The sequence below is a fragment of the Notechis scutatus genome, chromosome 1 (genome assembly GCF_049901735.1).
Source record: "Notechis scutatus isolate UNSWTSFEM ecotype Mainland chromosome 1, rNotScu1.2, whole genome shotgun sequence".
In the NCBI taxonomy this organism is placed as follows: Eukaryota; Metazoa; Chordata; class Lepidosauria; order Squamata; family Elapidae; genus Notechis; species Notechis scutatus.
This window is the reverse complement of record NC_142009.1, coordinates 278,303,460-278,447,638: the sequence shown is the minus strand read 5'-3', so window position 1 is coordinate 278,447,638 and position 144,179 is coordinate 278,303,460. Positions and strand designations below refer to the sequence as shown.

Below are 144,179 nucleotides of genomic sequence, written 5' to 3'. Positions count from 1 at the left end.
GCGATTCACTTAAAAACAGTGTGCAAGGAAGGTCGTAAAACTTAACAATTTTTTTTTGCTTAGCAACAGAAATTTTGGATTACATTGTAGTTCATAAGTCGAGGACTACCTGTGGGACAATAATAAAATAAATCAAAATTGCTGAAAATGATTGACAATAAATCAACTCTAATGAATCAGTTCTGCCAGATTTCACACTATATGCCAGACAGAAGACATAGCCATATTGTCAGGCTTTTGAGATTCTATTATTATATCCTGCAATAGAGCTCCAGTAGTCCTTGTGGAGTCTCATTTCTGGACTGGCCTATCCAATGGTGGGATTCAAATATTTTTACCACCACTTCGGTGGGAGTGCACGTGCACACACTTTGTGTGCGCATGTGTGTCAAATGCACACTTTGCGCAGGGGCAAAGGCATTTGTGCAGGCACAGAGGCATTCTAACTCACCTCCTGCAAGCCTGCATGATCCTGGTCGCTTCAGCACTGCTGCGCAGCACTCTGCTGTGCCACGCAAAGCAGCTGCGCTTCTAATTCAGAGGATAAAGGTGAGTATGGTAGCCTGGGCAGGTGGGTGGACCCAACAGCAGAGTGGCAGAACCAGTTCAGTCTTCACTGCTCATCGCTGCTACCAGCTCAGCAGAACCGGGCTGAACCGGTAGAACACCAGCATTGGGCCTATCACAAAAGGCTGACTTTTGCGGCTTCCGGTTTGAGCTTCTTCAGCAACAGACCGAAACCTCATCTCTGCAAGGCTTCGATCCGTGCTTGCTGCTGGAGCGCCCCGAGCCGGCTGGTTTTGGGGCTAAGCCACCCCATAGAGGTGGTGAAGAGGGGGGAGACTGCCTGCAGGGTTGAGGAGAGCCACATCTCTCCTCCCCAGCTGGCCATTACACCCTTTCCCGAAGGCGGTTGCAGCGGTGGCCAGAAATGGCCACCACAAAGAAGAACTCGGCCGGAAAAAAATGTGAAGGAGGAAGGTAAGAAGAGAAAGTTTTGGTTGACCGGGTCAAACAGCAAAAGCAACAAATAAGGTACCCTGGAATTGAAACTATTAAAAAACAATAACATTGTTCCCTAAGAAGATTTTTAAGCTGCAAAGGAGAGGGAAAAGGGAAAAGATTTGGTTTTCTCCTTTTCCTATACTGACAGCTAAGAGACTTAAGCAAGAAATTGGAAAAAAATCCACTTTGACATCAATAGGCATTTAATGCTGAAAATAAAAAGTCAAAGGGATAATAAAAATTTCTGGATAATTAAAAGCTTTTGAAAACAGGAAAGGAGAGAAAAAGAATAAAAGGGCAGGATCTGGAAGGGACGAGACTGCCTGGAATTAAAAAAGAACTTACAGCAAAATCTCAACAAGACTTCCAAAAGATACATTCTAACTGAAATATTGCAACAAAAACCCCAGGAAGAGAAAGTCGAAAAATAAATAAGAAGATATAACTCGGGACTATCTGGATTACTTGATGATTTCTGGATTCTTGGTTATTGTTTTGAATGACTAAAATCAATTGGGTGGTTGTTTAAAATTGTTTAAAATGGCTCCACTTTTAGAAGAACTGAAAATGGAACTTAAAAAGTACAAAGAAGATGCACAAGAAGGGAGAGGTTCTTTTGGCTTCGTATTTCAGTTTTTAGAAATGGAGATTTGGAATTATGAGAAACAACAAGAAATGCCTGCAGAACAAGAAGATTGCGACAAAGAAGAAGCCACCTTTAATGAACAAGTAATCTTAGATGGGGGGAAAAAAGGAAAGGGGGGAAAGACAATGGAAAGTTTAAGATTGGGAAAAACAACTCCCCCCCAAAAAATAGAGTGAAAAATAAGTATAAAATCAGAAAGCAACAGAAGAGGGAAATGCAGAAGAGAGAATTAGAAGTAGAGAGACAAGGGGTAAAAAGGGGAGGGAGAAGATGAGAGGGAAGAAAGAAAGGAAAAGAAGTTATAAAGGACAGAAGCAAAATATAGAGAAAGAGGGCCTATTTAGAGATAATGGGTGAAAACTTAATGGAAAAAGGGATTCTGCAAAGGTACATAAGATAGTATTGTTATATTAGAAACAGAAATAATTTTAGAAAATATGAAACAATGTATGATTAAAATGTCTGATAAAATAGCTATCGTAATTCAGTGGAATGCTTGTCAATAAATAAATGTAACAAAAGGTATATTTAATGATTTATAAAACATATGTGAAGAGAAATAAGGGAAAAATTAATTATGGAGATTATATGTGTTTTTAAGGAAGTATGATATTTAATTGAAAAGAAGTGTTAAAGATGTTAAGATTTTAATGATTATTAATGATACAACTGAACTGGGATGGGATGAGGGTTTATAATTACATATATTTACAATCTTTTTTTAAAAAAGAATATAGTGTGTATTATAAGAATGTACCAAGCAGAATTTGATTGGAAGTTATGTATTATGTATTATATTGAAGGACATAACCTTAAGGTATATATTGAAATTTAAATAAGAGTTGAATGGATATAATTAAAAGATATAAAGGTGTCATACTCCAATTAGTAACTACAGGAGAAAATTAGTTTAATGAGAAAATATAATATGAAATTGAAACAGAACAGACAAAAATATAAATATAATGACTTGAATTGAGATGAGATAATCAAAATAAAATTGAGAAAATTAAAAGAGGGGAAAAACTATATAGAAAATGTAAAATAGTATAAGATATGGAATAGAATACAAAAAGGAGCATGAAATTGAGTTTTGTGTCTCTATAAAGAAGTTCAACCCGGGACCATGTTATTTTCAAAAAAAGATGTTTTATTTGTATTTTGTATGTGTGAAAACCCAAATAAAACTTTATTAAAAAAAAAGGCTGAGTTTTGCAAAGACTCTTGCTTGAGTATACTGCTCATTGCACAATTTGCACTTTCTAACTATTGAAATTTGGCTCATCCCTCCCCACCTTCTCTCTGAACCAAAGTAAACATTGCTGTTCTGTGGTTATTGCTGAGCAACAGCAAGGATAATGGCAGCTCTGATACAATCACTGATCTTCGTTCATGCAATTTTTAAAAACGTACGAGTCTCATTTTATTATTTTGGTTTCTTGAAGTTTTGCAGCAGCCAGAGGAAAGAAGCTTAAATCTGCCTTAGGATTTTTGTTTCAAAGGGTTCATATTATATATCTAACAGTGTTATCACAATTCTTCAGCTTGCTGAAGTTAGCTATTTCAGGGGACAAATTAAATATTATTTGCAAAGAAATATTAACACTTCTCAATTCTGTGTGGTTTTAAAAACAAAGACAAATGTATACATTCCTTTCATGTGAAAGTAAATAAGCTGTTGACTACCGGCAATCTTCCTTTCAAGATAGTTTGTTTTGTGTATAAACTAGGATCTAGAAGCCAGTGAGATGGGGAAAATAAGGAAGTATTGGACCCTTGTGGTTCTAATAGAAGAGAATTTCTATAAAATTGTTGGTACTCTCTAAGCTTGGCTGGTTGCTTGTGAACATTTCATTACGAACTGGCTAGCACCCACAGAGTACCAAGAACTCCACAAAGCAAAGAAAATGTGCTATTTAAATTTGAAAAGAGAAAATGACTGGGAGACAATGGGTTGTTATATCTCCTGACACTTCTCTTCTCAAAAAAAAAAAAATCCTCTTCAACAGCTGGTTTCAATATAAAAAAACAGTTCAGTGGGGTAACTGGGACATAGTGGGTTTTCACAGAATGCACTTGAAAGAGATCATGCAAAACCTAGATGAATATGTCGAAATAATAGATAATCATTCTGGCAAGAATTCCGTGAAAAGAATAAAGCTAAGAAGACAAATCTATAAATTTCCTTCATCTGAGAGCAGATAAGCTGCTGACTAATCTTCCTTTGCAGGTGGTTTACTTTGTGTATAAACAAGGATCTAGATAGAAGCTACTAAGATGGGGAAAACAAAAAAGCTTTGGCCACTTGTGGTTCCAATGGAAGAGAGTTTTATTTTATTTTTAGAGTTGTAGTTGTGAGTTCAAAATCCAAAACTGCATGTCTTTGAATTATTTATTTATTTAAAAAAAAAACCCCAGAACACTGGCAAACATTTTTATATGTCTGAAGAGTTTGGAGAGGCAGCTGGAGGCAGCTACGTCATAGAGGCATCTGTAAAACAGGGACGTGTTGCAAAAAGCAGCAAACAAAACAAAACAAAACAAGATTCATGACCATCTGAAAAGACAAGATAATGTAACTATGCCTGGGACCTAAAATTATCTAGGTGTCCAGGGTTTGGTAAGCAAAATATTAAAGTGAGATGAACATTCAGGTGGATCCATTCCAGAATTTTGTTTTGTTATTCTAAGATTTAACACTTTCCCAGTTCCCACTATACGCACAACAAATAATACATACTTCATATGTGGGCTAATTCTCAAGCATTAGTTACTGCAGAGAAGGAAGTCACTGCAAACCACAGTCTCTGACTTTCTGCTAGAAAGCAGTAGTAAGCAAGCAAAATAGTGTGCAAACTTGACAGCACTGGTTTTCTGCAGTTTTTCTTTGTACTGAGAAATAATTGAATCCCTTTCCTATGCATTATTACTGGTCAAGCACAGTATTATCTAATCACCACATCTCAAACACATATCTGTTTGTTGTTGTTATATCTGTGGCTTTGATTCACATATTCAAACCATGTCTTCGTTTTGCTTATATTAAAATATTTTTAAAATATGGAATACAAACAAATGCAACAAGAACAAAAAATAGTGAAAATATAGTGCAAAGAAAAATACATTACAGTAATGAAAATAAACTAAATGTGATCAGAAAATTTCCTTATTAACAGAAAAAAATCCACATAACTACTTAAGCCTAGTGTTAAATCCAGACCACAGAGAAACATATTGTATCAACTTCTTATATTTAATACATGCAGATTAAAATCAATAAATAAACAATAAACTCATACCCAGGATCCATTCCTTAAAATCAGAATGGTAAGTTTCTTTCAAGTTATATAAAATTATCTTCTTTGCTGGCCCCTAGATCTGATACAGCAAAGCTCTTCATGAGATAAAAAAAATTCCATGTTTTAAGAGTATAGTTTAAGATCCTAAATGGCAATATTTATTCCCAAAATTGAATTGATGTATGTAGTGATATGAAACAAAAATAAGGCTATAGCTAGAGAAGAAAAGATCACAAAAGTTGATGCTTTCCAATTAAGTGCTACAACTCTCAGGGATCCTAAAATTGCAGGCACCTCAGTGGGCGCTGGAACATTAGGACCATGCTGTTTAATGCATATTTCAATTGCTAAGCAAATAATACAGGTAAATCATATTTAATATGCAATCTCTCAACTTCCTTAAAACAGACATCAGTAATCAACTGATTTAAAGTGTTGGTGGCTTGTTTAGCCCAAGAATCCTAGTAAAACATCTTCCTTGCTATTTTCACATGTGGGTTAATTCCACCATGTCAAAGCCTCATACAGTTTTTGGATCGTATCATAACCTTTTATGCATTAATTTTAAAAAAAAAGAACATGCCTGGCATATGTCAAGGCTGAAAGTCAAAATCCTTAAGTATACCAGGCCCCTGCCAAGAAATCGTATATACTTGCTATCCAAATAGGCCCAGAGAGAAAAATAATCATAAAAACTTTCTTCCAACACATGCAGAAATTAAAATAAAACCCCAGTGATGGAGTTGAAAATCTGGTATGTTAAAAGCTGCTATCTTCATAAAGTAACTTCTGTTTGGTCAAGGTTATTCAAGGGGCTTTAGATTCCCATAAATATTTTCTCATCAACTTATTTATCTGTGTAAAATATCTTAAGTGAATTAATATTGGAATCCCCCTAGAATATACATTAATCTCTATGTAATATCCATTTTTATAAGATTAATCTTGCCCCAAAGGCTTAAAGGGAATTTTAACCATTAACTTATCTATTAAAATTGTATCTATACATTTGGATATATTTGAGGCGATGGCAAACCACTTCTGCAAAACCTTATCAAGAACACTGCAGGGATTTGTCTAGAGAGAATCTCCAAGAATTGGATATGATTCAATGGAAGAAAAAAAAACATATTTGATATACTTTGAGAACAATATATAGGTAGCCATCAGTTTATGAGAATTTGTTTAATGACTGTCAATGATATGATGGTCTCTGGAAAAATGATATATGACCTGTTTTTGAAGTTATGACCATTACAAATTCCAATTCCAATTGTGTTATATGTTGAGGGCTAAGTGTAAACCTACTGTAAGTATTCTATAGTCAGTGGATATTATATATAAATCTTATGATAAATTCCAAAAGTAACAAATTAAATGTGTTCCAGTCATTAGTGTAACCAGAATATAAACCAAAATGCTATAAACTTTGTTGACAATATTGCATGATTATCAAGAACAACTATAAGATAATCAGTATATTTATATTCAGTATCAAGTGCCGCTACACTTTTATTTTCTGGAGACAAATAGGAAGAACTAATGGTTCAAAAACCAGATTAAAGATTAAGAAATATCCTTGCTGGGTGTCACATTGTAACTTCATAGGTTGAAAGATAAATGCATTTGTAAAACTCTTGCCACTGAGTGCAAATGCGAGATTATTATCCAATACACAAAAGATGGTGGAAGTCCATATCTTCCTAGAAAACATGTGATAAATTCAGCCTGAACCATGTCAAAGGCCCTTCTAACACCCAATGAAATTAGAACAGCTTATTTCAATGTATCTTCATGACATATATAATATCAATCATCAAGCAGATGCTTATCTATTTTTTATAAATCCAGAATAAGATGGCTAAATTACAAATGGTACTATCTTAAGCCTGTCTAGTGTTTAATGTCCACATTAAGCAAAGATATGAGTCCATTACTTGTAATCTTGTTGGGTCTTTCTCAGGCTGATAGTCAACTGTTTACAGTAATTTACAAGGATTAAATGACTTTAGGCGTTCACCAATATCGGTTCCAATAAGCCTGTCAGAGTTCTGGACCAAGTAACCTTAACCTTAGACTGTCTACTATTGACCTCACCCCTTTCCTAAGAGGTCTGTAGGGGGCGTGCATAAGCGCACTAACGTGCCTAACGTCCCTGTCCTATTGTTTCTTTTATTTTTCTTATATGTACCCATTTCATGTATTCATAACTATGTATATACTTATACCTATTATCTTGTATGTGATTGACAAATCAAAATAAATAAATAAATAAAATAAATGTAACCTGAACCACCATCTGTTTCAGAGCTCTCAGTTTCATTGATTACAACATCTCTGAGATTTTTTGTTTTATGTCAAGAAATATTTTTTTTTCCTATCTAAAAAAAGTTTTCCATTTCAATATTTCCCACAAAATTGTTACTTCCTTGCTTTTCAGTTAAGAGTTGCTTATTTCATGTATCTGAATATAAATATAATATAACAAAAAATATAATAAAACTGATAATTGACAGATCCTGGCTCACAAAATAACTGTTCATCATTGGTCTGAATTCCAGATATAAAATTTCATTATTTTTGTTGTATCAAATGATAACACCAAAAATTTACAGCTTCTCCAGATTACCAATACCGTATTTGCCAGCGTATAAGATGACTTTTTGCCCGAAAAACATGCCTCCAAGTGGGGGGTCGCCTTATACGCCGGTATATCCACTGCCGGCTTTCGGATGCTTGTTGGACGCAGCGAAGCGCTCTGGCTTCCTGGATCCCCTGCGCCGCTTCCGCTTCATCCCGCCGCCTCGCTCCGCCCGAGGCTGCAGCCTTCCTGCTCTTCCCACGGCCCCTGGCACTCTGCCCTGCCGCTGCAGCCCCGGGATTTCTGGAGGGCGTTTTCCGGTGGTGATGGGAGGTCGTCTTATACGCCGGGTCGTCTTATACGCCGGCAAACGGTACTTCTGCACGAAACATTTCAGGGTATTCAACCTGTTGTGAGCATAGAATCTCCCCACTTTAAATTTTGTTGTTTTAAATGTTTGATGTGAGTTGTCTGTCTTGTTTCTAGCATATAACAAAAATGAATTTTTAATCTTATTTTCTAATTGTTCAAAATTAGAGTCTCTAAATCTCCTTTTTGCTAAAATGAAAGCAATAATGAGTGTCCTGATAGATGTCTTTTGCTTACCGCAGTGACTTAACATCTTGGTAGAACTCCAATTTATTTTTTTAATTTCAATTATTCTGTAAAACATTAATCTCTTAAGAGACAAATGTTAAAATGCCATCTAAAATTAGCTGAACTGTAATTGCTAAAATTCACAGTCAGAGTCCCTAGAGTATGGTCTGCGATTGTAACAAGGTCTACTGCTCCACCAAAACAGAAGAACTAAAAATAATCTAATCCGAAGCAATTTTAATGAGTTTATTAAAAAAAGATTTTCTACATTTTGGATTCTAACAATGCCAAATATTTCTAATATATATGCTTTACAATGCCTTCCAATTTTAAGATTTTTTTTTCTATCTGAGAATCTTAAATTAGAATCTCCAGCACAGATTATGCAGTATACTGATCATAGTTTAGAGAACAGCTACGATATATGTTAGGAGCTTGATTTGTTTCTGAAAGCATTTACTGTATACTGTGGCTTTTGGCGGTCAGGACATACCTTACTTTGAAAAGTCCAATACAGATAAAATCCCTTTGGGTCCACCCGTAGAATGACAGGGTGTGCATTTGCAGATTCCTGGGAGGAAAAAGATGCATAGTTCAAAAATCTTAATTTATTCATTTTTTAAATTTAGATAAGAAACAACGAAAATGAATACAGATAGTCCTCAACTGACAACTATTCATTTAGTGACCATTCAAAGTTACAATGGCACTGAAAAAGTGACTTATGACCATTTTTCACACTTACCACTGTTGCAGCATCCGCATAGTCATGTGATCAAAATTCAGAGAACTCAAAATATGATCATGGGGTTCCCCCAACTGTCAAAATTTTGAATTCAGGTCATGTGTAGCCCTCAGGTGGGTCCAATGTAACTTCAAACGGGTGCTAAGCAACCAGTTATAAGTTGAGGATTTCCAATACCTCTGAGGTCAGTTCCTGACATGCTTCATGTTAACAACTTTATTGAGCATTATCTCAAACTCTGAAATTGTCTTGATTCAGAATATACCTTTCATCTTCTAACATACTTATTGCCACTGTACGATATAGTACAAATGCCATGAGGAGATTTGCACTGATCTGCTTCAATATGAAAGGCTGAGATCAGTGGTGGGATTCAATCTGTGGGCATGGCTTGGTGGGTGTGGCAGGGGAAGGATACTGTAAAATCTCCAGTCAGAGGTGGTATTTGCCGGTTCTCTGAACTACTCAAAATTTCCGCTACCGGTTCTCCAGAACTGGTCAGAACCTGATGAATACCACCTCTGGCTGAGATGGTATTTTGTCCACACAAAAGTTCAGAGGGGACATTTGCAAAAGATAGGATTGTTACAACAGTTTATGTCCAAATGACAGCTTGTTCCAACTCGAACCTCAGCAATAAAAGCCAAACTGGTGGTTGGTGGATTAACAGGGACAATGCTACCACCATATCCATCTTGCTTTTGCTTGCTGTCTGCTTATTTAATGTTTTATATTAATATAAATAATATTATATTTGGATTATATTTATGTGTTTAATTGTAGGCTGCCCAGAATCACTTTGCAGAGTGAGGTGAGTGACATATACATTTAATTAATTAAATCAATAAAATGTTTGCAAAGCTAGTCCATGAAGGGGTAACAAATAACCTAGTTAAGTTTGATGCACATGTTCCCAATCTGGATACTGTTACTGGTAGCAATTTTAATACATATCTGAAACAGATATAAATAGATAGAGATAGAGAGATTAAATATACTGATTCAGCTTCCTCATTATTGAGCAATGATAATTCTCAAGAAGCTTGAAGAAAAAAAAGGGAGATGCTATATTTAGTTGCATTCTTGTATACTGCATGCATCTTCTTGATTATCAAGTGTCTCCATTTACTCATTTTAGGATAGAGCATTTCTTTTTTTTAAAAAAAAGGCAGCCCTCTGCTTTTAAGAATGTATTCTTGATTTCAAGGGCTGTTCAGTCTGAGTCAAGTTTATTGATAGGAAAGCATTAAGACAGAAGAGCAAACATTGAGAAGTTGTCATCCACAGTCATAACACATTGGAACATCTAGCACTTGAACACACTCGTTTTCCACGATGATAAGATGTGCTGTATTTCTGTACAAATTATAATCATCATTTCTAAAACTGAATCTTTACACTCCATCAGCAGATGTAGCCTTTATGCAAGGCTGCCCTCTCCTGCCCTCTTTCGTAAGAATTCTCTCTTTAGTGGAAAGTACGCTAAGGACAACCATGCCAGAATTTAGCAATCTTATGCAAAGCACAGGGGGCAAAGCACATTAAGCAGTAAGTAAAGGAAATAAAAGGCAGGAGATAAGAGAAAAGGAAACATAGCTAAATCTAGTTTACACAAAAACATTCATTATAGCTTCCCAAAGTTTTCTATCCTTGTAGGCTAGCCTTTAGCATTTTATCACACCTAAACATCAATTCATACATTTGTGTGTGTGTGTGTGTGTGTGATTTACATTTCTCATCTCTCTTTTTGGACTCCATCCAATCATAACATTCTTGGTCCTCTCCTTCCTACCAGTTCGCTCTTCTTTCTTGTATTTCTTTTACATTCAGTCCTAATCCATGCTATCAATATTATCAAACATTTATTATTTGCCACAGACCATATACCGCTCACGATCATTGTACAAATATTGCATGTCTTAAAACTTCTTCAGCCATATTTTCCATCTTTAGACAACAGTCTACCAATGTATACAGATTCATCAACTAGCTAATTCTTCATTACAGGTGTATAACTTTAAAACATCACCATCACATGGCTATTCCTCATCCAAGCCATCCTTTCCATGGCATTATGCAATCTCGTAGATAATATACTAAACATTGCAAAGCATTTGGATTCTAAGCCAGCAAAATGACATAGTGTTCATAAAAAGGCACACACACATACACATTTGTAACAAGCATATGTCTAATGTCCACACATGAATTCCTTATATATTTATTCATGCATATATTAAACAACTGAGATTCTATCCCCTTTTCTAGTCCCTGTATAATGTTGAACAATTCACTAAGCATTCTATTTATGATCATGTATGCTTGACTTCCATCATATACTGCTTTGTGTTATTCCACAGCTAACCTATCATACTATGGAGATAATGTGACTGGTGGAAAATATTGATAATTTATTAGCCTTTTGGGAATGAGTATTAAAGTACATTGGTAGATTCATGGCAATATGTGTAAATGTTGAAGATGTGAATGTAATATTGACTTATATGCCAAAATACTGGAATTTGATTGTTTATTAAGTTTGGAGAGCGAGGAGGCAAAGAAAACTATATTTAAAAAATTATAAAATGTATTCTATATTATTACAGATGCCAACAAATGATTGTTGGACACATGTGTTTTATTTGTTTTGCAAAGGGTAATGTTTTTTTATTAATCAAAAGATGCGGCAATACACTTTTTACTATTGATATTTTCTGCAAAATGAACATTCTGCAAACTTGGAATCTGCGGAAATACGAGGAGGCCCAACGTTGTCGACAAACAGACTTTACCTATTACCATTTGAACACAGAGCTTTTTCCATTTCACCTAAAACATGATGGATATCAATGCAATGCAATCCTTCTGTGCTTTCTGCCAAATTTTGTGAAGTATTTAAAAATTGCAGTTAATCTTAATTTTACAACTAGTAAATTGGGATGCTGAGTAATACACATGACCACAGATTGGTATGAGCCCACCTCAGTAAGTATTATATATAAAGGCATTTACTTATTAACAGGCCTCTATCAAAAATCTCTTAATCTCTCTGTCAGGGTGATAACAAAAGGAAGCAATTTATCAATCCAGGGATAAATTTGCACTGTACTGTATATCATCTCAGTCCCTTTTCTAAGGGCTATCAAAGGCCCTGCTGCTCCGTCTTCCTGAAACAGGCAGAATTGGAACCAGTGATTGTCCTCAATTTGCTAAGACACAAAGCCACCTTAACCCTCAACCATGAATGTTCATTTCACCATGTATGTGTAATACCATGCATGTGATCCAGAGCCTCCAAATGGTTTTTCTCCCATGTCCATATCAGAGCGAGAATTGTCAATCGTACTTACATCATCCCACTTAATAAAGCGTTCACCTTCAGTCATGTACTTCTTCACCTCAGGAGGTGTCAGGATAGGAGTAAGCACTGACATTTTGGCATTTCACCTCCCCCTCTCTTCTCTTCCTCTGCCTCCTTTCTGCCTTTTGGAGCTTCTCCTCACATGGTGCTCCCTGTTATTTCAGGAACCATCATGCTTTATAGGCAGGGAAAACGCTTCAGTGGCTTCCAGAGACAAATGCTGAGCTCCTGATCTGCATAGGCAAACGATGGGCTTTCTAAAGCAGGTAGGTAAACACTGAAAAATCCAGAAATGGCAGGCTAGGTAGACAGACGGGATCAACAGGAACTATCAACTGCAGAAAAGAAACCAACTAGCGAGTTGGTTTCCTGCTGTCAACTTCCCCATTGAAGCTTCTGCTTCTCTCTTCAGCAATTCAGAAATTATTTCAACATTCCTTTCCTTTCTGAGACTTCTTATTCATTTCTCAACATTAAACATTGTGGCGGGGAATTTGGACAGCTCTCCTCAGTACTCAGGGAATGAGAGGATTTATAGGTCCAATATATCCAGAGAATATGACACTGAGAAAAGCCAAGATACTTGGTTAACTAGCAGCTCTGTTTTTCTTTAGAAACTGAGTCATCCTTGTTCCCTTCCCTTATTAACGGTGGCTACTGCTTGCCTATTCAGTGCTTCTCAAACTTAAAGTTCCCTTGGCAACTTAAAGATGTGTGGACTTCAATTCCCAGAATTCCCCAGCCAGCATTACTTCCTAACTCATCTTAAAGTACCATTTTGGGGGGTTGTTTTAGAAAATGCAGCCTGCATCCATGTTCCCAGAAAAAGTATGGTGGATAAACTTCTAAACGAATGCTTCATTGCTATGAAATGCCTCCAGAAGTTGTGAATGCTCCAACACTGGAAGAGATTGGACAACCATTTGTCTGAAATGGCATAGGGCTTCCTGCCTGAGCAGGGTTTGGACTAGAAGATCTCAGAAGTTCCTTCCAAATCTGTCATTCCATTATCCGGTTATTCTGAAATACAATAAAATAAAACCATAAGCCAGCAAATCCTTTGTTGCAGTTGAAAGGTTGTTGAAGATAGCCAGTCTCCATATCATGCCCAGATCTGGGATTGCTTGCCAATGGGAGAAGTAGGCAGGATTAGTTGGTAAACTGAGTTTATGCTTTAAATACATTATGGATCATATATATATATATATATATATATATATATATATATATATATATATATATATATATATATATATATATATATATCATGTTTATGTAAACAATGATTTAATGTAGTTTACCAGTTATGCTTTGAAGCCTTTAACTCTGCAATCCCCTGGATTATTCTGCAATGGCTGTCTGTCTGAAATCTGCATACAGCTCAAATTAATTCTAGTGAGTTTTTCCTGCAGCAAAAGAAAACAAAATACTTCTACTTTATAAGATGATCGAGCAGTGGGAAATCTCTCTCTCATTTACATTAAATATTTTAAAATAGAAATTGGATAGAAGTGGCATGAAGCAGAGATGATTTGAGTAGTCCTTCAAAATCTATGAAGATAACATTTTTAGCAATGAAAACACAAAAGATAGAGAAATATAATATTCATAAGAAAGTTACAAACTAAACTGGAATGAGCTCATAAAAATGGCAACCACTGAGCCTATTTTGAATACATCAGACAGAAGGCTTGCTCTAAAAGCCAACTTGCTGTCAAAATATTTCCATGTACATAAACTGAGATTTAAGAGTCATTTCCTCCTATGGAAAACAGTTGCTATTTGACTACCTGTGGTTGTGATTTACACACTATGCAAATCCTCAAACATATCAGATGCTTTGAAGGGGAAGGGAGGAAATGGAGGATGCTTACCTTTGAGAGCAAACATTTCACTAACTTCCTCCCATTTTGTGGGATCCTGTCTAGGGTTGCCAGATCTGAATTGCAAAAATTGAGATCTCACAGATGCCAGCAGAGATATATAGTGCCATCCAGATTTTTGCATCCTAATCCTGGCACTGGTAAATCCTTGCCCTTATAGGTTTTGACTTGTGGTTTGTCAGACTTTAATGACAACTTTTTTTAAAAAAAGAAAAGAATGAAAGCTTAGTACATTTGTCTCTGTGTATAAATAGGCTTATTTCTACTTCTCTCTCACACACAGAAATTCCTACATACTGACAAAGTCATACATACAGTATGATGCGTGTATAAATTTAACTGCAGTATGGAAAAAAACACCACTATTTATCATTCAGGTAACAGATAACAGATAATCAGAGTTGGAAGGGACCTTGTAGGTCATCTAGTCCAACCCCCTGCCCAAGCGGGAGACCCTACACCATTTCTGACAGATGGCACTCCAATCTCTTCTTGAAAGTCTCAAGTGATGGCATTCCCACAACTTCTGAGGGCAAGCTGTTCCATTGGTTGATTGTTCTCACTCTCAGAAAGTTTCTCCTTATTTCCAGGTTAAATCTCTCCTTCTTCAGTTTCCATCCATTATTTTCTTGTCTGGCCTAAAGGTGCTTTAGAAAATAGCTTGACCCCTTCCTCTCTGTGGCAGCCCCTCAAATATTGGAAGACTGCTATCATGTCTCCCCTGGTAGACATGAAATGGCATTCTCTCTCTCTCTCTTATATCTATCATCTCTTTCTCTCTCTCTCTTCATCCATCCATCCAATACATACATACATACACATGGAGAGAGAGAGAGACGTGGTCTTTTAATTAGCCTAAATATTATATCTTTGCAAGATATGCAGCAATTACACTGAACAGGGAAGGGATAGCTTCAATTCAAAGGAAAAGGGTCTTTAAAATTTTGATTCAATTTACAGGGGCTGAGAGGACATTATATGTAACCTTCTAATGGTCTTGCACCCATTCATATGTGATTTTCATAATAAAATCTGTGAAGGAGGAAAAGGCCAATTTGAGGACTCCACTAGAGATCTTATAATAATCTTTGTTCCTATTGTTATGCAAATATCCTCATTATTCACAGTTCCATTAGTCATGTTTAGGTGTGTTGTGATGGATAAAACCAACTAAGGCTTTGTTATCAATGGAAAAAGATTAATATACATGCGATTTGGGGTGCACGTTTCTGTCTGGAGTAGATTTTTAGAGGGTGGGCGTGGGGAAGTTATTTTAGTTATTGCAGATAGATTTTTGCACAGGTAAAAAAAGTACTTGTTTTCGAGGTCTAGTTATTCATGCTTTCATTCTCTGAGTTTCTTAGCCCAGAAGAGAATCAACACAAATAAACAAGTGTAAGTTCTGTGAATTGTATTTGCCATCCCCCAAAGCTATATTGTGTCCTTCTATATGCACAGATCATACAAGGAAGTTATACCAGTGGTGGTATTCTACAGGTTCTGCCCGGTTCTGCCGAGTTGGTAGCGCCGATGAGCAGCAGGAACCGAACCGGTTCTCTCCAACCCGCCCAGCCTCCCATACCAACCTTTATGTCCTGCTTTTGAAGCGCAGCTGCTTTCCATGGCACAGCAGATTGCCACGCGTCAGCTGCTGAGGCAACAGGGAGAGTTGAAGGATTGCAGGAGGCGAGTTGGAAAGCCTCTGTGCCTGCGCAAAGTGCACGTTTGGCAGGCGTGCATGCGCAGAGTGCGTGCATGTACGCAGAGCGCACCCACCAAGCCATGCCCACCAAACCGGTGGTAAAAAAAAACTTTTGAAACACACCACTGAGTTATACATACTCAAAGCATGAATGGGACGTCATTTGATATTGCAGTTGTGGCTTATCGCAAAAAGAACAATGCTTGGTTAGCTTGAAGGGCAGCTCATCTAGGAACATCCTGAATTAAATTTATCCCAGAAGATATTATGAAAAAAGTCTGCCTGTATCCTGTTTTCCTCCTATTATCGGAATTATTCCATACAAGAACGGTTCACTACTGATTTCTACAAGTTAACTGGAATAGGAATAGGATGTGATGATATTTTATCACGACCTGTTGCACCTCACTTACAAGGGACTCTTCTTCTTTCGCTGTAACCTCCAGAGCTGTTGCATAGTGGTGAACAACTTGTTAATGGGATTGAAGGATGGCATGGTTAAGTACATTGAGAGTCATTGTGTTAATGTTGATCAATCCGTTACATTTAAATTTTATCAAATTTAGATTGTGCATTGTCCCCATCTACATTTTGGACTGCAAGGCGCAATTTTCCACTTAAAGACAACCTCTGGACTCAATATTGTTGTGTACCCCTGTTTTATCACTAGGCATGATATATTCTAAGCAAGTCCCTAGGCTTTTCTGATATTAATAATTCAGGTTTTTTTTTTCCTCTGTAGCTTTGGCCATTATTAAATGGCATAACGACAAAACATACTCAGTTTTAAGGCAGCTCTGGTGACTTTTTTCTGAATACCTAATAGTTGGGTGGATATATGTGGAAAGAGTCTTGTGATGAAATGAAGTTGCTGATTTCAACACGTACGCACATTGCCCTGAGTTGCACAGTGAGACACAAACGATAAAGTTTAAGAAGAAGAATTGCTGCGTCTTAAGGGTAGAAGAAGGGTAGTTGAGGACAGAGGTTTGTAGCCTTATTATATTTCAAATTGTTAAATATATGTTTAAATATAATTTCATTATATGTAAGGAAATGGGCCAGTCATGTGGCAAGAAGAACTGATGGCAGGTGGACCAAGGCAGCCATAGAATAGATCCCACTTGATAAAAAGTGTCCATGAAAGAGATCTAAAACAAGATGGATTGACAACACCAGCAAGTATTGAGGCCTCAGTTGGCAAAAGAAAGGTCAAGGGTATATTGGTTGGAAACATATGGAAGAGGCCTTCCTCCTGCAGTGGGTAGACAATGACTAAAATGATGATGCATAAGGAAAACATCTCTTTCATTTCTGGATCTGAATTATATTTCTACTGTCATTGGGTGTGGTCATATCTGCATTTACATTTATCCACAGTTCCTTGCCCGCTGCATTCTCTACCTCTGCCTTAATGGCATTGCCCTCATCTCCTCCATAAGCTATGAGTGACACTATGTGGAGTTATCATTAGCTATTCTGTCCTGAAGAACTGTTTCGATCAGAGAGTACATATTGAATAGAATGGGGAAATGTAGCCACCTCTCTTTAATGGTTGTCTGTCTTGGTTCTAATCTAGGGGTGGGCATAATGGCTTATAAAACGTTAGGGAAATTATTTGGTATGGATTGCTGAAAAAAAGACTCTATGGATAAGTTAAAATTAAAACTCAATTTACTTTATCAACCTGGAGAACACATTAGAGTCAGAGCTGCCCTGCATTTTGTAGGTCATAGTTTTCTGCAAGAGTAACAGAATACGACACTTCATTCTTCTCTGGACATGCTTAATATGTGAAATTTCAGGAAAATCCTGTTATGGAAATAACTGACATTGAATCCTGTTTCCAGGAAAGATATATGGATATGTCCCTGTAATCACCAGGATTCAAAGTTGACTCAAAAAAATGTCAACAAAAATTCAGAGCAGAAATCATACATTGCAATGTCCTACCTGCAAATGAATACTTCAGCTTCAATCATAACAATACAAGAGCACACAATAGATGCAAACTCAAGGTTAACTGCAACAAACTTGACTGCAGAAAATACAACTTCAGCAAGAGAGTGGTCAATGTTTGGAATACTCTACCTGACTCTGTGGTTTCTTCCCCAAACCCCAAAAACTTTAACCTTAGACTGTCTACTATTGACCTCACCCCCTTCCTAAGAGGCCTGTAGGGGGCGTGCATAAGCGCACCAACATGCCTACCATCCCTGTCCTATTGTTTCTTTTAATTTTTCTTATAAGTATCTATCTCATGTATTCAAAACTATATTTATTCATATACCTGTATCTTGTAAGCAATTGACAAATCAAATAAATACTAAATACTGATGGTCAGTTGAACTGATTAGGGCAGTAGCTCTATACCACTCCAGGAAATTTATTGGTTTTTCTCAGTTTTATGCAAGATTAAAATCACACCACAGTGAAATATAGGGGGGGGGGGGAATCATGAAATCCTCAATAAAAGTGCTCCTTCTAAAGAACTGCTGTTGGTGACTCAGCTTCCTTCCCCTTTTTTTTTAAACAAGTGCTTGTCAGAATGGGTAGGAGGAAGGGCGGAGAAGCAGGGAAGAGAAACAGATATCTGAAGACAGACCCACCCTATTCCCGCTGGGGCACCATGCCTGCTAAACACTTCCCCCTCCAAATAGCGATGTGCTGAAGAGGGAAAGCAACAGAATCCACAGAAAGCCGATCGTTTGCCTATCTTCCTCATCACATGCAAAAATGAGGACAACCATCATTTGGCAATCGTTCGCCTTGGTTGGAAGTTCCAGATTTCAGGATTTCCAAGCCCTCAATGAAAACTTGAGGAATCTCTGTCAGCCAGAAGAGATGAAATCCGAAAGATCTTGCATGCGTTTGGAATAAAGAGAGTTGAATGAGTCTGTGAAGAAGCCAGGGGGCTCCTTCACAGGAGGGAATGGAAAAAAATACAGGAAGATAGCGGTTGTGACTGCGTGACTGAAGGGAAGCCAGAATGTATCTCCCCCTGCATTTGTTCCCAGATGAACCTGGAGAGAGCTTGAGCAGATAATTTCAGGTCTTTATTTACAAGAGAGGGAACAACATTTCTCATCTCTGCTATAATGAGCTCACATTCTCTGCTTTTACCATTCCCCAATACCTCTGTCATTTACTAGTTCCATCTCATGGGGGAGGGGACTTCACATTGGCCCATTGGACGCCTTCCCCACAGTGCTGCTATTGAGTAGATATAATGCTGTTCTTTATCAAGAGCATTACTCATACTTTGACACTGAGACAGTAGTGCATGTGTTTCTGAAGTCTGGTAGCTACCACTTTTGGGGAAAAGGGGGGGCAGAAGGAATCTTCCCTCTAACTACAGGTAGTCCTTGACTTACAATAATTCATTTAGTGACCGTTGAGTTACAACATCGCTGAAAAAGGGACTTATGACCATTTTTCACGCATACGGCCATTGCAGCTTTCCCATGGTCACATGACTGAATTCCAGACGCTTGGCATCGGACTCATATTTATGACGGTTGCAGTGCCCCAGAGTCATGTGATCATCTTTGGTGACCTTCTGAGAAGCAAAATGAATGGAGAAGCCAGATTCACTTAACAATCATGTTACTTACTTAACAACTGCAGTGATTTACTCAACAACATGCCTTTGTGCTTTGGTGGCAAGAAAGGAAGTAAAATAGGGTAAAATTCACTTAACAAATGTGTCACTTGGCAACAGAAATTTTGGGCTCAATTGTGGTTGTAAGTCACGGACTATCTGTATAAAGTGTTCATACTGCAAACATATAGTAACTGTATACAGGTAACTCTCACTTAGCAACTGTCTTGCACAGCTCCTGTTCACAGTTATGGCGATGATGTAAAAGTATCTGTCAGGACTCCAACAAATTCACCCCCATTCAAATCATAAGTCTCTAGCCGCATCTCTCAGAGAAAATAAAATTGATTTATTAGAAGTGGCCATGTTGGTGTTAACTGCATGCAGCCAATACTAAAATACATCATTCATTTCCTCCTTGACCCTGATCTTCCCCCCACCCCCTGATGGGACACATCCTTCAATGGGACACATCCATAGCCAAGAGTCATCAATCATGCTCTCCAGTAATATTCTTGCACTCTGACAACTTTGGGCTGCCAGGGTGATTATCTAAGCACTGAAGGAATGCACTGTTTTCCTCCACTCCCGTTTTCTGGCAGCTAAAAAGACCAAAGGAGTATCTTCTTAGTTGACAGTATCTCTGTGACCAATCCCGGCATTTATGACTTTCACAGGGCTGTAAAGCAAAGGTAAGCTGAAGTAAAAGCATAAGCACAATTGCAGTCACATTTTCCACTTCGCTAAATGATCAAGTTGCTGGTCCCAGTTATGGTCATTAAATGAGGATTACTGGTACTACCTACCAATCAACCAGGATCAGGAAGTCTCTAGAATTTCTAGCATCATTTATGACAATTAACTTTTTTTTTCAACTTGTTTCCTTTCCATGGTGTGTTTAGTGCAGGCATGAATGGCTTTTATCAAATGCTATGTGATATATAGTACTTTAAATTTCTGTTTGGTTTATGACCATATGTTTTAACAAACAAAATCATGTGATTATAATTCTGCCTGTTTTTATATTTAATGGAGTCCTGGATATCATCTTGAATTTTTGGGAACTCCTCCCAGTGTTTCTCAATCTTAGCAACTTTAAGGTATGTGGACTTCAACTCCCAGAATTCTCTATCCAGCCATGAGGAATTCTGGGAATTGATGTGCACGTATCTTAAAGTTGCCAAAGTTGGAAACTTTATTTATTGACTATAATTTAAAATTAATGATGGGATATTTTTACTCGGTATCTACTAAACTATATGCACTATAAATGAAACATTGTTCTAGACAATTTCCCACTTGTAGGAATAACAGGAATTTATGTCACACGGTGAGACCACAGTTGGAATACCGTGTCCAGTTCTGGTCACAATAAAAAAAAAAAAAAGATGATGTCACCTTAGAAAGTGTGCAGAAAAGAACAACAAAGATGATAAAGGGTTTGGAAGCTAAATTGTATGATGAATGCTTGAGAGGGCTAGGTCTGACTCTAGCACACAGAAGAGAAAGATTAGGGAAGAATATGATAGAAAGAACTGTCTTCTAATATTTGAGGGAGAGAACAGGGAATTGGCTTATTCTCCAAAGAACAAGAAGTGGATAGAAGCCTGTTAAAGAGAGATCCAGTATATTAGTAAGGAGAAATTTTCTGACACTGAGAATAATTCGTGGCATAGCTTGCCTCCCAAGGTTGTGATTCCTCCATGCCAGACGGTTTTCAATAAGAGATTGGATAGCTATTTTACTGGGATGGTATAATCTTTCCTGTTTTGAGCAGGGAATTGAACTAGAAGGGCTATGAAGTCCCTTCCAGCCCTATGATTCTATGTTCTACCAAAAATCCAGTCATTTTTATGAAGCTTGATTTCTAAAGGACAATCCAGAAAAAAGAAATTCAGGAATCATTATCAAAAGTATTTGTTTCAGTTGCAATACACAAATGCTCAATGTACTGGGGAATGTTATTCATCTGCCTGTTGGGCAAACAGTGACCAAATAAACACAATTATGTTGCTGAAAAAGAAAGGACTGAGCCTGCAATTACCGCTCTCAAGCCAATGCTTGTGCTTTGAGCCATATTGGCCAGTCTGTACTTTGCTTAAATTTCCCTGGGCCTGAAGGTGATGGGAACTCAGACACAGTTCCTTCTTACATAAATCAATTTGGTTTTTTGTTCCCTTCCTGTATTTCTACCAAGAAAGAAAGAGAAAGTAGATGGTGTGGATATGTCAAAGCCATTGATGTGTTCCTATTCTGAATAGATCAGAGCAGAGTGAAGCATTGACCACTCGGCACACCCTCCTACCTCCACTCCCCTAAATCAGCCCTAGATATTTGGAAGCCTTTTGATTGTGTGTGGAAGGCTTGTAAGAGTATGGCAAGAGATAAGACAGCCATAGTTACCCTCTCTGTGTGTCTTCGGCTTATTGGGCAGTGCAGCTCATTAGGATCCCTCATGCTCTTGTAAGTCTGGGAGCATGAAACATAGAAGGGCATGGGGGAAGAAAAAGGAAAGGGACCTGTTGCATTCTTACCTCCTGCCTCATTTCATAGCTTTATTCCCTGTCTCCTCTTTCAGCCATATCAGCATCCATTAGCCTTCAGTGAGGGTTGTACAATTGTACAATTTGCTAAACGTAAATAGGATGAATATTATGATGTGTGTATTATAATGAAATTAGAAAGGGACTTTGTTTTAAAAACATAATAGTGGCACAATCAAGAACCAAAAAGGGGATAAAAAATGAAAAATACAAATCAATATGAATTTATGAATGATTATTTGAATTATATAATTTGTTAAACACTGCAAATATGGCTATTAATATAATATTTATCATAAAAGAAGTGATGTTAAGAATATAGAGATTGACATAAAATAGCACACGAAATATTGAATGATTAAGAATGATAATATGCATTAATACCAAATTGGACAAGAAAGTCAACAGTATTAACATGAAACTATTGTCATGTTTGTTTTAAGATGTAAAATACCCTGGAACCACATTGTTCACACAATGATGTGTTTGTAGAAATAAAAAATGTATTACAAAACAAAAAAGCATTCAGTGAGGGTGTAATCAAGGTGCTGAATCGTATCATGTTGCTAAAATTGAACCCTTTTAGGGTTTTTCCCCCTTACAGTTTGAGGGTAGCTGGTGGAATTTAGCCATAAATTCAAGCAAACATTCCCTCTACATTTTGATTTAAGCACTTAAAATTTAAACTTGTATAAAATATTGACCTCTAGTGGCTACCCTGTGAAATTGCACAAACACAAACATCTTAAGTCATTTCTGGACTCTGCCAATACATTAATTTGTTGATTTGGAAAACTTATATCAATCCCACATTAGACTTTCATTTGCCTTTGATAGTTCCAGAAATTCTGTTTGCAGTGTTTTCCTATGCCAAATATCTTTAGGATGAACAAATGTAGACCCCGAACCAAAGTGATTTTTCTCACACCTTTTCCACATAAATACAGTTTCCCCAAACCTAAACATCGCAAGCATTAGATGTCAAGATATGCACAGATATAATAAAAAATGGAACTCTTGCTAGGCTGTGCAGCATTGCTCTAAACTAGTGTTTTTCAAACCTGGTAAGTTTTATTTATTTAACACATAGCGGTAAATTTTAACATTTCAACTCCCAGGATTTTCACAGCTGGGTGTATGTCTCAGTCTGCACATTTTACGGTTGTCAAATTGCTCTAAATTGCACCACCACCATTAGTCTTCTATTACAGAAAAGAAAATATTAAAGTCCTTCCTTCTACTGCATTTAAGATATTGTCCCCTGTTCTTCAGTTGGCAGGAAAAAAAATACCCCTGTATGAAAGCTGCTGCCCCTATTAATCATTTGCCCATCTCCACTGCATCTCTCTCTCTTAACGGTGCAGGATGGATTCATCTGAATAACATGTGGAGAATGCATTGGGCAAGATGGCTTGGCTGAATTATCCAGCTTTGCTTCCCAGCCTCTTCGTCATTTCATTTACCAGTCAGGGAGCTGTAAGGAGGGTCTGACACCAATACTCGTATATTTTTAGGCTGCTGCGTGTGATTCCACTTTCCCTACTGTCATAGCATAAGCTTAATCATGCATTTATAAAGAACAACAACACAAATAGGAATTATAAAGGAAGTTGAGTCACCTGCAGCATTTCCTGAGAGGGTTTGATAATTTCACAGTTACACTATTACAATCTTGCACAAAAGTGGAAAGGGGAATAAATAAAAATACTCACATAAACGATGAAGTAGTCTAGCACTCTTACCCTAAACCAGCCACTGGTCCAACACCTCTGCCAAACATATTTCAAAGGTAACAAGAAGTAACCTACAAGTTGAGCTCAAACACCGGTGACAGCAAACACACCTCTGCAGAATTTTCTTGGCAACAGATCAAAGCGAGACAGTAATTAAAGCAATTTATCCAGCTCTGTAGGGAACAAGAAGAATAGCAAGAGGAGAGGCTTGACTGGGGACAAGAGGGAAGTACTGTAGCTGCGCCCTCAACAGCCTGAAGCACTCAAAAAGACACCTGTTAGATCCTTTGCACTATTTGTCCCCCAACTTTCCTTTCAGGGTCAGGACTGGTGAAATGTGGCACACTTTTAAACATATTGAGACTCCCAATGGATGACACCAGAATAGCTGGGAAAGTGTTGGTAGAGTTAATAATAATTAAATATGGTCTCACTTAAGAATTAAAGAAGAGATGAAGGCAAGATCATGTGCATATAGGGCAATTACTGTTCTCAAGGAATTATTATGCCATAATTAAAAGAAAGTGGGGACCTAATCTTGGAGGATTGATTTTAATTGTCTTCCCCTCTGTCTGTTTTAGTAACTATTATTTCTCATTAATTTCAGACTAGACTCAAGAATACTGCAAGGGAAGAAGAGAAAAGCAAACAGAGGTCCATTTCTGCTATACTGTTGTAGTATCTCTTTTTTTGGTGTATGGCACAGGTTAGCCAGGGATCACTGAGGTAGCTGGCTGCCTCTGTGAAAGGAATTTTTTGGGGCGGTGTTATCTTTACCCACAGGGTGCTGGAATGCCAGTAGGTATTCAGGGGAGGTTCCTATCTTGTCCCTACGCGGTTTACAGGAATCGAGCTGCCGACCTCAGCGGTGTGCAGGCTCAGCGTCTTACCACGTGAGCCACCAGGGCCCCACTTAACAGCTGTCTCAGCAAAATAAAGATATGAGGTGATACCTTCCGAATTGTTTCTTTATTAAGGTTTTAAAAATGGCTGCCATTGTGTGTACCCAGCCATCTTGTGCTGTTGGTGCAGGATGATGAGTCTCCTGATTTGGGATAGCTGAGTTGTTTGTGTCATGGGAAACTGGGCCAGTGAGTGATCGGGGTGGGGGGGAGTTTAGTTTGAAAACAGTTGCTGATGCTTTCAAACAATCAGTTCCCTGAAGAAGGGGGGCAGAAAGATTGATTCTGTTCCTACAACACAGTGTTTTTCAAACTTGGCAACTTTTAAAAGACTGGACTCTTCTGCATGCTGCTCAGAACTATAGCCCTATTCTGTATCCTGTACAGATGCAGATAGATAAACGCCACAAAACATCCATAACAAAGTACTTTTATTGGTTCATCAGGTATCCTTATAACTCACATTTGTGACAAAGTTCTTTTTTAATGACCAATCCTTTGCATATCTGTCTTGTAGGTAAAAAGATGGTTTATCTCCTATCCTTTTTCTCCCATCTTGTAATAATAGAAGTAGAACAGTTACCACAAGTCCATGAGTTCAGCCAAGAGTGAGGAAAACTCCCCCAACCCATTGAGGGTCAACTAGTGACCAATTAGGGTTACAGATGTGCTCACGTGACATGGACTACATTTCCCAGGATACCTTAACTACATTTACCATGATGCATTCCCTTAAGGGAACAGCATACAATTGCTACCTAACTATCCAATTCCCATACACTGGCTGGACAGCACAAGCCCTCTATTTCATTTCTATCTCTAAAGGAACAATAATTGATTGATTGATTGATTGATTGATTGATTGATTAAGTTATTTTCAACTCCTGGAGATTACTCCGCTTCTCCAACAATACGGCCTTTCCCAATAGGAAGTCCCAGCATGTTTTATAGGCATGAAATGAAATTAAGCCCCTCCCCTCAAATTAAGGCCTATATTAAAACATGCAAAATGGGGGGGAATGGTGGGGGGGGCTTGCCGTTAGTAAGTATTTTTGTTGCACACCCGGATATGGTGCTGCCTGCGTTGACCCCGATACGAAGTGCCCCACCAACGCCTAGGTCAACATCCAAGCTGTCGCCGCCCGCCTACCCAAAGATGCAAGGGGGGGGAATTAAGTCACCCCCGAAAAGACGACCTAGCCATTTTTTCAGGGCTCAAAAAAAAAAAAAGACCCGGCCTTATTATATGAGAAACATGGTACATAGATAGATTTTTCTCCAGAACAATTTGATAAATTCTAGGGAATTTGGTATTGTGTGTTCACTATTTCATGGTATAGTAAACATGTGATTAAACCTTTTACAAAGCAGAGTTGCCAGGTGTCAATCTGGAGTAGAAATAGAGGGAAGAAAGCAGGGGTGGGCTTCAAAAATGTTAGCAAAGAGTTATCTGCCCAGCTGCTGGGTGGCCATGGCCTAATCAGCCTCCTGCATCAAGGCGGGGGGCATTTTTGCTCTCCCTGGGCTCTGGAGGCTTTGCCAATCCTCCGGGGGGGGGGGGGTGAAAACAGCCTCCCCGGGCTCTGGAGGGTCTCTGGAAGCCGGAAACGGACCCATTTCTGGTCTTCCTGAACTTTCAGGAGGCCCGTTTTTTACCCTCTCTGAGTCTCCACATGCGCCCTGCACTTACCTGTATCCAAAACGGGCTACTCCTGGGAGGGGAGGGGTGGGAAGGGTCAGCCAGGAGTGGGATTTGGGGGTTCTCTGAACTACACAGAATCTTAGCTAGGGGCTTTCCCGAACCCCTGAGAACCCCCAGCAGCCCACGGCTGGAATGGCCACCATGTCAGGATGAAATGCATTTGGGTGATAATCAGCTTTTACAGCATGTTTCAAATCTGCAGCTGCATAGATTTTAAATATGTTTCCACAGTAAGTGAAATTTTGCATGGTTTTTGTATGACACCTATATAATTACTTACGATTTCTGTAGCATTTGTATGCAAAAATAATTAACATGCATTTTCTATGCAATTTTCTCAAAATATGCTTTATTAAACATCTCTAGATATAATTGTTTTCTTTGTACAAATTGTTCCATATACACATTGATTTGCCTCTGTTTTCTCAAAGTAGACAAAAGTTTTGATTTTCTAGCTGAAAAATGTCAGCACATTTCTTTTGCCATTTCCATTTCTATTTTGGCAGAATTCTTTATGCATATATAAAACAAGCAGAATATTAACAGTTAATAATTAACAGCAGTTAATTATATGGTTTCAACTAAAAATAAACAGTATAAATGTCATATTTAACATTTAAATAACCATTTGAAGAAAAGTCATTATGTCACTTTTATGTTATAGATGAAACAACTCAGGAAAATTTTATCATATTACTAAAAACTATTCCTCTTTTAAATTTCAAAAAAGAACAAACCGCAGTGTTGACAAAAAGCACATAGGATATCAACAAACTTATGCTATAAATAAGGTATACAGTTCTCTTTCTGATATTGTACATTCATTATTTTAGCTACATCCTTAACATTGAAGCTGTGTTTTGTGGATAACTTGGGAGATGAGATAGCCACATCTCTTTATATTCATTTTTCCTATTCATTCCTCAGTTTTTTCACTTCTGTGATATTAAGAAATGATTTATTCATCTAATCCATCCTTTTTGCAATAAAAAAGCAGGTGAGAATAATCTATATACTATAAAAGCTCCCCTGTCTGTCTATTTGTAACTTTCAATTAGCCAAAACAATGCATCACAGAGCAACAATTTTTGAATCAAGGTACCTCAAACGAGCTAACTTAAAAATGCCTACAAAATCTGGGAGCTCTTGTGGAATTAACATTTCAAGGATCTTCAAGCCAATTATATTTACAAACATGTGGCTACTGCAGCACCATGAATTAGATCGGGGGTGTCAAACTTGCGGCCCACGGGCCCGATGCGTCATGCACTGGCCACGCCTGCCCACATTTTACCAAAAGGGAAAAAAGTTGCAGTATATCATGTGATGATGTGTCACCCCTGAATTAGATGATTTCCAATGATTCCTGCTAGCTTCTCACAAGCAAAACCAATGGAGGAGCTAGATCCTGTCATATTAGGTCTTTAAAGGCAGGAGTAACAACCGGTTCTGTGGGCGTGACTTAGTTGGTGGGCATGGCTTGGTGGTCATGTTATTGGCTGGGCGTGGCTAACTCAACATCACTCACATCGAGGCGCGCATCTCCTTGCCTGGCCTCTCATGACTGTGGGGATGCTGCAACAGTCGTAAGTGTAAAAAATGGTCATAAGTCACTTTTTTCAGTGCCATTGTAAGTTTCAATAGTCACTCCACACAAGCAAAGTACCAGCAAAGGAGGGGGGAAAACTCCAGAGAGGTTCCTGAGACAGGAAGTCTAGTCCTGCCAAGAATGTAATAAGGGTTAACAGAGAGGCAGTTTCTGTAAGTAACACCAGAATGTTTCCTTCCTGCCTTCTTTACAGGATTAGGCCAGTAATTTCTTCTAACAACCAGTTCTCCAAACTGCTTAGAATGTTAACAACCAGTTCTACCAAATAGGTGCGAATCGGTAGAATCCCACCCCTCTTTAAAGGTGATAATTGGCATAGAATTGCACCCAGAATTTTATTGGTAGCCAATGCAGCTCACAGAGCAGAGGTGTAACATAGGCATCTCAGGTTTACCCATCATTAATAATGCTACTACATTTTGGATCAGCTTCAGTTTCCATGTGGTCTTCAAGGGCAGCCCCATGTAGAGCACATTGCAATAGTTGCCCTGGCCTGCAAGATGAGCAGGACACGGATGATTGTAAGGAGGTTCTCTTGCAAATGCCTTTCAGGCAATAGCTGCCACTTGCTCCTCAAGCAGAAACTGATATCCATAGATTGTGTACCAGTCTTGAAAGAAGCAGTGCAATCACACTCAGGACCAGAGACAGAGGATGCCTAGAATGGAGTAGTCCCAGGCCCCACAGCTATTTGGTCTTCTTAGAGTTAAGTTTAAGCCTGTTCTCCCCATCCAGGCCTCAGCAGCTCCCAGGCATTGAAGTATTCAGAAGACTGGGGTGCACAGTTTAGGAATTGCCCAGGACTCAAATATAAAAAGATGTTGCATTATATGTTGTGCTTTTACAATATAAGCACTTTGCAAAATGAATGCACTGAGCAACTTGTTATACACTGATGTGTGGAGTACACAGCTGTTAAAAGTATTGAATGCCAAAGGGATCACAAAAAGCTTTTTAACTATCAAACTGAATTGTGACTTTTCTTTTCTCCCCTCTTTTGGCGGCGGCGGCGGGGGGGATTCATGCAACTATTTTTCTGTGTTCCCTCCCTTCCCAGAGCCAGTGGGAATACTGTTCCTCTAAACCTTGCTGCCCCACAGAATGCCTCCCTACACCATATACCTGGAAGAGGATTTTGCAGCACTGCTCTCTAGTTCTGCCACAAACTCAACCACTACATGGAAAGCCTGCTTCAGTTGGCATGCCCTGGTTACCTCATGCACCATAATTTTTCAAAAATTATTCTTTCCTGTGGTGGGATCAACTGCATGAACTTTTAAAACTTTTCTTATTCCTTAGAACTATGGGTTGACCAGTTAGCCTGTCGAACACTAGGGGCAGCAAAGAGTGGGGGTTTTGCATCTTTTGGCTGCTATCTAGTGTTTGTCCAGATAGCAATAGCAGTAGCACTTGGACTTATATACCGCTTCACGGTGCTTTACAGCCCTCTCTAAGTGGTTTGCAGAGTCAGCATATTGCCCCCAACAATCTGGGTCCTCATTTTACCGACCTCGGAAGGATGGGAGGCTGAGTGAACCTTGAGCCTCTCAGAATTGAACTCCCGAAGTGAGCAGTGAGTTAGCTCTGCAGTACTGCATTCTAACCACTGTGCCACCACAGCAGTTGCAGTTGTTGAATAAGCGCTATTGGGATTTTTAAAAGCAGTTGTGAGGATCTGTGAAGGAGCTATAAATTATCCAAATTATCAAAAGACTATTACATGAAAGTGGGCAGAAGCGAGGAGCTGGAACTCTTGGGAGTAGCAGCTATTAGGAAGGGAGGTTCATGCAGGCAAGCTATTGAAATTCAAGAGAGGAGTCCTCCTGATTACGGGTTGCAACCACTTGCCACCACAATGGAGCCCAAAATTTCTAAGCGAGACAGTTGTTAAGTGAGTTTTGCCTCATTTTACAATCTTTCTTGCTAAACTTTTTCAGTGAATCCCTGCAGTTATTAAGTTAGTAACAAAGATATTAAGTGAATCTGGTTTCCCCATTGACTTTGAAGATCACAAATAATCACATGATCCTGGGATACTGCAACCGTTATAAATACATGCCAGTGGCCAAGCATCCTAGTTTTGATCATGTGACCATGGGGATGATGCAACAGTCATAAATTGAAATACCATCATGTCACTTTTTCCAGTGCTGTTATAATTTTGGATGGTCACTAAACAAACTGTTGTAAGCTGAGGACTATCTGTATACTGCTAAGTACTTCCTTAAGTCAGAGATAGGCTAGTCAATTTCAGGACTTCTTAGCTCTTGGTCAATCTTATGGCCAACATAGCTAAAAAGGGGGGGAGAAATCACAAGTGACTATGGAAACTGGTTTCTGGTGTACCTCAGAGCCGAAAGAAAATTGAAAAATGGGGAAACAGGTGGTCCTACAGGAAATGTGCAGAACCAAATTGAAGCCACAAGTTTGCTGGTACAAAGTTGAGCTTTTTCATATGTAATATTTGTTGTTGCAGTTGGTAAAAAAAACAATTTCCTTCAAGAAACAATTCGAAGTGCTTGGAGCACCATAAAAGCATAATGATGGCAAATCAAATAGCACAGGAGACTGGATGTTTTTATTGACCTATAATTCAGTGGCAACAATGGAAACCCCTTGAAATTAGGCATTTATATCTTGCCTCCAGATTGGCAGTTTAGACAAGGGCTGATCTTCAAGGAACATAAAGAACTCAGAATTAGCAGACATGCCGTGTGATTTAAAGAGAGAAGCAATTCTGTAAAACGTAAAGAGAGCACTTTTATATCCTGGGGGAAAAAAGCTGTTCAACACTATAATTATTATTTGGAAGGTACATTGCTACCAGAAGGCAGTACCATGAATTCTGAGTCTCAGCTCCTATAAAGTTGCAAAGGATACGGGTGGGATAAAAATTGTTCAAATTTTTATCCCACCCGTATCCTTTGCAACTTATAAAAATAAGTCAATTTCAACTTTATGAAGATAACTCAATTTTAGCTTTTAAGGTCTCAAGCAAATTGACCAGCTGCTTTGGACCAATGGCTGCCAGTGTTCAGCAATGCATTAATTTGGGATCCATTCTAACAAGAAGATATGTGGGTAACAATTCAGCGTTGGGAGTTGGTTCACTGGTTCAGTGAAATATAATGTGATGATTCAGAGTGTAACACAAACGTAACAGAATCCAAAACATAAATAAATGTCCTTTAATGCTTCCAACTTGGCCCCACTGTTCAATAATACTCAGTTGGAGATCAAACATATTCAAAAGAAAGCAAAACAGTCTGAACTTAATGAGCAGATAGAGGTGAAATAAAAACCCAAACAAACTACAATGATGAAATTTCCACAATGGAACAGGAGAAGTATTTACCAAATTCAAGGATATAATAAGGCACAGTCTGTTGAAAGGACGCCAACCAAGATAACTTTAGACCAAAATAAAAAACGCTTTGTTTCCAACGTTTGCCAGTACACAGGTCCAAATTCTTATGCAGTTGTCACACCTGCATCCCAGGAAGAGGATCAAGGCCCCCTCTTCACAAGGAAACCACGTCTCTCCCTTATCCTCTCCTCCCTGCGTGCCTTAGGATGGATAGGGGATGGGCCTGGGTCCTCCTCTGACAGCTCAGCTGGCCTCTGCCCTTCCCCAGCCTCCTCCACAACCTCTGGAGCCACACTTCCACTCCCTGTCAGCTGTTCCTCCTCTCCCTAAGAGCCAGTCTCCACCAGAGGCATGACATATAATCTTGTATGTGCTCAGATTTTCCCATAAATAACAAAACTGGAGTTCACTCCCAGAGAACTGGCATGGTTTCAAATTCCTAAATGCCACAGGTAGAACTGTACTACCGTGTTTCTCCAACAATACGGCCTCCACCAATAGGAAGGCCCAGCATGTTTTTGGGGCATAAAATCAAATTAAGCCCCTCCCCCCAAATTTAGGCCTATCTTAAAATATGCAAAATAAGGGGGAAGGGCGGGAGCCTTGCCGTTAGGAGGCGCCCGGGGCAGGAATTCCTCGCCACCAGCCGCTCCTAACGGGCGATCATGGCGAAGCGCGGAGAGCTCCCTACTCCCACCTTTGCTGCAGACACCTTTGGCACCCGCCACTGTTCCTTTCCCTTCTGCCCATTCCGCCGCCACGTTTGGAGCTGGCGCTTCCATGTTTGGAGTGCCACCGCCATTTGGAGCTCCAAACGCGGAAGTGGCAGCTCCAAACATGATGGTGGGCGATCTTTTTATTTTGGTCCGCGCGAAGTTCAGAGCGAGCAAGAGAGGGAAACTGCGATGCCTCCATCCAAGATGGCAACCTCACTAGTGGATCACAACGTGGCTGGAAGCCCGAATCGGCGGGATACGATGGCAATCTTTTTGGAGTGAGAGGAAAGGGAGAGAAGAGTTGCGAGGTGTAATTTGCAGGAGGAAGTGGGTGTACCCCACAGCAGGAAGCCCAAGGAAGAAGGGCCGGTAGGCAACGGAGAGCGTCCCGTAGCTCCGGAAGCAGCCTAGAGACGCGCCCGGGAAGAGGCGCAGATGGTGCCTTGTAGTCCCCAAACCAACTGCGTGCGCCGCCTTTAGTTATGTGCGCTCCGCTCTCTGGGCATCTCCGTGTGATCGTGACCCTGTCCTTTCCACCTGCTGCCCTTGCTGCTTTCTGGCTCTTTAGCGACTGGCTTCGCGTTTGGAACACGTTCGCGTTTGGAGTTGGTTTGGGGACTACAAGGCAGCATCTGCGCCTCTTCCCGGGCGCGTCTCTAGGCTGCTTCCAGAGCTACAGGACGCTCTCCGTTGCCTACCGGCCCTTCTTCCTTGGGCTCCCTGCCGTTGGGTACACCCACTTCCTCCTGCAAATTATGCCTCACAACTCTTCTCTCCCTTTCCTCTCGCTCCAAAAAGATTGCCATCGTATCCCGCCGATTCGGGCTTCCAGCCACGTTGTGATCCACTAGTGAGGTTGCCATCTCGGATGGAGGCATCGCAGTCTCCCTCTCTAGCTCACTCTGAACTTCGCGCGGACCAAAATAAAAAGATCGCCCGCCGTCATGTTTGGAGCTGCCACTTCCGCGTTTGGAGCTCCAAATGGCGGCGGCACTCCAAACAGGAAGCGCCAGCTCCAAACGTGGTGGCGGAATGGGCAGAAGGGAAAGCAACAGCGGCGGGTGCCAAAGGTGTCTGCAGCAAAGGTGGGAGTAGGGAGCTCTCTGCGCTTCGCCATGATCACCCGTTAGGAGCGGCTGTTGGCGATGATCCAAGGGGGGGAATTAAGTCACCCCCTGAAAAGACGGCCTAGCCGTTTTTTCGGGGCTCAAAAAAAAATAAGGCCCGGCCTTATTATGTGAGAAACACGGTATATATAATTGAACAGAAACAGAAGAGAAGCAGAAGTATAAAATTAAGCCTACAATCATGTTGATCATAGAAATTGTTCTTTTTGAAAGACAAGCTCAAGGAAGTGTACTTAGTGCCTAATTGTATCCCCACAAAACCCTTATGGAGTAAGTTTGATGGAGAATAATTACCCAAATGTTATATGGGCCATAATCACCACATAATTTGTGTGACGCTGATCAAGTGATTAATAGTCATGTTTATAATCATCCTTGCTGCTGTAATAGAGATTGAGAATCTATTATTTCTCTCAGTTTTCTTCCTGGAGTAAAAGGGAAAAAAAGTATAGAACAACTGAGGTTGGTGCCACCACAGACAAAGTTGAGTGGAAATTACTAATTCCTAACTATTTATGCCTCACTATTATACACATATGTGGCTGCTAATGCAGTGTGGTAAAAACCAAAAAGGGCCACAGAAAACATTTTTGTGAGCCTCTATAATAGTTCTCTGTATCAGGAGAGGAATTGTTACTTAACCATCTATAAGCTTCTTGGATGTCATGAGAGGCTTAGTCTAACATTAGTTGTGTTAAATCTAACTCCCTTAAGGTTAATTGCTGGGTTTAATTGACCAATATTTTCTGACTGCATGGCACAATAAAATATCACCCTTGGCCATCACCTACCCTGTTTCTCCAACAATAGGGCCTCCCCCAATAGGAAGCCCCAGCATGTTTTATAGGCATGAAATGAAATTAAGCCCCTCCCCCCAAATTAAGGCCTATATTAAAACATGCGAAATGGGGGGGGGGAATGGTGGGGGGCTTGCCCTTAGGAAGTGCTTTTGTTGCACACCCGGATATGGTGCTGCCTGCGTTGACCCCGATACGAAGTGCCCCACCAATGCCAAGGTCAACATCCAAGCTGTTGCCGCCCGCCCGCCCGAAGATGCAAGGGGGGGGGAATTAAGTCACCCCCGAAAAGACAACCTAGCCATTTTTTCAGGGCTCAAAAAAAAATAAGACCCGGCCTTATTATATGAGAAACACGGTAGTTAAGTGTATTTTGCCAATAGTTCAATAATGAACACTGAAGTAATCATAGCCTGGAGAGCTATGAAATCCCTAATAGTCATTGTATAAAAAGGTGATCATGCTGGCACTATTTTAGGAGACTGGACGAGTAAGCAAAGACTTTCATATGCACCATTTTTCTTCTTGAAATTACATCTGCACGTGACAATTACAAAGAATGCCCAGGATCGATTTAGGAGCACAAGATAAGTATAGCTGGCAAGTTGCTGCAGTAAAATATTCTTGCTGTATATATTGTATAACTCCAGTCTTCCCTACTGATACATCTGAAGCTGACAATGCTAACTAGATTTTATGGAAATTGTAGGCCCATCATTGTAAACAACACTTATTGGTCATACTTAGATGAAAACAATAAGGTCCAACCGGTCCTGAGGTGGGGTGATGGTGATTGTTATCCATTGGATATCCATATCGATATTCATGTTGAATCTTGGCAATTCTATGGGCCATGTCTCTCCACATCGTCTGATCTTGCACTGCTTGAGTTTTTCTATTGCTCCTTGATGGTATCCAGTCACTGTGTTCTTTGATGGTTTCCTCTTACTGTTAACTCTTCCAAACATAATTGCTTTTTCCAGTGAATTCTCCACATGACATGGCCAAGGAAAGTGAGACACCATTTTGTAATCTTGCCTTCTAGTATACAAAATGACATGGGATACACAAAAACAAACCTTGACAGCCTATGATCTATTGAAATGATGCCTCTTAAAATGGATTATCAAAGCCAAGTAGAGGTTCATTGTGAAGGTCTGATGTCTTTATCTCATCTAAAACTCTGTAATTAGTGTATGGCCGATCAATGCCTTGCTTACCTTGATTAATTATAAGGGGACAAAAACTAAAAATGCCTCAGGTCCCTGAACGCTTCTCCTCTTATTTTCAGCAAAGAGCAGCATAGATATAAACATTTAATAGGATAATTCCTAGAATTCCTTTCTAAAATATTCACTAACTATGTTCTCCAAAGTTCCCCTCCTAATAATCTTTCCCTTATTTTGACATTAGAAAGGACATGAAAATACAACATCTGGCTTCTAGATGGAAACTATATTTTTTAAAAAGTCAACACTACCTGACTCTGTTGTTACATCCTCTAACCTCAAACCACTATTGACCTCACCCCATTCCTAAGAGGTCTGTAAGGGGTGTGCATAAGATGGGAATCCCTGTCCTATTGTCCCCTTTTAATCGTACCAATTTTCTGTATTCTTACTCATGTTTATACTTATACCTATTATTTTGTAAGCAATTGACAAATCAAAATAATAAATAAATAAATAAATAAAATCTCCCATAATAAAACTTTTTGGGGGGCCAGCTATTATTCTATGAAGGAGAAAGAACTAAAGCTTTAGTCCTTTAGACTTTAGAATATGCACATAAGGCAATGTAATATTTTAAGTAAGCTTACATACCATTATAATCTTACAATATTTTACAATCCTACCATATGGTAAAAATTAATCAAACAAAATAGACAAAATAGACAATCATTAAACATTTATTTGGTAAAATAGTCCTAACCCAAACCAGGAGGAATCTCAAATCATCTCCCTCTTAAAGGCTTGCTGATATAACCATGTTTTTATTGCCCTCCTAAATTCCAGTAATGTTAGGCAAATGAAATCTCTGATGGAAACCATGTTCCAGTGAAAGGGGATGAGGATCAAGAAGGCCTGCAACCCAGTTGGCATTCTTAATAATAACAGTAATAATTCAAAAGAAAATGTTAATTCCCTCTGCATATTAAGGAACACAAGAAAGCTCACAAAAATATTGTCAATATTTTTTATTCTTTTTATGGTGCTGTACCATCAATCTCTGATTTAAATGTTTTGACTTTGATTGGATTTGCTAATTTACCATATCTATGCTGTGTGTGCAGAGACAGGAAATTTCTTTCTGGCAGATATGAAATCTTGTTTGACTAGAGACTTGTAAAACCTTATGCCATGGTAACCACTGTGCCTTGGCTAGTAGCACCTGGAATCAAAGCTTCATTGTGAAGCCAAAGTTCAGTTAAATACTGTAGCTTCTGTAATCTTTTAAAAAAGCACTTGATGTTGTTCCTTCATAGTTTTTTTAAATAAGAAACTTCAGGGTGCGGTTTGAAAGGCTTCGGCGGCGGCAGGAATCCGCGATTGTGAGCGGTTCCTGCTGCGCTCGCCGCTGGCGTGCCCCCGATCCAGCTGGATATGGGGGTTAATAGTCACCCCGTAGAGGTGACTGAAGATAGAGGAGGTCCAGCAGGGGTTCGGGGGGATCGCAACCCCCCCTCTTCAGCTGACTGAACTCCTTTTTCCAAAAGCGGTGGAGTGGCGGTCAGCAATGGCCGCCACAAAGAAACTTTCACCCAGACAAGACTGTGCAGGAGGAAGCAAGAGAAAGTGAAAGTTTTTGGCTGAACCGGGATAATAAGTAACACCTAAATACCCTGTAAATTCAACTCTTTTAAGATACATTGTTCCCTAAGAAGATTGCAAAAAAGCGTCGGAAGAAAGTTTAAAGGGAAAGATTTTTTTTCCACTCTCCTTGCCTATGGAAATAGCAGAAGGAAATCGGAAAAACCCGTCTTGGCCACAGAAGGTAATTAAATTTGAAAAATAAAACCAAGGGGGTATTAAAGATTTCTGAACACTGGAATCAAAGATTTTAAAAATTCTTTTTTTGCTATAAGTGGGAAGGGAGAGATAAAGAACTTATTTTAAGACTTTGCTGAAGGAGATTGCTTGGAGCTTATAAGACTAGAGATAAACTGTAATAAGACTTCAAAAAATACATTTTGGAAATTTGCAATTGATTCTACCCCAAGAAGAGAAAGTATAAAAAGAAGAAAGTGTTAAACAAAACAGTTTGTGTTGATTAGGGTTGCTTGGTGACTTTGGGACTTTTGGAATTTATTTTTTGAAAGACTAATAACTTTTGGGTTGTTTAAAAAACTTCACAATGGCATTATCTGTTGAAGAATTGAAAATGGAATCTCCAAATTTAAGAGAAGAGGAACAAGAAGGGAAGGGCTCTTCTGGATCTGTTTTCCACTTTTTGGAAATGGCGATTTCTACTTACCAGGAATTACAACAACAAGAAAGCTGGGATGAAGAAGAAGAAGCCATCTTTAATGAACAAGTAACTTTAGTTGAGGAAGAAAAGGGAAAGAAGGGAAAGAGAATGGAGAATTCAAGACTTAAAAAAACAACCAAAAGAGGGAAAGTAAGGTGAAAAATCGATACAATGTCAGAAAGCAACAGAAAAGAGGAATACAACAGAGAGGGGAGATTAAGAGGGTGGAGACTAAGAGATGGGGGGGTAAAAAGGCTAGATTGGACAAGAAAGGAAAGGAAAAAGGGAAGAGAAGTCACAAAGGCTTGAAACAAGATGTAAAAAAACAGATCTTTTTCAGAGACAAAGGGTAAAATATAAATCAAAAAGAGATTCTGCAAGAGCACATAAGATTGTATTGTAGTATTCCACTTGAAATAGAGTTAGAAAATTGGAACATTATATGATTTAATAAAATATTAAAGGGAATATGTAAAATGCTTAAGATTTAATGATAGAGTTTAATTTGCTTTGGATTATTGTTTCAACTATATTATAAACGTATTGTTTTCTTATTTTAAAATGTATGTAGAATGTACTAAGCAGAATCAGAATGGAAATTATACATTATTTTAAGTGTTAAATCTAGGAGAAAGATAGAATAGTTTGTGTTTATAGAAGAGAGTGGAGACCAAGAGGGTGGAGATTAAGAGATGGAGGGGTAAAAAGACTAGGATCACAAAAGAGATTCTGCAAAAGTACATAAGATTGTACTTTTGTATCTTTAATTGAAATAATGTCAGAAAATTGGATCTTTATATGATTTAACAAAATACTAAAATGCATAAATGATAAAGTTTAATACACTATGGATTATTGTTTTAACTATATTATAAATTTATTAATTTTTTATCTTAAAATGTAGTAGGTAGTTTTAGAATGTGCTAAGCAGAATCAGAATGAGAATTATATATTATTTTAAGTGTTAAATTTAGGGGAAAAATATAAAAGCATCATATTTCAATTAGTGATTACAGGAGAAATATTGTGTTAATAAGAAAAGAAAAATAGATGATTACAGAACGGACAAAAGATATCAGTATAATGATTTAAATTGAGATGAAATAAATAAAATAGAATTAAGAGAGTGAAAAGAGGGGAGAAGCCATACAGAAAATATAGAATGGTAAATAAGATATGAAATGGTATATAAAGTGAGCATGAATTTGATTTATGTCTGTACTAAAAGATGTAACCTGGGACCAGGCCGCTTTCCAAAAAGAAGTTTTATGTTTTTATGTTTTGTGTTTTGTTTGTGTATGTTTGTTTATTGAAAATTAATAAAATTCTTTTTTTTAAAAAAAAGAAACTTCAGGGAAGATCTCAAGGTTACTTCCTAATGAAAGAAGAGAAGGAGGCTCCCAAATACATCAGTTGTCTTTTCATATCCTTAATAAATATACATCACTACCTAAAGGAAAAAGCCCTGAGAAGAAATCCAAAATATATAGGTAATCCTCAACCTACAATCATTTGTTCAGTGATCATTCAAAGTTACAAAGGGACCTACAACTGGTCGTCAAAGTTATGGCCATTGCAGTGCCCACATGGTCTCATGATCAAAATTCAGGTATTTGGAAGCCTGTCCACACTTAGGACTGCAAGAGTGCTTCAACTCCCTATCTCCCATCCAGTGGTGGGATTCAAAATATTTTTACTACCGGTTCTGTGGTCGTGGCTTGATGGGCGTGGCATGGCTTGGTGGGTGTGGCTTGGTGGACATCTCAGGGGAAGGACACTGCAAAATCTCTATTCCCACCCCACTCTGGGGGAAGGTTATTGCAAAATTCCCATTCCTTCCCCATCCCACTAACCTGCTTTCCATCTCCGTTCTCCTGTGTAGGGCAACAAAAGAAGACCCAGCCAATCAGCTGGGACTCAATGGAAGGCAGAGAATAGATGGGGGCGGGGCCAGTCAGAGGTGGTATTTGCCGGATCTCCAAACTACTCAAAATTTCCACTACCGGTTCTCCAGTACTGGTCAGAACCTGTTGAAGACCACTTCTGCTCCCATCCCATCGATGTCCCTTTGGCCCCTTGCTCTCCGCAGTCCCTGCTGACCTGGATAACTTTCGCCATCTTCTTGCTCCCGCTGCTGACTAAGCGTGCCCACCCTGGTTCTTTGTAAGGCAACTTCTGGCCATATGAGGCTTTTCCCCCCAGCAGTTTCCTCATGAGACCTGGGGGAATTGGCCTCACATGACCAGCAGCTGCCTCACAATGGGTCAGGCCGGGCATACCTGATCAGCAGCAGGAGCAAAAAGATGGTAAAAGGTCAGCTTTGCGCTGTATTCCAGTTCAGGGGCTTCTTGTAGCCCTCAGAGATGCAGTGCACCAAAATGGCCCTGAGCCACAGCACTGACAAGCAGCCCTAGAGCCGCATGGTTCAGGGCTGCTTGCCGCTCCAAAAGACAGGGTGCAGGGCAGCCAAAAATGTAGCAGTGGGAGTTGAAAGAATTAGAGGCACCTTTCCAAGGCTTGTGGGTGGAAGGGGTTGGAGTTGATTCTCACTAATGACCGGTGGAATTTGGTTGACAATAATAATGGTGTTGAAAGGTGTCAAAATGCCTTTCTTTCAAGGATTCGATTTTCCCGCTGGGAGAGCTCCGGCGCAAGGATACAGACAACTGCTTGAAAGCTGGATCTTTTTATTTTTCAGGAAGGTGGGGAACAGCGAGAAGTCTGTGTTCCTGGCCTAGCTAGCTTCTTATGGTAAGTCCCTGGTTTTTTATACCCTTTTCTCCCTTTGTAAGTTGATTTTGTGTGAATGTTTGTATTTGTGCTTAATGTTTCAAATCCTGTTTGAGCTTGTCTTTATTCCCACCGGAGGGCAAACTCCGCGGGGTGCGGAAGGCAAAGTCCGCGGGGTGGCCAGATTGTATTATTGGTTTTCTGTAATTTCTTTTAGCTTTAAGATAGTTTTTCATATTTGTTCTGTGGCAATCTCCTGTCTGTCCCTTTTGTAATTTATATTTTGTGTCTTTTGTCTGTTTGTTTTGCTTATTTGGTATGTCCTGTGTTTGTAAGGGTTTTCTGAATTATCTTTTGTTTCCTTTTTTCTATTTGTCTAGTTTTCTTAATTACTTATGCTTTCGTCTATAGGGATTCTTTAATACTTTTTATTTGATTCCTTTTCCTATGTAAGTTTGTTTTCTGGCTGGCCTGATGTTCCCCTTGGGCTTTTCCTGTTTTTTTTTGTAACACTACTGTCTTCGTGAAGTTCCCTTTCCACAATGGGAAGTGCTGGGCTTGCCATCACTAAGTAATGTGATTGTGTACTCAAAAATATTTCTCTGATCTTTTAGAGTCACCAGCAGAAAGGGAGTGGGGGAAGTAGTGCATTCCTTAAATGCTTCACAGATAATTTCTAGAGAGACCGAAGCTTCTGGCAAGCAAGATTATTACTGGAGATCATGATTGATGACTCTTGGCTATAGATGTGTCCCATTGGAGAATATACATCCAGAGGGTGGGGGAAGACCAGTGTCAAGAGTGAAATGAATGATGTGTCTCACAATCGGTTATACCCAGGTAGCACCGGCATGTTCACTCCTAATAAATCTTCTTTAAACTCTGAGAGATGCGGCTAGAGGCTCATGATTTAAATGGGAGTGGATGCTGGAGCCCTGACAGTGGTCACATGAATATGGTTGTAAATTGAAGCTTACCAGTAGGCTTTATAAATTGCATCACTGAATCAACTACAGGAAGTCCCTATTTAGCTACTATAATTGGAACTTGGTTGTTGTGAAATAATTTCTAAGTGAAATCAAGACTGTGCTTATGATTTTATTTCAGCTTTCTTTTGCTTTTTAGATCTGCAAAGGTCATAAATGCAAGGATTGCTCATACAGTTCCTTTTTATCACCATCGTAACTGCAACTGGTCAGTAAAAAAATGCTAAACAAGAATTACTTGTGCCCATATTTTCTCTTGGGATTATATTAACATATCACATCTCTTCTTAAACATTGATGCCAAGGCTGTAGGCTGGACTGGGAAGTTCAAAAAACTGCAATGGCAAATAGTTGAAGTCCATGAAGTGACCAGGTCATTTCAACTTTAAGGAACTGTTACATTATACTTTACAATTAGATCATTTTATAACATTTCATTGGTGGTATTTGATTTTTTTTAAAAAATCTATGAATATAAGCTTATGCCTCCTCCCCTTTATTAAAATATACATGAAATATTCAGGGAATGTTTTGATCACTGAAGAATTCTGATTCCTAAATTCTAATTCTGCCAATTACACAATAACACAAAAATTAAAGAACAATGTTTTCTGCCTACAAATGATTGGAAATACTAGATGCAGCCAAAAAGAATGTGTAACTTGTTCTGCACTAATTTTAAGATTACATCTTTCAAAAGCTCCAGCCACCACAGGCCAAACTCCAGAATTATGGATATTATTATTCAAAACATCTGGAAAGCACAAGGCTACCCAAACCTAATGGACACTTTGTTCAACAACTCTCATCTAATCAAGGAGAGAACCAATCTAGAAATAAGAGAAATTTCCTGACAATTACAACAATTTATCAGTGGAACAGCTTGCCTCCACAAATTGTGGATGCTCCAACACTGGAGGTTTTTAAGAAGCAATTGGACAACCATTTGTCTGAAACGGTATAGGACCGTGATGGCGAACCTATGGCATGCGTGCCACAGGTGGCATGCAGAGCCATTTGTGCCGGCATGAGAACTGCAGGCAAACTTACCTCACTGGGTAAGTGCGTGCCTCACAGCTTGAAGAAGGCTTCTGCAGGCTGAAAACTAGCCTCGTTTTGTCACTTCCTGTTTTTCCGAAAATACCGGAAGTGATGAAACGGGGCTAGTTTTCAGCCTGCAAGCCTTCCTCAAGCTGAAAAAGGCCTCAAAATGGCCGAAAATCAGTTGTGAGGTACAGCGGGGGATGGGTGGGTGGGTGGAGATTACACATGCATGCGTAGGGGGCATGGGGGGGGCACACATTGCCTTCTGGGTGCTGGCACACGAGTGTGAGCGGGCAAGTGCGCATACAATTTTTGGCCCAGGAGCCCAAAAAATTTAGCCACCACTGGTATAGGATCTCCTTCTTTAGCAGGAGGTTGGACTAGAAGACCCTCAAAGACTCTATTCTATCCTACACCATAAGTACAAGTCCATCTCATTTTGTCAGGTTTCCTAGCTGCTGCTTAGCAACAGTGAAGCCTTGTAAGGGTGGCGCTATTTGGAAATAAAATCCTACAGTAAAGCATCTGCCTGGCCCTCTCTTGCTCTTATTTTCAACAACATTGCCCACTTAAGAGAGATTTGATGGTGCTGCTGAGAACCGGAAGACAAATTACAGTTCATTTAAGAGTTTAATTTAATTTAATTTAAGGAAGCATAAGAAGAGGCTTTGTGCTGATTGTGTTTGTTTTCTTAGGCAAATTACAGGAAACAATAAAAATTCCCAACATCCATTCTTTATTATCTACATTGCTTCCCCAACCCCTGTGTCTGTGAGTGCACCTCCACATTTTGCTTACTTTCTTTTCCCAGATATATTTATTTATTTAGATTTTAAAATGAGCAGTGGTACAATGGCATCTGCTTTCATTAGCTAATTTTCTAATTTCTTTGAAGAACTGGTATTTCAAATCAGTTAAGTCACTGCAAAAACTTACATGATCTGGAGATAGATTTTGGTAGACCTTGTGGGACGCTTTACATGTGTAAAATCCATATATAAAAGATAACTTTTTGATAGCAATCAACTGTTCAGAATTCAAAATTAGGTTCAATTCTAATAATTCAATATATGACCAAAAATCTGCTTATGCCATATGCTTATTCATTTAATTTAACTTGTATTTTTCTGCAATAAATTATGCTTGGGGCAACTGTCACCAAGGAAATGTACAGTAAAATATAAAACTAGAATAAACATATTAAAATGCTCTTAGTTATACATATATATATATATATCCAATAAAAGTGCCAATTAAAAGAGATAAATGCCTGTTTGTGAAACTGATAAATAGATTAAAACATTAAAACATGAACAGGCAAAATAGAATAAAATCAAGGAAGACAGCCTACTATTTCTAGAGAATTATATATTTAGAACAGCAGAACTGCATACTGTAGAGTAAAACTGATATTGCCTTAAACATAAACAAATTAATAATCCTAATCCCTTAATTTGGGGTAGAGTCTGGGCAACTGCAACTAAAAAAACAAAAACTGCTGTTATCCTGTTGCCAGATGTTCGTCTAGTAGTGCCAACAGTAAGAAAGCCTGAAATTAACTGGTCAAGTTATTTTCATCCCCATATTATCTGTAGGATAAATTATCATATCAGTGCTTATATGTTAACATTTGCAACAGGGTGTTTATTCTTCTTATTTTTGTACAACTTCTTTTATTAAGGATGAAATCCCAGGTATAATCCAAGTCAAAAACTTTTCACAAATTGGGGAGCATAATTTGGATAGGAACTGGTGAGGTTATTCTAGTATTCTCCACCTGAATCCTTTGCTGTCATGGAGCACAAATATAAAATACAAAATTTTGCATTGTCAACTGCAATCTACTACAAGCTCTAGGCTACAAGCTCTTGAGACAGCCACTTTGGTATAAATCACTCTGGTTTACGGCATCAGGCTAGAAACTGGAAATCCCAGTTTAGGCACTTGGAGATCTTGGGTCAGTCACTGCATCTCAGTCCTAGGAAGCAAGCAGTGACAAGCCATTCCCAAGAAAGATAACCAGGGACTTATCAAAACATCATCAGGAATGAATACTGACTCAAAGGCACTATTCAAGTTCTTACCATTAGCTATGTTAAGGGTCCTATTATAGAGAGATGAGTTGCACACTGAAATAATATAAGAGCACAGGAGATAAATGAGACTAACCAGACTAATAAAGTTTTACTCCTAACTTTCCCATCGTTTATATCCTTACTAGTCAAATGTATTTGCTTTGAGCATCCATGGGAAATGTAGATAAAGGTAAATGAGCTAAATATATGCTGTTCCTCATTCTAACAGCAATCTCATTAATCCTTACCTGGAAGTAATAACCATTATACTGAATAGGGGCTGCTTGTCAGGAAATAGCTGAAGCATTCAGATATATATTTTTTTAAAAAAAGGACAAATGCAATTTATGTCCAGACCCACCAACTCAAAGCTAGTAACCTCAGGAATAAACCCCCGAGAAGATTTAGCTTGTAGAGACCCACCACACTGAAGACAAACACCTCCCAAATCTTTCATCCTTCCCAGAGCTGGATTTATGACAGGAGAACCTGAGAAACGAAGCAATAACTCGCGGCTACCTAGTTTGCACTTCCTGACAGGGATTTGGGGTTTTTGGGGTCAAACCATCCCTCTCTCCCTCCTTTCTCCGGCCGGGCGCTAGCTGTTCAAATGACTAAGGATCTAAACCGGATTGCTCTGACCCCGGATACGGGGGTGCACGGGGGTGGGGTGGGGGGTTTTCTATCTAAGTAGTACCCTGTATTCCAGTACACTCAGCTAAGAGTAACTGGCGGGTAAGTGGATCTGCTCTCCCCACGTCCTCAGACGCTTCCCTTCCCTCCCCATCTTTCGCCGCAGAGCTGCGAGTCCGGCGGCGGGAACTGAAGGCTGCACGTAGCGAGGTTCGGGAGCGAAGGGAAAGAGCGGAGAGGCGGGGGGGGGGGCGTTCCTAAAAGCGCGCCCGTGAAAGCCGGAGAGGAAGCGGCCTCTTGTCCCTCCCACCTACCCCCCCGACTCTGCCGGCTGCCGGTCTGCCACCCCGGGGGGAAGCTCGGCGTCGGGGTTACGTCCGCTCCCGGTTGCCTTTTTAAGGCGCAGGCGGGAGCTCCTATCCCACCCCCTCTCTTCCCCCCCCCCACCCACCCTCCGCGTCCCCCCTCCTTTATCAGCTCCCGCTGCATCGCCCCTTTAATAGCCGCTCGCTCGCTGGTCCCTTCTCTCCTCGCGCCTGGCGCCGCGAGACGGAAAGGCGCGGGCAGAGAGCGACGTCCCCGGGAAAGAACCAGAAGGAGGAAGAGGAGGTTAAGCGAGGGATCCTGCCGGGGCCGGTGGGCGATCACAGCCACAGCGGCTTCCTTCTCTCGGCTTCACGGCTCCGGCCGCCTCTGGGAGCCGCCGCCGCTGCCTCCACCGCGGTCCTCTTCCCCCGAGGCCCACCCGCTGCGCATCTGCTCCGCCGCCGCCGCCGCCTCCTGCAGCCTCTCGGGCAGGTCGTGATGTGATCGGCGGCGCGTCCCTTGGGGGAGTGAGGCATCCCCAGCGGGAGCCTCAGCACGACGGAGAGGGTGGTGGAGCAGCGGGCCAAGGGCCGCGCCCCCATGAAGGAGAAGGAGGCGGGGGCGGGCGGGGAGCGGGGCAAGCCGGCCACTTACACCGGGGACAAGAAGGCGCGCATGGCGGCCAAGACGAACAAGAAGTGGGTGCGCTTGGCCACCGTGCTGGCCTACGTGCTGTCCGTCTCCTTGGCCGCCATCGTGCTGGCCGTCTACTACAGCCTCATCTGGCAGCCGGTGAGAGGCGGCGGTCAGCCGCACCCCCAGCCCCAGCCGCCCGAAGCGCCCCCCAGCCCCGTCGACCCAGGATCCAGCAACGGAGAGCGCCCGGCGGCGCCGATCGAAGGCGGAGGTGGCGACCCTCCCGCTCCAGTAAATCCCGCTGACAGCTCGGATCCGTAAGGACTCGTCCCGGCCCAGGAGGTCGGAGGCACAACTCCACACCTACCCACCCACCCCCGCAACTGATCGGACAGCACCGACGGCGTGGGAGCCCCCGATCACGGAGGGCCGGAGGCCGCCAGTGGGAGAATCGCGCAGCCGCCGCGGGAAACGGGACCCCGGACTCGACTGGACTGGACTCGCTCTCTTGCAACCGCCCGGCCCCGCCACAGGACCCCGCCAATCGCTGCTGTGGACTCCGAGGGCCTGGGGCTCAGAGACGCCTTTGGTTTTACCTCGCCCTCCTGGCAAAGACTCGGGCAGGGAAGACTGTAACGGTGTTAGCTCGCCCCCCCTTTTTTTCCCCAAATATGGTTTATTAATCAATAAATACTGGGGGAGCCACGTGAAACGGAGCTCAGGTATGTCAGCCTCTCTGAAATGTACCCGATGCATTTCCTTTGTATTCTTGTGTATAAATTCTTTGTATACAGATGCACTTAACTAATGCATAGAAAAGAGCTATATAGTCTATATTCTGGACACGCATATATTGGCAAAGGAGATGGAGAATGGTATTCAAAGGGCTATTGGGTGGGGGGGAACGTAACTATGAAATTCACATCCAAACCTGGGCCAGAAGTTGGGGCTGCTTCTCTAAGACCCAGGCCAGTAATTCTGACTTGACCCAAAGTTTTATTCCTGTTCGCTTCATATGTATTTTGTTAGACACGGGTTTCTTGATTTTAAACCAGAATGAACACTGGATGTCATCTGCTGTAAACATGGTCAGAAAAGAATTTATTTCAGAAGTGTTAATGTTCTCACTTACACCCCAATCTTTTGTCTGAAGACAGGGGAGAGTAAATCTGTTCTTGACCGTTCTTAGCAAAGCTACATTGGATTTGATGCTCATTTACTTAGTTCTGTGCTATTTCTGTTATGTGATAGTTGCTCCCTCTGTTCAGTCTTAAACCTCGAGGTTTTCAATGGGGTTAACCCTAAGGTTTTAGACCTTCCTATATCACCCTTCTCTATTTGGATCAACTTCACTCTTTCTTCCAGCAGTGAGTAAAAAAGAGTTAAAAGATATATCTTCTGAGTCCTCACATCTTCCTTTTTCCTTCTCCTTGATGTTTGGGACAACTGCTGGAGCTTGTTAGAACAAGTAAATTGGATATTTAATACTATGCTGGTATATCTGTTGGGGCTGCAGACCAGAAGTGGTGAAAGCCAGCTCTATTAGTAGTTCCAGCATTACATCAGTAGTAAAGCAGCTATGCAACCTCCTTCATAAAGTAGTTCAGCCTTTCTCAACCTGGCGCCTTCAGATGTGTTGGATAAAAATTATTGTCATCCCCAGTCAATTGACTGAGTTGGCTGGAATGATGAGATTTGTAGTCCTGGACAACTAGAGGTAATAGGCTGAATAAGGTTAGCCTACTGCTTTCCTTGGACTAGCTTTAGAAGCCTTGTTTTTTTTTATATTTTTATCTTATGTATTAGAAATTTACAGTATGAGCTGACACCTTTCATGATATAGTTGAAGGATTTAATGATGCTGAAAGGCATGGCTGATATTCAGGCTTATTTATAAATAAATTCTTTTTTTTTCTTACAAAACTCATAGTGCACATTTTGCTAGATTAATTTCTTGTCATGGGAAAGTGGGAAGTCCTTCTAAAGGCTACTTTATGCAATGTTCTATAGGCAGATTAGGCTTAGCATCAAACACACACACACACACACACACACACACACACAAATACACTTGCAGAATGAATCTTGTGACCAATTAAAGGCTGTTTGCTACTTTGAATCAAGCCAACTAATATGGCTGCCCCTCTGGAATGTATACACTTTTAATGTGTCACAGATATGTTTTACTGGTGCAAGTGTTCAAATCAGATAGTAACTCTGAATGTCAGATACTAATCTGTGGAATTCCATCAGAAAAAAAAAATATTCCTAGAAAAATATAATCTATGAACTAGCCCTTAGTTCACTGGGCACCAGTAAATAAGACAGTGAACGCACATTGTGCAATTCTATACATGTTTATTTAGAAGCAAGTCTGGGACTTTACCGGCACAAGCTTATGAGTTTAGTTGGCTGCTTCCATTGCAGTTTGTTGCCCGATTAAACCAGGGATCCTGTCTAGCTCTATATCTGTGTGGTTGGTTTCTTGAATTCAGCATATTATTCCATAGTCAGTAACTGAACTAGGAAATCCCCCAAAGCCAATATTTTGCAATGAAGAATATGCTAGTAGGTGATACAAAGGAAGGCCAGGGGCCTTTAAGGAAAAATAAAAGACCAAAATGCTATCTTTATTCTAGTAAATGAAAATATGTGCCCTTAGAGGAATTTCCACTATATTTTTTATATGTTGTATATTTAAAACTATTAGTCATGTATTTTAAACAAGGAAAGACACTTGATGTGGTTTTGGGAATGATTACGTTCTTGGAAAGAACAAAGCAAAATGTTGAAAAAAATTGCTATAATGTCTAAGACATCCAGCCACTTTACTTTGTATTGTTATCACTGAACATCAGATTTAAGTTTAAGGTTGTAAACATGCTCTAATGTTGTCTATATCTAATTCAGCCATGTAAACTACGTCTGCATTCAGAAGTTCTGTATATTTTTTAAAAAAAGTATTTTTAAGGTTAAAAAATACATTGAGAGATTTCTGCCTAAAAAAACCCAAACCATATGATTTTAGTTTTCTTTTTCTAATCTCGTTCATTCAGAGAATGTTAGCCATGTCGTGTCTGTTCACAGCTACAGTAAATGGGAGCACATTTCTTCACAAGGAGCAAATTGCTCGCTCTTTCAGTTTTTGAATCTGAAAAACACACGCATACCGTACTGTATACACTTTAATATTGTATATGACTCTAAACAAAAGGGTGTTTCTGTTATTGTGGAGAGGACACACATGGCAAGGAGGGAGGTCCTCTTTTGTCCTGAGAGCAAACAATGCCGGAATTAAAAAAAAAAAAAGTTGCGCTTGAAAAGACAAAGTTACATTTTTGTAGCTGGAATAAACCTACACCTGACCTGTAGGTTGTGGCCATAAGGTAGCGTACTTTGCAAGCCATAATCAAAAGAATAATAAAGACATTGCCACTTAAATTCCATTTCCCATCCAAAAAATGCCGGTGTTTTCACACAATACAATAACCTGTAGAATTTATGAAGGAGCACATTGCTGCTTCCCAACACGTGTCTGAGGAGAACACACAAGAAGATTGCTGGGTGATCTTGTTCCGGTTTCTGTCTCTCGGTCCAACTTCCCTCTTAGAATTGTAATGAAGATAAAATGGAAAAAAGGAGGAAAACAGTTTGCTATCCTAGGCACTTTTGAGGAAAGGAGGAGCACAAATTGTAAAAACGACATTATTTCCTCTGCAAAAAAATGGATGTTGTACACAAGCGGGGCCTTATTACGTATACTTATGTTCTAAGAGGGATTAGATCTTTGTACATTTCAAACAAGAATCCGTTCTTGGGAAATCTTGCCTGAATGATCTGGAATTCGTATCCTCTTGCTCTCAAAAGAGATTTGAGTGGGAAAGAAAGGAAATGGGCTCATCAGGAGCCAGAACGGGTCATCCCCATTGGAACATCAGTTTACAGGAAACGTATGTTCCCAAGATCCCGTGGGAGAAGTCAGCCCTCCCAAGTTACAGCTTGCTTTATGCTCTTCCAATATGTTTTAATGAAGAGTCTGCTAAATTCCATTGTGACTGGGAGTCCACAGAGGGAGTAGATATTCTGGCCAGCAGGAGCTGATAAGCATATTTCCTCTTAATAGGTAACAACTTGCTTTCTGAAGAGTTGTCAACAAAGCAGTTAATGACAGAAAAAGAGAATTAAATGCAATCAATGCCATTTGCTACCGGTAGTTCTTGACTTATAGCAGCTCGTTTAGTGGCCGTTCTACAACAGCACTGAAAAACGTGATTTATGACTTGATTGTTTTTCATACAACCATTGTAGCATCCCTATAGGGCCACAGGACTTAGATTTAGATGCTTGGCAACTGACTCATATTTATGATGGTTGCAGCGTCCAGGGGTTACATAATAATCTTTTGTAATCTTCTGACAAGTTCACGAGGAAGCAGGATTTGCTTAACAACCATTTTACTAACTTAACAACTGTGACAGGAAGGGTTGTAAAATGGGGCAAAACTCATTTAACAAATGTCTCCCTTAGCAATGGAAATGTTGGACTCAATTGTGGTCATAACTCGAGGATTACCCATATACACATTCCATTTTCAATTAGAAGCGAATATTTGTAGCTCAGGGTTGGACTTTGGGATCCTTAGTGCTCCCTGAACTTAGCTGTTTTCTTGCAGATGATTTATTACCCAACTAGGTAACATCATGGAATAAGTTCACTCTGAGTAACTTCCAGAAAGGCTGTTTGCTAGAGAAGAGCAATTGGACCCACTATAAACTGATTGTAAACCCATTGACCAACTATAAACAATAATTGCATGTTTTAAAGCAGAAATGAAGAGTGTTCCAGACATTCCTGAGCTCAATACATTCCAAATCTATCTCCAAGCTATTTTCTTAATATAAAAACAAAAGGCTGTGGTCATGATTTTGCATTGCTTTGTGATGGAACTACAATTAATGGTAACACTGATGATGGAAGTGGAGTTATGCAAATTATGTTTAGAATGCAATTTAAATTGGAATGGATTATCATATCATAGCAAAATGGTTAAAATTACATGTTAAGAAGCGGGGAGATATTTACCTTCAGAACTGGAATTCATTGTGATCATCATGTCTTTTTAAAAAGCTTTGCATTTTGCTGAGATGTTCTCCTGGAACATACCAATAGAAGTATGATTCATGTGCCTTTCTTCTCTTCCTCCCTTCATTTTATTCATAGCAGTTGAACAGCCTTTATTTCATCCCATTTAGACTGCTGAACTAATTCAGCAATATTTACTGGTTGTATCTCAAGTACCAAAATCTGATGAAGTATTTTACTCACAACCACAGTAGGATCCATTTTGAAATATCTCTAAGAAATCAGCTGCACACATTTTTTTTTTACCCTGTGAAATGCCATATCTAATATAATAACATGACACCAATCGGGGATGGAATGTCGAAGGTGTCTGAAATGACAAACATCCCACTGAATTGTAGCCATGTAGGTAAGTTTTCCAGATTGTTACTAACTATGCAATTATGTAAATGATATTTTAATGAGCTTGGTTACTTCTATGCTAGACAGGTTAAAGCAGAGGTTGAGGCATGTCGTGTTAGATATCCAAGACTGACACAGTGCATTTCATGACTACTTGAAATTATGAAACCTATTAAACCCTAATGCTAGAACCATCTTTTCTGACCCCCCAGTCCTGCCTCAAACAGTGTTGTTGTGCAAACATCTGGATTATGCCTCATCCTTTTTAGCAAATGGAGTGTTCATTGCTGTGGTCCCAGATGTTTCAAGTAGCCAGGGGCATGTTATAACAATATATGTGACTGAAATAGCCTGTCTGCTTATTAATTCTTTAACACATCCAAATGTTTTTAGTTCATAGGAGATGAACTAACTGTAAATTGCCAAAGATGGATGGAGAATTTTGGTAGCTCATGAACCCGTCAATGGCCTGTTGAGATCAGAGAAAGAATGGGACATGTGCAAATTACTCAGTTGATGCTTATAAGAATATTTTAATGAAAACAACACCTCATTTCTTTCACTTGTAAACAACACAGAATTAGAGATAACCGTGCATTGCAATATCTTATTCTTCCAGCTTGGATTGTTATAATTATAGCCAAAATCCCAAATGAGCAAGGTGTATAGTCTGAGACCCCCAGGCCAAAAAGCCTTAAATATTTCACTGTATTATACCATAACAAGACAACATTTAGATATGTGTGTGAATAATCAAATTACCTACCTTTCATTGGTTTAATGGCATATAAATTAAATGTAATCAAATATAATTTAATCAAATCTGAAGTTATATTTTTCCTTAGCCCCCCACTCTTTTTTTACCTGGACTTGCCTACTTTTTTTTCCTGGCAGATGTAGCCTGTACAGGTAGCCCTTGACTTATGACCATGCTCGGGACTGGAATCTTGGTTGTTGAGCAAAGCAATCAGATGACTGCCTATGTCAAGGGTCTTCAAACTTGGCAAGTTTAAGACTTGTGGACTTCAACTCCCAGAATTCCTGAGCTAACATGACGGAAGGAGGAATGGCCTATGCGATTGCTTTGCTCAATGATCACAATCCCAGCACTCCCAGTTATGGTCATTAAGCGATTATGCTTATGTCATCAACCAGACTGTGATAATAATCAAAAAACAACTGGAAACATGTGAACAAGAGCTTTATTATTAAGCTTTTGCAAAAGGGAATTCTGCTCATGGCAGAAGACATGGTTCTCAGGAATACAGGTTCAAATATACAGTCTCTGCCCCTTTCCTGGGTTCACAATGTAACCAAGCTACATATCTCCCTATGCAACACCTATATTATTGTAGCATAACACCTGTTTCCTTGTCCTTGGAAACTACCCTCATTCTCATGGCTTCTTCTTCCCGTTATGGTCCTGTTATGACCATCTGTAATACAATAGATCATTAACCAGTTCCTTTCGGGTCAGGATAACCTAGTATCTCCTACACATATCCTTATGCTCTACCCCAAAGCCTGACATTTACTTTAGAACATAACAAGTTACAAAAACAGTACATGTTTATTAGATATAGTTATATAACTGTCCCATAATCATTGCATAGTTCAAATGGATAAGTATGGCTTCCCTTCTGTTCTTCATTTTCACAGGTGTAACTCATAATATGTAATTTCTACATATAACACAGACAGAGTGAATGTGGAGTATCTTGAGGGATGGTGGGTGGGGGAGATCTTGGGGGGGCTGTGCTCAGGAGCTGAAAATCCTCTCTGTCGAAATCCAAGCCCCTTGCCCATGAGCAAAGAGATACACAAAGTCTGCACCAAGCTTCCCAGGGCCTCCTTGCTTGAGGCAACCCACCCTCCTTACCTTACCGCACTGCCTGTCTGCTTCGATTTCATCACCCTCTCATATCTATGGGCTGGCTGAAAAAGCTGCCTTCCAAAGGAGCACAGCTCCCATCCGTGCACAGAAAGGAACTTCTTTGGTGGGCTACAGGAACAGAGCCAAAATTTTCAGGATTTCACCTCCATTTCTACAGTCTGCCAAAGGAGTTCAGCTTCTGTCAGGAGGCAGCTCTTTCAGCCAGACCCTCAAAATAAGAGGAAATCCTCATGAAAGGCATCAGCAGCTTGCAACCTTCCCTGCCAGCTTCCTCATTGGCTTTCTGGGGAAGCCAGCAGGAGAAGATTGCAAATGGCAATCACAGAATCATTTGCTAACTGGTCATAAGTGCAAACAGGTTGCCAAATATCCAAATCATGGTGGTGGTGATGCATCATAATTCCAGACTGTCAGTAAACAAATAAGGACTAGCTGTAGTTTGGAAAATGTTGAACTTGTAAGCAAAGCTTTTTTCTTTTTGTAAGCAATGCTTTTTCACCCACCCCTTTTCCTAGCTTCAGATGAGTATGCCACATCAGTGAAACACAACATGGCATTTATTCTGCACTAATGTACCTATACTCTGTTGGATAAACACTGAAATCTATGTCACTAATCAAATTATAATACTGCTTTTTTAAATTTCAAAAAGACAAAGAATTGTGCATAAGTATATTCAAGAGAGTCATGCTGCTTGTTACTAATAATATCAAAAGTAATATCCAGTAAATGCTTGTGTGCCTTATGCGTAGAGAACTTCTACCTGGAAGTTGCAATTGTCCTGTCTACTCTATTCATAAGGCAATTCCAGGAGAAAAAAATATATATTTTCTCAGGTACTCACTGTGAGAAATGGTGAGATTTCCTGCAATAGAAGAGCAGCTTTCAACAAAGATAATTAGATGATGTTGTGCACTAGTGAGGAATAAGATTGTGGGATGCAGAAAATTGTGTGATGCGAGGTTTCCAATTATATAGACTACTATGGGTAATTTTTAGTTACTATTTAGCTTGATTTAGACAGAATGCAAATTTGTGAAAGTATATCCCCAGATCTTCAGGTGCTGGTTGTAGAAACTGAAAATGCGCTTATAATAGGGATGGCCACACTGCCTAGAAGTCTTAGTTTCAGAATCCATCAAGGACCTGCAAGGCTGATGTGAAGTTTCTGTAATACAAAGGCTTATAGGTGATGTATTTCGATACCCCGTGAGACACATGTTCTGGCCCTTGCTCAATCAATCAAGAGAAACAACCAACTAGGGAGAACAAAGAACAAAGAAGACTAGGGTTTTGCTGAAATAACTCAGCTTTGGATCATAGATAAAATTGCTCACAGTACCTTTTCATCTTCAGAGATACATTAATCTCTTTGAATTGTTCAGAACTGATTCACCATGTGGCATAGTGCTTAATGTGCCATTGCGCAGCACTTAGTGCCACACTGCCATAGGCACCAAGGAAAACCAGGGTCTGGTCCATTTTCAACCACAGAAGCTCCGTAGGTGGCTTTCCATTACTCTCAACCCAACCTACTTCACAGGGTTGTGGGGAAAATTAGGGGGGCAGTTGCAGTATGCACACCAAGCTATTGAGTTAATTATGGACTATTGTTGTCTAACCAACAAATAACTGTAAGCGTAACCTATAGCATTTCAGATGTTCCAGACCTACAGGTATAATAACCTGTAGTATTCCAAATGGATCTTCCCAACATCCCTAGGAGGGAAAATCAGAGGTGCAGGCAGGATGCTAGGAATTCTACCATTGGAAACATTCAAGGAGGAGAAATTGTGATGGCGTGAAGAAAAATCAATCGAGCGATTCCTATATGGTGACACTGACATATGAAAGCAGTCTCCAGCTAGAAGCTGCCATTTATAACTTAGCCTATAAACTTATCTAGCCAGTGTCAGTTGCTAAATTGGGAATATAAATCTGACCAAAACTGTTAATTGAAAGCTGATTTTAAAGGGTGGCTTCATTTCGGTTACAAAGACTGGCACCGAAAGGAGTCATCAGCTGTGATTTTAATTTTGCCTGGGAAATTGTGTTATTTTAATTCCAAGCATGTAGATTTTTTTGGGGGGGGGGGACAATATTGTAACCAGGTGACATGTATTAACAATGGTGTAATGGTTGTTGAAAGAAAAAACAAAGGCCATTAAGTGTTAACTACATTGTTAAACGTTTTGTCAGCCCTTTTCATATGTGTGTGTGTGTGTGTGTGTATGTGTGTATGTGTGTGTGTGTGTGTGTGTGTATGTATATGTATATGTATATGTATATGTATATGTATATGTATATGTATATGTATATGTATATGTATATGTATATGTATATGTATATGCACAGGTGGGATTCAAATTTCTTGACAACCGGTTCTATGGGCATGGCCTAATTTGTGGGTGTAGCTTGGTGGTCATGTGACTGGGTAGGTGTGGCTTGCTAACTGGGAGTGACTTGGTGGTCACGTGACTGGCTGGGCGTGGCTTGTATGTAAATATTGTAAAAGAAATTATGTAAATATTGAATTTTTTATTTAAAAAAGAGCAACTTTTACCCAAAATCAGGCAAAGCAGATTCACTCATAGATCTACCTTTCTACAGTCTGCTGCCTGAGTCTGCACTGAAAAATAGAAGCTTCAGTCCTAAGGAAGGTTCAGTTCTACTCTCAAGCCACTTCTCCCCCACCCCCCAACCCCCTGAATACCACCCCTGACTGGGCCTCAGGAAAGCCTCCTGGATGAAGGCAAAGCAGTACAACAATGATTTAGATTAGCTAGAAAGCAAGAAATCCAACAGGAGGGGACAGCCAGTGACGTGATTTGCCAGTTCTCCGTACTGCACAGAATCGTAACAACCGGTTCTATAGAACTGGTCCGAACTGGTAGAATCCCACTCCTGTGTATGTGTGTGTGTGTGTGTGTATGTATATGTATGTTTTCCAAAATGAGTGTTTTTCTTTAGTTTTATCATTTGGCATTTGCTCCTACCCTTAAGAGCCAGGCATTCCTGCAAATATTTGGTTCTGCTTCCAAATGATGTTTTGTCTACAAAAAGATCCCACTTCAAAGGATGACTTCGCTCTTCATACAGTACCAGTAACTGCTGACTTGATTCTCACACGATCCTCTGTCCTATAAGGTGAAAAGGCTAAAGGACTATTTTTTCAAACTGGCTTTTTAAAAGGAATTCTCGGGTATCAAGCTCAGGCATTATCCAATGTTGCAAACATTATTGCTGAATTTAGATGTTCTAAATCAGTCTTTCTCAACCTTGGTGAATTTAAGACGTGTGGATTTCAACTCGGAATTCTCCAGCCAGCATGCAGCCAGCATAATGAATTCTTATTTATGGCAACTGTTAGATCACCATTGCTCCCAATCTTTTCATCCCTCAAAGATTTTAAAAATATTTTTAATTCTTATTTTTCTTCAGATCTAAACATAGGGCTTGGCTTTATGGAGTAATCATAAAGCATCACAAACCTTCCTTTAAGATAATGGTGAAGCGCTGATGTCCTGGGTTTAACTCAGGGCCTCAAATGCAGAATACAGGTGATCTGTCAAGAGTGGTGAAAATTCCAGATTTCATCCTTTCCTGCCTACTGCATCTATTTTTGGACTGGGCGAGGGGAAGAATGCAGAAAGAAATATACAATACCTACTGCATATGTGTATTTTTATATTCTACAGTTTATATTAAATTGCAAAAAAATGGAATCAGCCCTGAGTACTACATGCCTTTTAGATTTGGATAAGACCACTTCCTCTCTGACTTGCTGTCTACTTTCTTAAAGGCCAGCATGGCAAATAGCATAGCTATGCCTTACCCAACCATTGTGCTGCTTTGTCGGCTTTCAATAGCCCTCCCTGCCTTTTGCTTAAGGTTTGCATTTTGGAATTTAAATACCAAAGTGCTCCTTAATTAAAGGCTTTATGGGTTTCTTCAGGCTAGCAAACCAATTAGTGTCAGTTTGTCCAAGAAGGAATTGATGTGGAGAAAAAATGATTTAATATCACAGTTGCAGTGAAACTGATGCAACAAAATTGCGATTTTTTTAACAACATAACTTGACTAAGACGGTATGCTGTAAAAGTGCCCTAAAAGAGCTGTCTTTTCTGATGTGATGAAATATCCCATTCTAGTTCACATTTAAATGATTTGAATGTAAAGCACTGTAGGAAATTATCACCCAACCCCTCCTAGAAAAATGAAATATCCTAGGAAATTTTTAAAAGGCAGAATATTTCCCCTAAAAAGAGTAGAAACTCAGAAGCAGAAACTCACCTCAGAAGCAGAAACTCATCCCCCCCAACCTTTGCTAATGGGCCATTACTCTGACCTAGGCCAGCCTATTTTACATAACAAAGATCTCCAGGTAGCCCAAAGCCCTTTCATCATCCAGCAAGGCTCAACCAAGCCTGGAATTCAGGACTGCCTACAGAGTTGCCCCTGCATGGCCCCATGGGAGTCTGACAACCAATCAGAATGCAAGCTCAAATTCAAATCCCAACAGAGAGTATAAAACCCAGGCACACTCAGTATATTAGCCCTCCCTTCTTTTCTTTTTCTTCATATTGAAGCATGTGACCCTCCCTTCTTTGGAGCTCCAAGCCTCCAATGGTCCTGTCCACCATTAAACCATCTTTCCAAATAGCCTCCATGTTTTCAGTGTCTTTTTCCCCCCTTGGAACTGAACCCAGAAGGATAATTCTTCCAACAGCACAACAACCAAGAGTTTCAAAAACAAGATGTTGCTAATGTGTTCCAACTGTGTAACTATAATTGATACCGTATTGATCTGCTTGCTTTTTGAACTATCTCTTGGTGAAATAATAAACTCAAGCCTAGCATCCTATCTTCTTTTTAGCTGGTGCATCAAAATTGGATTTCCCTCTCATCTGTTAATTTCTGGAGTCACCTTTGTTCTAGAAGAGGCCAACTCAGATATTAGAAACCACAAGGCCTAGTTACAGTTCATGACTAGAGGATGAGAGTCTGCAGGCTGTGGGGAGGTAGTTTTTCCTTTGACCCAAGTTTAAAATGCATTTCTCATGATAGATGTGCAATTGTTTATCACTGGGGATGATACTTCCTTTTGTTACACATGAGATGGAGCACTATTGCTCATGTAAGACGAGAAAACCTCTCTTCCTTTGGAGATTTCATAGCGGGTCACCTGCGCCTTATAACTGCATTCTTTCAGTCTTTGCTCTAACACAAGGTTGTCTTTGGAATTTGGCTCAGGTTTTTGTTCTTGCATTAGATTTTGATCTGCTGGAATGTTTGAAAAAGAAGAGGGAGAAAGACTCTGCTGAATAACTAAAGCATGTGGTAACCATTCATCTCTTAGCAGGACAATTAGCAGATCACCTTATGTAGCTGAATTATAAAGTAAAATCATCATCATCATGCTGCCAAAAGGCAACAAGAAGCCTCTTTCATATTGTCATTAGGAAAACTAAATGAACATGAATCAAGTAGGACTTGTTAACTTGAATCAGAATTAGAATAGAGCTGGAAAGGACCTTGGAGGTCTTCTAGTCCAGCCCGATGCTCAAGGAAGAGATCCTATACCAGTGGTCGCCAACCGGTGGGCCGGGGTCCACTGGTAGTCCGCGAGAAAATTTTGGTGGTCCACAGAAAAATGTCACCCTCAAAGCACCTCCCAAAGCAACTAATCCAGGCTGTGCAGGAACACAAGGCTGCGCCGCCCACATGGCCCGCGGAAACACAAGGCTTGCGTTGCTTGCATTGTGAATAACACAACGTAGTGAGGGGAGGGGGGAAAGGGTGAGGGGGGAAAGGGTGAGGGGGGGAACTTGCCCCATTCACCTCACGTGCCTCGCCTGGCCACCAGGCTGCTTCTTTCCGCTTCTTTCTTCTTCTGCTTTTGGCTGCACGCAAGAAAAGCAGCAAAAGTCTGTCTTTCTCTCCCCAAACTCCACCAGAAATGAGTCTTTGGGACCCCACAAGGCATCCTGCTCCAAGAGGCTATGCTGGCATGACTAGTCTCACAAAGACTCATTTCTGGTGGAGTTTGAGGGAGAGAAAGAAAGACTTTTGCTGCTTCTGCTGCTTTCCTTGCATGAAGCCAAAAGTCTCTCTCTCTCTCTCTCTCTTTCTCTCCCCCTGAATTAGGAGCTGAAAAGCAGATTAGGAATGTGGCTGACTTGGAGGATGTGGGTGTGTGTGAAGGACCTCTGTGTGTGTGAGAGAGAGGGGGGAGGGAGGGAGGGAGAGGGAGAGAGAGAGAGAGAGAAAGAACATCACCGCCAGCTCTCCGAGGTTAGATTGGATCTCTTTCTCTCCCTCTCCCACCAACGTCAGCAAGCCACTGTCAGTCAAAATTCATATTAGTGTTCCACAGGATTTAAAATTATGAATTTGGTGGTCCCTGGGGTCTGAAGGGTTGGCAACCCCCATCCTATACCATTTCAGACAAGTAACTGTCTAGTCTCTTCTTAAAAAACCCTCAGATGATGAAGCACCCAGAAAAGGCAAGCTGTTCTACCAGTTAATATTTTATTAGGGTTCAGGAATGTAGGGGATTAACAGTTATTTTGAAACAAACTGGTCTAGTTTTAACAGTTTCTATCAGGCTTGAAGTGAATCAAGATTCTCTTAAGGAAACCTGGTATCAATCATAAGGAATGGCTGTCGGGACATGGAAAGAGGTGCATGATGTGGCTTGTGCATTTGCACCCATTGGTTCTTTTGGCAACTTTAACTCATTCCTTCAAGGCACACTGGCCAACTGTTCAGTTATAAAGAGCAAATAGCATTGGAGTGCATGATTTATAACACTCTCCCCAAAGGAATTGGACTACAGTTCCAATCCTGGGCCAGTAGGACCAGTGATAAGTAGAACATATGGAAACTTTAGTCCAACATATAAGAAGGACAGCAAATAGGGGAAAACTGATTCATTGTATAGCTTTCTGTGGTTATGTAATGTGGGTAACCCACATATTACAACTGTTCATTCAGTGACCATTCAAACTTACAGCGACACTGAAAAAAACACATGACTGTGTTTCACACTTACAACCATTGCAGCATCCCCATGGTCACATGATCATAATTAAGACACTTTGACTCATATTGTTCTGACTCAAACCTTTTTCCAATAAAATAAACATGAACCAAAGGGAACAGAAACCTTTTAATGATTCTTACGAATCCCCGGTTAAAAGGCTGCTCCAAACTAATTAACTTTGATAAGCACAAGCCTCACCAAAACAGTGCGAGGCTGCCAAGAATAACAGATAAGAAATATTTTACAACACAAGAGTCTTCAAATACCAACTTAAGATACTGCAATGTCCACGAGGCTGGGATTTCAAAACGTTTTTGCTTCCTACAAAGAACATCTGATTCACAGCTGCCTTTTAATCTTCTTGAAGAAAGGGCCATTACCTTGCAGCCTTACTCCCAAGTCGCCTGTGTTGCTGCAGCTGCTCTTTCTTATGAGCAACCCTGTGCACACGCGCACTTGGCACAGGCTCCTTGGGAACCTCCTCATCACTGCTGCCAGCCCCCACAATCTCTGAAGGCAGCAGTCCACTCCCGAATGGTCCTGGCCTCTCACCTGAGTCCTCGCTCTCCTCAGCCATCCGCACCTGCTGCCGGCTAACCACAACACATATTTTTGAAAATTGCAATGTCTCGGGGTCATGTGATCATCTTTTGTGCCCTTCTTACAAGCAAAATCAATGACACCAGATTCATTTAACAACCATGTTATTAATTAATGACATTGAACAACTGTAGCAAGAAAGATTGTAAATGGGGCAAAATTCACTTAACAACTGTCTAACCTGCTTTCCAGCTCCATTCTCCTGTGCAGGGCAAAAAAAGAAGACCCAGCCGATCAGCTGGGACTCGGGAGGTGGAGAATAGATGGGGCCAGGGCCAGTCAGAAGTGGTATTTGGTGGTTGTCCAAACTACTCAAAATTTCCGTTACCAGTTGTCTAGAACCTGTCAGAACCTGCTGAATACCACCTCTGGCCATAATCCCTCCAACCCCAGAACTGCCTCAGCAGTTCTCTGCTTTCCCAAGCAGACTTTGAAATAGGTGGTGTCACTGAAAAATGAATAAACCTATAGCTCAGCAATTATAAGGAATTTAATCAAGAGCAGTTGCAGCAGTCGCTTGTCATTTTTTGTCTGGGCTTATCAAAAGATGTTAAGAAAATATGGCAGTTTTTTTCTTGACCCAACTGCTTCTATCAGCTGCTAAAAAAAACTGTTTTTTGAACTTCTGAGGCCTGCACAACCACATAATCACCTGAATTGCCCCCAATATTTCAGGGGAAAGCCTCAAATGGGGCCATACCAGGGGTGGGTTTCTACTGGTTCTGTCCACCTCTGTAGAACCGGTAGCTCTGAAGAGCAGCAGACATAGAACCGGTTCTATGTCTGCTGATGTTTTTGCCCACATGCCCACCTGGGCTCTTACCTGACCCTTATTTCCTGATTTTTCAACTTCAGCTGTAGAACAAGGCACAGCTGCAGTTAAAAAGGCAGAAAAAGAGGGCTGTTTCAAAGGCTGCTTCTCTGCACAGCGTGCTGATGACAATTTACAGGAGCAGTGCAGGGAAGCACATCATAAATCACCAAACCGCATAAATTACTGAACCGATAGTTAACCCTATCCTATCCCACCCCTGGGCCACACATTTGTTTTCAAGGACAAAGAAGGAATTTCTGGATGATGGACTGCAGGGCCACTATTTCTGCATCTGGGAACATGAAGAAGACAAAGAATGTCACTCTGTAAATGTCAACAAGTTAAGTTTGCTGTTAAAAATAAAGTTGTTATGCAACTTTATATTTATCCATTAATCGAACATGGTAAACTTTGTTAATGTCAAATTTCTGCACTTTAAGAAAAAGAAAAGCCACAACACTTCATTTGTCAAACAACATTTATTCAATAAAAACATTTCTCATATTTCTGGAAAGGTTCACCCACTGCTTAGCTATGTCAGTCAACAATCACATTTAAACACTGGAAAACAGAAACTTACCAGCATCATATTTTTCTAAAGAAAAAAGCATCACATCAGGTTAATGCAGGCTCTTCAATTCAATTTAACCTTGTAGCTTAAAATTGATTTTATACTAGCTGCTTCTCCTCGGGAAGCTATAGTTTATGAACAGTAGGACAGGGAATAGAGGTCAAGATCTTGAACATAATCATTCGGTACCTGTGTCCCAGCTACGGTATTCCAGAAAGTTTATAACAACTTAAAATGATATAATGGAGTGATGCAGAAATCAAGGGTGAACACATACATCACAAGCATCAGGAATCTTGTAGGCAATATCTTATCCTATGTCCTTAATTCTCACCTGCTGCTGATCTTATTTTTATATTCTATTATTGAATCTCTGGGACAAAAGGCTGAATGCAATTTTCTTTTCCAAAAAGATGTTTCACCTGGAACTTAATGGAGCCTGTTAGACAGTGATCCCCAACCTTTTATGGCGCGGCCCGGTACCGACATCAGCTGGCGCCGCCATCTTGTTTTGATGAAAAGTGCTTCCGGTGAGCTTTCTACCCGGAAAAGCTCACCGGAAGAACTTTTCATCAAAACAAGATGGCGGCGCCCAGCAAACCAGCTGCCCAGTAGGACTTGTTCCACGGACTGGGACCGGTCCGCGGACCGGTGGTTGGGGACCCCTGTGTTAGACAGTCGAAGGGCATGTCTACAATCATGTCTACAAAGGAGGAATACTGCCAGGATCCTGGCAGGACAGAAGCAAAGAAGAAGGCATTTTTAACCAATAATATGGAATTAATGTATAACATCTCCAGACTGAAACTCACAGCACTTCTCTGAGAGCAAGACAGCTTCACACCCAAGAAATCTTTGACACCAGAGTTCCTTTTCTCCCTTTCTGAAACTGTGATATTAGAACCATTTTATAGACTTCTAGAGAAGCCACGGGAAGCATTTCAAAATTCTCTGCGCTTAGAGTAAAATCAAACTTGAAGGAAGATGATTGCTATATTGTTTGCTATATTCCAAGGCCCCTTTGATATTCTCCAACAGTCTAATTAATGAAGCAACTTGGCTAGTTCAAGCATTCTATACAACACCAATCCTTAATGTATTGTTTGAAGAGCAAAAGATGGGAATTATGCTTAGGATTGCAATAAACGGTCACTGCTTGCGCCTCTTCCTGTCACAGAAATATGTTCTGGGGAATGTTGTCCAAGCCGAATAGACAATTTCAGGACATTCACTGGTGGACTTCCCTGCAGAAAGTGGGCTGATTTGAATCAGGAAGGTCCAGTCAAATGCAGAAGGCTAGCATTAAGGAGGGCTATGGTTTGCTGTAACCAGACTTGCTTTATCAGTTTTTAACCAAACTTTAATAAATAACTTATCATTTCTAATAAATCATACAATATAGAGCTTGTAGAGTAAGCACCTCCCTTAAACCAATTTCTCCACTCCCCCACCCCTCCTTGCAGATACTTCTTCTCAGGACTGTTTTTGGGGAGGTGGGAGGACAGGGCAATGCAGACAACAGTGCAAAGGGGGCAAAATCATGTCACACACATTATTGAAGCCAGGATCTTCCTTTAGGGGAATTGGTCGTTTGAAGGTCGTTTTTAAACTGCTCAAGACTGTGCCAAAACCTATGTGAGCCTCACAAAATGCATTTGTTTGCAAGTCTTGAAAAAGTCTAGCTCAGTATGTTTTTCAAACTTGGCAACTTTAGTGTCTCCCAGAAATGCTGACACTGCTTTTTTGGAATGCACATCTCTTTACATCAATATCAAAGCCACCCACAAAGTAAATATAAAACATATCTGATCAATCATATGATATGGCCAAGAACTATACTAAACTGTCTGTCCCCTGTGCATGTACCCAACCATCAATTTGCTCTGAAGAGATGCCAGGCGAGGAACATCTATTCATGTTTAATAGTATTGCTTCCCTCATTAAATTGGGAAGTTTAATTATAAATCACAAGCACAAGACCTGGGAGAATTAAGAGAATTAATAAAGAAATAAAGAGAATTAAGTATTATGGGGAAAAGTTAATGAACTATACTCCTACATTTGCTCTGCCCACTGCTATCCATTCCCACTGTTCTGTCACAGTTCTTCAAAGCCCCAATCCCAGACTAACCTCAGCCATTTTATCACTAAGTGGATTATTTCTTCCTAACTGTCCTAATTATGATAAATGCAGTGTATATCAGGGGTCTCCAACCTTGGTGACTTTAAGTCGAGTGGACTTCAACTCCCAGAATTCTGGGAGTTGAAGTCCATTAGGCTTAAAGTTGCCAAGGTTGGAGACCCCTGGTGTAAATGACCCCTACTAGAATAGGGTCTGAAACATTTTTTTATTCCTCTTACCACCCATCCACCCAAAACAAAACCAGTTACTTGCCAAATGCTGACAGAATGAAACAGTCATCCAGAACCAGGTTTTATTGCTCTGATTCTGACTTTGGGAGTCTGGGTATGCTAACCACTAGAATGGAAATTTTTGATCTTGGAGTACAATCTCTCTTCATTTACTAGGTGACCTTGATGAAGTTCCCTTCTGATTAACATAATCCATGCAGTCTTGTGTTCTCTTTTCAGACAGGAAGGATTGCCTTTCCTAATATTTACCTTTACCTCTCTTACCCATTTACCTCGTGCCAATCCTCCCTAAGAGAATTCTGCAACTTCATAACTCCCAGTTACTATAACCACAAGCAAGACTGTGGAATTACAGTCTTGAAAATCTGGACTGGACTGCAAGAGCTGTAAAATTTCTTAACATGGTACTGGGAAACAGTGTAAGGGATAAAGTGTCAATGTGATGATGAATTGTATCCTCCCAATTTTGAATTTACCAAGTCTGAGACATTACAAGGAAACTCATTTTGCTATAGTAGATAAAGTCACCCTGGACTCATAAATGTGACATGGTGATGGGTGTTTGCTCCATCTTACGAATTGGTTCTCTATCAACATCAAGAAAAGAGGGGGCAATATTATTCCATGTGGCCAAAATATAATGCTATATTATAGACTGAACTTTCCCCCCTTCCTATCTAACAGACATTCATTTTTTTCTTCCTATTTATCTTTTTCCCCTTTAGTTTACTACTTGTATCTTTTGAAGCAAATAAAAAATATTTCAAACCAAAAGGTACTTGGCTAGCTTTTGTTATGTGTTTTTTTCAAGTAAAGTTTAGTTATCCAGGTCTATTGTTTAATGACTTTTAAAAGTATCATTATAAGAAGAGAAACGTTTCAAAGCTATATTAACCAAGAAACTACTGCATTGCAGGCTCCAGGATTAGTTGCCAACCAGATGTCTAGTAGAAGGCTCAGTGATCAAATATGTTCAGGGCTCCTTCAATATTTTGAATGGATCCATCTCCTTGCTAGGCCCCTTATCTCTGTGATACCTTCTCTGTTAAGTTACTTAATTACTTAAATAATTAAATTTAGAGGCTGTCCAACTCCTAGCAATTCTGGATGGCTTACATTTAAAAAAAATCGCGAGAAGAATCATAGACTTCCAGAGGGGAAAACACATCCATAGCATCCCAAAGAAGCAGCTGGCAGGGTTATCACTCATCCTAACCCAAGGCTAGGGAGAATAGCCAGGGATTTAGAATATTGTCAGAATGGTCTTCCGGTTTGTCAGCTTCGCGAGCGGCAGGGATTTGCGACTCCGAGCGATCCCTGCCGCGCTAGCTGCTTTTGGTGCTCCGATCCGGACGGGTCCGGAGCTAGGCTACCCTGCAGGGGTAGCTGAAGATAGGGGGATCCGGAGAGGGGTTTGGGGGTGTTGCAGACCCCCTCCCCGGCCGGCAGAACCCCTTTTCCCAAGACGGTGCAGCGGCGGTCCGCAATGGCCGCCACAAAGAAGCCGGCAGCTGGGCAAGTATGCGCAGGAGGAAGAGGAGAAAGCTTTTGAGAGTGAAAGTTTTCTTGGTTGATCCAGGACTCTAAGATACATTTAATATAATTCCTGGAAATGATGGCTTTTTGGATGATTCTTTCCACAAGAGAAAATAAGCGGCAATTTTGAGGTGCTGAAAGGAAAGTTTATTCTCCCTCCCGACGGAATTAATAAGTGGATATTGAGAAACCTGTTTTTTTCAGGTAAAACTAGCTTTATGGGATAAGTCGGAAGGGAGAGGACAAAAAATATATTCATCTGGTTTGATTTTGTTGGAGGAGATGCCTTAAGGATTTGAAGACAGAAATATAACTCCAATAAGGCTTCAAAATACAGATTTGGACTTTCTTTTTTCTTTTGTCTGATACTACCCCTGGAAGAGAAAGGGAGAATTTTGTCTTGGCTTGGATTGATTGAGGATTGTGGATTTTGGGATTGTTTTACTTTTTTTTGAAATATCTTGGTTGGTGTAAGAAGAAAGAGGGAAAAAAGAAAAGAAAAGATCTATAATGGCTTTTTCTTTTGAGGAACTGAGGGAAGAATATGAGCAAACAAAAGCAGCCGGTAAAGATGGTATGGAAAAAGCCTTCCTATTTTTAGAAATGGCGCTGGTTAACTATCAACAAACAATACAACAGATGGAGGCAGAAGAACAACAAGAAGAAGAAGACGAAGACGCCATCTTTAATGAATTCCAAAATTTAACTAAGAAAGAAGGAAGGAAGAAAGCGAGGAAAATGAAGGACTTAAGATCTAAAAAAACATTTAAGAAAGAGAAAAATAAGATGCAAAATAAATATAATGATAGTAAACAAAAGAAAAAGGGAACACAACAGAGAAGGGATGCCAGCAAGGCAGAGGTTAGAAGAAGGTGGGGTAGGAAGATTTGGTGGGGGAAGAAAGAAAGGGGAAAGGCAGAGAAAAGCCACAAAGTTTTGAAATTAGATGGGAAAAGAGGAAATTTTTTTAGGGACAAAGGGTAAAGTACAATTTCCTTAAAAAAGATTTTGCAAGGTACATAAGATGGTATTGTAACATCTGTATTAGAAATAGAAAATTAGAATGGCTTAAGAGTTAATAAGAAATTAAAATGTTGAAATGTTTAATAATGACTGATTTTAAAATGTAATAAAATATTAAAGGGAAAGGCAATGGGAATGTTATAAGATTTAATATTTAGATTTATTACTTAACTATGTATTTAATCATTTTGGATTTATTACTCTGTTTTTATTGTTATTAAAAGAAAAAAATTAGTAGATAGAATGTACCAAGCAGAATCAGATTGGGTATTAGGTGTTATTTTAAATGTTAATCTAATTAATTTAGGGGGAGGATAGAAAGGCATCATACTTTGATTAGTGATTTCAGGAGAAATTCTTTTTTTTTTTCATAATAAGGAATGAGATAGAGGGATAATAAAGAATGGGCAAAAGATACAAATATAATGATTTAAATTAAGATGGATTAAATAAGATAGAATTATGAAGAGTGAAATGTGTGGAGAAGTTTATATAGAAGATATAGAATGGTAAACAAAATAGGTAATGATATGTAAGATGAGCATGAATATAATTGAAGCCCATATAAAGAGAGGTACCTGGGGCCAAGTTACTTTCCTAAAAGATTTTTTATATGTTTGTTTGTTGTGTGTTTATGTTTTTGAGAGTATTAATAAAACCTTGTAGAAATACAGAATGAGAATAATGGTAATCAAGTCAGAAAGAAATAGATGAAATAATAATAGTGAAATTGAATAAGAGTAAAGAGAAGTAAAGAGAAATTGGATAAGAGGTATTTTTATGCTCATATGGAAATGGCTTAAAATAGAATTGTATTGTATAAAATAAGGTTTTATCTGACTTGTAAAATTTATAATGGAAAAAGGTTCAAATATGTAATGGTTGATGATGATTTGTTTGTCTTTGAAATTAATAAAATTTGCTTAAAAAAAAAAGAATATTGTCAGAATGGGAGTCATACAGACCTCTGGGGGATGTTATTCCAGGGGACAGGTGCCACGATAGAGAAACTCTATTATTGTTGTTATAATCTCACCCCAGACTCAAAACCATGCCCTGACGATGGGCATTTATTCTCTCTTATGAATTGACATCTTACATAGTCAAATGCAAAATAATAAGAAAACAGACCAAATTAATACAGGCCAGAAATATCGCTAACCATTTTCCAGCACAAAATGTCACAGGGATAGCTAAACCATAATTCAGGAGAATGAAAAGGAAAACAAATGGGACCTTCAAAGCAAAGGCCGGGACCCCAAACTCAATTTTCCCCCCTCAAAGGACCTCTTCGCTTGTATTTGTCGATGCCATTGCTTTGGCAACAAGACAAAATGAGACGAGTCTGTCTTCTGATTTAAAAGTTAGGCAGTCTGGAATGGGAGCACAAAGTTCTTCAACGTTCCAAAATTTTTAAGTGAAAGGTTTTTAAAGGTTAAACAACAACAGCTTGCATACTGTCAGTGGTACAAGAACCGACTGTCTGGCTTGCATCAAGATGTAGGGAGTGACTTGCTGAAGACTCTGAAGTACCTTTAAAGGCAATCCTATGTAACAGAAATTGCAGCTGGCAAGTCTGGAGATTATTCTAAATGAGAGGAGATTAAACCTTCCGGGATTGGTTCCAAGTAACATAAGTTACAAGCTGGTGAAAACTATTATTGTTCATTCTGGGAGTTGAGGTCCACAAGTCTTAAAGTTGCCAAGTCTGGAGACCTCTGATCTACACTCTGAAACAATAATGCAGAATCATAGGGCTGGAAGGGACCTTGGAGGTCTTGGAGACCTTATACCAACCCTGGTTGTCCAAGACTTACGTAATAAGCCAGCTACTGTGGCAATCTTTTTTTTTTCCTATATCTAAAAATAGGTAAACAAAATAAAAAATAATTAGGGTAAACTACTGTATAATTGAGAAGCTTTTTGCACCTATCTATAGAACATTTCTCTGCAGGAGTATGTCCCTTGACAGGCCACCAGTCAACAAAACTGAATCTTGCAGGCCCATGCTTGTACTGTAAAACATTCAGTAAACTGGAGCATCACAAGAATAAACAAATTCTTCTTGTGTCTGAGTTGAGAAGCACCAATGTAGCTCTTTAAATAAATTCAGGAGCTACATTGGTGCTTCTCAACTCAGACACTAAATGTGTGGACTTCATTTCCCAGAATTCCCCAACTAACATACTGGCATCTCAGAGGAAGGGAGACAATTCCTATTTCCAAAACTTTCAGTTTGGTTTCAAAAGCCCCGTTTTTAAGGACTGGAATGAGAGGATAAAGATGATCAATGTCCCTGGGCTTCTTTTCTATTCATCCAAAGCCTTTATCAAAACCGTATTACTTCTTCAAACTTTCTCTTGAAGGTAAGTATGCCTGCTTGATCCAAATCACAGGTTGTTTTTTTTCCAGATCAAAACAGAACGTGCTTAATCAAAGAAACTGAAAGCCACTTTGATATGTCCCTCACAGATTATTTTTGGCTTTATTTCTGTGAGAGTTGGGGAAAATATCCAAAAATCATAACATAAAGAAGGACAGAAGCCTTGTCTTGACCCCTGGGAAAGAAGATAGTATCAAGAAGAGACCTGACTCCTTCCTGACTCAGTGAGGTTACAGAGAGCAGGAATAAAAAACACAGACTAGCAATATTTTGTTAATAGCGTCTCCATATAGTATGTCAATGAAGTATTGCTCTATTCTCCCTATGGAATCTATTTCCCGACCTAGACAATTTTGAAGGTTGGCCATTTCAGTTACACATATAGTAGTCTCCTTTGAAGTAGATGAGAAGGTGCCTACACAATTAGCATTGGCCTACAGTAAGTAGCGTTTGAAAAGCAAATTGCAGTCATAGAAGTCCATTGAAGAATAGGAGTCCAGAAAACAGGGCAGGTAGGGTTAAACTTTATCCTCTGCAATAGTCCTCATCAAAAATATGAGTTTTCTCACTATATTTATTGGAATAAAACTTCTTTTTCTCAACTAAATAGCATTGATAAGTAAAGGGGTGATTAAACAGATTGTTTAAGTAAGAAATGTTATGTAAACTAGGATTCCAATCAAGATCAAGACCACCACATTTCCTATTTACTTATATGAATCATTAATTTATGTGAATATCATCTTGGCATTGGTTAAATAATTAACTAAACGATCCCCATGTGTGCAACAATACTAAAGAAGGGGAAACCACTAACCTGAATCATATATTCCTTGAATTATCCATCTATTCCATTTTACTGACTTCCCTTTCTTCCCTTCTTCTTAAGAGGAAAGAACATGTATCATGTTTGAGAGAAGCATGGACCTTAAAAGCATCTCTTGAGGAGAGTTTTCTTATGAGCTCTGTACCATTAAACAGGATGCAATATCAATATAAATCTATCTGACACCTGTTCTGCAAGTAGATCACCCTATATCCTATCTCCTAGACCACGGATGTCAAACTCAAAGCCCGGGTGTCTAGATCTGGCCCATGGAAACAGTGAAGGACTGGCCCGTGGCGCCTCTGCCCAGCGAAAACAGAGCTTGGGAAGGCCGCATGGGCACTTGCGAGCTTCATTTTCACTGGCAGAAGGTTGCAGGACGCTGTCACAGCCAGAAACTGAACTTGAAAGGGCCTCATGCAGCTCTCCCAAGCTCCATTTTTACTAGCAGAGGATTACAGGAAGCCATCACAGCCAGAAAGCTCAGGAGCCATTTTCACTGGCAGAGTGCTCGGGCCACCACAGGTGCACCTGACACAAGTGATGTTGAGCTGGCCAGGCCCACCCCATCCAGGCCCCCCAAGGCCCCCCAAGATCAAACACAACCCTGATGTGGCCCTCAGTGAAAATGAGTTTGATACCCTTGTCCTAGACACAGAGAATAGAGTCCTGAAGTCCAAAACAGCCTTTAAGACTCAGAACCGCCAAGTGGTTGTATTGCCAGTTGTTCTATGAATGTAATTGTCTGGTAACCATTATTGAGCCTATATAGTTCTTTGCTCTCTCTCTCCCCTCAAGTTCTTGACTTTTTTCCCCCCTATAAACTGATTCTTGGCTTCTGAGCTTTCACTAACATATCTTGATTTGCATTATGGATCACAGGAGAGTGTTCATGTGAGACAGGCCAAAAGCACCATTTTGTGACTTGGTTTCCAGAATTGTACAGGATTTGTTTCTATTCAAGCTCAGAATCAAAGTGAAAAAAACACCCCAATCGCCGGAAGAACTTTAGTTATAAATCATGGGTGTTCAACCTTTTGGCTTTCCTGGGCTGCATTGAGTGAAAAGAAATTGTTTTGGGCTGCATATAAAATATATAGTCAATGTATATAAATCACCTAATAATGTTAAAAGTTTACGACTTTGTAGGATTGCATTACTAGCTGTCCAGGGCCACATGTAGTTTATGGGCTGGACATGCCTGTTAAAATAAAATAAAATAAAAAATAATGGCCAGTTTTCTCTTATTCTCTGTTCCTACATTTGCACAGCTAGAACCAAAGAGTTACAGTACATATTTATTTAGAACATTAAGCCACAACTGTGCAAATGCATTTCAAGAAGGTATTCACTTGGAAATTGTAATCCTGAGAATAATTATTTATTTCAAGCTGTAAACTTATCAGCAGCTTCTAAGGTTTTTTTTTTTTAAGGAGGGAAGATATACTGGTTCCTCTTTGATATTTATGTGTGTGCAAGAGCTGTTTGGCTGAATACCAGAAAGGGAGAGAGGAGGAAAATGGATTTCTCTTCAGGATACTGCACAGTGCTTTTTCAGAATTGCTGAATTAGCACTTAGCAGTATTTACATTTCAAATGCAAGAGCTTGCATCTTGCTGACAGATGTTTAATGCTCAGTAATCACAAAGCAAAACTAGATGAAATGCCAGATGGGTCAAAACCAGCATTTGTTAATAGAAATCAATAAAAAAATTAACAATCATGTCTTTGTTTTGTGTGTTTGTGTGTGTACAAATTTCCAACTAAATTTCCAATGATGAAAAATCAGCAGAACATTTGGAGAAGCACAGTTGGAGTTGTGTTTCTGGTTTCATTGGGTTTTGTTTTTTCTTTGAATTATTCAGTCATTTTCAAACATTCTTTGATCAAATCAAATCACACCAGCTAAATTCTGCAAGGGATTGTGTTGCTACTCCAAAACTAAAATAAAAGCTTGTTGGGGAGAGGCAAAACAACCAATTTGTTGTATTTATTGAGACAAGTAATTTGTATTGCTCAATCATGCTAACCTTCTATGTGCCCTCTTATTCTAAAGCTGATCTTGTACGTTTATCCTCAGATCCATTCCGTGCAAGGCTTTGGCTGTATTGTTCTTGCTTATATCAGGAAAGAAGGCTAAAATCAGTTCCAGGCTACTTTGGATATTTTCCCAGCTGTGTTCTTGAAATTAATCATTTTGAGAAAAATGAATGACAAAGTCTCTGTGATTTCACACACACACACCCCTGTATAAGTTCTCAGCATTCCTTTAGAATTCTTGCAAAGGATTCTAGGTTTCCATTTTGGATAAAAGCACATTTCTTGTCAATCTGAAGCAGAAGATGAGGAGAACAACGAGGATAATAACATTTCTGGGAGACAAAATGCCAGTGGAAAAACTGGAGATAGTGACATTGTGTGTTCCTGAACAAGGAATTCACCCAGTGCTTCAAGCAGAGATTTCTTAGACTCACCTTTCCTCGGAGTGTTCTCCACAGATCATGAAGCTACCATTTGCAGGATAATTAAGAATGATGGGTAATAATATATCAATCTTCCCAAGCAATCATCTAGATACAAAGAAAGAAAGTATTTTTCTGTGGGCTTTGGCTTCAGTAAAATTTACTGAAATGTAAGTATCCCCACATTGCAATTTCCAATTATCATGTATAAAATTGTATTCTTTGACTTCTTGGTCAGTTTTTAAAGTGTTAGTGTGACATTGTGAAACACTGCACTTTAATTAGGTCAAGAATGTTAGCTTTTGGGTTCCAGAGGCCATATTTATTAAATCATTGTTTGGGAAGAATTAAGACCATAGCGAGTCACATAGTGATCCAAATTCAGCAAGTCAAGATATCTGTGATGGAACCACCGGCTGAAGGAGTCTGTTCAGGGGAAAAAGCATCTGAGATCAAACCCGTAGTTCTATGTCTGTCATTTACCAATGGAAGGCAGACAGTCTGGAGAGATTCTTGTAATAAAGGTGATCAACAATAAAATATCTACTTGGGCCTAACCATGAGTGGTTCTGGTCGCTTGCACCTGACAATATTCTATTTCTGATTCCCCCCCCCCCTTCATTTCACTAGAATGAGTTAAACCTACCTTAGGATTCATCACACAGATTGCCTTTGTAATTCTTGCCCTACAGTGGTAGAAACCATTTTGGTTTGTGGGGGCCACAAAGAAGAACTTTTGGTTTTAAGTTAATCATCATGGCTTAGGAAAAGAGCTATGGTGGCACAGTTGTCAGAAAGCAGTACTGCAGGCTAACTCTGCATTCCACTGCCAGAAGTTCGATCCTGACCAATCCAAGGCTGACTCAGCCTTCCATCCTTCTGGGGTTGGTAAAAACTCTACATGCAATTGCAAAATCAAAATGAATGTTTAGGTGCTTCAACATCTTTTTTTCTCACTTACAGAACATGAATGACTTTCCCTTGTCTGGTCCCTAAATCATGCTAAAATGCTGAACAAATCAACAGTTAAAATTATAAGTCACTATTGTGTCATAGTTTATGGACTATGTAAGGGAGAATACTCTTTTTCTTCTGTTTGCCTGCCATGCTATGTACTTGCCATTGTTCTCTGGAATATGAGACAGTCTCTTTTTGTACCCCACTCTTCTAAGAAGCTTTTCCTTCCACACTGCATGGGGAAAGATTGTTTGGCCTATAATGTAGGAGAAAGACACAAACAAACATGGCAAATGCTTGTCCCCATGGGTGAGGGCAAATGATTACACATATATATCATGATAACATCTCCCATATATTCCAGATTTTGAATTTGTACACAGATACTGTATATTAATCACATCATTATTATTATCATGTTGATGTTATCTCTGTTATGGTACCTACTGATACAAAATCAATAGAGAAAACTTAACTAGATACAAGCAAATCTATCATTCTTTTTCTTGGTTAATTCTTATTAATCTGTCACTTTCAGCTTGTCTCAGTTCCTTGTTTTTACAAATATATGAATTTGTGTTGAATTTGACATTTTTCGAAAACTACACAAAAATATTCGATTCCAAAACATATACTCTTATTCCCTAATGGTTTTTATTACTGACTTTATTGCATATCTTTTTCTTCTGAAAGAAACTCTTTGAGTTCTTTTGGCTACTGGGCAGTTTAAACATTTAAATAAATAAATAAGTAGAAGTGAGCATGCTATATGAAAACTCATGAAATTTTAAACAAAATTTGGTAAAGGCCTACCTATGGCCTCTTGTGGATAGAAGAACTGAAAGTTAAGCAAATGAGCATTTAGTCTGCTAGGAAATGAAGTTGGGGCCTTAGTTTTATGAGCCCAGGGGTGCATCATGCCAGCTAGGCAACTCACTAGACTTCATAATGTTATGCAAAAAATTAAACTAACAAATTAGGCTCAAGAATGAAAGCATTACATTTTTCTACCTTAAAACAAACTACTATTAATAGTTCTGCGTGTGAAATCTTATGCAAGAACTCCATTGATGGGTATCAGTATGAAGAGAAATGACCATCTTATGTGGAAATATGTAAAATCAAAAAGAAGCTAGACATTCTGTCTAGTCATAAAATACTGAGTAATTTCTGAGCAGTCAAAGTAATATAATCTAGGTTTTAAAAAATTAAGGGAAAGTAATTTTTTTTTGGATTCTCACATCTGATTCTTTTTCATGGAATATTTTACCTCTGCAAATAAGCAGAACAGGCCAAATATAAAGCTTAAAGCTTTTTTTAAAAAATTATTTATTTAAACAATCCCAGATTTGAAAGAAAAATCAAAAATCAACTAGTGCAATTGTCACTAAAGCAAAAAGTATTGTAACAAGAACTCTGATAGAAAGGCAGCCAACCTTTGTTGAAAAAACTCATACAGTTTTTCATTTCCACTTCCGTCAGGAAGATCTTCCTAATATTTGCCCTACTGGTTTGCATCTTACTCTGCAGAATAATGAGTCTTCTATCAGCTATCTCCCAGGCTTTCATAACTTGAAGTAGTTATCCTATCACTTCTTGATAATATGTTCCTTAGGATAAGCATATACATCTTTTTCAGATGTTCCTCCTAAACTTTGATCTCTAAGTCTTCATCATTGTTGCTGCCTTCTTGTAGATATGGTCTTCATCAAACTTGATATATCCTGGAGTATTCTGAATCTGTAAACCATTTCACCTCAGTTTAAACCAAGTAATAGCGTACTTCCTCATCCCTCAAATATCGTTGTTCTTACAAGAGGCATATTTACTCAAATCTTGCATTTTGATGGTTCATATCAATAGCGCTTTAGAAAGAACATTGTGGGGGACTGCACCCCATATCTTTTAGGTGTCAGTAGGTTGCCTTCCCTGAGTGTTAAGATAGTATACACTATAAAATCTATATAAATGAACAAAATACCATACGCTAATCTTCAGCCTGCTAGGCGCTCAACTCATCTTTAGATTAATTATGTACTTCCTTATTGCATGACTCAGGATTGTCTTGCTTCAAGTTGCACATTTTTGTTTCTTCTGGTGCACATTCATTCCTTATCCCTTGAATTTCTCCAACGGAGGTCTTGTTTTCCTCCCCATGTGCAAGGCAGGCTGTGTTACTCTTTTCTGTCCCAAGAGCTACCTGCTTCTTCAGGCTTCCAATATGGATTTCTCCTGTTTGTCTCATTACTGACAATTCCTGGCCTCTGCTACCTGTTTCCATCACATCTGGCAGCTTGTTAAAATTGTCAGCAGAATCCTCCTCAGGGTGCCTTTCAGAACATGTGTTTTTATCTAAGCAATTTTCATGGATTTCTTGAATTGCATCCCTAGAAACTCTGGAAATTTCCAGGCAGCTATTCTTATAGTTAGTCTTAGGAGACAAATCAGGGCCGGATATTGCCTTATTGAGTTTGAGATTTACCTCAGTCTCATCTCTACTAACATCCTGGATAAGGCCCCTTCTGGATTCTTCATTTGAGCTTTGGACTTCCCTTGAAGCTGAGTCCATTTCACTTATTTTGGTCTGTGGCATGGGAATATTAGATTCTTTTAGCTTTATACAATTCTCTAAACTGGGTAGGAAATGGTGCTCTTTCTCTGCTTCACCGACCAGAGTTTGATTCTTTTGTTCTTTCACATTAATTGATTGCTAAAATCACAGGAGAAAAAATAAACAACTTGAATTAAATCTTATTGTGTTATTCATTTAAAGTGATCCACTCAAAACTATTGGTATCAGCTGTAACGATCTACCAGAAGTGAAATTCACCTTTATTACTGATGTGAGAAACTCAAGTAGAACACCCAAATTTCCTTATATCAAAGTGCAAATGATGATCATTATCATATTGAATCTTCTTATTCTCCAACCCAGTGTGCTAAAAAATTTATTTGAGAATTTTATTTTTAAAACTTATTTAGAAATAAAAATAAATATAGCTGCCCATTAACTGGACGGGAAACAATACATATGAGAACAATAGTGATCATACATTCATAGCAACTTACCTCAAAATGCATATGCAGAATCAACTAACATGCTTTAATCCTATCTTCACATTAGCTGCAATTACTGGCACTATTCCATAGCACTATGGCAGAGTAGACACTGGTGTCCCATGACTTCACCAGTTACAACAGATGTGATCAAGTTATTTGGAAAGAACGATAATATTATTTGTTTTACATCAGGTACCTGCCACTTTTTCTGATCCACTGGGTCAGGCGGTTGTGGCAGCAAATCTCCCTAATTTGTCATCACCTCCTCAATTGTAAAGATGGTAATAATTTCCCATTCTTTAATGACTTAATTGCTGCATTGTACTCTACATGGAACTATCCTTGAGGGGAGTCCAGAAATTTTATTTTTTTTAAAAAGACATATAACTGCTAATTAATATATGAATTCAGAACTATGTTACATACACTTATCTATCCTGCTTTCCAGGCCCTATTTTAGAAGTCATTCTTTATTCTTAAAACAATAAACAATTTAAAACCTAACTAAGTGATTGCCTTGACACATTAAAGTCCAGATGTTAAGGTAAGCAGGAATCTTAACAATGTCTTAGTTTTTGAGATCCGTTTTTCCAATTTAGAGAAAGAAATCTTCTCCTATATTGCTTTCAAACTGTGAAATCCCCGGGGAATTTTCCACTTTTACTGGGGCTTTTTAGATTGATATAATATATATGACTTTATCCATTTTTAATAATGTGTAATATGTGCTTTATATATTTTTACTTACTAATATTTTATTATCTGCCTTGTGGCTAGAAAAGTGGATGTAATTAATTATAATAGCAGCAGCAGAAATAGCTATCCTGCAATTCCTTTTTTTAAATAGTAATTTTATTAAAAATTTCACTTATGAAAAAATGAATATGAACTAAAAAAAAGAATAAAAAGAAAAAATAGGAAATGCAAAAATAAAAGGAAAATAGAAAAGAAAAATAAGAATATAGAAGAAAAAATATACAAAGAAATTACTTGCTTCTTCATTACAACTAGCATAAATATTGCTTCCAAGAAAGAAACAAGGAAATGTAGATGGCTCAGGTGGACCAGATGACTGTGGCAGAATGAAGAGTTTCTCTCTGAACAAGGGGAGGACTTGAGATCACCCACAAGACTCCAGACAAGAGCTTCTTGTGAGGAGATGACAAGATAACAGTTTCCAGTAGGCTTAAAGCTCTGGGAGACAAGGGAATAGACACTGGGTTTGCATACTTCCTTTTCTAATCACTTTTTGAAGTAACTTGTTAACTCTTTTCAGCTATTAGAAACTTTTGGATCAACAAATCTGAAAACATTATGTGAGTTTCCTTCAATTCTTAATGAAGGTTTTAAATATGAAAGATATTTTTCAACAGAGGACCCTGAAGTTAATTTTAAGAGTATCTGACTCTAAAGAAACTGTCTAAAAGATGTTATAGAAGAGGAACAAGTTTTACCAGACAAGTCTTTGGCTGATCTATTTCCATACCAGTCCTGACATTTCCCAATGTTCTATTTTCACTCATTCATTTCATTATTTATTCATTCAATTTACATGCCAACTTTATGCCAAAAAAACCATGTTGTATTGTACCACCTATGCAATATATTTCCACAAAAATATTGGGATAAAGAAACAATGTGATTGTGTCAATGAGATATATGAATCCAGACATGAAACCAAGATTTATGGTTTAGCATTGTATGTGAAAAAGCCATTATGGGCTGTTCAAACAAAACAAAACAAAAAGAAAAGGATGAATGTTGATATTTTCACAAATTATGCATTTGCTAATACATTTGGAAATATTTTTATATTTTAAAATGAAATGTAATGCATTGTACCTTAGTGACTAAGATCAGGACCAAGTACTCTAATGATTGCTGATTTTATTGACAAAAACCTCATAGCCCCAAACTGTGTTTATCCTGAATTTTGCCTAGACAACCCTTAAAATAAGTTTTCTTGAATGGAGTCATACTGCACTAAGATTCATTTGGTTTAATTATGTTTTGTATGAATCCAGCTATTCTAGTTTATTCAATACAATATGGCTCAAAACAAACCATGCCCTAGCTCAACTATGAATCCAGTTCAGGTATTATATTGTGTATTTTCATATATCTGGGCAAATATTTCATTATCTCACCTGATTATCAAATTCATCTTTTAAAAAGGGCATTTCATCACCTTCCTTAACATCCCACCTGTAAAAGAGCAAAACAAAATAGAGGAAGCTGTTCAGTTTTCACAAAGTAGAATACAAATTCTGGTTTTGAAAGGTTTTGCTTATCTTAACTGGATTGTCCCTAAGTGGAAAAAATGTTCATTGTAGTAGAGCTGAAACCTTACAAGTAAACTCTCTTTACTTGGTCAGTATATCCACTCATCTACATGAAGTTCGAGCTTGCCTTCATTTTATCTACTCCATGATTGATAAGGAAGTCAAAATAACAGGATAGAAACACTGGGGTAGATCCCTCTTGTGGGAGAATAATGACAATTTTATTTTAAAAATTATTAAAATTATATGCCATCCATCTTATTTTGCAAAGTGACTCTGGGCAGCTCCTATTTCCCTATTTAATTAGGTAAAACTGACTGTTCGTATTTAAAAACATGAACCTGAAACTGTCCAGAACAAAAATTGATCAGCTAAATTAGTTTTAATATTTGGGCTCAAACTGACTGAATTACAAACTCTCTTACACAAATATTATACAATTGTATATACATATGTGTGTGCTTATGTGTATGTGTTTGTGTACATGTATACATACACATGTACACACACACACACATCAAGCCACAGTAAATCTGTGAATTATGACATTTGAAATATAACACACCTGGAATAAATCAAGCTGGTAATAGCTACTCATTTAAACAATTTATTGTTTATTTATTTATTGTTTATTGTATTTAAACAAGTTGTACACGGACTAAAAACCAAATCTATAATTGTTTATATTAAATGAAAAAAGGCTGAGCAAACATCATCTACAGCAAATATTTCTTATTTATTGACTAGATAACTCTACATCCTACCCTCCTGTACATTCTACATTTGCACTCTAAGTTTTAGAGAAATATTGTTTTCAGCAAATGAAACAAATCCAGCATAAACAAAACGCATCTTTTCTTGAGACTGTGCAGAAGCCAGATGAACAATCGGGGGCGGGGCATTAACTATTTGAAGGATTTTCAGTCAGTATCTTGTGAATGCCTTGCATGATCCAAGGCACCTTTTTTGTCTTTGCTTCAAAGTCCTGCAGAATCCTACTGTGAAATTCACCTTAGACTGCATTCATTCAAACAGCAGAAGAGGTGCTGAAACTGTACCTAAAACCATCTCACCTCAGACTGCTAGTGACTCATTATTTTGCAATTAAAGTCCAGAGGGGGCACTTTCATCATTGTGTGTGTTCTTTCAGTGAGCTACTTCTTAAAAAGCCAGATGACTTATGGACACACAAAAGGAGACATTAATCACTCTTAACTCCCACATGCAAAAGAGGGTAATGAGGGTAACTCATTATCCTACTCTCTTGTGGGTACCTGCCTACTCAAAACACCTGCTACTCAAAATAAAAGCTTTTTTTATTACTATAGTCTAAAAGCACACAGAAAAAGGGTAAATATAAGGACCCTTTCTTTTTCCTCAAATTGCCTTGTTTGGTTGTCTTCCTCACTGCAGATCTTAGAAAGCAGAAAGCAAGCAAGGAACATTGTGTGGCCAATCCATATTCTCCCAGCATCTGATCAATAATTCAATCAATGGGGTTGCCCAAGTGTCTGCAATTCCTGGACTAATACAATTCCTCTCATAGGGAAGGGAAGAAAAGGGAAAAGGAAAGGGGAAAGGAGAGGATGAACATGCTTTTTCCATATTTCTAGAACATAGTGCATGCATTTGCCTACAGAAATATCAGAGCTATTGATAAAATGTCAGAGGTAGAAACTTCACAGTTGTACTGAAAACCCTGCTGCTAATGAAAGGATGCCATGCCAACAATTTTGCATCTGTGCCTTTTCTAATAGGTGTAACCATGGCTGCACATTGTTAGAATGAAGGAAAGTGAAATGTATATGCTAAACAATGCCTACAAAAAAGGGCCTATGGACAGAATGAAGGTTGCCCTCGAAGGGGATGTAGAAAAACCAACTGTCCAGGAACTACAAAAATTCCATAGCTCATGCCAAAGGAAGGAGGGGAATAAAGCTAGAAAACCTCCCCATCTATAACACACAACGATACCTTGTTGTGCAACAAAAAATGCAGCAGCTGGGGTGAAACACTTCAGTGTTATCTCCTTTCCCTTGTCTTGGAGTATGGCAATAGGGAGGAGGCAGCTATAAGAATTTGCAGACTCAGACCAGCTAAATCCTCTTTTAAAGTTCTAAAGTGGAATTTAAAGACCTCTAAATTCCATAAGCTCATCTGTATCAAAGGATGGCAGCACGGAATTAGACTATTCTGTTTCTCTTTGGGGTATTTCAAATTCTAGGGGTATTTCAAATTTTTGCAACCCAGATATCATAACCAAGCTGAAGAAGAGGAATGTGATACGGAACATTTTCTATTATACATGTGTCAATGTATAGCGAGACAAAATTGGCAACTGAATTCACGCTTCCTGTCCTGGCAGATAACCATCTAATAGTTGTTATGTATAGTTTTGTAATTGTTATGTAATAGTCAGCTATGTTTCCACTTAAATGGTACATAAGATAACAAACCAGGAAAGAGTAAAACCTCAATTTAACAGACCTTTCAGGAGAAGCAGATGTTCATTAAAAGCAAGTGTCTGTTAAATCCAAAGTTTCTCTTTCTTCAGTGGTATCTGCAGAAGGTAATTAGGTAACTAAAGCAACATTGAAGCAGGATGATTGAGGCCCAGAGGTGGTATTCAGCAGGTTCTGACCAGTTCTGGGGAACCGGTAGTGGAAATTTTGAGTAGTTTGGAGAACCAGCAAATACCATCTCTGACTGGCCCCGCCCCCATCTATTCTCTGCCTCTCGACTCCCAGCTGGTTGGCTAGGTCTTCTTTTGTTGTCCTGCACAGGAGAACGGAGCTGAAAAGCAAGTTAATGGGGTGGGGAGGGAATGGGATTTTGCACTAACCTTCCCCCAGGAGTGGGGAGGGAATGGAGATTTTACAGTATCCTTCCTCTGCCATGCCACCAAGCCACACCCACCAAGTCACATCACGCCCACCAAGCCACACCCACAGAACCAGTAGTAAAAAAAATTGAATCCCACCACTGCTGAGGTCCTGCTCCTTTTCTATGTCCGAGGCCATTAGAGTTGAGCAGCTTATACACTTCAAATAAATAAATATGTATTGCATTGTGATGCACACAAAAAGAGCAGAGTTTGCACCGCAGTAGCACAATGCTGCTTTCATTGTTCTGACAAAACAATGATTGTATTTTTTAAGACTTTTAAGATCACAACAACTGCCAGAAAGTCTGTTGCTTGCCTTTTATCAAAGCTCTATAGAGAGCATTTTATCCTATTGCCTCTGTGTGTGGTTTAGGAGTTGTACAGAGGCGGAGAAAAGGGCACTCCAAAGAGTGATAAAAAGGGCACAAAAGATCAGCGGATGTCCTCTTCCCTCATTGGAGGATTTCTACAACATGGGATGTAGAAGGAAGATACAAAAGATCTTGAGAGACCCTTCACATCCAGGCCACTAGTTGTTTGCGATCCTACCATCAGGAAGACGATATAGAGTGCTGAAAGCCAGGACAAGTAGATTTAAACATAGCTTTTATCCAAGTGCTGTGATCAGGTTAAATGCAGAGTTATGAATCTGGTGGTCTTAACATATACATATCCTGGTTGTATAGTTTTTAACTGTTAATTGTTTTAATTTGTTTTACATTGTTATTTGTATATGTCTTTGGTGTTGTTCAGTTGTATGTTGTGAAAGAGCACCTTATTTTGTTGTTCTCAGGTTCTGAGTACAATGACAATAAATTTATCTAAAAGCAGTGAGATCTGAAGTGGGCACTACTTTGCCTCTTTTTCCTTTCCTTCTATGGGTGATTTGTCTCAGCATCAGCCCCAGGAATTGTGGAAAAAGTCTTATTTCTTCCAATGCTGCAAAGAATAAAAATGTTGGCCAAAGCAGGAGCCTTTCTTATATGCTGCCTCCCTATTCTTCACAGCACCTTCTAAGGCTCCTTTCTTGACCTAGTCTTGCCTCCATTGGATCTTCTTCTCTTGCAAAGAACTCAGACATGAAGAGGATGCCAAAGTAGATCTGGTTTTTAGGGGAAGCATTGTCAACTATCTTGCCTGCTTTTCCCAATAATAGACAAGTCACTGCTTCCAGAAAAGCTGCCTGGATGAAAATTCTGTCCATGGCAGCCAAAGTTTACTAATTTGAGATCAATTAAAGCAAGGGTTTAGTAAATATAAAATTTACTTGATTTAAAGTAGTAAAAGATTCACAGATAAATACATTGTGACCTGGGTAGAGTTATACTGAGTTGACCATCAACCTTTATATATAGAATGAGAAAGTTTTATTTTGTTCTTCATTTCAGAAAGCATGATGTCTTGGAATAGGCAAAGATCAGATCCAAAGGAAGGATCTTCTAATGCAGGGGTGTCCAACCTTGGCAACTTTAAGACTTGTGGACTTCAACTCCCAGAATTCCTGGGAGTTGAAGTCCACAAGTCTTAAAGTTGCCAAGGTTGGACACCCCTGTTCTAATGCATCAGATTTAGTTTCTAAGTCCCGAGTTATATTTACATTACTGCACAAGTATATTCAGAGAATATTCTATTAAGACTTATTCCCAGGTAAATGTGTTAGGGTAGTAGCCCAATTCTCAATTTTGTTCTTTTAAAAGATGCCAATCTTTGGTGACAGGCCAGTTTCAGGAAGACAGATTTTTTTTTTCTGCTTTTTTCTTGTTCACCATTTAGTATTCTACATCATTGAAAAGCGTATTTTTTGTTTACTCAGTTGATTAAAGCTCATCCTCCACATTAACTAGATTAAGCTGTTACAGAACAATTACATTCTAGCTATCTGAGTTTCCTATTTTCTTGTGTGACCAGAAGCTGGCTTTTCTTCCAGTCCTTGGGGCACACATGCAGAGCTATTTTTATAATACTGTAATTTAAATACCAATGTTAGCTAGCTGCAGCTCAGGATTATTAGCATTTATATTCCCTTAATAAAAGCAGAAGCATTGTTAGGTGTAAGCCATATAATCTTTTTTCCCCCAAAATTCTTAAAGATAATTCAAAACTGTTTTTTTCCCCCCCAATCTTATAAATTTGGGATAATGGGGGAGAATTTTCAAACAGGTGTACAACCCACTGAAAATGCCTCCTTTTTTAGTGAGAGAGATTTTTAAAATATTTTGTTAACTCTTAAAATGTATTTAATGTAAAAAAAAGCAATCTCTCACTTATTGGTGACCTCTGAGGATATTATGATCATCTTAAGGTTGTAGAAACTTAAGAACATCTTAAGGTTGGAACTTGGAGCATTAACTCACATGGGAATAGCAGCAAACCCAGAAGAACTGGGATTTTTATTTCCACAAACTAAGATGTCATGTGTTACTTTGGTCCAAATAAACAGCAATAGCACTGAATTTACTTTTGCTATCAAAATTTATAGGCTGGGTCCTTAACCTACATAGTAAATAAATTTAAGAGCCAGCTTCCCACCATCAACAGCAATTATAAGGGGAAGTTTTTATAAGATGGGTCCTTATAGAATGGCCATTTATGTCAATAAAAAAGGCAGAGGTAAAGTCCACTACCACCCCTGCAGCTTGCTCTTCTAAAGAGAGATGCTATAATTTTGCAGGACTGCTATAATTCAGATCTAAGTTGATGTTCTATATGGGGCAGTCAATGGGATCTGTCCTGAAGAATTTACACGTTGGACAGGAACTGCCATTAACCATATAGTAGTCTCTCACAGCTTCTTCTTGGACAAATTCAGAATCGATTGCTGCCTAGATAGTAATCTCCTGCTAGCTTTAAATCTTCAGCCTTTGAGTCAAGAATTATTTCTATTTGTTGGCAATCCGTTCCAGCCAAATTTAGATATAAGAGATTCGATTTTTCCATATACAGTAGAGTAGCTGAGAAAAAATCTTTATTTATGGAGAGATTAAAGTCTTTCTGGAGATCAGAGCATCTGCAACTGCACACTAACCAGGCCAAGATATCTCTCAATAAATAGGCAGTAATCAAATGCCCCCTCCCCATTTCAATAATTTGTTTATGAGTTCAATTAAACAAAGAAAGATGTTGTTACTTTCTAACAGGCCTACTAGTTCTTTATATAAAGATTATATGCAGCTTAATCTAATTTTAGGCTCCAAGCACTAAAATAAAAACAAAGCAAATAAAGCAATATATGCCTTGAGAATGAATGCCATCTATATTCCCATCAACTTTCATACAAATCAAAAGTAATATTAATTATAGTTATTAACAACAAGAGTAGTGTATTAAAGGAAGAATGGATAAAATTTTTTAGAGCATTCAAGAATCTATTCATATACCCTATAAAGTAGCATTCCTGGAATCTATTTCTTAACTTGGGCTATCCCAAATGGTTGACTTCAGTGCTAGAAATCACTCCAAGCCTCTTTTTGTCCCATCTTATACTAAATAAAACCAAGGTTGAATTATGTTGAATTCTGTTCTCATACTTCCTTCCATCTCTGAACTGTGTGATCTCTTCTTTATCCTTCTTTAACAGCTCTCTCCTTTCTTTCTCCATTAACACCTCTTTCATACTTTATCCAAAGTTATTGTAGCTCTAAAATATTTTACATCATGGCAGCAATCAATTTCAGGAGCCAAATTTAGTTTGCTTTTTAAATTCTAGAGATAAGTTTCAGTTTATCTAAACATTCACAATATGCCATATCTATCCCAGCAATGATAGACAGACAGACAGACAGATGATAGATAGACAAACATTAATAACATAAATTATGTCTTTTTTGAATCCTAGTGAATATATATGTATATGTGTATGTATGTGTATACTAGATAGATAGATAGATAGATAGATAGATAGATAGATAGATAGATAGATAGATAGATAGATAGACAGACAGACAGACAGACAGACAGACAGACAGACAGACAGACAGACAGACAGATAGTTTTCTTGGGCTGTCCATCTTATTCTCAAGAGCCTTTTCCAATATTTTTTTTTGCTTTGGGGACAGTTTAAGAATTAAAAACATTCCAACATCTAATCACTTAAATAGCTTAATCAATCCAACACTTAAAAACTTAAAAAGTGTCCAATTTGAGGGTTCAATATAGATTTGAAGCATTGTACTTTGATAGTAGTAGATATGATCAGATAGTTATCCATCTGGACTTTCAAATTATTTCAGAATTAAAATTTGTGTTTGGTATCATTAATCTAACTTATTTTTATTTATGAAATTTAATTTTATGCTAACTTTACTATGTTTAAATAACTAAGCAGATTTGATACCAAATAGCGGACCCTGCACTTGTGGGAATACGCTAGGGAGAAGAAGAAGATTTGATACCAAATATTTTTTCAAGAGTTCAAAGTAACTTACCTGGACATGTATTTAATCAATTTTTACTGTATAGACTTTTAGCATTTATAGGTCTTCCTATAGGGGCAATGTGAAAAACAATTAGAAATGCATTAAGTAACTGAAAACTTTATTTTTATGATGAAGTATTTGGTATCAAATCTGCTTAGTGCTTGGATGGGAGATTACAGGCAATTCCAGGTCTGTAGGCTAAACTGGGAAATCCACCCATCCATCCAGGAAGAAGACAATGGCTGTGCTGTCCAGCCAGTTATAGTTAATAGAGAATTGGGATAGTTAGTTAGGAATTAAGAGCAGTCCCCTTAAGGGAATGCATCATGGTAAATGCAGTTAAGATATCCTGGGAAATGTAGTCCATCTCATGTGGCCACATCTGTAATCCTGATTGGTCACTGAATTGACCCTTGGTGGGTTGGGGGAGGTCCCTTCCTTGTTGCCTGAACCCAGCATCATGCTGCTGCTTCGCCCCCTTGCTCCACCATTATCGGAATTAAAGAGAATTATCCTTTTACACCAGAAAGTCAGCTATGCAAAGAGTTGGACATTGAGATGAATCTCGACGTAACTGTGAGTTATCTTGAGGATGCCTGATGAACCAATAAAAAGACTTTGTATGGATGCTTTGTGGAGTTAATCTATCTGCCTTTATACATTCAGTTAGTAATTATAGAGGACAGAATAATGGCAAACTGCTTCCATGGTGAAGAAAGTTACATGGATATGTTAGGAAAAAATTTATACCTCTCTAAGCAAGTAAGCTGTACTTTTACAAAGCTGAACATTTAAAATGCAAAATACATACATGAAAATGTTTGCAACTTAAACACATTCTGCAATGGATACTCAATTCCTTTAAAACACAGGCCTCCAAACTTGGCAACTTTAAGACTTGTGGACTTCAACTCCCAGAATTCTGAGAGTTGTAGTCCACAAGTCTTAAAGTTGCCAAGTTTGGGGACCCCTGCTTTAAAAGAGGACACATATTAACCGTATGAAATCTTTTAAAATGTACTCTCTTACCTTCTGGCTCTGCCTGTCAACCTGTCTTTCCCTCTAGCTTTACTGCTCGCTACCAGCAGTGTTCTGGAAACTGACTCAGTGCCACTCTTCCTGCGTTGTCCTCCACCTGAAAAATAAGCCACTTGGACATATTAAGAACCAAAAAGTTCAGAAACAGACTAGGCATGCTTTATCCTATGATACTCGCCTACAAGGCATCAATAGACCATGCAGATGGCCGGTGATAGGAGAATCATGTTGAATAAAATGAAAAATGTCATGTTTTATTACCGTATATACTCGAGTATAAGCCGAGTTTTTCAGCCCATTTTTTGTGCTGAAAAATCCCCGGCTTATACTCGAGTCAGATTCCCTCTGAAAAAAATGGTGTGGAGACGGTGCCGCCGGAGCGGCCCCAGTCCCGCCGCCTCGGAAGGGAAAGGCAAAGCGTTTTTTTTTCCTTCTCGGCTGGCTGTTGGGAGTCGCTGCCACCTGCCTTTCTTTCCGGCTGGGGCTGTTGGGAGTCGCGCGCCTGCCTTCCCTTCCTGGCTGGGGCTGTTGGGAGTCGCTGCGCCGGAGCGCCCCAGTCCCACCTCCTCGGGAAGGGAAAGGCAAGCGCTTTTGCCTTCCTTCCCGAGGCGGCGGGACTGGGGCCACTCCGGCGGCAGCGACTCCCAACAGCCCCAGCCGGGAAGGGAAAGGCAGGCGGCAGCAACTCCCAACAGCCCCAGCCGGGAAGGGAAAGGCAGGCGGCAGCGACTCCCAACAGCCCCAGCCGGGAGGGAAAGGCAGGCGGCAGCGACTCCCAACAGCCCCAGCCGGGAAGGGAAAGGCGGGCGGCAGCGACTCCCAACAGCCCCAGCCGGGAAGGGAAAGGCAGGCGGCAGCGACTCCCAACAGCCCCAGCCGGGAAGGGAAAGGCAAAAAGCGCTTTGCCTTCCCTTCCCGAGGCGGCGGACTGGGGCCGCTCCGGCGGCAGCGACTCCCAACAGCCCAGCCGGGAAGGGAAAGGCAAAAAGCGCTTTGCCTTTCCCTTCCCGAGGCGGCGGGACTGGGTCCGCGCCGGCGGTAGCGACTCCTGACTCAGGGGCCTCCGAGGGAGGGGAAGAGAGTGACTCCTGCCTCCCGCTGTCATCATCATCTTCTTCTTTGGGTTAGTGAATCAATTAAACCTTTCATGATAGTGAGATCATTTCCCAAATTAATTATTTTTATTTTTGAAATTTACCAGTAGCTGCTGCATTTCCCACCCTCGGCTTATACTGAGTCAATAAGTTTTCCCAGTTTTTTGTGTAAAATTAGGTGCCTCGGCTTATATTCGGGTCGACTTATACTCGAGTATATACGGTAGCTATCAAGGCTTTGATTGAAGACTTATGCGATAGAACTTCTCCCTCAATTAAGCAAATATAAATTTGGGTGGGAGATTTCCTGCACATGTTCCCTGTGATTGTGTTCAGATGATACAGCAAACCTTCTCTGAGGGAAATGGATGGTTCAGAAATGTGCGGGGGTGGGATTCTAATTTAAAAACAAACTATTGTGCCGATGCGCACTAGTCCAATCCTGCCCAAAGACTCTTTGTATGAAAAGGTTTGGATTACAAGTCAGTCACAAGACATTCCTTCCATGGGTTGTACAAATCACCTCTTCCATGATTTATTCAGTTGCTTTACAACAGGTTGGAGAAAGAAGTCAAGAACAAGCCAGGGAATCATTGGTTTTGACAACAGGTTAAATCAACCACAGCCAATTGCATTGTATTATCTGCATCTGCTCAAAGGACATAGCCCTTTGTAATGACAGAATATAATAGAATAGAATAGAATAGAATAGAATAGAATAGAATAGAATAGAATAGAATAGAATAGAATAGAATAGAATAGAATAGAATAGAATAGAATACTTTATTGGCCAAGTGTGATTGGACACACAAGGAATTTGTCTTGGTGTAAATACTCTCAGTATACATAAAGAAAAGGTACATTCATTAAGAATCAAGAATCATAACGTACAACACTTAATGATAGTCATAGGGTACAATCAACAATCAAATCATACTAGGAAACAGTCAATGTAAATCGTAAGGATACAAGCAACAAAGTTACAGTCCTACAATCACAAGTGGGATGGGATGGGTGATAAGGAGTGATGAGAAGATTAACAGTAATAGTAGTGTACACTTTGTAAATAGTTGAACAGTGTTGAGGGAATTACTGGCATGTAATGGGAACTATTCTTTCTGGGACAAACTGCTGGCAACTGCCAATTTTCCAAATATTGGAGGTGTGGTGAAGCCAACAGGCTTTTTTTTTTTTACAGGTCTGGGAATGTGAACAAGTTCCCCTCTCCCCAAAATTAAGTTGGCCCTATTACTGATGGTTTTCTGGAAGCAAGCTAAGACAGGCCTGTTTCAGAGAGCTTTTGATCATAATGATGATGCTATCTAGTTCTTATGACAGTAATAGAAATGTAGTATGGTTTTAATTTTTATCGTTACAATAGACATTGTAATTTTATTTTATTTATTTATTTATTTATTTGATTTGCCAATTGTTTACAAGATAATAAGTATAAGTGTATACATAGTTGTGAATACATGAAATGGGTACATATAAGAAAAATAAAAGAAGAATAAGAGAAACAATAGGACAGGGACGGTAGGCACGTTGGTGCGCTTTATGCACGCCCCTACAGACCTCTTAGGAAAGGGGTGAGGTCAATAGTAGACAGTCTAAGGTTAAAGTTTTTGGGGTTTGGGGAAGAGACTACAGAGTCGGGTAGAGTATTCCAGACATTGACCACTCTATTGCTGAAGTCGTATTTCCTGCAATCAAGTTTGGTGCGGTTTACTTTGAGTTTGTATCTGTTGTGTGCTCTTGTGTTGTTATGGTTAAAGCTGAAGTATTCATTGACAGGTAGGACATTGCAATGTATGATTATAAATTGGTTTTCTTTATCATGGACTTTTTTGTGTATTTGTGTTATATTTTGTAAATGATTTCAGTTTTGCAGTGCAGTGGTATATAGGAGAGATGAGAAATGAGAGAGAGAGAGAGAGAGAGAGAGAGAGAGATAAACAAGCAAACTAATTAACTCTAATCCTTATCTACCTTTCTGATGGTAGCATCTGCTCTACCATTACAAATCCTACATTCCTTATCTGTTGTTTGTCAGCCTTTTCCCCAGCTACCTATCCAGTTATGCCTTCACAGCAAGAAAAGAGAGTCTATATAGGAGTGATAAATCTTTCTGGGAAAGAAAAAAAATCACTCTTTTTTTTATAGCAGTTGCACAAATATCCTCCAATAATGATGAAGTCAAAGTGCCATAAACAAAGCCACAATGGCAGTTGCATTATAGCATCGGAAGAGAAAAGCAATCACAGATCTACTGACTTTTATACAAGTAGCAGTTGATGGTTTTTCCTGGAATCATCTGGGGATTGAATAATGGTCTTAGTATAAAGTGTCCTCTGTTATATAATTCTTTTATTTCTTTTTCAATTCTTTTTCAAGACACCCCCCCCCTCTTTTTTTTTTTTTTCAAGATAAGTAGCCTGTGAAAAGCAGCCACCTTTGGTAGTATCTCTGAACAGGACTCCGACTTGCTTCTTGGATCTACTCACCTTTCCCATCAGAAGGTAGATCTCGTAGCTGGGATTTCCTGACACCTTTTCCCCCTTGAAAGCACAAAAAACATGACAAATATAAAAATTTGTATACTTGCGCAAGGTGAGAAAGAACAGCAATAATAGCGAATAAAAAAGGAAATATTTTTGCTTGACAGTACAATATGCCTACGTACAGGGTAAAAAACCTTCAATTTTTCCGAAGGAGTATCTTTTCTTTTTTGAATTAGAATATGTACTTTAACTTTTAGATACCACATTTAGTATTCAGTATAAGCTCTATAAACTACGTCTTCAAATCTTCTCTGTCAAAGTAACCACTTTTAATAGCAGCTAAATTCTACACTGAAAACAGGCTGATTTATGCTAGCAACCAAGATACATAACTGAAGTATCTCTTTGGAAATCAGGGTTTTTGTATTCTAAGACAACATGCAAATGTAAGATTCCATCTGATGTTACTTTCTTTTCTGAAACACTGGATACATTACTAAATTCCAAAATTAAGGTTAATTGGGTCTTTCAGCTGTAATAAACTCTAATTTAAAATTGAATTTTCTCTTATATTTATTATATATATATTATATTTAGAACCACGTAAGACTGCATTAGGAATTGAGGCAAGGAACTACACATCCCTTCATTGCCTTCTACCTTTTATTTTGGACATTTTTGTGAGTTGTAACAAAAATGTTAAACATATGACTCATCACATAAAATGGGACTTTAAAAAAAAAGAAGTAGAATCAGAACACATAAGTGGTAGCCAAAGATTAGAGAGCAAACAAAGAAGATATTCAAGGAGTGAAATGTTCATGATTTCAATATACTTAAATCAGTACTCAACTCAAGTCGTTTTGCTAACCTTTTTTATTCTGGGGGCAGTCCAAAATTGGTTTCCCATCCCTTATATTCTCAAACCTGCAAATTAAAAATATAATTCATGAACTTTGACAGATTGATCTTTTCTAAGTATTTCAAAGCCATCTATGGCAACGACATTATAAGACTGTGATGAACTGAATTATAACAGATTTCATAATACAGTGTTCTGTTCAGACTGTTCTGAACTATTCCAATGAATTTTATTTAGTCTCCACAGGTAATAATTGGTTAGGAAACACCCTTACTGTTATGATTTCTAGTTTGCCATCTAATCTATATACCAGCTTGTACTAAAACAATCAAACCATAATAAATCCAACCAAACAGAACTTTTTGGAACCCAAGAAAGTGGGCTCAGCCCCTCTCTCTGGGTATAAAGTTCCAGACGACGGGTGCCATGACAGAGAAGGCATGGTCCTATAAAATGACAACACTTAATAGAGGAGATCTGGAGCACACTCACTTTGCCAGAATATTCTAGACGGGCAGAAACAATTGGAGATAGGTGGCCCCTCAGATCTCCAGGATCTATATCAGGAAGGGAGATAACATGAAGATAACTTACATGCCCTTGGTTTTCTCTACATCCCAAGCCCGTCGCCATTCACCCCTTGCATTCTTGTGGCGGGTGAGCCTCTCAAAATCTATCTGATCCCGTTCTTTCTTCCATTGCATGTACTCTGACCGTTCTCTCCCAGTCAGGGTGCAGTTTTTCTCTCCTGGGCTCTCCTGAGGAGAATTCTCTCTTTCCTAATAGGAAAAAAAAAAAGAATGATTAATTAATATGAAAGTATTCCCTGGGTATGCCAAATACAGTGTGAAGCGTGGATTATTGGAATAATTTTTAGTACCAGTACCGTGTTTCTCCAACAATACGGCCTCCCCCAATAGGAAGTCCCAGCATGTTTTATACAGATAAAATCAAATCAAGCCCCTCCCCCCCCAAATTAAGGCCTATATTAAACATGTGAAATGGGGGGGGAATGGCAGGGGGGCTTGCCGTTAGGAAGTACTTTTGTTGCATACCCGGATATGGTGCTGCCTGCATTAACTTCGGCGTTGGTGGGGTACTTCCTATCGGGAGACCTTCTGCCACTGTTGCTTTCCCTTCTCCCTGTGCTGCTGTGGCATTTACAACAATGCCATGGTGTTTGGCACAGCAATGCGTGGCCAGCCAGGGCTCCTCCTTGCAACCAGAGCCCGGCAGAGACACTCGGCTTCAGGCGCTCCTGTCGCCACCTTCCCTTTGCCTTCGAAGGCAAAGCCAATTTTTTTAAAAACGATGCCCTACTACCAGTACGACAAAGCCTCCCCTGCCTGAGAGGGCAGCCCAACCCCACGTGGGGAGGCGAATCTCCCAGGGCCGCAGCACAGGATCGTCCCACCCCGGGAGAAGCGCCCAGCCGCTATCCCTGCCGGGCGTCGTGCAGAGCGTGAGGAGCTTCACCTGAGGCACCCAGTGCAGTGACAGGCGGTCCCTCCTGCCCGGCAGCGGAGCTCTCACCAAGGCAGCAAGTGCCTCCCCGCCGGGTCCTCCGCTCATCCCGCCAGGGCCCCGCCAGAGCCGTGCGGGCTGGGCAGAGATGGGAAAGCGAGCCACGGGTGCGTGTCCACCTGCCAAGCGAAAGAGCTGGGCTGACCCGAGCTTGGCTTCCTTCCCAAGTCCCTCCAGCCCAAACCCGAAGGGGCCACTGGGAGAGGCCACCTGAGGCAGTGATAGCGCCTACCCATCCGTGGACCGGGAGGCAAGGCGACGGCCTGCGCCGCGTCCTCCTCTGAGATGAGCCCCACTGAGTGATTGCCTCTGCCTGATGCCTGTCCCACCGCAGCATTTGGAGCTGCCAGAGCATTTGGAGATGCATGGGGACGGGGACGGGCTGGGTGAGGGGTGGAAAGGATGGGCAGCTTCGGGGTCTCTCTGCCGGACCCGCCAGCCAGGGAAGCAGCGCTGCTGTCGCCTTGCCTCCCTGTCCGCGGACGGCTGGGTGCTATCACTGCCTTGGGCAGCCTCTCCTGGTGGCCCCTTCGGGTTTGGGCTGGAGGGACTTGGGAAGGAAGCCAAGCTCAGGTCGGCCTGGCTCTTTCGCTTGGCAGGCGGACGCGCACCCGTGGCTCGCTTTCCCGGCTCTGCCCAGCCCGCACGGCTCTGGCGCGGCCCTGGAGGGATGAGTGGAGGGCCCACCAGGGAGGCGCTCGCTGCCTTGGCGAGAGCTCCACTGCCAGTCAGGAGGGCCTGCCTGTCAGCTGCGCTGGGCACCCCAGGCGAAGTTCTTCATGCTCTGCCCGGCGTCAGGCAGGGATGGTGGCTGGACGGTTCTCCCAGGGTGGGCCTATCCTGCACTGCGTCCCCGGGAGATTCGCCTCCCCACGTGGGGTTGGGCTGCCCTCTCGGGCAGGGGAGGCTTTGTCGTACTGGTAGTAGGGCATCGTTTTTAAAAGAATTGGCTTTGCCTTTGAAGCGAAGGGAAGGCGGCAACAGGAGTGCCTGAAGCCGAGTGTCTCCACTGGGCCCGGTTGCAGGGAGGAGCCCTGGCTGGCCACGCAGTGGCTGCGCCAACGCCACGGCGTTGCTCTAAATGCCGTGGGCAGCACGGGGAGAAGGGAAAGCAACGGTGGCAGAAGGTCTCCTGATACGAAGTGCCCCACCAATGCCGTGGTCAACATCCAAGCCGTTGCTGCCCGCCCGCCCAAGGATGCAAGGGGGGGGGAATTAAGTCACCCCCGAAAAGACGGCCTAGCCATTTTGGGTCAAAAAATAAGGCCCAGCCTTATTTTGTGAGAAACACGGTAGTACTGGGAGCTTTTACTTGGTTTTATTACGGCATTTATACACCTTTCTATTGAGACATCCAGGTAGCATGTGGAGATTTTTCCTAGTTTTATCAGCACAGAAGCCCTGTGGATAGGCTGAGGTAAAAGAAAACAACAATTGTTACACAATGAATTCCATAGTTGAATAAGGACTTGAACCTGAGCTTCCTTACTGTAACTCCAACCCGGTAACCACCATGATACACAGTGGTGGGATTCAATTTTTTTAAAACTACCGGTTCTGTGGGCATGGCTTGGTGGGCATGGTAGGGGAAAGATACTGTAAAATCTCCAGTCAGTCAGAGGTGCTGGTTCTCTGAATTACTCAAAATTTCCGCTACCAGAACTGGTCAGAACCTGCTGAATACCACCTCTGATGATACATAGACTAAGGTTCCCTGACTGAAATATAATTCCTTCCTTCCTTCCTTCCTTCCCTCCCTCCCTCCGTTATTTATATAGCTATACAAAGTGAAAGGAAAAGAAAGGGAATGCTTGCCAACAAATAGGCAATGCTAGATTTGGATCCATTTCATATAAGTTTCGAATGGTCTTCACAAGTCAGGCATTCTCTAGTCCAGTGTTTCTCAGCCTTGACAACACTGTATGGACTTAAATGCATTACAATATATATTAAAAGTTTTTACAGCAATAATAAGTACTAATACAAACTAAAGCAGAAGGGAGAAAATGAAAGAAAAAATAAAAGAAATAAAAGAAAAATCTAAAAGTGCAATAAGAAAAAAAGTAGTAGACAAAAAGAGAAAGATACAAAGAAGCAGATTCTTATAGTCTTCACAGCAGTTATAATTTCAATTATATTTTAACCTCTGACTCTAAAGTTACATCATGACTCTCTTCTTTCTAAAATTTATCCTGTTTAATCATCAAATCCATAACTCAAAGTTCATTTTGTTCATTTTTATGCAAAAAGTCTGTCAGGTTTTGCCAGCAAGCGATAAAAGTAAACCTTCTCCTTTCTCTAATCAAAGAAGTTAGTTTGTCCATCTGAACAGCACTTAATTTGCTTTCTGTTGATCTTTTCCCCTTTTATCTTCAATTTTATAGGAGATGGTCATTTCAAAATGTGATGCAGTTCTTAAAATGTGGAACGCTGACTGCTCAGCAAATAAATAGTAATGGTTTTATAAAAGATCACTGCTGTATGAAAAAATGCTTCAAAGACATGCCAAGGTAATATAATTCAGAAACTCTGGTGTTGTAAAATACACAAGCAGGTAGAAAATTCTAAAATAATGCATTTTATCCTCCTGCCTATCTATCCATCTGTCTATCCACAGGCTTTCATGCAATCCAAGATCTACAGACTCTGAGTATCAAAACACAAGGTTAAAATATCTAATGCATAGTAACTTCCTAATATGTTATAATGTGTCACCCTAAGGACAGACTGATTTCCATTTCTGGTCATCACAGTTCAAAATTCAAGATCTCGACAATTCAGAGGAGGACTTCCAAGATAGTATGTGCAAATGATGCTCTATCAAGGATTGTTAAAGAATCCAGGTATGTTTAGGCTATAGAAAGGACAACGAAATAACTATAATAATTCCCCTTCTATGACTCTCTAATCCCTTAACTTGGAATAGAATAGCAGTCTTCAAATAGTTGAAAGGTTTTCACTAGAATAGAGAGTGAATGTATTCTCTACCACCTCTGAGAATCCATATTAGAGCCAATGAGTTAAAATTTCAAGGAAATCAGGGGAAACTTCCGTCAGGGGAAACTTCCTGACTACATAAGCTCTCATCCAATGAAACAGACTGCCACATAATTTGTTGAGTTGTCCTTCACAACCCGAGGCTAGTAGATGCAGCACTTACTTATTTTTAATCTCACCTTTATTATGTTTACAAATGATTCAAGGCAGTGAGCATATCTAATATGCCTTGTTCCTTGTTCCCTGTGAGGAAAGTTGGACTGAAAGAGCGTGCCTAGTGGCCCAAAGTCTCCAGCCAGCTTTAATGCCAAAGGGAGGGATAGAGTCACAGTCTCCTGGTTTCTAACTACTGAATTAAAAAGAGTTTTAAAAGAGATGTCCTTTTAAACATACAAAATGGTAGTGCTAAAATATATAGCATGATCATTTCAGGTTGACATATATCGTAATATTCAGACATTAGTTGGGTTTTGTTAGGTATGTAGTCAGCTTATTAACAAACTTAGCAGAAGGTTGACCTCTGCAGTACATTGAAAATCTATGATTCTATATCCCAAATAATTGTGAGAGGGTGGTCAAAAAACAAAACCAGCCATAAATATAGATGGTCTGTAGAAGCCTCTTTCTGTACAATTCTCTAGTCTTTCTTCAAGAACAGGGTAGTTAAAAAGCAACCATTTTAAAAATTAATTTTAAGACACACAGAGAGAGTGTTTCCCTTTTATAGTTTCTAGTCCCAATTAAATTCACTGTTTGGATGAATTAAATAAATTCTTTTTAATCCCCAAATTGGATCACTGAGTAGTAAGTCATTTAACTCACTGAGAATTGAGCATAGGGAGACTCTGGGGTAGAGAAATATGGGTCATGATTTTTCAAAATTAGGAGCCTATCATACTTTTCCTATCCTGGTGACATGAAATTATATTGCAATCCAATCCCCATCTCTTATAAGATTTGGGTAAAGATGGGGATTGTAATCCACTGTATCTGAAAATTTTCACATTGGGAAATTCTATCCTAAAGTAATGAGAAAGTTTTTATTACCTGAGTTATCTATCATGAATTATTCAAACCATTTATACTTATACAAATGGGACTTAATTTGCACTTCCAAAATGCACATGTACAAAACGAGGGACACTTCTTATGATATCAAAATGGTAAATTTAAAGTCTAAATGGCTGGGCCAACTTTAGAAATGTTTCAGATCTTGCACACAACACACCCAAGGACAGGTGTAATTAAATTGGATTTTCCAAACTTTTCAGAAAAATATTTTCAGCCAGATAGTTTCAGTGATTCTCGTTGCAAGTGGGATTTGAACCAGGAACTGCACACACATTTAACTATTCTATTGTATTTAAATATACATAGCCAACTTCTTCCACTGTAGGGAGCTCAGATGGCCCTGTGTACTAAACACCATCGAGTACACAAATACACAAGCCAGGGCAATGTTCCTTGAGGAGATAATTATTTGCCAGCCTCCAGTAGCCTTTTGATTTATTGTTGTACCAGCCGAATGCTAGTCTTGCTGAAATGTTTAAAGACTTTAACAACAAAGGGTGAAAAAGGCAACTAAAAAAAAAGAATATATCTGAAGGAAAAACCATCAACACAGCTAGAGTTTGCTGTAATCCATTTGAGGTTGGGCCCAACTAGCAATTTTCTGCTCTAACAAGTCCAGAATATCCAGTAGAGAGCCAAATATACGGCTTGTCCTACAACATTATTTTCCCGTGGGTAATTCAATATCCCATCTCTTTCCCCTTTGAAGGTTTCCACCTCCACTTTTCCTCCAAACAAGAATTAATCTCCTTCTATTTTATTGCAGATCAAAATAGATTGGAGGAAAATTAAAGACCAGGAAACCTGTTTCCAAGGAGACTCACCTGTGTGGGTGGGCCAAGGGGAAAAAGAACAAGAAGGCTTCACTTCACTGCCAAAAGACAGAGCAGTGCCTGACAAACTGATCCAGGTGTAGGTGGGGAAGGAAGAAGTTTAAGTCCTCCTTTTGAACTATTGGAAGAACCCTGCTGGCTTTATAAGCCCCAAGATAAATTTATAATAAGACTCCCTCTGGCATCTTGATTTCTGTCTGCTTCCTAATTTTTTTTTCATAATCTACAATGCCTTACCTACCAGACTTGGGAGTTTAGGGAGTAAGCAAGCAGCATGAGAAGTAAGAGGTGTATTTATAGCATAAGATGAAACTTTTGTTGCAGAGGAATACTTTGTGTATAAAGACCCACCTGGGAAGAGTCCGTTCAGACATTCCAAGTCTGAAAATAAACCATAAAGCAGCCCAAGGGCCATCTCTCTCTTAATGATTACAAACTCAGACAGTAACGTGATCAAGCTAGTTTATTTTGTAGGCGCTCATGGCCATTCTTCAAGAAAAAACTGGTTGCTAGCCATCACCATGGTATATTTATGGGAAATCCATAGTTGAACTATACTTATACTTTGGTAATATTTCTTGGCACAGGTTATTCCCTTTTCGATTCCCCCAAAAAAAAAAGGACAAAATAGGAGTGTCTGGAGATTCTCAGTCAGCCACGTCATGGTTATATCAAATGTACTTTTTCAAAAGGCAACTGGACTTTTTGTTTTGGTTTGGTTTGGTATTTTTCCATGAGGAAGACTCAAGAAGCTTCTTCAGTTCTGACTGAATGTTTAGCTCTGAATGTTCAGAACTGAAGAAGCATCTCGGATGAGAAACGAAACATCTTCCTCAAGGAAAAATCCAGTGGCCTTTTGAAAAAGGACCTTGGAGAGCAGGCAGGAGTATTAGATATGTTTGTCAACTTGAGTTATATATTTAAAAAGGCAAGATAAAAATATCTAATAAAATAATAAAAAAGACACTCAGTTCCACTTCACTCTAAGTCAGGGCTGTCAAACTCATGTCAAGCGCTGGCCACGCCCATGCCCGGTTTAGAGAAGGGGGGGGAAAGCCCCGATACGTCATGTGATGCTGATGTGACGACATGAGTTTGACACCCCTGCTCTAAGTGCTAGGGATGATCGAATAAAGTGCTCCCTTCCCACAATAAGCCAAGGATAGGAAGCTTCAATCCAAAAAGAGATCACTTTGGCAGAAAAACAAATCTGGTCAGGTTGCCAACTTCAAAAGCCAATACAAAAATTTATGCCACCAGATAAAGACTGAATGCACCAATGATCACATTAAACAAGAGGAAAACCTTCTATGCACCAATTCCACCCGCGCTTTCTACAATTTTGTAAACAACAAACTAAAAGACTCAAGGTCCATCCCACCCCTTAAAGGACCTAATGGTAAAGACTGCAACGATGACACTATTAAAGCCAATCTCTTTAACACATTCTTTGGCTCAGTATTTGCAATGGATCATTCCCAGTATTTCCTAGTCGAACCACAGACAACTACAATGATCTAATACATATCAATTTTACAGAAGACAATGTTGAAAAAACACTACACAATCTAAAACCACCTCTATCTATTGGACCGGACAGAATATGTGCCTACTTCTTTAAAAAGCTACCCACTGCCATAGCCAAACCTCTAAGCATAATCTTTGAAAAATCTTTCAGGACCAGCTCTTGCCAAAACTATGGTCACAAGCCACTGTCATCCCCATCTTCAAAAAGGAAGACCCCAGCCTTGTTGAAAATTACAGACCAATCTCTTTATGCTACGTCACCTGTAAAGTCATGGAATAAATTAACCAATCCATCATCCTCCCCTTAGAAACAAACAACCTACTCTCTAATAAACAATTTGGTTATAGGAAAAAAACTATCATATAATCTGCAACTCTTACACTGCAAAAACATATGGACTACACAACTCGACCAGGGCAAAGCAATAGATGCAATCTACACAGACTTCTGTAAAGCCTTTGATTCAGTGGTACACGACAAACCACTCCTAAAACTAAAATCTTACAGTATCTCTGGACACCTGCATAACTGGATAGAAGCATTCCTGTCAAACAGACAACAAATGGTCAAAATTGGGAGCGTCCTATCAAATTCTGTACCTGTCAACAGTGGTGTCCCCAAGGCAGTGTTCTAGGACCAACTCTCTTCATACTCTACATAAATGACCTCTGTGATCATATTAAGAGCAACGGTGTTCTCTTCGCTGATGATGTAAAGCTGTTCAACACCACAGACAATACTGCTACCCTTCAAAAAGACCTTGACTATGTATCAGAATGGTCAAACAAATGGCAACTTCAAATCTCAACAAATAAATGCTCTGTCTTACATATTGGCAAAAAAAAATCAGAAAATAAAATACAGGCTGAATAGTCAAGACCTTGTTGATGATCCAAACTCTGTCAAGGATCTTGGAGTACTCATCTCTAATGATCTAAGTGCTAGAGCCCACTGTAACTACATAGTCAAAAAAGCATTAAGAGTTGTTAACCTAATCCTGCATAGCTTTTTCTCTGGTAATATTACACCACTAACTAGAGCATACAAAACATTTGCTAGACCAATACTTGAATACAGCTCATCAGTCTGGAACCCACATTACGTATCTGATATTAATACAGTTGAGAAAGTCCAGAAATATTTCACAAGAAGAGTTCTCCAATCCTCTACTTGTTGCAGAATACCTTATGCCACCAGACTTGAAATTCTAGACCTAGGCAACCTAGAACTACACCGCCTTTGGTCCAATCTAAGTATAGTATATAAAAACATACATTGCAATATCCTACCTGTCAATGAATACTTCAGCTTCAACCATAACAATACAAGAGCAAACAATAGGTACAAACTCAAGGTTAATCGCACCAAACTTGATTGCAGGAAATATGACTTCAGCAACAGAGTGGTCAATGTCTGGAATACTCTACCTGACTCTGTGGTTTCTTCCCCAAACCCCAAAAACTTTAACCTTAGACTGTCTACTATTGACCTCACCCCTTTCCTAAGAGGTCTGTGGGGGGCGTGCAAAAGTGCACCAACGTGCCTACCGTCCCTGTCCTATTGTTTCTTTCTTTTATTTTTCTTATATGTATCCATGTATTCATAACTATGTTTTTTACTTATACCTATTATCTTGTAAGCAGTTGACAAACCAAATAAAATAATAATAATAAAAATGTTTCCTTTAAATTGTGACAATTGCAACCATTTCTGATGGCTTTCACCTTCTTTGAATTTGTATCTGAACTGCATTGCTGTAACCTTCTCTTGCAATAGTATTTTTTTTTCCCTTATAGAAAAATGAAGAGCTGTGCCCCAGGGACTGGAGTGGAGGCATCTCTGCATGCAAGCATATTCACCAATGCCCAGTATGAAAGGGATAGGAAAAATAAGTTGTTATTGGGTGAGACAATATTTGTTTATAGAACCTACCATTAACTTTCAAGGGGTTTAAAATAGGAGACAAATATTTTTGAATACGCATTTTCAACTGGCTGAACACACGTATCTGGCTGGATGAGAGAGAAGGAGCACCCCAACTTTACTGGAAGGTGGCCTCTGACAATGATGGGAACAGGAGATTATAACTGTCAGGAAAGGGGTTGTTTACCTCTCAAGCTCAGCTTGGCCACAGCTGTGCCTGCTAGGTCATAAGGGAGTGAAATTATCCGGCTTCATTGTGCTCCTTTGTCTTCTGCTGGGACAGGCAAGCTCATCTGTGCTGGCTTAATGAGTCACCATCTCTACGAAAGGGAGACTGATTCAATTTCTGCTCAGTTAATTAAAAGCATTGCTTGGTTCGCAGGAGCCAGGCTCTCCCTCTGGGTGCATGCTGAATCCAGCTTGGTTTTCATTTAATTTAAACTCGAGTCGACCCCAGCATGTCAGATCCAGGAAAGCAACTTATCGTAGCTGCGAGAAGGAATGGTTTGCATGGTTTGAGGGCATAGGAAAGCTGTTCTGCTAATTGTCTCAGCCAAAGAGTCTCAGCCTGCATGAAATCTCATTGATGAGCCTTTTATCGTCCTTCAATTACTAAGGTGAATCAAGCATTTCAAACCTCAAGTAAATGGATCAAATGACATGGATCATTCCCTTCCTGGCACATCTTGGCTGCAGCGTGGTTAAGTTAAAGAGCTGATTTGACAAGCGTAAGTGTGGAACTGTGACACTCACTAAGGATACCTTATCAATGGTGATACCGTGCAATTGCACCCTCTGGTGGACTTATACTGAATGGCATTGTGACAGCCTGAGTTAATAGCTAGCTGGGCTGAGGACTGATTTGGTGAAAGAGACCACCATGAGCAGATCTATAATATGCTTAGAAGTCATCTCAGTCTAGGCTGAATCACTTATAGATTTTTCTTCTCATCCTTTTCTCACTAGCATAATTATTATAGGTAACTACTAGCGATAACAGCTTCATTTGTGCCCTTTTTGTAGAAAATAGAACACACAAAGGTGGTTCAGGTCAGCATTTTTAGCTAGAATTTTGTTAATCCAAGCTTGTATATATATGACTCAAATGATTGCATCATTTGTTGGGGTGATTTCATTTGTTGGATATGTATGTATGTATGTATGTATGCATATGTACAGTATATAAATGCTTTTTTCCCCTCCCATTCACTTGTTCGAATTCTTGGAGACTGCTTGATTAAGTCTGGGGGTTTTTTGGCAAGATTTTTCAGAAGTAATTTGCCACTGCCTCCTACTTAGGGCTGAGAGAAAGTGACTGGTCCAAGATCACCCAGCTGGTTTGTGACTATGACAGAGCTAGAATTCATACTCTCCCAGTTTCAACGCCTTAACCACTAGACCGAACTGAGTTTTAAAAGAGGTGTTTTTTAAGCATATAAAATGGTAATGCTAAAATCCATAGCATGGTCACTTTAGATTGACAAATGTCATCAATCTAATTATTGACATCTTATTGACATCAATTAAATTTGACTAGCGGTGTAGTACTCTCTGGCTCATTAATTGATATCCGTGCTCTCATGGTAAAGAAAGCTAATGGAATAGGACAGGGGAGATTCAGATTCAAGTCTCCCTTCAATGATAAAAGTTCATAACAACTTTGGGACAGTCCTTCTCAGCCCAATCTGCCTCACAGTGTAATTTTGTGGGGATAAAATGATGCAATACCCCTTCCTGAGTAAAGTTGATGATGATGATATTTTTTCTAGAATTCTGTAAATTGGCATCATTTGTTCATCAAAAACAATATCTCATAAAAAAATATAAAAATAAATAAAAATAAAAAAAATAGATAATCAAATCTAACTGGATGTAAACTAATGGATGGACTACCTCAGTAGGTAACTTTAAGATGTTTGGGCCTCGACTTCTAGAATTCCCCAGCTAGTAGGCAACATGTTGACTAGGGAATTCTGAAAATTGAAGTCAGGTTGAGAAATACTAGTTTATCTATTCACTGTCTGATGTGTTACCAACCATAATTACACCTGATTTATAAAGTGAAAAATGCAGTAACACAATAACAGAAGTAAAATAAAATGGGCAAACTGAAAAACAAGTGAACACTTTCACATTCAGGTATAGAAAAGAAATATTGTCACCTTCAATTCACCTTCCACCAGTACATCAAAAAAAACATTCTGGTTAAATTCATGATTATGAGGCTGGGAAGCAAAAGAACCCCCAATAAGGTACTTTCAAACAGACCCTGTTTATAATGCCTATGTGTGTGAGAGTAAACAAAATTGAAAGGGGGGCTCAACCCTTACCTTTCTGGGGTGTGCAGTCTTGGGGTGGTTGTCTTCACCAGACAACTTCCTCTCTGTGGTTTTCCTTTCATTTTCCTTTCATCTGTCTAAAGATATGTCTCATTTATTTTTTTATTTATTTTTTCAGAAACAAAGAGGCTTCTGTAGACATGGAAAAAGCCCACAGAGCTTGCAAGAAAAACTCAAGCATTTTTTAAAAAAAATTAGGAATGGATAGAACAAAAAGGCCCAGGGAGATTGTTTCATGAACTTATCCAATGGAGAAAAAAGTCATATAAGAAGAAAACAAGCAAGGTTCTTGCAAATCCCTTCTGTTCCACTTTGCAGGCAGAAAGGAAGAGTAACTAAAAGCTTGACTTGGCCTTTATACCTATATCAGCACATTTATTAAACATTTATTTAAAAATGCTAGAGAAAAAGAGCTTCTGCGTGGCATTAAGGCATTTCCATTTGATTTGATTCACTAACTGAAAGACACTTTTAAAACCCTACATTCTTCACAAGGCCAAATGGTGTTTCCAGGTACTGTATGGGACCACAAGGCCAAATGAGAAATCCTAGGCTTTGGAAGATTCCCAATATATCCCAGAAATGATGGCCATAGTACAGTGGTGAAATGCTACGAGTTCGGCCCCAGTTTGGCCGAACCGGTAGTTAAAAAAAAAAGCTCCGATGTTCAGCTAAGAGGAGAAAGAAGAGAAAAACTCAGGATTGTCCCTCCCAACCGCACTTGTGCTTTTTTGTTCTTTATCCTCTCAACTGATTGGCACAGCAGAGCCTCAGCTGGTGTTTGGAAAGCTGCGCATGCATGCACGCTAAGTGCACCCACACACAAAGTGCGCGATTACCGAACTAATAGAGAAACTGGTAGAATCCCACCACTGCCATAGTATCAAAGATAGCACTGTGCTATCTTTGATACTACAGCAGTCAATGTATATGTCTACAATTGAAACTGTAGACATATGCCATTTCAGAGTCTGCTATAATATTGTTGATTATTCTTTGTTGACTATTATTTAACAGATTTAACAGATAATCAGAGTTGGAAGGGACCTTGTAGGCCATATAGTCCAACCCCCCCACCCAAGCGGGAGACCCTACACCATTTCTGACAAATGCCAGTCCAATCTCTTCTTGAAAGTCTCAAGTGATGGCGTTCCCACATTGTTATTGATGATGGCTATTGCCCTGATTCAAGTGCTGAATTGGGCAGCTATATAAATATAAATATTAGACCAATGTTTTATCTCTTTGATAAAACAGCTGAACAAATCAACTGTTACTTGGAGGATGCGCAGACAATAAGAAAGTTAAAATGCCTTCACTGGCCATAACCTTCCAACATAATGATTAATTAGTTCATCTTATTGCTAGGCTAGAGAAGAACACCCATTTTAAAGGGATACATGGCTGCACCCTCAGAGATCTGAATGTCAGGGAAGGAAATTTCTTTCTCTGTGTTAGCTGGCTGGCTGGCTGGCTAGCAGGCAATAACAGCAGTGAAGAAAAGGCAGCAGCAGTTTTGTTTATAGATGCTGAGCCAGAAAAACAGATTGAAGGGTGCAGGGTGGGACAATGACAGCCAGGAAAAGGGGTTCATGGACTCAGGATGTCTTTACATCTCGCTGCACTTCTGCAAACCTTCCATCCCCATATTTCTCTGGCAAGGTTGGGAGTATGTATTTTCCAAGGTAACATCTAGTTCCTGCATAGTCAGCTGCTGGCGAAGACATGTAGTTTCACATGCAATATGGGGCTGCAGTGCGATTGTAATTCTTGTTCCTGCCTGGCTGAGCTGCTGAGCATATAGTACATTTTGTGCCATGCAAGAGACAAAAAGAATCAACACCCTTCCTACTAATCTGGTTCAAAGCCCCCTGTATAAAAATCTTTCTAATTTTATGTCTTTCTTAAGATTTTTACACCCTGGTTGAAAGCTGTATGTGTGTGAAATCAGTCCCTCCTCCAGTTTCATGTTTGAAAACTAAAATACAAAAAAACAAACTCAATTCCCTGGAGTTTTTTTTTTTTTTTAAAGACAGGATGCTGAGAAACGAGCAAGCTGGAATGAATAAGTTTTACTTCTGCTAATTGCCTGGGAGCCTTTTATCTGAACATCAAAGTTCTTACATAGATAGACACACAGAGCAATTGCACAGTGGAAATTCCATTTCAGTGTTGACATCCAAGCTCTCTCTTCCATAAAGAATGGGTTTACATAACGCTTGGTTTTATTGTACAATTTTCTTACATTTGCAGTAAAACTACATCACAACATCCATAATGTTAAAAGGGCAACTTAGAAGGGGGCGGGGTGTAAAGAAGAAAGACAGAAGATGACACTGATTTTCATATGCTGATATATTTAGCTGATTCCAATTACCAATGTGCCTATTCAGTCCCTTATTCAGATTATTATTAGTCCTGGTTTAGAGAAAGAAAGTGCTCCTTGTTTCCATCCAAGATGTCAGCAGATGGCCAGCTTTTAACCTAGTTCTTCTGGGGATTTTTCCCACAGTAACAGCATCAGATGCTAGGTGGTTGTGCTAAAAGCAGGATTAAAAGAATGGGTTGCCTATTCACTAGAAATGTCATGTTCTTTTAATAACAAGTATGGAATCAGCTGCTGAAGTTTTTTGACCCTAGAGAAATCAGCCTTGTGAAGTTACCAAGTCTGGGATTATAAAGATGGCAGAACTTTTGAAATAGTGAAACTGAACTGTTTGATCAGGGAGAAGGCAACAAATACTTTTATAAAGATTGGAAATATCTTATGGTCTTTTGTTGAAAATGGGAAAAAAATGAATGGGTGAGTGAGAAGATATGAATGAGATAGCTTAGATTCTGTATAAATGGTCTTATGGGAGATGAGTGGTTAACATCCCTCAATGTTATCTGGATTTGATTTTGACTTGGAAGTAGATAGTGCCAGGGGTGGGATTCTACAGGTTCGCACTTATTCGCTACAACCGGTTGTTAACATTCTAAGCAGTTTGGAGAACCGGTTGTTAGAAGAAATTATTGGCCTAATCCTGTAAGGAAGGCAGGAAGGAAACATTCTGGTGTTGCTTACAGAAACTGCCTCTCCGTTAACCCTTATTACATTCTTGGCAGGACTAGACTTCCTGTCTCAGGAACCTCTCTGGAGTTTTTTTCCCTTCCTTTGCTGGTACTTTGCTTGTGTGGAGTGACCATTCAAAGTTACAATGGCACTGAAAAAAGTGACTTATGATTGTTTTTCACACTTACGACTGTTGCAACATCCCCAGTCATGAGAAGCCAGGCAAGGAGATGCGTACCTTGATGTGAGTGATGTTGAGTTGGCCGTGCCCAGCCAGTCACATGACCACCAAACCACGCCCACCAACTAAGCCACGCTTAAGTAAAAAATTTGAATCCCACCCCTGGATAGTGCAGTGTGATGGATAATGTCTATCAGATGTAGGCTAAACCCATGACTTACCTGGCTCCTTTGGAAAACACAAGAATTGGGGATGAATGTGTCAATCTATGAGATTGTCTACCCACCATCTCAGGATAGGAAGAACCTTGCAGAAGGTGGTTGGATATCTCTTCTGAACGAGAACTTCCTCCTGTATCCAATTAATTAGGCAACTATTGCCCAGTCTCTAAGCTTCCCCATTTAGAAATTGGCATTTTGGAAAAGAGGGAAAGAATTGCCTTCTGGCAAAGATGGGCCATAATTGAATTAATTATAGAAGTATAATCCTACAGAATCCTGATGAAGATAAAACAAATGATTTAAACCCCTTTCAGTCAGGCCTGGATATTCAGCTGGAATTGCAATGGTCACCCTATGAATGATCTCTGCTAAGAACTTGATGGGACAATGTGCCTCTCCGGGTCCTCTTTTGGCAGTCTTTTGTATCGCCAACTATGGTGTCCTTTAGAATGCCTATGAAAACTAGAAATTAAGGACACTGTTTTGCAGTGCTTTCTTTCCTGAATAAGTGACAGTAGTTATAAGGGGAGGATATCGATCCCATTGGACAGATTAGACTATGAAATCAACTTCATGGGATGGCTAAAGCTAATTTTATTGAGCGTGGTTGTTATAACAGAATGTTACAAGTCGGACTGTTCTGATTTTGATAAATAAAATGTTTTCAGCACTTAAAGAAAACTGCAGTAAAATGTTCAATAAATAAGTTGGCACTAATTAATCATCAGCTGTTTACCTTAAGAAAAATCACACCGCATCATGAAGACATAAAATTCAAAAGTCTGAGAGTCAGGTTCTGAAGACAATACTCCTTGCAAGTCAGAGATATATTGCTATTGCCTGTTGCTAACTCTGCCTTAAAGAGTATTTATCCATCAAAAAAGTTCCACGTTGTTCCAATGATTCAAACAACCAACTCATCGCAGCCAACTTGTCATGGCCAACTTGCCATGGGACAAGAGTTACACTAATATTGAAGAAATAGTCCAATAAAACCTATAAAGAAAGGATGCTAAAGGAGGGACAAAATAAAACGTAAATGACAAAAATTTAAATAATGTTCTAATTATTTTATATAATTAAATTGAATTGTTGAATTGTCCTGCAGAGAGTTGTCCCATGGTGAGTCAGCCATGGCAAGTTGGCTGCGTCCCATTCCGGCCTAGACAGTATTAAGAATAGCAGCTTTTGCAAAGTGTCTTTTAGCGTGTAAACCATAGATGCAGCAAGACCCATTGGAAACAAAATAGGATTCCTGGCCTTCTGTGCCTCTTCACTTTTCTCTCTGCCAGCTTTGTGTTGTTTATCTAACATATTGCAATCGTCTGGCAGAGTCTGTACAGCACTAGGTTACACATAGCCTTACATAAAAAGGCAGTTGCTGCCAAATGTACTGTTTATATCCCTTTTAAATGCCAGGATCAAATGTTTGTGGTTTTCCCCCCAGGAGCCCTGTTGCTGGGAAAATGCTGGCTGTTAGGGAGAACCCTGAGCCGACTCTGTTAGCTGTCTCTCCCAGCATGATTTACACTCCTTGATTCAGTGTGTCCATTTAATTCCCAGCAGGTCCATCTCGCCTGAAAAAACCAGTCTGGGTCCATCTAGGATTGCACAGCTCTGCAGGCCTCCCCGTGCAGGACGGAACATTTTTTTGCTCCCTTTTCAAACAAAAGTGAGGGCACTCCCACGCTGCCATTGCATTGCACCCTGCAGAGCATAAAGGACATACACAAACTGTGCTGTTCTTGGGTTAATCTTCTCTGTCAGCCTCACATTACTTAGACTTCATCAGTTTCAGGCGGTCTTGAATGTGTTTGGAAATCTTGGCCCCAGGAAGCATGAAGTAATAAACTCTTTAAAAAGCAGCATTCTTAAGACATGCACTCTCAGAGGGAGACTTTCCAGAGTAGAACCTTATGTTGTAACCTACTATGGTTTGAGACAATAAATTGAAGGTTGCTATTACTACTACAAGACTGACTTTCTATGGGAGTGAAAATGAAATTTTTAAATTTGAAGAAGTGGGATAGAAAAGTTATGGATGCTTTTGGAAATACCATGAGAATATCATGAAAAGAAGCAAATACAAATGTCAAGAAAATAACAAAAAGAACCAAATAAATCAGCCCAGAATTCTTGTATGAGACATCAATGACCTTGCTCAAACTACCCTACTCTGGATACATTATGTAAAGAGTTAGAGAAACTCCACCTGGGGAAATCTACAATACCAATAAAAGTAAAAGGAAAGAGATGGATTCAGTTACAGCAGCAATGGATGCACTGTTGGAAAACTGAATCCCTGTAAGAAGAGATCTGGTTGGTTGTCCCAGCGATGACTCCAGAAGGGGAAACACACCCTCTGAAAAGCAGCTCTATGATTTGGGGATACTGTTAGAGTTATTACCACTACCATAACTCTGATCTGAAGGACAACGATTTTCTGGAGAAAATCTATTTATATTGTCATTAAGAATCAGCATTGACTTGGTAGCAAACAGTCAGTCAATCATTGTAAGACTAGAACTGTGTCTCCTGATAATAACCACAAAATGTCATTTAGAATAACTCTGCTTGAAGAATTTTTGAACATTTCCCTATTGCTTGGTTATGCAAGCTATATCTGGGCTGCAAAACTCCAGCTGATCAAGAGGTAGTAGCAACCACTTAGTAAAGTAAAATCTTCCATGATGCAAGTTTCACTTCTATACTTTTCTTGGAAGCAATTTCAAAATAATTTTTCACTACCTTGTCCTGGGTTTGTATTGTTGTTGTCATTTCCCAGGCTAGCCAGCAGTCCCATTTTCTAATGGTGACAGATCAAAATTCTGGCCTGATATAACCCAGTTTAGGTTCTGAACCCATTCAAGGATAGGCAGGTGCTGCTACCTGCTGAGATTAGGTATAATAAGCCTCAGAAAATGGAATCAAACTTGCTGATTGTCTCCTTTTGGGATAATTATTGAATTTTTTAGCTCTTAAGTTTTCAAGCTCTTACAAAATTCAGGATGGAGGTAGTGAAAAACATCAAATCCGCTGTTCCAAATTAACCTCTCTTATCATAAGTGCTTAAAACATTTCTATATAGATGCACAAGCTACATAGGTATAAAGAAACTCATTCTGTCTACTTGCTCACAACCTAGTAGTGATATACCTTTTAAGTATGACAACATATACACCTCACACAAGTAATGGCAAAAACAGTAGCTCTGAGTCAGATCCTCCCTCATGTAGGATAACATGTCCTCAACTTATTGTAGACACTTGTAGCCAATGAAAAATAAGATCACACTTGGAATATTGCATCCAGTTTGCTCGCCACAATATAAAAAAAGATGGTGCTATTCTAGAAAGAGTTTGCAGAGAACAGCAACAAAGATGATTAGGAGACTGGAGGCTGATCTTAGAGTCCTAGTGAGCAATCAGTTAAATATGAGCCTGCAGTGTGCTACAGCTGCCAGAAAACACAGTTCTAGGCTGCATTAATAGAGGGATAAAATCAAGATCACATGAAATGTTAATACCACTTTATAATGCCTTGATAAGATCACACTTGGAATATTGCATCCAGTTTTGGTCACCACACTATAAAAAGAGATGTTGAGGCTCTAGAATGAGTGCAGAGAAGAGCAACAAAGGATTAGCAGACTGGAGGCTAAAACATATGAAGAACGGTTGCTAGAATTGTGTATCTCTATGAAAAGAATGACATGAAATGGAAAGGACTAGGGGTGATATGATAACAATATCTAAGAAGCTACCACAAAGAAAAGTGAGTCAACTTACTTGTCCTGCACCTGAAGGCAGGACAAGAAGCAATGGATGGAAACTAATCAAGGAGGGAACCAATCTAGAACTTAAGGAGAAATTTCCTGACATCTAGAACAATTAATCAGCGGAATGACTTGCCTTCAGAAGTTGTGAGGTTTTCAGAAAAGATTGGGCAACCATTTGTCTAAAATGATACCGTGTTTCCTGCCTGAGCAGTTATGTTATTCTTCCAGTTCTGTCATTCTATTATTTTCCAAGATCACCTAAAAGCTATAAAATCAGGCAATTAAAATGTTTAGCATTTCTTCATTTGTTCCTAAGGGGCTTTATCCTTTGTATGTACTTTTGCTGAAAACCAGTACCAAATTTGATATCTTCCACCCTCAAACTCAGTAGGAGCTGGAAATTTTGGAGCTAGAAAAAATTGTGCAATTATTATTTCAAGAGAATACAATCAGTAGGCTCGATTGGTTTCATATGTTAAGTCATGGTCTGTTTTAGTTGTGATTTATTGAACAAGCCACAGTCAGTTGAGTTCATATAATATGCTAAGCTATAAAAATAATTCGAATGTTGCAATTCACATAAAAATGAAAAAAATTAAAATTATATAAAGCACAATTACGGCTTATAAATATTGAATGTATTTTTTTGCCATTTCTATACTGGAGATTTTAATCCTATCATTCTGTTTTTGGGGGGGAAAGCAGGAATCTAGTAGCACTTTTTCCACCTAAAATATCTGATTAGAAGTTGAAATTAAAACTGAGTTTTAATTGTCAGGTGCAACACATGAAAGTTTAGGCCTCTTAATACAATTTATTAGTCATAAAAGATGCTACCAAATTCCTGGTTTTCTGCCACTGTAGATTATAATGAATCTCTTTCTGGGCTGTCATTGGGAAGGACCAGTTTTTCAAAGAGCTGAGACCTTGTCATCTTGCCCATTTCCCATCCCAGGAAAACTGGATGTCGAAAAGAAGTGCAATGGCCAGGAATAGCTACAAAGCTTAACCCAACTGGACTTGAGATGGAGGCTTCCTGATGTATGAATTGTCCTTTTTATCCTGGGATTTTTTAGGCCAGAGGTCTCTAAACTTGGCAACATTAAGACTTGTGGACTTCAACCTCACAGAATTTCTGAGCTAACATGATTGAAGGAGGAATTCTGAGAGTTGACGTCCACAAGTCTTAATGTTGACAAGTTTGGGGGCGGCCTGTTTTAGGCTAAGTAGCATGAGCCACAGCAACCAATGAGGGACAAAATTGTGCAGCACAACAACAACAACAGGAATAAAGGAATAAACAGGAATAGATACAAACTCAAGGTTAACCGCACCAAACTTGACTGCAGGAAATACGACTTCAGCAACAGAGTGATCAATGTCTGGAATACTCTACCTGACTCTGTGGTTTCTTCCCCAAACCCCAAAAACTTTAACCTTAGATTGTCTATTATTGACCTCACCCCTTTCCTAAGAGGTCTGTAGGGGACGTGCATAAGTGCACCAACGTGCCTACCGTCCCTGTCCTATTGTTTCTTTTATATTTCTTATATGTATCCATGTATTCATAACTATGTTTTTACTTATACCTATTATCCTGTAAGCAATTGACAAACCAAATAAATCAATCAATAAAGTTAGGTCTGCTAAAATGTCCCAGAAAAAAAAAAACAAGGAGTGTCTATTGTGTGGTGTTTTTAGTAGCGCCCTTGTTTTTCTCACTCCAAAGGTGATTGCTGTAAATTTAACCAGTCGCCATCATTAAAAATGATCGCCAAGTGACTTGGCCGCAATATGCTTCCTCCCCATTCTCCTTGTGTAGCTGCCGTAAAGCTGGACATCAATTTGGTCCTACCATACAGGGGAGAAGCAGCTGGCTAAGTGGATTATTGCAGTTTAGATGCAGAATCTGTCCCAAAGGTTTCCCTTCCCAGAAGCTGTGAAGAGAACAGCCGCTGTCTCAGCATCAGACAATGATGTCAACATATATTAAAATTAGCACAAAAATTCTAGACAAGAACCAAAAATCTTGGGAGGCATTTGGGAAGCACTCACCCTGCCTTTGTTTTCCATTGTAATGGCAATCTGCATTTTTCCTCTACAGAAAGCAAGCCGCTCATCCCTCTCTTCTTCGCTGATATCTGGCACCTCTGCTGGATTCCTGGGATCCTCAGATCCCCATTTCTCTCGGACAACCCGCTTTCCCTGCCAAGGGACGAATGAGAATTACATATTCTTCCCAACAGACAAATCAACACTCCATTTCGCATCCCTTGTAATGCATGTGAAGGGTGGTGGCTTAGAAAAAGACCTTGACTTTGGAGCCAAGCATAAGTAGGAGTGTCACACTTGGAGAGGTTCTGATCAAAAGCTCAATCACAATAAACAAGGAGAGAGAAAAAAATCACTGATAAACTCAAGGTGTTTATCTATAAATCTATAACAAACATGTGGTACTGTTAGGACACTGTCATTTTGTGGATCCACCTTTTATTAAGGGTAATTTGTTTTGGGTTGCTGCCCATCAACAATAAATTGAGCAGCTTGAATATAATATTTGTTACAATATTCTCTAATCGTTTAAAATTATATATTGCACAGATGGAAAGGCAAATTTTTGGACCTTGTCATCTACTTTGTTTTACTAAAATTCTGAGGTTTATGAATTTCTGCTGGTGCCAAAGAATAGCTTAGGAAATGAGGCTGAGAAATAAAATAGAATGCTAAAGCCTGGAATTTGATTTCAATATCACAGTTTGCCACAGCTAATTCTCCACAGAAATCTATTCTCTCTAATCAGCCCAGTGGTGGTATTCTTCTGGCTCAGCCCGGTTCTGCCGAGCTGGTAGCTGCGATGAGCAGTGGAGACCAAACCGGTTCTCTTCACCACTCTGCTGTTGGGCCCACCCACTTGCCCGGCCTCCCATACTCACTTTTATCCTCTGAATTTGAAGCAAAGCTGCTTTGCGCGGCACAGAAGAGTGCCTCACAGCAGCTGCTGAAACAACCAGGATCGTGCAGGCTTGCCAGAGGTGAGTTAGAATGCCCCTGTGCCTGCACAAACACTTCTACACTTGCACAAAGTGCGCGTTTGGCGTACGCACGCACGCAAAGTATGTGCATGCACGCAAAGCGCGCCCACCAAGCCACGCCCACTGAACCGGTGGTAAAAATATTTGAATCCCACCACTGAATCAGCCTGATTACTGGAACAGATCTTTCATATTTGCTGTTAAGTCAACAAGCTAGAAACTCACAAATGAAGTTAAACATATATGTCCCAGGATAATGTTGTAAGATCCAATCTGAGTGGTCACGGGGACAAGAGATTTAATCTTTCACGCTTTCGGACTTGTGCAGGAGCCCATCCTCTGGGAACTTCTGTCTCACCAGAATGTATATGAGAGAAGTTTACATCCAGGTGAGAGAGAACTTCCCTGAGCGTGGGCTCCAGCACCAGTCCAAAAGCTCAGAAGACTAAATCTGGGTGACCAACCCAGATTGGATCCTTTTTGATCTCATGTAGAAATCTACTAATAGATTCTAATCTACAGTATACCTTCCTCCATTGAATAAGAGGAATATTTTCACATAAAGATCGTTACCAATAGGTTATTATCAATACTAATTAGAGCAGGGGTGTCCAACCTTGGCAACTTTAAGACTTGTGGACTTCAATTCCCAGAATTCCTCAGCCAGCTGGGCTGAGGAATTCTGGGAGTTGAAGTCCACAAGTCTTAAAGTTGCCAAGGTTGGACACCCCTGAATTAGAGTATCCCTAATATAGAGTATCCCTAATATTGTATATATTTTATTAAAAGGCATTTGAATAAATGGTGTATACATTATGACCTAATTTCATTGCTTATAAATTTTGTTGGGGTCATGTTCTAAATTGTGTTGGGAAAACAGATTTAAAACTTGAAATAAGAAGGTCGGGTGAATCTTTTTTAGTAGAAATGCTAAATGAAAGTATACAGAAGAATGCTAAATCTGCTTACATTTCAAATTCATTGGATGTCTTTAGGTGTAGAAAGTAAGGAACGTGATCTTGACAGAAATACTGTATGCAAGAAACATTACCTAGACTCAATCATTTTAGGTTAGAACAATGAGATAACATTTGGAAGGAACTCAGGTAGACCCCCTCCTTAATTTATTGGAGCAAAACAAGGGAGAAGAGGTACAGTCAATCAAGCTTGCAAGATTCGGTTATTGTAACTAATCTCAGTAAAAGTAGATTTAGCCTTCCTGTCAAGTTGATTTCCAGGTCTGGTTTACCTGGAGGCTGTCGCTGGGTAATATATTTCCACCGTAATCCTGTGCATATTTCCTTAAAAGCAGGTCTTTCTACGAGCAGCAGAATGTACCTCCAGAAAGCTAAATCGTCTATAATTTAGATTTACAAAGGTCACCCAGAGTCTCTGCTGACCTGGGTAAACCATTTTAAATACAATCAATAAAAGTGATTTTGTGCTAAATGTGATTAATACTTGGATGTGAGCAATAGAAAAAACACTACAATTGCTTTTATTTGGTGCCTTTGAGTTAATGTTGATGATTGGCAAGATTTTGGAAGTGGTTTGACATTACCTGGTTCCTAGGACTGAGAGAGAGACAGAGTGAATGACACAAGGTTGCTTAGCTGGGTTTGTGCTTAAAGCAGCGCTAGAATTGGTTTAATCTGGCTCTCTACTACAAGCGCTAGAACCTTTTTATCCTTCCTTATGGTATAATGGAATTTACAAGGAGTCTCCCTTCATTTTATCCCAAGTAAAGGATGTTGAGCAGAGAAATAACAATGGGATAAAAGTCACCCAATAAGCTCCATAGTTGAGTGAGGACTTGAATATGATCTTCTTGGTGTAGTTCTCCTCCTTAACCACTATGGTTTAAACAAAATATAATGTATTAATCAAAGGTCATGCAGGGATGGAGAGCCTTTTTTCTACATTTGATGAGATTTGCAGTTATATTTCCATTTGATCCACAGTGCCCAGAACCATGCCTTTTTCTTTCAGTCCTGGTCACCATACGGTGTGCTGCCAAGAATTGGCCAAATAGAAGCATCAACTGGGAGAAGGATGTGAACCAGAGGTTGTATTCAGCAGGTTCTGACCAGTTTTGGAGTAGTGGAAATTTTGAGTAGTTTGGAGAACCGGCAAATACCACCTCTGTCTGACCCCACCCCCATCTATTCTCTGCCTCCCAAGTCCAAGCTGATCAGCTGGGTCTTCTTTTGTTGCCCTGCACAGGAGAACAGAGCTGGAAAGCAGGTTAGTGGGGTGGGGAGGGAATGGAGATTTTACAGCATCCTTCCCCTGCCACACCCACCAAGCCACGCCCAACAAGCCATGCCCACAGAACCGATAGTAAAAAAATTTGAATCCCACCACTGATATAAACAGTGTGATCTGGGGACCAAGTAGATCAGGGTGTTAAACTCTCATTGTCACAGCATTGTTAAGTGATGTATCAGGACTTTTTCCCCCTTTGCTAAACCGGGCATGGGCATGGCCAGCACATGACGCATCCAGCCCGTGGGCTGTGAGTTTGAGAGCCGTGAAGTAGATAAATGAGTATGTATTCCAGTGTGCCTTTAGCACTGATTTAGCTAGTAGATAGCCAATGTGTTTATGAATCATGTTGTTGATTATTTTCATTTTTTACTTTTTATTGTATAATTCCCAGAATCACAATCAATGTAATAAATAAATAAATTTGAGGAGGTAATTAATCTAGTATGATACAGTATATCTATGAATGGAAATTAATTCCCAGGTGATAGCTACTAAAGAAAAAAGCAGGCATTGTTAAAGTATTTATAGCATAATCTAATGTGTTAATATCTATTCTTGAATTTGTGATGCTGATGAAACACATACAAATAAATCTGCATTAGCTATCTTCACTGAATACATAATATAAGATCTTTAAAATTAACACAAAATCCAAGAGAACTGAAAAAAACGGGGAAAAGTACTACAGACAAGTTGGGCCAAATTTTGTTTGTAGGAAAGCAAGCAAGAGATTTTCCCCAACTGCTTCATTGTAATGCCACCTCCAAAGATTCAACAAAATTTTAGACGCACCTTGCCTTTGTTGTCCATGGTCACGGCCAACTGAACCCGTTTCCCCATCCTGAATGTGAAGACGTGATCATTTTCTTCATCGTCTTCCTCACTACCAACCCCAAAGCTTGAGGCAGAAGAGCAACTGCTTCCCCACTTCTCGTTCACAATCCTTTTCTCCTGGAAATGGAAGGGAGGTAGTTGCAAAAATTAGAGGTACTGCTATTTTTCACTTTTTTTTTTTTACCTTTTACCAAAATATAAACTTATCTAACAAAAATCTGCTCCAACATTCTCTTTGCCAGTAAACATAAACACTGTGGGAGTTTTAGATTGAAGAACAGCCCCAAATCTGGAAAAAGAAATAACAAAGTGACACCACATGCTTACCAATGCAAAGTCAAAGGCTGATGATGCTAAATGTGTTAGAGTGAAAGGGAAATAAATTGAGCTGTGGCATATGTTGAATGGATTGTATAGCCCAGTGGTGGCTAACCTTTTTTGTCTCCCGTGCCGATAATTGCACACATGTGCGCTTGTATGCGCTCGCATGCCAGCACCCAGAAGGCAATGCGTGCTGGGGCCCCCACACAGCTGCGCATGCGTGTATGACCCCCCTCGTGCACTGTGCATCTGAGGCATGCTTGTGCGATTCCCCCTCATATGCCGCACATCTGTGCATGCGTGTGCAATTCCCCCCTTGCACGGGCGTGTCCCTACGCATGCACACGTGTCTCCTGCACACACCCCTCCTCCCCCTGTGCATGCGCGCCAGATACTCAACTCAGCTGTTGGGGGTGCATGCATGCATGCGCAGTGGGGCTCTTCCAGGTGACCTCTCGCATGCCAGGAGGAATGGCTCTGCATGCCACTTTCAGCACATGTGGCATAGGTTCGCCAACATGGGTATAGCCTATCGAGTTGTTTCATAAAACCACGAGCCATGGTGACACAGTGATTAGAATGCAGTATTGCAGGGTAAATCTGCTGACTGTCAAGGGTTTGATCCTCACAGGCTCATGGTTGACTCAGCCTTTCATCCTTCCAAGGTCAGTAAAATAAGAATCTAAATTGTTGGGGGGCAAAAGGCTGACTCTATAAACCACTTAGAGAGGGCTCCAAAGCCCTGTAAAGCGGTATATAAGTCTTATTGCTATTGCTATCACCACCATCACCACCATAACTGTGGTGAACTAGCAGGCAAGTCAGTGAACGAATAAATACATAAATAAACTGAACTAAGAAATGAATAAAGCAGTAGAAAGGATATAGTTTTATAAGGTTTAACTAAAGGATTTGGAACCATATTAAGAGAGCAGTGGTTAGAATGCAGTATTGCAGGCTAATTCTGCCGACTGCTAGGAATTCGATCCTGACTGGCTCAAGGTTGACTCAGCCTTCCATCCTTCCAAGGTTGGTAAAATGAGGACCCAGATTGTTAGGGACAATATGCTGACTCTGTAAACCACTTAGAGAGGGCCACTTAGAGCACTATGAAGAGGTATATAAGTCTAAGTGCTACTGCTATTTAAATGTGCTGTGTAATTTGAAAGCCTTTCCCGAGTGGGGACAAGTCTAAAGTATCATTAGTAGAGGCAATATGTGTGTCTTGCATTTACTTTGCAAGTTTTCTTATATTGTAATATTCTATTAGCCTAGGAAAGGAGATACAAATCCATTATCATGACTGCCGTAGCTCTGGAGATCACAGTTCCAGAGTTAGAAGGAGCCACTTAGGTCTGAAGCTGAGTCTCCTGTTCAGGCAGGAACCCAACTGGAAGAGTCCTGAGAGATGGTGGCTCTACTCCTGCTTGAACACATCTGGAAAAGAAGATCTCACCCCCCTCATTTAATATTTCATTCTCCTATCAACTTGCTGTTATTGATAGGTCATTATGATAGGTCACCCATCTCCCTTTTTGTAATTTAAGATTACAGAAACTGTTTCTCTTGGGCTACGGAATTCAGACATTCCCATCTATGTGATGCCCCTTCAGATATTTGTAAGGTGTCATCATACTCCTTCTCAGTCATCTGTCTTCAGATTAAGCATATCCAGTTACCTCCTTTCCTCCATACTGGGACTTGCACTTATGCAGAAGATCAGAAAGGAGAATTATGTGCTTCTATATATTGCTGTTATATTTGTTTAAAAAAATCCCAAGAGACTGACCTAAAACTTGCCTGCTCTATATGTTTCTTACTACAATTTAGCTGCCCACAATCTGTTCCTCTGTTGCTGTACAAATTCCTCCATCTCTATTTTAAAAATAATGTCAAGTCATCCTCAACTACTGATAGCTTCGTGTAAACATTGGTATAGTTTACTTGGCAGCATTACGAGAGAAACTTTCCGTTGTCTGTAATGTTTTTCCTACTTTCTATCCTGTTTCTCTCCCAAGACGAACATGATCGTTCAGGTTTTCTCACCTTCTCAGGTCAGTTTCTTCCATCTTTACATATATGGAAACTGATTAAGTATGGTAAAAATAGTAATCCATCACACATAGCAGGCACTAACTGCATTGGGTAATGTGAGGAAGTAAAATTGGGATTGTTGCCTGTTTTTTGGAAAAGCAGCTGCAGCCACCAGAAATACATTCTCTGCATTTCCCACATTCATCCAGATGTTCACGCCTACATTGTCTCGGGAGTATTCCAGCTGCCTGGCTAATTGAGCCACATCCTGATGTTTTCAAGGATGTACTGATGTCCAGAGGCAGTCTCACCCCATCCACTCTTGACAAATTACAAAACGGGGTGTGTATAGCAGGAAAGGTAAAAACAAACAACCTACAGATGAAGAAGTGGAGGCGACATCTATAGATTGGCAGCTATTTACAAGCAGGCAAGAAGGCTTGCATTCAACAACCAGGATCACAAGCTAGTGGGAGTCCAGCCCAGTAGTAACTAGAAAAAGAGCAACTACACTGAAACAGCACCACATCCCAACAGGGCAAGAATGTTTGGGAAAAGGCAAAGGTTGCCTGTTACAAAAATAATCTAATATAGCTAGAATTACCTATAATATTCCAACATTTCTTTTTCAGCAGAAAAGGGAGAATGTACTTACATGATTTGGTTTGGTGATGGTGATGGTAAGGCCATCTGGCCTAGCCCTCCTTGTAGTGACAGCCATTCCTTCTCGTTCTGCTCGTTTCTTGTCTTCTTCTATTTCCTGAAACAGTCATATTTAAATATTTTATCAGGTCAGCTGCCAACAGTAAAACAAGTGAACATTAGAAACAGCATTTTCAAAGGAGAAACATAAAGAAGCTTTAAGAAAGTATACATTCCCCATAAAAAGTTCTTGCCATCCTTAAATATACGTACACACCAATGATGGGATTCAATTTTTTTTTTACTACCGGTTCTGTGGGCGTGGCTTGGTGGGCGTGGCAGGAGAAGGATACTGTAAAATCTGCAGTCAGAGGTGGGATTTGCCGGTTCTCTGAACTACTCAAAATTTCTGCTACCGGTTCTCCAGAACTGGTCAGAACCTGCTGAATACCATCTCCGATACACACCAAGGCTTTTCTACTGTATTATCTCATTTGCTTGGATGTATTTACACAACCATGCTCAGCTAAAATGTAGTTAGCTACTTTGTAGTTCACAGCATATTGGTGATCTGTATTTGTGGGCTCTGGGCATGCATTCTCTATAGCGTGGCATTTGCATAATTTGTGTGGCTGGTGGTACATCTACCCTGGCCCTGAAACAACAGACTTACAGCTATTTTTTTCTGGATATTCTTCTAATGGGATTAGATGAGCAGGCTATTGTTAGCTTTGCTTTTACACAACTGCTTGTTGGTTCTAGCAAAACCTAAAATTCAGTTTCATTTTCCCCCATGTTGTAATTGGTTGAATATCTCCAGATTCCCGAGAGTCATTTGTATCACTCCTTATCACCCATCCCCTCCCACTTGTGATTGTAGGACTGTAACTTTGTCGCTTGTATCCTTACGATTTACATTGACTGTTTCCTAGTATGATTTGATTGTTGATTGTACCCTATGACTATCATTAAGTGTCGTACCTTATGATTCTTGATTCTTAACAAATGTATCTTTTTTTATGTATACTGAGAGCATTTACACCAAGACAAATTCCTTGTGTGTCCAATCACACTTGGCCAATAAAGTATTCTATTCTATTCTATTCTATTCTATTCTATTCTATTCTATTCTATTCTATTCTATTCTATTCTATTCTATACCATAAGGTGTGAATCAGGGGTGGGCCGCTGGGGGTTTGCAGGAGTTCAGGAGATCCTCTAGATAAGATTCTGCACAGTTTGGAGAACCCCCAAATCCCACTCCTGGCTGGCCACACTTACCCCTCCCGTCCCTTCCCAGGAGTCCCCACGCAGCCATTTTGGATGCAAGTAAATTCAGGGTGGGCACAGAGGCTCAGGGAGGATGAAAAACGGGCCTCCCGGAAGTTTGGAAAGGCTTGATTCCAGATTCCAGAGAGCGTCCAGAGCCTGGGGAGGGCAAAAACGCCATGGTGCAGGAGGCTGACCAGGCCATGCCCACCATGGACACACCCACCCAGTAACCAGGCAGAGAACCCATTGCTAAAATTTTTGAAGCCCATCCCTGTGTGAATCCAGTAGAAGTGGTTGGATTTATAAGTTAGGGTGCCATGCAAAATTTAGTCTAGCTAAAAAGCTAATAGTTACATTATAAGTGAGAACCAGTTGGGGGTACCAGTTAATAAAGGCACCAGGTTAGAAACTGACAGACTTTGAATCAGTGGTGGGATTAAAAATTTTTTACTACCGATTCTGTGGGCGTGGCTTGGTGGGCATGGCTAGGTGGGAGTGACCATGTGACTGGGTGGACATGACTTTTTTTTTTTTGCAGCCACCCCCTGCTCATTTTGAGGGGGCCTTCCTGGCTTCAGAGGAGCCTGGGGGGGCATTTTTGCTCCCAGAAAGCTCCCTTGGGACTCAGGAAGGCAAAAAAAGGAGGGGAGCTGTGCCCCTCCCTCCATTTTTTGCCTTCCTTGGCCTCAGCAAGGGGAATCCCAGCAAAGCTGATTGTATGAACAGCTGATTGTTGGGAGGGGAAAAAAAGAAATTGCTTAAGGGACAAGCATCAGGCAGGCGGGGTGAGTGAGCATTGGGCAGGTGGGGCAAGCGAGCCAGCGGTGACCGGGTGACTGGGTTGGGGGCATAGCCAGCCTGAACTTACTACTGGTTTGGTGACCGATGCCAAATCCTTGCTACCAGTTCACCTGAACCAGTGTGAACCAGCTGAATACCACCACTGGTTTGAATTCTAGTCCCACATTAAGCACAGTTGAGTGACTCACAGCCTTAAGAAAGAAACAATGGCAAACCACTTCTGAAAATGTTGCCAAGATAACTGCAGGCAGCCTTGTCCAGGTAGTCCCCTGGAATCAAGACTGGCATAAAATATATTGAGTAAAAGTAGGTAAGGGTGTTAAGCAAATACTACCATGTTTTACCATTTTGTTGAACAAAGTGCACTTGAATCAGTTCATACAAAATGTGAAACCCAAAACCACATTGTGGTTTAGTATAATCTGTGAATCTGGATCCCAGCCATTCTCTTGCAGATGAGCTGTTCCAGAATTTGTTCCCAAATTTTTCCTGAAGATAACTTTACAACAATTAAGAGTTGATGTTAAGAGGGATAAGGCAGTAGCAGTGAAACCTGTGAATCAGTTTGTTTTGGTTCATAAAAATGTGATTCTTATATATTTTTAATATTTTTTCACTTCTATTGTAAAGAACTATTTTTAAAAAGTTAATTTGAAATTCCAATCCCAATAGTAACTATGCTGCCACCAACTGAGCTGTAAAATGTTCGCGGTAATTAAACAGATACAGTTTTCAAATCACCCTGTTATAAATTGATCCAAAGGTTTAACGAAAAGATTAGAAACCGTATTAAGAGTGCAGGGGTTAGACTGCAGTATAGCAGGTTAATTCTACCAACTGCTAGGAGTTTCGATCCTCACAGGCTCAAGGTTGACTCAGCCTTCCATCCTTCCAAGGTCAGTAAAATGAGGACCCAGATTGTTGGGGGCAAGTTGCTGACTCTGTAAACCACTTAGAGAGGGCTGTAAAAGCACTATGAAGCAGTTTATAAGTCTAAGTGCTTAGTGCTATATTAAGTAACACCATTAGAAAGGAGAAGCTGGAGTTCATACATACTTGATATCTTCTCATGAGAGCTTCATTCTTCTTCCTCAGAGCTAGAATTTTTTTATCCAGTTCAACATCTTTTTCTTCTTTTTTCTGCAACATCGCATCATCCATAGCAACATCCTGAAATACAAAGAGAATCTTCAGTGGCATTTCACCAATGGCCAATAATACAGAATATTATTTATTCTGTTTGTCATTATATGACCAGTGTGATATCTGTCGTTCTACTGAGATAACAAGTCAATAACAAGTACTTGTTAGTACTTCAGTAATTCATTCAGAACAAAATTAAACCTTGTTTTTTTTTTAAATGTATAAAAGTACCATTATAGAAGAAAACTGCCATTGCTCCAGCAGCATTTTACCTACAAGTAATCCTCGACTTACAACCACAATTCAGCCCCAAATTTCTGTTGTTAAGTGAGACATTTGTAAAGTGAGTTTTGCCCCATTTTACTACCTTCAACAATTGTTAAGTGAATCACTGCAGTTGATAAGTTAAGTGAATGTCGCTTCCCCATTGACTTTGCTTGTCAGAAGGTCACATAAGGTAATCGTATGACCTTGGGACACAGCCAGTGGTGGTATTCTACCGGTTTGGCCCAGTTCTGGCAAGCCGGTAGCAGCAATGAGCAGTGGAGACCAAACCGGTTCTCTCCGTCACTTTGCTGTTGGGGCCACCCGCCCACCTGGGCTCCCATACTCTCCTTTATCCGCTGAATTTGAAGCACAGCTGCTTTGCGCGGCACAGAAGAGTGCCGTGAGGCAGCTGCTGAAGCGATTGGGATCATGCAGGCTTGCAGGAGATGAGTTACAACGCCTCTGCGCCTGCATAAATGCCTCTGCGCCTGTGCAAAGTGCGCATTTGGCGCACGCGTGCATACAAAGTGTGTGTACGCACACAAAGCGCGCCCACCAAGCCACGCCCACTGAACTGGTGGCAAAAAAAATTTGAATCCCACCATTGGACACAGCAACACAGTCATAAATATGAACCAGTTGCAAAGCATATGAATTTTGATCACATGACCACAGAGATGTTTCAAAGGTCGTAACTGTGAAAAGTGGTCATAAGTCCTTTTTTTTCCATTGCAGCTTTGAATGGTCACTAAATAAACTGTTGTAACTTGAGGACTACCTGTAACGATGGGGCTAACTCCAATAGATGTAATTCTTTGACAGATCCGAATAAGTTGTTAGCTTCTGAAGATGTTATCAGTGGCCAAGCGGTACTATGGAGATGTTATAGGTTCTTCTTGGGGGGTTACTTAAAAACTGTGAGCCCTGAGGCAAAAATCTTATAGGACAAGCCAAGCAATGGTGCTGGTGCCATCCAGATGTGCCTTTCCCTCCTGATGTTTAGTAAGGCCATTAAAACAGAGTTCATCCAACAGGCCTGGGAATTGTTGTGCTATAACCATGTTCTCTCTGATAGTAGAAGGTTTTTTGATTTATTTTTGTTCTTTTACTTTGCATTAATTATTGTTTCCAGTGCTAGTTGTGGGTTGCATCATAGTATTGATTTGTTTTCTTTTTATTATATTGTTTCAACCCAATTTGCAGAGATTGGGATGTAACCACACAGAGAGCTGTTTACAACTGAAGCAGCCTGTAAGCCCTGTAAAAGAAATGAATTAAATAAAGAAGAAAAGCTTCCGTTCTTTGGGAAACACTAATTATTATCATGATTTTGTTACTTAAACTATAAAGTGCCTCAAACAATTTGGCATAATTAAACAAATAAAATATTAAACATTTTGACAGCGAGAAGCAGGCTTTACATATTGTTTTTGACAGCTCTATAAATAGCTTGAATCAAAAGCCAGGTTCATTGGAATCTTAATTTTTAAAATTTTGAAGGCAAAATTTGATTTTGCTTTCAAAGAACATAATCTTTTCAAGATAGTCTGCACAAAAGAAGTATCTGTGTTAAAAAGCTGATACGGGATTTTAAATGCCAGATGTACTTTGGTTGCAGGATAGTCTAGTTACAACTAGATCATTTGACTACATTTTAGTACACTATTTTTAAAAAGGTGATTCCTTTTTTAAGGATTTTTTTCTCCAGATAATTATGTCAAGATAAAGTCACATATATTCATATATTAAGTCTGGAAAATGGTAGATTTCTGAGGCAGAAATATTGTACAATTTGTATTTTTAGGTCTCTTATTACAGCTTCTAGTACAGGGGTGTAAAATTTGAATCATCACAGTGGCGTCACATGATGTATTGGGGCCTTTTCCCCCTTCGCTAAACCAGGCAGGGGCGGGGCCAGCACATAACGCATCCAGTCTGTTATGATATGTACAGAATAACCCTTGAGTAACAAGGATATGCACATGGAAACGTTTATGAGAATAGTTATGAATAATTATCCAGCCACACAGAGATACACTAAATTGAGTTAATGTTTACTTTAAGAAATAGCACAGTCCAATAAATGGTCCAGGTCATATACATTTAACAGTCCAAAGAGGGAGTTTCCGGTTTGTCGGCCGCGGCGGTAGGGATTCTCGCGAGCTGCGCGATCCTACGCCGCGCTAGTCGTTTTGGGGCTCCGATCCGGACGGGTGCGGAGCAAGGCTGCCCTGCAGGGGTAGCTGAAGGTAAGGGGATCCGGAGGAAGGGTCTGGGGTGTTGCAGACCCCCTCCCTGGCCGGCAGAACCCCTTTTACCAGGACGGTGTAGGCGGCGGTCCGTATGGCCGCCACAAAGAAGTCGGCAGCCGGGCAAGTATGCGCAGGAGGAAGAAGAGAAAGTTATTGAAAGTGAAAGTTCTTCTTGGTCGACCCAGGGCTTTGAGATTTATCTAATTTAATTCCTGGAAAAGATGGTTTTTGATGATTTTTTCCACAAGAGAAAAAAAAGCGGCAATTTTGAGGTGCTGAAAGGAAAGTTTACTCTCCTCCCGACGGAATTAAGCCGGAAGGGAGAGGACAAAGAAAATATATAAATCTGGATCTTGTTGGAGGAGATGCCTTGAAGATTTGAGGACAGAAACATAATTTTAATAAGGCTTTAAAATATAGATTTGGACTCTCTTTTATTTGTTTGATACCACCCCTGGAAGAGGAAGGGGGAATTTTGGCTTGCTTGGACTTATTGAGGATTGTGGATTTTGGGATTGTTTTACCTTTCTCTCGAATATTTGGTTGGTGTAAGAAGAAAGAGGAATAAAGAAAAGAAAAGATTTATTTATAATGGCTTTCCCTTTGAAGACCTGAGGGATGAATATGAGCAAACAAAAGCAGCCTGCAAAGATGGTATGGAAAAAGCTTTTCTATTTCTAGAAATGGCGCTGGTCAATTACCAACAGACAATGAAACAGATGGAAACAGAAGAACAACAACAAGGAAAAGACGAAGACGCCATCTTTATTGAATCCCAAAACTTATCTAAGGAAGAAGGAAGGAAGAGAGCAAGGAAAATGAAGGACTTAAGATCTAAAAAACATTTGAGAAAGAGAAAATATGATGCAAAGTAAATATAATGATAGCAAACAAGAGAAAAAGGGAACACAACAGAGAAGGGATCCCAGCAAGGCAGAGGTTAGAAGAAGAAGGGGGTAGGAAGATTTGGTGGGGAAGAAAGAAAGGGGAAAGGCGGAGAAAAGCCTCAAAGTTTTAAAATTGGATGGGAGAAGAGGAATTTTTTTTAGGGACAAAGGATGAAATATAAACTTCAAGAAAGATTCTGCTAGGTACAGAAGATGGTATTGTAACATTTATATTTGAAATAGTAAATTAGAATGGTTTAAGATTTAATAAGAAATTAAAATGTTGAAGTCTTTAATAATGATTGATTTTTAAAATGTAATAAAATATTGAAGGAAAGGAGGATACAATGTATTTAAACATTTTTGGTGGATAGAATGTACCAAGCAGAACCGAATTGGGTATTTGTTATGTTGAATATTAATTTTACTAACTTAGGGGAGGATAGAAAGGCATCATACTCTGATTAGTGATTTCAGGAGAAATTCTTTTTATTGTAAGAAGAGATAGAGGGATAATGAATGGGCAAAAGATATAAATATAATGATTTAATTAAGATGGATTAAATAAGATAGAATTGTGAAGAGTGATATGCGCTGCCCATGCAAAGAGAGGTAACTGGGGCCAAGGTACTTTACTAAAATATTTTTTTTATGTTTGTTTGTGTTTGTTTGTGTTTTATGAGAATATTGGGGAAATTTCTGTAGAAAGACAGGAAAAGATTTAAATATGTAATGATTTGTTTGTTGTTGAAATTTTTAATAAAACTTGTAAAAAAAAAAACAGTCCAAAGAATATCCAATTACAAAGTCTTCTTACCGGTTGCCTTTGTCATTTACAGTAAACAAAGATATCAAAGTATAAGCACAGCATAAATACAACAGAGAACCTTAGATAGCAACAGAATGTCAGAGAGACAGAATGTCAGAGAGAGCAAGCTATAATCTCTAGCTCCCTCTTATGGTAATTTGCAATATAATCAACCAATCGGAATATAGTATAAATCAATACAGTGATTTTGTCTTAAAGCTACAAACATACATTGTTGGTTTATATATTGCCAACCCAACTAATTGGTGGACAGATTCCTAACACAGTCCATGGGCCATGAGTTTGACACCCCTGCTCTAGTAGAACAATAGTTTCATTTATATCATAGACTGTAACTACAGTAACATCCGTAAATTTTCCTCAAACTTTTCAGAAATTATACAATGTCACATATGGAATGAGAGTTTAATAAACACAGCATTTGCAACACCCACCATTTCAAAGTGTATAAAAATGTCAGGATCTTCTTTAGGCACAAAATTTTGCAGTTAGAAACTACAATTCCATTACATCTGAACTTAATCTGCTATTCATTTGTTTATAGTCATCTTCTTAATAGCTTTGATGGAAAAAGGAACCAAATACTGGGAGTCAAATTGAGCAGAAGAATCATATTAAAACCAAAAAAACCTAAAACAGGGTAAAGGAAAGCCTTCCCAAACCCGATATTGGAGTTCAGTGGCTATAATAAACATAAATGAACAAACAAATAATCCAAAACTTTGTTCCACGTAAGTGAAACTAGGTGGTCACTAGGTAAGAAACATAATGTACTGTTCATTTTAAAATTGCTCAAAAGAAAATCTCTGGTTAAAAATATGAGTAGTTAGCAGAAAAGGAATAGGAATGGTTTGGAACAAAAAAAAAATTAAACCTGCCCAAAGAATGAGCGTCAAACTGCTGAGCTTCTACTATGAAATGCACCTGTATTTCTAAAGCTGCTCATTAAATCCATCTTATCTCAGAGTAATTGTCTGGTAGTCACCCTGAAGAAATGTTAGAGTGAAGAAATAAACAAGGATAAGAGATGGCCAGGGCAGTGGTGAGATTCAATTTTTTTTTTACTTCCGGTTCTGTGGGCATGGCTTGGTGGGCGTGGTGGGCATGGCAGGGAAAGGATACTGAAAAACCCCTATTCCCTCCCCACTCCAGGGGGAAGGTTACTGCAAAATCCCATTCCCTCCCCATCCCACTAACCTGCTTTCCAGCTCCGTTCTCCTGTGCAGGGCAACCAAAGAAGGCCCAGCCAATCAGCTGGGACTCGGGAGGCAGAGAATAGATGGGGGTGGGGGCAGTCAGAGGTGGTATTTGCTAGTTCTCTAGTTCTCCAGAACTGGTCAGAACCTGCTGAATACCACCTCTGGGCCATGGGATTTGGAGCCAGATGGGTTACAGCCAGGTAGGCTTAGGGGCTGCAATGAAACCTTTCCTCATTTATAGAAAGATCAATCAGTGCAAATTTCACATCCATATTTTTCATTTAATTCTAAGCCTGGCTTTTAATAAAAAGATAACTAAATTGATGATGACAGAGTTTCAACTTAGTATGCAAATTTTATTTCTGCTGAATAATTTTCCCTGCAGGAGAATGAAATGCAAGATCCTTTATTATCTTCCATCAGGCTTTCAAGGAGAGTGAATTGGTCACTTCTGCAAGCTGATGAATTTTCATGACCATTTTTGTGCAATTGCTTTAAGCATGATTTGAATAATACTTGGTCAGATTTTTTTTTTTTTTAAAAAAACTGTTTTATATTCATTATGTGGATAAACTCCAGGCAATGCATCATGAAATGGGAAGGCATGTACATATGTAGAAAGGAATGAAGGAATATTCATTGTGAAGGATGCTTTTCTTAATGCTGCTTAATGCAAAAACATGCAGTGGCCCAACCACATTCCATAAGAGTGAAAAATATTGTGACTCTGTGCAGAGGTAGTTATTAAAGTTATATGGAGTTACATATATAGGAAGGTCTTGGTATTTGTCTACAGTCAATAGGATGTTCAATTTGCTTTCTAATGCAGACTTACCTAATTTGAATTTTCGAATTCACAACCCTAGATGAAGCTGAAACCCGAAATCAACATTTCCCCTTACGTTTTGCAAAGCAATTTGTAATTAGAAATCTACATGAAATGTATACACCATATAAGGACCACATATAACAAAGATTGTAGAGAAAATGTGTATGAAATTCATTAAATTAAAGGAAATCATTTACAAAAGATGTGTGTTAGAAAAATGCACCTTTTAGGAGACATTTATATGAAAATCTACATGAATTGCCAAAAAGGTCTTTTTTTAAAAAAAGTCTTACCATTTTCTTAAATCCTTAAATCCTATACGTTCATAGGGTTCCTGCTGATCTTTGAGACTATACAATACACAAACTAACTACCAGAAAGAGCAGGTCATTTTTCCTGGGCATGTTCAGGGACAGAGTAAATATCAAGGAAAACACTAGGAGACATGGAAGCACTTGAGGTCTTATTTAAGGCTACAATTAAAAGATTAAAAAACTAATACAAACTAAAAAATAAAAGAGAAAGATGGAAAAGGTAGAAAAGAAAAAAAGAACAGAAAGATAAACAGAAAAGGAAGAAAAATAAGAATATAGTAACGAAAAAGAAAATATGACTTCCCCCTTCATCACAGCAGTTATAATTGTTTATCACCTTCTTTCTAAATACAACAAAGGATCTTTTCTTCCCATAACTTTCTGTTATCTATAAGCATATCCCTAAATCCGGGGGGCGGGGGGTTGGACTAGATGACTACAAGGTCCCTTCCAACTCTGATTATCTGTATCTGTAAATCCCTTGTTGTAAGTTGTGATCAGTAAAAGTCCATTAGGAGTTACCAGAGATAGCAACGTTGTGTATCTGTTTTAATCATGGTTTAACAAACTTAACGGAGTAACAGAGTTGAAAGGAAGTCTTCAAGATCTCTAACCTTCTTATCAGACAAGAGACCATGTACCATTTCAGACAGACTGTCCAATCCCTTCTTAAAAATCTCCAGTGTTGGAACACCCACAATTTCTGGAGGCAAATAAATCTATTTTTTTATTACTTTCCTTTTCCTTTTAACTATCTTGATATTTAATTCCTTCAAATAATATCCTAGAACTTGATTTATTTTCATTGTTTCATGGTTCTCCTCACAAAATTCTTCAAAATGTTAACAGGTAGTTTTTGTAAATTTAATATAGGAAAGTTATTCAGGTCACTTTTTAGGTTTATATCCCTGTATATCCCTTTTAATTATTGAGTCATCAACCAGTTTCATTTGTATATCCACTGCAGCATCTTATTCCACATTATTCTTGTAGCCTGTCTCAGTCTTCACCAGTAAAACGTCTTCCTCTCCCATAACATTATTTAAATTCACTTCATCCATATAGGCAGACATCTTTAAAATTAAAGATTTAAAATTCTGGGTCCACTGTTCAAAAAATATACTTCAATATGTTGAATGCTAATTTACTTTGCTCTATTTCAGTAAGTCAGATTTAAGTGTACTTCTCTTTTAATTGAAATCTGTAGTTCCTTCTGGTTCCCTCTAGTGCTCAACTTTCAAAGTTCCATCCTATCCAGATTTTTTTAAAAAAAGAATTCAAAAAAATAATATTTTGAGTTTTACAATTAATTCCACTGAACGACAATTTTCTCAGATTTTTCTTTTCTCTAAATTTGTTCACTCTTCCTTTATAGTTTTATTTTGCAATTTGATCTTCCATCTTCTTCCCTGTATGATCAAATCATATCACTACACCAGGGGTAGGATGCTACCGGTTCTGCCCCGCTCTATAGAACCGGTAGCTCTGAAGAGCAGCAGACACTGAACCGGTTCTGTGTTTGCTGCTGTTTGGCCCACCCACCTGCCCAGGCTCTTACCTGTCCTTTATTTCCCGCTTTTTCAACTTCAGCTGCTTTGCGCGGCACAGCTGAGGTTGAAAAAGCAGGGGGGGGGAAGGCTTTTCAAATGCTGCGCACCTGCACGCAGCGCTTTTCAGCTGTCTGGGCAGCACAGCTTAAGGTTTTTTACACACACAGACAGCGCACATGTGTGCGCAAAAGTAATCACCGAACCAGTAGTAACACCGGTTGAATCCCACCCGTGAACTACACTGATTATACACTTTTATAGCCTATTCATATTCACTTAGTGCTCATTCATGCGTGACCCTCCCTTTCCCCATACAGTTCTTAAACACAGGTTGTCCTCAAATTATGACAGTTCATTTAGTGAGCGTTTGAAGTTACAGCAGCATGGGAAAAAAAACTGACTTATGACCGTTTTTCACACTGACAATCATTGCAGCATCCCCACAGTGACGTGATCAAAATTCAGATGCTTGGCAACTGACTCATATGGTTGACGTTTGCAGTGTCCTGAGGTCATACGATCAATTTTGCAACCTTCTGACAAGCAAAGTCCATGGGGAAGCCAGATTCACTTAACGACCGTCTTACTCATTTAACAACTGCAGTGATTTACTGAACAACTTTGGCCAAAAAAGGTGATAAAATGGGGCAAAACTCACCTGTCTTGCTTAGCAACAGAAATTTTGGGCTCAATTGTGGTCGTAAGTTGAGGATTACCTGCACCTTATTCCCATTGCATTTACCTTATGTTGTTTCCAAGGTACCCAACTGTCATTCTATGTATCAGGATTGGCAAAGGATACTCTAGTATATACCATTTTTAGTTCTTTCAACGTTCATTCCTCATAACAAACAACTGTATTTCCTATCCATTACCTTTCTAGACATTTTTCTAAGCAGATATTCACCAGTCACCTTTTTCATACATTCTTGAGTCTCATAATAGCTCATTCTTCATCTGTTTGTCTCAGTCCCACCTACATATTTATGTCACCCTTGCAGATCGCTTGTTCTCTCTGGGTTGCGTTAATTCAGACTATTGCACAATATTTCCAAAAAAACACATATCTGGCTTTTCCTTTATTGTTATTCACTGAAGCGTAACACTCAGCTATAATTAAGCTACAGATTTCTACTTTCATACACACCCACAACAACCTAGAGAAAACAAATTCTTTTTTTCTGACACACATATTAGCCTTTTCATTCACAAATAAACCTACACCTTCGTTTCAAGATGAGACAACACACATTCGAGGTTGTTTTTTTAATATGCTTTTTCTTACACTTCATATCACACACTCTGACACATACACACACGTACACAACGTATTGTTCCATTCATTGGTGAATTCAGATTTATATTTATCCCTTTTGTACTCCAAACTTTTTCATATCATGGTAATTTCTGAAGGGTCTTTTAGATATTGACTCCATTGCTCTTCGTATTGGTCAACTGAGGCTTTAACATATATATTTTTTAATAAGATGGAGAAGATGTTGCCCAGTTTATGAGCCTTAATTGATAAACGGATACCTCTACCACAGGCAACATTCCCTACTAATAGTGATGATGGTACTAGCTACTTTGGGTTTACTGTAGCCAGTATACTACAAGTGCAACTAAAAAGCAGATTTACCTCAAGGATCTTCACAGTTTTCTCCCCAAACTAGACTCTACAATCCAGAGGCTACCTTGCAAGCAAAGTACTATTCTCACATCTAACCAGCTAGGATATTGTACATATGTAATATAATGCCACATTTATAACTAGATGATTACCGTAACACTGAACAGGAGTATTTCTAATCAGGAAAGAAGGATATATAGCATTGCAGCCTGAGATCGCATATCCTACCATTTATTTTTATTTTTATTTCCACTTGTGGCAATGAATGGAGATTCACAGAGAGATAGCAGCAGCAGCAGGAGCCAAAACAATGAGAACAAGGCCTCAAATGAAATGCCCCAGAATTTGAGGCCCTCTATTAAACCCAGCTAACTTGTTGATTGGCGCACGCTGATCCAGCCACTGCCACACAGTCAGCATTTTTTCTTTCTTTCTGGCTGTGTTTGTTGCTGTGTTGCAGTCAGGGGATAGTCTCGCTGCCAAGCTACTGGAAAGAACATTGGCTTGGTGGGCATTGGAAATGGAAGGTGACACCCCCCCCCCCTTTTGCCCTCGCCAGCAGAAAGCCGTATGGTACAGTGATTCAGGCAGGGAGTTATAAATGGCTCTAGCAGAACAAACGTGCAGTGGCTGTGAATGAGAAAGCTTGTTTGCTGGCTCATTGGGGGGGGGGAACAAAAACCTAGAGGCCACTGGAAGATGAGGAGCGGGGAGAGAATCTATCAGTCAAGAGGTATCTTTATTATTATCCCACAAATGTTGGAGGGGGTGGGAAGAAAATCAAAACCAAGCAAGTAGGAAAGGAAAGTTTCACAGAAATTTTGCCCGGTTCCCCTGACTCTATGCTATCGAAAGTCGCTGGTGGTTTTTTCAGATTACTAGGATTTTCCCAGTGTGTTTCCCAAACCAGCTGTTTGTGATATGAGAGCAAAAGAGAAAGAGAGATGCTGTGGAGGGTGGGGGGGGGAGGACCACTAGGGGATGGGAAGTGGCAGGATAGGGCCTCAGCCCAGCACTTCACGGGGTCAGGCAGCACACCACCGGTCTTTGCACAGATGGGTGCATCCTCTCCAGCCTCCTAGGCTTTGGGTGGGAAGCGTCTTTCGTTACCCAGCATTCTGTTTTGCTTTGATTTCGGCTAAAAAAAAAAAAAAAATACATCTTCCCTCTCTTTCGGGTGGGGCAGTAGGGAATCTAACTTGCCTGCCTGGAAGGAGGGTCCCATAACAATCTACCTTAAGAAAGCTACCTTTTTGCCCTCCCCGGTCACCCAGCTAACGATCTGCTGGCTGACGACAAAAGACCCTGAGACAACAATGCTATTTTTAAAAGAAAAAGCAGAGGAAAAATATAGTCATTCCTTGGGCTTTTCAGAATGCAAGAATGGCTCCCCCACATCCCTCCCAGTTACAACAAAGGCGGCACTCACAGAATGGTGCATTTTGGACATCAGAGGTGAAGCTCGGCAGATTCCACAGCAGGGCTAAAAGAGGAGAGCCATCCGTCGGCCTTTCTCAGTACTGGCTGCACCGCATACAGGATCATGTTTTGATTACAAAAGCCCTGCCTGGGCTCCCAGCCAAAAGCACCGGCTGCCTCGTATACGAAAGCAGAGGCAGGCAATCAAAGCGGTTGTGTCCTCCTCTTCATCGCCTTTCAGTGAGAATGTACATACCCTTTGCTTCTCCTGCGATTACCTTTACAATTCTGGTTGTCAGAGTCCCCACATGGCGCATCCGACTAGCAGGAACTGGAAAGACTGGGAGGGTGACCTTGACCATCAAGAGCTAGACTCCACATTCTTGGCACTTATTTGCATCGTGGGCTAAACGTACAAATGATTGTAAGGTGAATGCTCACAACAGTTTGGAAGATTCTGTCAATCTGAGGTCTGGATTTTTGTTGTTGTTCTTGTTGTTCCTTGAAAAAAAGTTTATGTCAGCAGGGATGGTGAGGTGCTGGAAGCCCGGAGAACAAAAACAGAATCCTACATTCAACCTACATTCAAAAAGGGGAAGGAGGAGGATCAGTGAAACAGCAGGCCAGCTAAAAGTCTATATTTGGCAAGGCACAGGAACAGATTGTCAAGGAGCATGTTTGCAAGCCTTTCATATAGAATGCTATTATTATTATTGTTATTAAGTCCCAGACTGGCTTTCAAGAGCATGTTGTGTCAGGCTAACCAGATTATTTTTTTTAATGACAGAAGGACTAACTAACTAAGTAGACCAAGGAACTGTTGCAGATGATATGCACGTTGTTCTTAGTGATGCATCTGACAGGTACTATGGGAAGATTTTTGGACAAAATAAATAACATTCAGCCAGATGAGCTTGCAACTGGTTGAGCAAGCACCTCCAAAAGGTTCTGCAAACTGGAGGGGTAGAAGTGTCCGTCCTGGGTGCAGGCAGGAACAGGTGCCTGAGGAGACTATCCAGAGAGTCAATGGTGGGTGTGGGCTGGCGTTGCTGCTGCTAGCATGCACATTGGCTGTTTGGTAGTTAGCATCAGGATGTAGCAATAGAGATGGAGAAGGTGAACTGGAGATAGTGTGGTAGGTAATAGCTTTTAAGCAGTGAAGCCACTGGCTCGTGCAGTAGTAAAGTTTTTCAGATGAGAAGTATTTGGGATGATTTAATAAAATCCAGCCTGGAGGAGTAAAGACACATTCCATTTCATACATTTGGTGAGCCTATGATTACCTCAACTTCCCTATATTTAAAAATCACAGAATCATACTAGACAGGTCAATTCACCTAACATAAGATGTCCTGTATTTAAAATAAAGTATTATTCTGTCTCCCTGGTCCACTTTGGGAAGAAACTATTAGGAAGATTAATAACAAGTTGAAAAGGCACAAGTGTTGGTAAGGTTTTTCTTAGCCTGGTCTGCTTTCATAAGAGTTCAGCCTCTTTGCAGAGCAGATTCGGTGTGCGCAGGATACCTTCACTCAATTCAGATGGAATCTACATCTGTATGAAGGTCAGTTACATGCAAGAGTCATAAATAATATAGACATTTCCCTAGTTATTCCGATACTCAAAACCGTGATGGTGAACCTATGGCATGCGTGCCAGAGGTGGCACGCAGAGCCCTCTCTCTGGGCACATGAGCTGTCGCCCCAGCTCAGCACTGCTGCACATGTGGGAGTCGTGAACACATGTGCAGGGGGCAGGGCAGATGTGTGAAAGTTGTGCATGTATGCGCGGGAGGTGGAGTGCATACACTGGGGTTGCAAGTGCATGCATGGGGGGGGTCATGCACACATGCTGCATTTTGGGGGTGCACATGCACACATGCGCTTTGGGCACTTGGTGACGAAAAGGTCACTGCCCTAAGGGATCATATATGGTTATGACTCAGCCCAACAGGTGAACTTTTACAAATGGGCAGTGCTGAGCTTTAGGATTTAATGACTGTGGTCTAAACAACAGATCTGATGTTTGGTCTGGCAACTGTGGCTGGCATCTTTAGAGGCAAGTCAGTTTGCTATCCAGGTTATAAAGACAGGCGCCCAGTGAATCCCTGCTTAGTTGTCTATGGTTATAAAATCCTATGCCAGTATATTATTCTAGATATCTTCATTAATCAACTAAAAGCTTCACAAGATATATGAATTTTGCCCCTTTCTTTTTTTAAAAAATTATGTTTCTCAAAGAGGCACTTGTTTTAAAACAGAATAGTGTGTCCATGGTATCCATTGTATTCTTCCCCGCTAAGTAATGTTATAAACATTATTCTTTGTATCTATTCTTGTTTTTCTTTCTTTTTCTTTATACTTTTTCATACTTTTACCCCTATTCTCTTTTTACTCTTTATCTTTTGTCTTGATTGTTAGTTTAAGTTGTTTGTTATGTGCATTCTTTGCAAACTGTAATACAACTATTTGAGTGTTACTTTTATATCTTTGTTTCTTATTTCTTTGTTCAGTCTGGTTCTGACGATATTGCACGGCAGGCAAGAGTGCCACAAAGTCCCCCCAGGACACATGAGGAACCAGCCTTGCCCAATCTGTATTCCAGATGTGGGGGGACCTGATTGCTAGATCCTGCAGACAAGGACCGGACTGGCAGCAAATTAAAGGAGCAGTAACCCAACATGGCTGGAAGTCACTAGATTGGAGAAAGTTCGCTTAGCTTTACCCTTCTCAACCTTTATGTGGCATAGTGGTTAGAGTGCAGTACTGCAAGCTACTTCTGCAGCCAGCTGCCTACAATTTGGCAGTTCAAATCCCACCAGGCTCAAGGTCGACTCAGCCTTCCATCCTTTCAAGATAGGTAAAATGAGGACCCAAATTGTTGAGGTCAATATGATGACTCTGTAAACTGCTTAGAGAGGGCTGTAAAGCACTATAAAACAGTATATAAGTCTAAGTGCTATTGCTATGTATCACCTCCATCAGATTTTTCTTTTTATAGAGAAGATATGAGTCTTCATATTAGTTCCCAGTAGAAATATGCAAACAGAATGGGTTAGCCCAAAGGTGCTTTTTCCAGAGGCAACTGCACTTTCTGGCTTTTCTTTGAAGACGTTTCGCTTCTCATCCAAGAAGCTTCTTCGGAGAGCTGAAGAAGCTTCTTGGATGAGAAGCGAAACAGCTTCAAAGAAAAACCAGAAAGTCCAGTTGCCTCTAGAAAAAGCACCTTTGGGACAATCATGACCTGAATGTCTGAGAATCTCCATAGACTCCCCCTGCTTCATTCGTCCACTAAAATTTATAACTCCAACTCAAATATATCACCAGGAACTTCTATGCTTAACGACTAATCTATCTCGGAGGGAATTGTTCTTATTTCTCAGGAGATTTCTTTCCATTTTTATGTTGCTTTCAGATGACCAGAAAAGATTCTATGTACAGTCACACTGACTTTCATTTTATTATAGAATGACATTTTGTCATTTTCCAGTCATTATAAAAGGACCAGAGGATGGGAGCAGAAATTTTGGATTTCAACCCTGCCGAAGCAACCCGGTGTTCAAATTCAGACATCCTTAATACTCTCCTCCCCCTCCATCTAATGTACTGGCAGAAACAGGTGCAAGGAATCATTGTATTTATTCTTCAATCCTGCAAGGGACGGAGGAGCAAGCTCGTATTACATTTCACCCCAGGGCAAGTATTTGGATGGAAGTGTTGACTCTGACTTTCAGGCAACATTTTAAATGTTACTTCATGTTCCCAAATGTGTAGTCTCACTTGAGACCTACATGAGTACATTCTTTATAAAACTCTATTCTTTCCACTGCCTTATTTATTTCTTAGTTCAGTTTATTTATGTATTTATCTGTTCACCCACTTGCCTGGTAGTTCCCTATAGTCATGGTGATGGTAGTGGTGATAGCATTTAGCAATAGCACTTAGACTTATATACCACTTGCTTTAGAGCCCTCTCTAAGCGGTTTACAGAATCAGCATATTGCCCCTAACAATCTGGGTCTTCATTTTACCCACCTCAAAAAGATGGAAGGCTGAGTCAACCTTGAACTGGTGAGATTCAAACTGCCGAACTGCTGGCAGCCGATAGTCAGCAGAATTTGCCTGCAATACTGCATTTTTACCAACTGCGTCGCTACAACTCCTGGGGATGATGGTACATATGTCATTTTTAGGAAAATAAAAGGAGAATTTGGAAGCATTGCTACAATCTGAGTTCCTTTTGATACTTATTTGCTTGTTGCACTTACTTTCCCTCACATGGTCCAGATTGATATACAGCCATGCGCCACAATTAACATCTACTCTGCCACGGTCTGTCTCGGAGCTCAATTGTCCCACAGTTCTTCCTGAAAGCATTTTAGCCCTTGGTAACCTGCATCGTAATACGTGCGTTGCATGCTGAGACCTAATTAATTAGGTTCTGACTGATAATAAGGGGAAGAACTATATCAGTTTGTAATAAAGATAAAGAAAAACAAGAAGGTTAGGATGAAAGATAGTTCAAAGAAATATAGAATTAATTTGATGAAACTGTCAGGCAGATGGAAACTAAAAATAATCACATACACACACACACATTCATAAAGGAAAGTAGAATTCCCCTTAAAATTAATATGAGGACTTTGAAACTTAATTATTAAATTATATCCCAACTGTACTATATTTAAAGCAGATCAGAATATGTTCGCTAAACATATAAACATAACATAAGATATAAGATATAAAGATATTTTGAATGAGAAAGGGGAATTGAAAAGTAAATAGGAACTGAATAGTCAAGGGATAGATTTAGCATGGTGGCCGCAGGTACAAATGCAATCAAGATATGAAAAAGATGCTAAATTATATGGCTTTTATAAAGAACCAACAGAATTGGACCAGATTCTAACAGGAATTGATGATAAATTAATACAAAAACGTATACATTCTAATGTATAGTATTAGAATGGAAGAAGGAAACAATGATAGTATGGGCTAAAAATGTTGGTTATTCTATAGAATTTGATAAATGACAAACGTTGTGAGATCAAAATTATAAATTAATAATTTCTGCTTCATACAAAGAAAATGTATATAAAATGTTTTATAGATGGCACTTTCCACCAGCAAGATTAGCCAAGATGTTTAAAGATACGTCAGCAAAATGTTGGAAGTGTAATCAGACTCCAGTCTGGTACTACCACATGTGGTAGACATGCCCAAAAGCAAAAACATACTGGACAAAAATACATACTTGGATAGAAAAAATGATAAAGGAACATATACATTTAAAACCAGAAATATTTATGTTGGGTATCATACCAAAAAATATAATAAAGTGACTATGTATCTAATATTACATATGGGTTAAGAACTGCTAGAATTGTATTTGAACAACACTGGAAAGGTGTGGAGATCCTTACAGAAGAGAAGATAATAAAAAAAATAGTAGAATGTGCAGAAATGGATAGATTATGGCTATTCTCCTTTTGTGCTGAAGTTTTATTCCTTGTAAGTTGTCAAATGTTTCCAGTTACTCAATTCTAATTGCAAAAGAAAATGGAATGATAAAGGGAGGGGAAAACCCTTAAATTGATTTTCTTGTAGCTGCTGCTTATAGCTTGCCTGACTTTGCTTCATTTACAGTAGCTAAACTGTAGTCAGCTTCTTCTGCCAATTCATCTGGTTGTAGTTAATTAAGATTCCAGTCCTACATACATTCTCCTGAGCAAGCTATAGTTCTAATTACCCTAGAGCGAAAATACCAACAACTAAGTGTATTCAGAAGAAGATCCAGAAAGTCTACTCCCAAACTTAAGAGCCTGGCTTTAATTATACACATTTCAAATGAAAGGTGGGAGAAATACATCCACCCATTTTAAAAAATGACATCACTTTATCATATAGAATGGGGAACAGCAAATTATAGAAAGGGGAATAACAAATTTTAAAGTCCATAGGCTACACTGTGTTTCAGAACAACATTGTTATTCTTTCGGGGTTGATTACTGTTTGCTTGTATTAAATGCAACGAAAGAGCTCTTGTGGCAAATCAGACATGGAGAATCCATCCTCAGAAACAAGATCAGGGCCAAACTCTAAAACCTCAGAAATAAAATCAGGTTCAATCCCTAACTTTGCTTAATCCCATCAAACCCGAAGATGCTATTCCCACCCTAAAACAAAGCTGTCAAACTAGAAAAGAAGCACAGGTAGTCCCCATTGATTGATTGCAGTCATTAAGTGAATCACCGTGGTTATTATGCACAATACCACGTGACCACAACTTGTGACTTCCTGCCAGCTTCCCCATTGACTTTGCTTGTCGGCTGTGAAAGTCGCAAATACTGATTACCTGATCATGGAATACTGTGACTGTCGTAAATGTGCATCAGGTGCCAAGTGGCCGAATTGCAATCACATGACTGTGGAGATGCTATGACAGCCACAACTCCAGGGACTAATCATAAATCTCTTTTTTCAGTGCTGTTGTTACTTTTAATGTACATTGAACAAGCAACTGGTAAATGAGGACTACCTATGTCCCTCACAAGGACAAAATGAAGGAAAGACCATGAAGACTCAGCCTCTGCAGCCACCCAGAAGCAAAAAAAAAACTATGGAAATTGCAACGATGTGCTAAGTGGAAAATCACAGATTTTCTTATTCTAGTTTAAGATTTTGTTCTAGTTTAGGTGCGTTCTAGTCATGTATCTAATCTCCCACCATTCGTTAACATGGTGGTTTTCCAAACACTGCTCTCTCCTTTGAAAAGGTGTGAAATAAATATAATTGGACCCACCCTCTGTGGCCATAGAAACTGGAGCCTGAGAACTTTCCACTCCCGTAAATGTCCTTCCCCTTCTTTTGTTCTTGCTCCTCTTTCTTTTATGAACCAATGATTGTTGCTTGTAGTAAAGTGTGATCTTTTCTCTCGGTGTTGCACTCCATCTTTTGAATCTACAACAGGGGTGTCAAACTCAATTTCATTGAGGGACACATCAGGGTTGTGTTTGACCTCAGGTGGCCAGGGTGGGGATGGCTAGGGTCACTCCTGTCAGGGACACCTGTGGCGGCCCTAGCACTCTGCCAGTGAAAACAGGCTCTCGAGCTCTCTTTTCGGCTGCCATGGCCTCCTGCAACCCTCTGCCAGTGAACAGGGATCTCGGGGGCCTGTTTTTGCTGGCAGAGCATTTGGGCCACTACAGGCGCCCCAACAGGAGTGACATTGAGCTGGCCACGCCCACGCTGGCCACATCCCTCCTGAGCTCCATCTTCATGGGCAGAGTTGCACCACAGGCCGGTCCTTCACTGTTTCCAGGTTGGCCCTGTGGGCCAGATCTAAGTACCCCACAGGCCGGATCCGGCCCCTGGGCCTTGAGTTTGACACCCCAATCTACAACATAGCTTCAAAAACAAAGCCTTTTCTAATTCCTTTGTAAGTCTAGCAACAAAGTACAAACAGTATTTCCCTCTGGAAATGGTCTTTCACATGAGAAATTGTTAGCTGGACTTTCCCACCCAGGTAAATCTCCAGATGTGTGGGAATTTTACCACAAAGCTTTGAGTTTATGAAGGCTGAAACTTCTGGGGGGCATTAAACTGGAAAAGTTTGGGTTAAAGTGTACTGTAGCATTTTCTAATGCCATCGTGTCATTACCTGTCTCCTGCAGGTAAATGTGTTTCTACTATATAATAAGACACTTCGAAGGCAGCCTGTTAGGAAAGGTAAACTTCATCAAATCCCTCTCCTCTTGCGGTCCCCTATGCCCAGAGGTGGTATTCAGCAGGTTCTGACCAGTTCTGACCAGTTCTGGAGAACCGGTAGCAGAAATTTTGAGTAGTTTGGAGAACCGGTAGTGGAAATTTTGGAGAACTGCCAAATACCACCTCTGACCCCATCTATTCTCTACCTCCCGAGTCCCAGCTGATTGGCTGGGTCTTCTTTTGTTGCCTTGGAGAATGGAGCTGGAAAGCAGGTTAGTGGGGTGGGGAGGGAATGGGGATTTTGCAGTATCCTTCCCTTGCCACGCCCACCAAGCCACGCCCACAGAACCGGTAGTAAAAAAAATTGAATCCCACCACTGCCTATGCCCTATTTAAAATCTGCTCCAGAGATTTGAAAAAAACCCTTCAGACAAGCAGGAGAGTGGGAATACATGCCAGGCACAATAACACCTGGGAATAATTGTATGGGCAATGCTGCACACCTCAGGATTTTTGTATGGCTTGTTCTTTGTAGCTTAAATCACTGGCCATGCATCACATCAGAAGCTCTGAAGGATACACACACACTGCCATTTTGTTATTTTATGGCACCAAGAGAAATAAACCTAATAGGCATTCAGTTCAGAGGTAGTATTCAGCAAGTTCTGACCAGTTCTGGAGAACTGGTAGCGGAAATTTTGAATAGTTCAGAGAACCAGTAGCGGACATTTTGAATAGTTCAGAGAACCAGTAGCGGACATTTTGAATAGTTTAGCTTAATACTACCTCTGACTGGCCCCACCCCTTCTATTCTCTGCCTCCTTCCCCTGGAGTGGGGTGGGAATGGAGATTTTACAGTATCCTTCCCCTGCCATGCCCACCAAGCCACGCCCACAGAACTGGTAGTAAAAAAATTTGAATCCCACCACTGATTCAGTTGTAGGAGATATAATTATGAGGTTCCAGAAGTCTAAGGACATGCTAGTTAACCTCCCCGGTTTTGAAGAAGCTGAAGAAGCTTCTTGGATGAGAAGCAAAACGTCTTCAAAGCAAAACAAGAAGTTCAGTTGTCTCTTGGAAAAGCCCCTTTGGGTCAACCATAAAGTTTGGACCTGGATGACTGAGAATCTCCATAGACATTTAGCTCCCCAGTTTTGTTTTCCTTCATTTTTGCCTGGGACACATTAAGGGAGAGTTAGCACAGTTCATATCCTGATTGATGATTTACTTTATTGCTTGATGGAAGGAAGATCCCAGTAAACTCTCTTTCTCTTCAGTGACTGAACGTAACACTACTCTGGGAATAGTTCCAAGCTGGAACTGATCTTCTCATTGTGGAGGCTCTAAGATGCCATAGAAAGTAGAGGACTGCAAGGGACTTAGGTTGATGGGTCTTCTCATTCTTTATTGCATTTATATCCTGCCTTTTGTCTCAAAAATTCAAAATAATTTCCCTTCATTTTATCCTTATCAGGTACTTTGCACTGAAAACTATTTCTGGCCCAAAGTCATCCAGTGAACTCCATGGCCAAGTAGGGAACTGAATGTGGATCTTCCTTTGATGCTCTTTGTAGTTGCATTATGCCTTCCTGCAAAAGATAG

General features: G+C 39.7%; 3 protein-coding genes across 5 annotated transcripts in view; 1 reads left to right on the top strand and 2 right to left on the bottom strand.

Moving 5' to 3' along the window:
- Positions 1 to 12,573, bottom strand: part of PLCB2 (phospholipase C beta 2) — a 73,806-nt gene extending 61,233 nt beyond the window's left edge. The window contains exons 1-2 of one of the 2 annotated variants that reach the window (XM_087951719.1): positions 12,224 to 12,573; positions 8,622 to 8,699 (exon numbers count right to left, since the gene is read on the bottom strand). In XM_087951719.1, coding sequence (XP_087807845.1) covers positions 8,622 to 8,699; positions 12,224 to 12,307 — 162 coding nt within the window. In that variant the 5' untranslated portion in view covers positions 12,308 to 12,573. The remainder of the gene's footprint in view (positions 1 to 8,621; positions 8,700 to 12,223) is intronic. The other variant, XM_087951720.1, reaches the window with a different exon arrangement.
- Positions 12,574 to 45,662: 33,089 nt separating this feature from the next.
- On the top strand, positions 45,663 to 46,259 carry INAFM2 (InaF motif containing 2). The gene has a single exon (XM_087951723.1). The coding sequence runs from the start codon at positions 45,759 to 45,761 to the stop codon at positions 46,113 to 46,115; it is 357 nt and encodes a 118-aa protein (XP_087807849.1). The 5' UTR covers positions 45,663 to 45,758; the 3' UTR covers positions 46,116 to 46,259.
- Positions 46,260 to 73,799: 27,540 nt separating this feature from the next.
- CCDC9B (coiled-coil domain containing 9B) lies at positions 73,800 to 135,433 on the bottom strand. Of its 2 annotated transcripts, XM_087951718.1 has the most exons (13): positions 134,882 to 135,433; positions 123,609 to 123,722; positions 120,493 to 120,597; positions 117,441 to 117,599; positions 113,404 to 113,553; positions 104,105 to 104,179; positions 92,493 to 92,677; positions 91,908 to 91,963; positions 91,040 to 91,093; positions 87,433 to 87,538; positions 78,970 to 79,027; positions 76,245 to 76,472; positions 73,800 to 74,018 (listed from the first exon to the last, which is right to left on the bottom strand). In XM_087951718.1, the coding sequence occupies exons 1-13, from the start codon at positions 134,900 to 134,902 to the stop codon at positions 73,914 to 73,916; spliced, it is 1,416 nt and encodes a 471-aa protein (XP_087807844.1). In that variant the 5' UTR covers positions 134,903 to 135,433; the 3' UTR covers positions 73,800 to 73,913. The 2 variants fall into 2 exon arrangements, with proteins under 2 accessions (XP_087807844.1, XP_087807843.1); XM_087951717.1 differs by lacking the exon at positions 73,800 to 74,018 and having other exon boundaries at positions 74,985 to 76,472.
- Positions 135,434 to 144,179: the final 8,746 nt, after the last annotated feature.

Bases quoted from the DNA above. Each gene is read 5' to 3' on its own strand.
- CCDC9B (XM_087951717.1), bottom strand. From the start codon at position 134,902: ATGTCCAAAATGCACCATTCT. The intron at 104,180-113,403 runs GTGAGTGCTTCC...GACAGATGAAAG, and splicing joins CAATGGAAAACAAAGGCAGG to GAAAATGAAAGGAAAACCAC. The intron at 91,964-92,492 runs GTAAGTTATCTT...TTTAATTTGCAG, and splicing joins GTAGAGAAAACCAAGGGCAT to GTTTGAGAATATAAGGGATG.
- INAFM2 (XM_087951723.1), top strand. From the start codon at position 45,759: ATGAAGGAGAAGGAGGCGGGGGCGGGCGGGGAGCGGGGCAAGCCGGCC.